General features: G+C 41.8%; 1 protein-coding gene across 1 annotated transcript; it reads left to right on the forward strand.

Moving 5' to 3' along the window:
• The first annotated feature begins 1,316 nt into the window (after nucleotides 1–1,316).
• CDH17 (cadherin 17) lies at nucleotides 1,317–63,505 on the forward strand. Its single transcript, XM_046642152.1, has 18 exons — nucleotides 1,317–1,728; nucleotides 8,438–8,508; nucleotides 13,662–13,760; nucleotides 24,575–24,709; nucleotides 25,620–25,758; nucleotides 27,708–27,866; nucleotides 27,974–28,173; nucleotides 30,507–30,638; nucleotides 30,979–31,129; nucleotides 35,424–35,639; nucleotides 39,441–39,517; nucleotides 41,443–41,634; nucleotides 50,490–50,734; nucleotides 53,740–53,870; nucleotides 56,230–56,469; nucleotides 60,270–60,386; nucleotides 60,523–60,636; nucleotides 62,606–63,505. Exons 2-18 carry the CDS (start codon nucleotides 8,464–8,466, stop codon nucleotides 62,701–62,703), a joined length of 2,490 nt encoding a protein of 829 aa, XP_046498108.1. The 5' UTR covers nucleotides 1,317–1,728; nucleotides 8,438–8,463; the 3' UTR covers nucleotides 62,704–63,505.
• Nucleotides 63,506–144,179: the final 80,674 nt, after the last annotated feature.

Below are 144,179 nucleotides of genomic sequence, written 5' to 3' on the forward strand. Positions count from 1 at the left end.
CTGAAAGGAAAATAATCCAGCAGATTCTGTAGTTATGATGAATAAGCTGGACTTTGAATGAGACAACCAGGGTTGGAGTCCTGATTCTGTAATTACAGGCTATGTGACTCAGGCAAGAGGTAAACCTCTCTGTGCCTCCATTTTCTGTCTATAAGATGGAATCTACTTCATAAATATGTTGTAAAGCTTAAAGGAGAAGACATATTTTTTAACTGGCACATCCAATATGCCAAGAACATAGTTATATAATATTACTGAAAAATAATATTGACTAAAAGTGATATATGTAAATACTTCCTTTTAAAAAATATTTCTAGATTTAAAAGCACTTTTTACCTACATTATTAAAAAGTTCCCAGTGAAGAAGTAAACTTCTTTCAGAGGAATGCTGTGAGATGTTTGTCATTGAGTCCCGGAAGTGAAACACACAAGCAGAAGCTATTTGATTTTGTAGAACAAGATCGTTTTATTCAGCTAATGGGCGGGCAGAGGTGTTAAGAATTTGAGAATTGCTTAGCCTTACTGATTTCTTTTCCCTAAACATAGTTATGTTGGCTGTGAGACAAAGGAACAAGACCTTTCCTGGACCTGCTGGTCCAACGAGTATGCTAAGAACTGGCATGCGACTAGACGGTTTCACTTTCAGGGCCTCCAAGATAAATGAGGCTTACAGCAATCATGAAATCTTCTCAAGGGATCTGGGAAGGAGGAAGCCCATCTAGACAGTAGGCTGTGTTCTTCTGTTTTGACCGTGCTAGATGCACACCTAAAGACGAATGGAAAACACGACACAGCTCAGGGGAAGCACAGAAAGGAATGTCAGGAGGTCAGCAGAAACAGGGTAAAGTGTGACATATTTGACACAAAAATGACACTGATTCTCATTTTCAGGGTGGGTTCCCAGAGTGACTGAGGTGTGGGAATCAGGAATCAGTTGCCAACAGGTCTTGACTTAAGAAATCTGGGTCTATTGGCTTTTATTGTTTAATTGGAAATCTCATTTTGACTGGAAAAGATAACTTAAGTAAATCCAAAAAGGACTTGGCTTGTGTTTGGGGGGAAGCTATTTACTGCTGGTTGTTTCGTGTAGACTTGGAAGAGAACGTTGAATTTCAGGAGCAGGCGCAGCCAGATTGTATCTCTGGTGGCACCTTCTGAGTCATTTCCTGTCTCTTGTGGCTGGTTATCGATGAACTGTGTCATTGCTCAAACCTGGTGACTGTGTTCTGTCTTTTGTGTTAGACATGAAATTTACACAAATATTCGTTAGTCGAGTCTTCTGTACAGATGCTACGCTAAGTGTTGGGGGTATAGAATATGGATGAAACTGCCTTTGATGTCAGGGAGCTCACACTCCAGAGATAGTTGAATACATGGAAAGTTTTTTCTCTTTGGCTTCTCTTTGTTTTCTAATTTACTTATCTGCATTCAAAAATTCAGAAACCTGTTTTGAGATGTATTAGATGTGAATCAACTTCTTTTGGTACAAACCCATTTCTTTCCTGGAGTGAATACAATAATACCTTTTATGACATCTGATGGTTCCTGAAAATCAATAAAACCAGTCAATGGTTAACGTTTGACTGAAGGTGAAGGGAGAGGCTGGGGAAGCAGAGCAGTGCAGAGGGAGTGTCCTCCTGGGAGACGCTCAAGTCTCAGAACGAGTCTCAACAGCTGGATGGAAGAAAATAACTTTTGACAACCGTTTTGTTATTTACTTACGAAAAGGTAAGGGTTGATATGTCTTAAATATGTCGATAATGTTTTTCTTCAAGACTGATGAAATAGGTGATGGAGGGGGGTACCTGAGAGGTTGTTGGACAAATTTATTCCCTGAGGGCTGCTCTGCAGCATTGCTGGGAAGGGAAGTTTATTCCTGGTGTGAAAAGTTTGGCTTACAGTGCATAATTTCTTAAGCGATTTCCTTTCATCAGTCTATCTTTTCTAAATTCATTTGATGAAGTGGCTTCAGTTGAATCAAGCTTGTTAGTGGAATTAAGGAAAGATTGAGTTTTCGGATGTTTAAATGAGTATTACACATATTCTTTGTGATTAAAATATAAAAGTGCCTAGCCTTAAGATGCTCTGGAGCTCTCGTATTTTAGAAATTGGGATTAGAATCTCATTCTCACAACATGTCCTCTCTCAGATGTGGTCTTCAAAACTGAGCATTCTATCTACTTCTCAGAGAACAAGATTCAAGTTAGGATTCTTAAGACTGTCTGGGACACAGCAAGGGAGAGGAAATGCATGGGAGAAAAGAAGCCCTTTCTTAAAAGTACTAGAATAAGAATTGAAAACAGAGAGACAGATTTGCCTTCATAATTGGGAAAGCAAAGCCTGATGTGCATGTTGGTCAGCTCCTGGTGCTTCTTTCAAATGGATGGACCCTCTGCTAATGAGTAATTATTTTGACGTGTCAAGTCATGAATAGCTTACTGGTGTCTTCAAAGATCCAGTGCCTGCTTCTGTCTTGGTTATTCCTTTATTATGCATGACTTTCTGGGGAGGGATGTCCTCTGTGATGGGGCATGCCAAGCAGGAGATTGGAAGGGCAGCGCATTCTCTGGTATTTTCTTGTCTTTATTTTCTTCAAAATATAGATAGCAAATAAGGAATTGTTCGAAAGAAAAAGAAAGCACATGCTTAGATGACAAGGAAAATGGACGACATTCAGCTCTCAGGAGGAAACGAAATGAATCTTTTACTGAGTGTACTGAGTGTGGATTTATTGTGGATTACAGGGTATATAGTTTATGAGTCTTCAGGGTTGGGCAGATTGGTTAGGCCAGTTTCATCATTTACCAGCCAGCGGGCACTGAGCAGATTGCTTAAGTTCCTCAAACCTTAATTTTCTCATCTATAAAATGAAAATACTTGCCTAACCGAGTAGTTGTGAGTAAATTAGATAAGTATGTAAGGAACTCGGTATATTGCTTGGCACATGGTAGACGTTCAATGAACAGTTAGCTCTCCTTTCCATGAGAAATTTCAAGGAGATGACTCAGGTCAAACTGAGGAGTTGCCATTTCACTCTCCAGGAAAAAAACCCAGTAATGCTGCAATGATTACATCTTCCATTGTGCAAGAAAGCAATAAATTCTATGCTAAGAAATGTGGTCCGACAAAGAAAAAGCATGATAAAATAATTGAGTTTTGCTTTTTTTTATGAGGCATTTAAAAGCCCCTCTGATGTTTCAAACATAAGCCTTACAGTGAGGTGTGGGGGTGGCATTCTTTGAAACTTGCTAACATGTCCCCTGGGAAAAGCCATTTTGTTCAAGGTGAAGGTTGCATTTCCAGTACCTCCTCCCTTCATTTACAAAAGGCAAAATGTATCCTGGCAGCAACTCAGCTTCCTGTTTGATTGTCAAAGGAACTCTCTGGAAAGGAGAGTGTGCCCCTACTTTTCTACCATGTCAAGAGAGGTGACTCTGAGAAGGAAAGCTGAGCATTGCTTTTTCCCCAAAGGCCCACAAATAAGTGCCTTAATGGGTGTTAGTTCACATGAGTAGAAACATGTAGATTTATTCATTGGCATAAAATTCTATTAATTCAGAAGTCCATGGTGCCAAATTTACCATGGAGCTAGTTGTTCGGTGGCCTACTCATCGATTAAACAAGGAAAGAGGTACCTAAGTTTGTTAGGGGAATATCTATCTACCTACCTATTTGTTACTTGTGAAGACAAACAGGAATGTTTACTTAGGTACAAGAAATATTAACCTAATAAAAGCAGGTATTAACCCTGTGGTTGAGATATTAATTACGCTAAAGTTGACTTTTCACTTAAGCATATGTAACAGACCAACCTATCCTTGGTTATTGTGTATGTGGCACAAACAAAATCTAATTTCTCTTAAAATATTTTGTAAGACTGACATGTTGAATTCTCTCATCTATAATATACTGGATCAGTAATTTCTTACCATATTTTAACTATTTTAAAACATTAGGACTTGCATTCATTAGAGACAAAGAGAAATCAAAATTGTAGATTTATGCTTTTAAAGAATGTTTAAACTAAAGTCGAACCCTTCCTCACGTGGAGGGTTCTGTGCTCGGTCTCTGGGGTCAGATCCACACCCCTTCCTCAGCCTCTCTGAGCTTAGCTTCCTGCCTTGTAGAATAACGACAGGACCCATCTTATAGGACTGTTGTGATATTTAAATGAAAGAAGTTGACCAAAGTGCTTAACTTAGTAAATGCTCACAAAATGCTAGCTCTTTGTATTTTTTCAAGTTTCAATTATAAAACACTAGCTCTCAAGTGAGATTTCATAGTGGTATGTTACCCTTTACTAAGCTAGAATTAAATTCACTTTCCTTTACTCTCTTGCCCATCCCAGTTGTCAGTTATGATTTAATTACAGAAATAAAAAAATTAACCTGCTATACTTGAGCATGACGGCACATGTTTGTCATTAGAATCCTTGCCTCAGTGTCTCCTTGTAAATGAACTAGTATTAGTGAAAGTGTTTTTGTTTGTTTATTTGTTTTTAAATCTCAGTGTTTAAATCCTATGGAATGGGATCTAATTTAGACTTACCTCATACTGAATTTCTAAGAGCAGAATGAGTGGTTTTCTTATCTTGACAAAATGCTCAGCAAAATGCTTGACAAAATGTACACTTTATAATACACAAGGAAATGTTGTATAATACACGAAGAAACATTTTGTCAAAAATAATTAAGCCAGCTTTTATGAGAAATAGTGATTCCTATTCTCTGTAGGCCAAGGAAGACCTTTGTGATGCTCTGCTAGCTATGGAGGAAAGAAAGTCCTGCCTCTGCCTCCCTCCTAGGTTTCTGAGGTGTAAATCTGCACACCTCAGGGAATTCAACCCTGACATCCTCACTGCCAACCTGCCTAAGACATCAGGGGAGCACCAGGGTGGAATAGCTGTCTGTTCCCGTGTGGCACCTCCCTTCCCTTTGCCCTGGGCTAGACAACCCTTCCTTTCAGGGCTGGGGCATCCTGTGGGGCTTGGAGGAGAGGGCTCCTCACCCCAGCCACCCCTCCCTGCTCACTATGGGGGAGTGCCAGGTGGAAAGAAAGCTGGCCAGGAAAAAGCATGAGCACGCTTCTCAAAATATGCCTCAGAAGTCATTAGTCTTTCCTTTAATAAGAATAATTATGGGACTAATTTGTATTTGAATCAGTCAGATAAATTTAAAACACTTTAAGTCCTCTAGGGGAACCATCTATCCTCCCATGAGCCCATTTGCCTGACCATGAATCTATTGCTAATGTAAGTAATCACTCCCAATTTTGCATACGTGTAAATCCAGATTTTCGTATATTGAAAGATTGGCATATCTATATTGCAAGGTTTAGTGAGAGAAAAATCTATATGTATATATGTGTGTGATGGGGCATCCATCCTTTCTCTTCTTCCTTCCTTCCTTTCTCCTAATCAGTCTGAAGTACAAGGCAGCGGCCCTGATTTTTTGTCTGCCTGTTTATTTCTAGCTTACTAATGGCCACTTTAATTGGGTCCCTACTTCGTCAAGAGTGCAATTGGTCAGATACTCCTGTGATTTTTCTAAACCTTAAGTGATGTAATTGGTGACAGAGATTCCTAAGTGGGACCAAAAAGATGGGCATGATTGATCTGAACATTACTTGATGAACAATGGTGTGAGTGAGCTTTCAATCTGATCTTTATTCATATCTGGCCTTGCTTTAAAATTTCTGCTGCTCTTAGCAATATGCAATGCAGAGATGAAATAAATGGCACAGAATATTTGGCACTGTTTGGTCCTAGTGGTGTTATGAATTCCAATCACAACCTTTCCTGCCCACATCGCCTATGATGTTTGAAAACAAATTTTGTAGTCCTCTCCTTCTGCACCTTCTTTGTTCTTTGGAAATGTATGGTTCAACCCTAGAACAGGGTGAATTATTTTAATTCAAAGCACTTCATGCTTTTCTTTTTACACGAAAAGGATGAGAGGTGATTGACTGTATTTAAGGTTTGCCTGCCGTTAGCTTTTTGTAAGGGGAAATCAATGCTTCTGTATTGAGTTACTTGCAGGTTTTAGGACCTAGGACCTAGAAATTCCCTGACTTTACTCAATAAACGCAGAAGCAACAGGAGTCTAAAAATGCCTCTTGGAGGCATTGGAGCCCAGCAGGAGAATCAATGAAGCTGTGAGTGGACCCCCTGGGATGCCGTGGGCACTGCATGTATAATACCTTAATAAAATCCTGTCTGAGGCCACCTCTACCCTGAACTGGCAGTGCCCTTCTCAGTCAAAACCAGAGTTCCTGGGTGTGTTAGAATGCTGGAGCTGCCATAACGGAGTAGCACAGATGGGTGGCTTCAACAATAGAAATGTAGCATCTCACAGTTTTGGAGGCTGGAAGTCCAAAATCAAGGTGTCACAGGGGTGACTCCTGAGGCCAATAAGAATCTGTTTCAGGACTCTCCCCTCGGCTTGTAGGTGGCTGTCTTCCCCCTCTGTTTCTTCACGTAGTCTTCCCTCTATACGTGTCTCTCTGCCCAAATTTCCCCTTTTTATGAGGATACCAGTCATATTGGATAAGGACCCACCCTAATGACCTCATTTTAACTTCATTACCTCTGTAAAGACCCTCTCTCCATATAGAATCACATTCTGAGGTACTGGGGAGTTGGGATTCCAACAGATGAATTTTTGGTGGGAAACTATAATCAATCCATAGCACTTGGCTGGATTAAAAAATAGGAGACTGCTGAGGGCAAGGTGAGAGGGGAAATGAAAAGGAGACGCAGTACAACACATTAGTATATGTGTGATAGTATATGTGTGAAAGTATATGTATCAAAGGGGGGGGTCATGTCAGTATCTGAAGAGGAAGAGCAGCCATGGAGTGAAAAAAAACAACTTTTTTTAATTTTTGGAAAGATATAATGGGTGAAGTGATACTAGATGTTATTATGAGGACATGTGAGCTTTCAGAAGGAGAATAATATATGAATAAGAGTGTAGATGTGGAATTAGCCAGGCAGTATGATCTTGGGCAAAACTCTTGAATTCTTTGACTCTCACCTTTTGATTTTTGATCTTTAAGAGGTAATTTTAATAGTCCCTACTTGATAGGGTTCTTATGAGAAAGCAAGAAGATAATTCATACAGAAGTCTTAGCATGTGTGTGGCAAATTCTTCTCGTAAGTGTTAGCTCCCTTTGTGTTTTCCTGGCTGGACACAGCTGCAGGACACAGAGGGAATTCAGTGTTTTGTGGGCTGTGATGAATTAAATGAAGGCATCGGCCCTAAGCAGTAAGGCCAGCAGCCTTGAATCCATATTTGTAAGTGGTCCATGGTTAAAGCAAGCGGCAGTGGTTTTTCAAAACTCCTTTATTCCCCCCCCCCCCCAAAACCTTTGACCTGTGTTGCTAAGGATATGCTTGGCCTCTCAGATAGTGGCCATAGAAACTGTCTGAATTTAGTCTTTGTACCTGAGGGAAATCCTGACAATTAGCAGAATTTCCATGCAGATTGTTGGATCAAATATTTTAGGTAGTTCAGATAAAATGTCACTCAATTATCTAGAAATCTACTCCAATCCTTTTCCAAGTAGTATTTGTGAGGAAATCTGTCAAGTGTGTATGGCTTGGTGGTTTTAGGCAATTTTAGTTGTGCACTATGTTTTCCCTCCAGCAATATCATGATCCAGGATGTGATATTCACTAGTGGAATTGTGTTCATGCAAAGAGGAAACGTAGGCAAGACTTGTTCGTGAGACTAAAGACCTCCTCTGGCGTAATCCTAGCATTGGTGTAGTTTGCCTTGAATCTGCGTCTCAGGGGAAAAGTTTAATTTCTGTGAAACGTGAAGCCACAAGGAAGAAAGGGAAAATAATATTGAAGAGAAGAGAATAAGGGCAGAGTTTGGATTCTCATTTGGTTGCTTTTGGAGTAACAAAAAGTACATTTTTTCCTTAGGTATATTGCATGGTTAACAGCTATGTTTAAAGACCAAAGAAATGGCTGGCAAGGTCTTTGAATGAAGGATTGTGAACATTGTTGGGTTCTTTCTGCTTAAGGAATCTCATATACTCACAGCTTTGAATTAGAACCACAAAAATTTTCGTGTCTAGTTATCCTGGCATTTGCCAAAACATATCTTCCCCAACCATATAATGAGTGAAAATTATACTTATTGCCTATCATTTAAGACCCTTAAATGAAGAAGATTATAATACAGTGAAGCAGTTAAAGAAATGGAGTTACCATGAGCTTGTTTCAGGATGTTGACTTGTGTGTTGCTATGGATGAGGTGTCATGAAGCTTCTGGAAACTGGGCTGTTGCATAGGGAGGAGAGGCTGGCCTTTAGGGATCCCTTTCTACTAGTTTTATAACTGGATATCATCCACTGATCCTTCCTAGTTGGAAAGATATGATTTTAGCAGACTGGTAACTAACCACTTTTATCTCTGGTTTATTCACAGGAGTTTGAATAAAGAAAACCACAATCATGCAAGCCCAGCTGCACTGCTTCTATCTCCTCACACTTTATTTGGTAAGAGAAGAGGATGTTCTTTATTTATTTACTAGAATATTTTTTGCCATCCTTCTACCCCATACAAGGGAAACAATGGTTAGCATCACTTGAAAAAAAAAGGTCTATCAAACTAAATCATTGTATATAAAGGACATGTAGTTTGCCCAGATGTGATATTTTTGATGAAATGGCGACAAGTCATATGTCTTTCCTTTAACCAGGGAGGTACTTTCTCCCCAGTTTTTAAAAGCCAGTACTGCTTAATGGACAAGGTTTAAAATAAATCTGTCTACTCAGGTTTAGACCTTCATGTGTAGTTCAGGGAATCCGGAAAGAAAAGTATACTGATACGTGTATTAGTCTACGTCCCTTAATCTTGACACTTTTTTTTTCTTACTTTAACCATGAAAAATTACCACTGAAACATTATGAAAAGCATTTTCTCTATTTTCAAAACTGCTTTGCTCTGTACTTTTCTCCCCATATATGGTTTGGAATTTTCTGGTCAAATTTGTCTTTAGCTGTTTTTTGAGCTAACCCTATCAACTGACAGGCTTCTAGAGGTTGGAGCTGGATGGAACCTGGAGACCCCAGCTCTTGACCTACGGTAGACAGTGGATTGCCATCTTCTTTTTACTTACGAGGCTCATAAAGGTCATGCACTTGTCAAACAACTTGTTGTATCTGAAGCATTTGCTTTCTCCTTAAAAGGAAGCTACTAGATCCTCACACTTCAAATTGCGGTTCATTTCTTCTGGAACCCAAAAATAACACATGGAATTTCAAGTTCCAGAGAGCCCCCTAGAGCCCACACAGTTCAAAATATTTACAGAGTGAAATAGATCTAAACTCCTAAATCTACCAGAACCTTCCTCCTGGGGGGAAAAGCTTCAGTTCAAACTTTATGAGCAATGTGCATCCTCACAGACCAGAGGCTCAAAAGTTGTCAGTAGGACTGACTAAGGACTGGGTCAAACATCCCCGCCTGACTCCTCTCCTCTTCCTACTCTCTCATATGTCCTTTGCTGCCTATGTTACCATAGGGTGGTGGTGAAGTCAGACCTAGTCAAACTTGGCACTGCCACTTACCAATGATAGAAACTTGAGTGAGTTACTTAAGCTCTGAACCTCAGTTTTCTGCCTTGTGAAATGGGTCTAATAAGAGTACTTGCCTTATGGGATGTTGTGGCAATTAAATGAGATAAGGCATTTATAAGCCCTTGGATCAGCAACTGGCACAATCTAAGCTCTTGGTAAATACTGGCTGTTATTATTACTACAGCAATTTAAATATTCAGTGTCTACACTCATATGGACTCTGACCTCCATGGGGAAGACTGTGTTTTAGTCCTCTTTGTGGCCTCAGCACATAGCACAGTGCCAGGAGCAGGATAGAAATTAAGTACACAATTATGGAATTATATTGGGAACCAGCAATGAGATCTAAGAGAGAGAAGATTCTATCATGATAATTTGATATTATTGGGCCCATGTGCTTCTTGTCTGAGAAGGGGACATGCAGTTTTCTTCCTAGATAAAAGGTGAAAACAAGTTTTTCTTCTCTCTACTCTCATACCACTGGGATTTCTACATAGAGCAAGAAATCCTGCCTAAACCACTCCAGGCAGCAAGAGCCTGGCCCAGGAGACAGCCACATGCGCAGCTGTCTGTGGATGAAGGAGGGTTGCTGTCTGTGCGGTGGGATTTCAGGGGCATTGGGATGGAGCTACTTCTCTCTCCTGCCTTCAGCCACCCCTACTCCCAAACTTTCTCCTATGAAGACTAGAAATTTAGTTGGAGCTTCTTTCCCTCAGCATAAGACTATTCAACAGAGGTAACAATTTAAAATGATTGCCAGTCGTTTATTCCATAGTGCAAGTCACTTTCTTATTCTTTTCCAAGTGCTGGTTTTCATAAAGGGGTTAGAAACACTGCATGAGTGTATTGCAAGGGCACTTAAAAGAGAGCAAGTAAGCGATCCAGGGTTTGGGAAAGAGTGCTGAATAGAGAGGCAGGGAAATCAAGAAGTCACCTATTTTAGAGTTTTGCCTGGGACTATGCTTCTTCCAGAAGGAAGAAGAGTTGGGCACAAATACAATATAATCAATGCAGAGAACTCTCGCTGGAAAGTACAATGAGGACAGCTACTAGGCAGGTGAGTCTGGCAATTGCATGTGTCTTTTGCTGGCCTGGAAGGCAGTGTAGCAGCATGGTTCCGAGTTGGGGCTTGGTGGTCCAACAGCTCCATCTGTGTCTCTGCTTTGAGATTCTCTGGAGATACTTTCCTGATATTGTTGAGGATCAGAAGTAGTGATGTGTGTGGAGGGTCTAATTCCATAGCTGCCACACAGGAAACACTCAACAATGTCACTTCCATTCTCTTCCTGTCCTTTTATCTCTTGTGCAAGGTGGTGGGTGTTATTCCCTTCAACTCCTGCATAAACCCCCTTGTCCTTTCACGAGTTTCTACCACACCATTCTTTCCAGTTCTGGCAGTCTGGCTTGATGACTCATAGTGTGCACATGCATTTTGAAATCTTTATAGCCCAGACAGTCATGTTAATGGGCAGGGAGAGAGATTTATTGTTCTGATATAAGAACCCAACTTTGAACCTTGTAACTGGGACATATCCTCCTTTCCTGATAAGTGAGCCAGCTTGTCTATGTAGGAAAAATGCAGCCTTGTTTGTGACGTTTGCCTGACTAATGTAGTTTTCTCTGGATGCCATCACTGGTGTGATCAACTGAAAGACATCATTGCTGATGTGAGCAGTAAGTTGACCAAGGCAGCTTGCTGTTAATTAGTAGCCTCACAGAAAGCATGGCCCTTGTCTTGTACTAAGCATGGTGGTACCTGGACCTCTGCATCCCGTTCTTGTGCCCCATCTTCTAGAGGAGCTAACGGAGCTTCAGGAGATGTAGAAAAGGAGTAGAAAGGAGGAAGAGCCCCAGTAGAAGATAAACCTTGAAAGGAATTGTTGAGCTAGAAGTCTATAAAAAATTATTGTCAGTTAAGAATTCTTTTAGCTATAAGCAACAGGAAATTCAACTTTGGAGTGTCTCCAGTAAATAGGTGTTTGTTTTCCTCAGGTAAAAATAAGCTCGAAGTGAGCAGTGCAGGGCAGGGTTAGCAGTTCCATGATGTTATCAGAGACTTGGACTTCTTTCTCTTTGCTCCACCATTATTTAATTTGGTTTGTCCTCTCATGGTTTCATAGCGGCTGGCACAGGTACAGCCACAGGTCCGTTGTCTGAGCAAGAACAACAGGGAAGGGGGAAGGGCAATGCCAGCCACATCTGTCCTTTTTCATCAGGAAAACAAACGCTTCCCCAGAACCACCCCTAGCAGACTTCAACTTTTGTTTCATGAACCAGAGCTGGGTCACCTGGCCACCTTCCTAGCTGCAAGGGAATCTGGGAAAGAGACCATTTGGCTTTCCAAGGGAGAGAGGTCAGCAGTGGCTGGGAGCAGCTAATCCAAGGGCCTACCACAACTCTGAGGGAGAGGAAACCAAATTCCAAAGCCCACCGTGTTCTTGTTTTTTTTTGCCGGACAACTTGCATCAACTTAAGAATCAATGAACCAAGGTATATAGTGTAAGACCTTTTTTCCTGTCAGTTTCATCCTAATTGTTTTTGGGTTATTCCCAGCATTTCCACACCAACGGTGCACTTGTTCTCCATAAAGAAGTGGAAAACAAATTCTCTTCCCCCCAGTTCTTACTTTTTTGGTATTACCTGTTCAGCTCCAAAAATCATTAACTTTCCATGGCATACTTCTGATTTAACCTATCCCACTCCTGATTTCCACCACAAGGAGGAGACCTGAAGAACTACTCAGGAAGGAGGGGAGACCAGCATCTTGTAGGCGTGCTAAATCCCTTGTTCCGGGGGGCACCCCTCCGTGGGTGGGTTTACGGCTGGCTGGCCCTTCCTGCATGCCACCCGCAGCACTCTGCCTTGTGTTTCCCTTCAAAGGTGCACTGGTGGTGGGAGACGAAGGCATGGCAGGGGCTGCTGCTGAATGCTCCCTGTCCTCCTGTGTTGGAATGATGGGAGTCTTGCGTTCCTGCGCCTCCCAGACACTGCCTGCTTTCCTGCCACGTTGCCTCAGCTGCTTTTGCTCCCTCTGGTGGGCGTAGTGCTGAAAGGGCTGGTTCCACAGTCACAGGTTTGAATCCTGCTTCCTGCCACTACCTGGGCAAATTACTGAAACTCTTTGCGTCTCAGTCCTATCACCTGTAAAATGGAGCTAACAATGATAATTTACTCCCATAGGGTTGTTGTCAGCATTAACTGTGCTTAGGACAGAGCTCAGCACATACTCGTTTAGCAAGTGCAAGCTCTTCTTACTGTCCCAGTCGCCACTTGCTGCTATTCCAGCCTGGATTTGGGCGTCCACAGAGGCTGCTTGCCTGTCAAGTTCAGGGTCTTTGGATTTTAGAAACATTGCCTGAAGTAGACATTTTGTGCTTTTATATTTTTCTAAATGAGTATAGATTGCTAATCAAATGTTAAAATATTAAGCTTTTCTTAAAGTTGTAGTTCAGATTAAAATTTGACTAAAATTTACCAGGTAACTATGTATCAAGCAAGCATTGTACTAAACATATCTACATATTTTTTTCCCTTTATAAATTCAATTGTCCTTGAGGTGACTGTGAATTCTGGAGTGCTAGGAATCTGCTGTGAATTTCCTTACAAAGTAATGGGGGGGAGGGAGGTGTTTAAGAAGCTGGTGTGAAGCCATGTAGAGTTTAGAAGGCCGAGTGGCATTGTGGGACGATCATGAGCTTTTGTTCAGTCAGATCCCAGTGCGTGTGCTGTGTCAACCACTTGTGGATTTTACTCTGGGCAAGTAACTTCACAGCTGTGGGCCTCATTAATAACAGGGGAATGTTAATATTCTTGCCACAGGGCGATTGCTTAAATGGTTAAATGAGAAAAGCAGTGCAAGGCCCATAGTACACTGTCTCGATATAGGAGAGCCTCAACAAATATTAGATCTTTTCTGACTGTTTTGACTAGATTTCATGTTGTTTTGAGCCCAGTTAGAACCTTATGTTTCCTATATCAGTCCTGAAAACCATAATAAAATCAACAGCTGACACATATACATTCATAATAGATAGTGATGCTAATTTTCTCTTTTTCTTTCTTTCTTTTAACAGACAACTGGATATGGCCAAGAGGGAATGTTTAGTGGGCCCCTGAAACCCATGAATTTTTCTGTTTTTGAAGGTCAAGAACCAAGTCAAATCATATTCCAGGTAATGGGTACTCTTGATCATTGTCATCTTGATTTCACAGGCTCTCTAAGTGGACTTTTACTCCCTTATCAACTGTATAGCAGGAAACAAAATAGAGGCATGGCAAGTCTCATTATCAAAGCTGTGTTAAACAGAGAGATGGGTGGCCTCAGTAATGTAGGGCGTTGTACCTGACATCCTAATTCAGACTTCTTCAACTGTGTCTGGGGCCAGCGCTCCCACCCTGGGGTGGGGAACTTGGTGCCTATAGGCTCTGCCTCTCCTCGAGGGTGGGAAGGGAAACAGTCTCTGGGGTGGGATGGCCATCTGACCATCTGTCTGTTCCATGAACCTGCTGAGTGAAGCATTTGAAGATGCAGGTTCTTTGGAGTAGTGCTGGAATAGCCTGCTTTTCCTCACCGCCTTCTCTGAGCCCATCTCTGGGCCCTCACCTCTGGGTCAGCCAAGGCACGCTGGGAGGCAGTCATCTCCTTTAGTTAGAGAGCTGAGAAAAGCATTTAACTGTAGGATATCATGCTGGTGGGGGTAAGAGATTTCAGCTATAAAGGGCACTGAAATTATCCTGGAAATGTAACGGAGAGGGAGAAAAGCATACTACTGAATTCACCAGAAATTCCCTGGGGAAGCCTGCTTGTCCTTGGAGGGGTTGGGGATTCTTTGATGAGTCTCTGGGGCGGGGGGATGCCCATGATCCCCCATGCAATGCACTGGGGGAGCAATGGAGGGTTGCTAAATTACCTTCTAAGGTGGATGCCTTCCATTAACTGCTGAGCAATTGTTTTATTGGACAGTTCCTGTCCACAGAGGAGAGACTGAAAGCTGCCTCACCCCCCCTTCTTTCATTTGATACCAGATTAGTGCAAAGGGGCCCAAGAGGATGAGATGGTGGGGGCGCACATGTATCTCTGTGCCCCCTGCCAAATAGGGTGTTATAGAGGCCTTGACGTCTCCTTGACCTCTCCTTGGGGAAGTCAGGCACTGAGGGAGCAGCAAATGCTTTCGAGCTGGAGGCTGATAGGAATTCCCTTGGTAAGGAAAGGAGAGAAGAGTTTTCTAGCAAAGGCGCAGCATGGACATCTGCCCTGTGCTGGGGGAGGGCTGCGCATGTACCAAGGACTGGCAGAAGGCCAGTGCATCTGGGTAGCAGAGCCTGGAGTGGAAGGTGGGAGAGGAGGATGCAGAGACAGGAAGAGCCCTCACTCCTAGGACTCTTATGTTTTCTCCCAAAAGCAATGGGCATGAATCAAGTTTGCATTCAGGAAAGATTACTCTGGCTACAAACTGGAGGGGGAAAAGGAAGATGCAGGGAACTGTTAGGAATCTATGGCAGCGGCTCACACAAGAGATGATCTTCTTGTTTACTTACTTTTTCTGCCTTGCCAGGGAGCACTTAGCTGTAGATCCTCTCTTGGATTTTTTTATTCCTTTCATCTATGTGTTTTTATGCTTTACAAGCTAGTAAGAACTTCGTGGGCCAGGCACACATTCATTTTCTTTTATTAACCATGTATGAAGTGCCTACTGTGTACAGGTGCTATGCTGGGTACCGGGGATATGAGATGGCCTCATCACCACCCCTGCCCCTAGTGAGCTCACAGGGCAGTGGAGGGAAATTAACAAGCAAGTAAACACATGCAATGAAGGGTTCTGGTTGGAGTCTGGTGGGATGCAGAGGGGTCAAAGGGCAGGTGAAGATTTTAAATGAGGATGGTAGTGTGTGAACAGAAACAGTTTCATTGACCCCTAAATTGAATATTCAGAGATGAGCAGGCCCTCACAAATAGAAAGCAGGCCCTGAGTACAGCACAGGAAAAAGCAGGAGGGTGTGCATTTGGTAAGAAAATGAAAGATGACAGGTGGTCTGGGGTTTAGGGTGGCAGACCATGTGTAGTCAAAGGTGAGGCTGCCGAGGTCAGTGGGAGCTGGACTTGCCCTTTAACCTGTGGTAGGCCGCAGGGTGCCTTTAGAGGGGTTAAGCAAGGAGTGCAGGAATTAGATTTGTGCTTCTACAGATCTGCTCTGTGGTCACTGTTAGTGTGGGTTGAGGGGGTGATGCTAGACGTGGGAAGGCTCTTGGGAGACTGTTTGCCATAGACCAGTGGGAAGTGATGGAGACCTGGTTTAAGGAAGTACAAAGGGGGAATGAAGGGAGGGAGATGAGGAGCGATGTGAGGAAGTCACACTTCCTGGAATTGGTTACTGGATGAGTGTGGTGAGAGGGACAAAAGAGACACCGACTTGGGAGTCTTCGTTATACAGGTGCTGATTCAGTGCTTGGGTGTGACGTGAATGCCCAGCTGTAGCTAGATTATCTCGACTGCCCACAAGGGCCAGGCAAGTGATTAATGAAGCTATCTGAGTATAAGAAAAAAAATAGCAAAAAACAGATGAAAGAAAAAAACCCAACTGTGAAAATGTGAAATCAAAAGACTTCTGAAACTTGACTTCAGCATATGGGACACTATGGAGTACAGGGGACTGTGGCAAACTAAGAGTGTGTCAAAAGGGGAGAGACTTGTGTAAAATTTCCTGACAAGAATATTGGCACAGCTTTAAAAATATCATCACATAAGCTAAAAAAAAAAAAAAAACATATTTGTGGGCCAGAGAGTCTGTGGTTATTTCTGCAACCTCTGTATGAGGAAAGTCAAGGGCAGAATAGAGTAGGTGTTCTGTGAGTACAGGCCTACGTTCCACTGAGTGGAATTAGGACTGTACATTGAGACAATCCCCCATTTACAAGCTCGTCAACTTAAAAACAAACAGACCTAGGAACTCCTTGATAGGATCATTCCACAGTCTCTGAGGATCCCAGACAGTAAAACCATTTCTTGGGCTGTTTAACTTTTTGTGTCCTTTGTCCACTAGCCACACTACAAAACTTATCTCTTCTTGGCAGGAAATGATGGCCCAGTTGTCACGGATGAATGTTTCTTTTTTATGGGTGTTTGTGTGTGTTGGGGTGGAGGAGTAGGAGAGAAAGGAGATTTCCTCCCTAGCATCACAGAATCTTTGTGCTAGAAAAGATCTTAGAGACCTTTGATACTAACTTCTTGTTTTACAGATAGGGAAACTGAGGCTCAAGTTAATGGCAGAACTAGACTAGAACACAGGTCTCCAGACTTCTAGTGGAGCAGACCATACTCTCCCTGTCTGTGTGTGTGGAGCTGATGCAGCAAACCCAGCCTTGATAAGATGTGCTTGGAGCTCTTACTACAATGGTGGGGAGGAGTTGTACCAATCCCCTCATCCGTACCACTTGAAATATTCTTACCTGGAGTGAGGGAGGCACAAAGCGAGCTCATTGCTCCGTGAGGTTGATCCTTGGGTTATTAACATATCCTCCAAAAAAAAAAGAAGGAAAAAACAAGAGAACTAAACCACCACAAACTTCTTTCACTGAGGATTTTCAACTAGCCCCAGCTCAGGGGCTTCCAGGTCATAAGATAGTGTGATACAAATCTGACATAGGTCGTTTTCATCTTTTTTCTTTGTAATAAGCTATAACTCATATACTGTAAAGTCCACACTTTAAAAATGTATAATTCAGTGATTTTTAATGTATCAGGAAGATGCGCAATCAACACCACTATCTAATTCCAGAACATTTTCATCAGCCTCAAAAGAAATCTTATTCCCATTAGCAGTCACTCCCCATTCTCCTCTCCTCCCAGCCCCTGGCAAGCACTAATCTACTTTAAGTCTCTATAGATTTGCCTATTTAGACATTTCATATAAATGGAATCGTGCAATGTGTGGCCATTTTTGTATGGTTTCTTTTACTTAGCATAATATTTTCAAGGTTCACCCATGTTGTAGCATATATTAGTACTTCACTCCTTTTTTATGGCTGAATAATATTCTATTATATGGATATGCCATATTTTGAATATTCATTTATCAATTGATGGATGTTTATGGCTGTTACGAATAATCTATTATGGACATTCATGTACAGCTTTTTTTGAGGACATATGTTTTCAATTCTCTTGGATATATACCTAGGAGTGGAATTGCTGGGTCATAGTTAATCCAATGTTTAACTTTTTAGGGACTGTGAAACTGTTCTCCAAGGTGACTGAACCATTTTATATTCCTGCTAGCATTGTTTAAGAGTTCCAATTTCTCCACCTCCTTGCCAATGCTTGTTATTATCTGTGTTTTTTGTTATAACTATCCTAGTAGGTTTGAAGTGCTATTTCTTTGTGGTTTGGGCTTGCCTTTCCCTAATGGCTAATGATGTTGAGTATCTTTTCATGTGCCTATTGGTTATTGGTATATCTTCTTTGGAGAAATGTCTATTCAAATCTTTTGCCTATTTTTAAATTGGGTTATTTGTCTTTATTGTAAGAGTTCTTTATATTTTCTGCATACAGTTCCTTATTGGATAGATAATTTGCAAATATTTTCTCACACTCTATAAGTTATCTTTTCACTTTCTTGATAGTGCCATTTGAAGCGCAAAAGCTTTTAATGTTGATGAAGTCCAAATTATTACTTTTTGTTGAGTGTGCTTTTGAAGTCACATCTAAGAAGCTATTGCCTAACCAGAGTCATGAAGATTTATACCTGTGTTTTTTCTTAGAGTTTTATAGTTTTAGCTCTTACACTTAGACCTTTAATCTATTTTTAGTTAATTTTTGTGTGTGGCGTGAGAGAGGGGTCTAACTTCATTTCTTTGTATGTGGACATCCAGTGGCTTCAGCACCAATTGTTGAAAACATTATTCTTTCCCCATTGAATTATCTTAGCATTTCGTCAGAAATTAATTGACTATGAATGTAAAAGTTTGTTTTCTGACTCCTGATTTGATTCCATTGATCTAAATGTCTGTTCTTCTGCCAGTGCCGTGCTCTCTTGAATACTGCAGCTTTGTAGTAAGTTTTGAAATCCTGCAGTGTTAAGTCCTCCGATTTTGTTCTTCTTCTTCGAGATTGTTTTGGCTGTTCTGGGTCTCTTACATTTCCACGTGAATTTTAGGATCAGCCTGTCAATCCTACGAACAGGACAACTGTAATTTTGGTAGGAATTTTGTTGAATCAGTATTTTAACTTGGGAAATATTATCATCTCAACAATATTAAATTTTTCAGTCCTTGAACATGGGATATTTTTCCATTTATTTAGATTTCCTTTAATTTCTTTCAACAATGTTTTATAGTTTTCAGTTTACAAATCTTTTATTTCTTTGGTTAAATTTACTCTGAAGTATGTTATTCTTTTCGATCCTATTATAAATGAAATTGTTTTCTTAATATCATTTTCAGATTGTTCTTTGTTAGTGTATAGAAATATAATTGATTTTGTATATTGATCTTTTATCCTACAACCTTAGTGGACTCATTTATTAACTGTAATAAAAGTTTCTTTTAGATTCCTTAGGATTTTCCATATATAAGTTCACGTCATCTGAGAGAATTTTACTTCTTTCTTTCTGATCTGGATGCCTTTTATTTCTTTTTCTTGACTAATTGTTCTTTATAGGACAATCAGTGCAATGTTATATGGAAGTGGCAAGATTGGACTTCCTTTTCTTATTCCCGATCTTAAGGGGAAAGCTTTCAGTTTTTCACCTTTAAGTATAACGTTAGCTGTGGGGTTTTCTTAGATGCCCTTTATCAGCTTGAGGAAGTTAGCTTCTATTCCTAGTTTGTGGAGTATTTTTTTTTTTTTATCATGAAAGGATGTTGGATTATGTCAAATGATTTTCTGGCTCTATTGAGATATTGGGTATTAAATTAATTGATTTTTATATGTTGAACCAGCCTTGTATTCTGGGATAAATTCCACTTGGTCATGGTATATAATCCTTTCCATGTGTTGCTGGATTCAGGTTGCTAGTATTTTGTTGAAGACTTTTGTGTCTATATTCATAAGAGATATTGGGCTGTATTTTTATTGTGCTGTGTTTTCTGGTTTGCATGTGAGGATGATGTTGGCCTCATAGAATGAGTTGGAAAGTGTTCCTTGCTCTTCTATTCTTTGGAAGGATTTGTGAAGGTTTGGTGTTAATTCTTCTTTACATGTTAGGTAGAATTTACCAGTGAAGTCATCTGGTCTTGGGCTTTCCTTAGCAGGAAACTTTTGATTACTGACTAAATCTCTTTAGTTGTTATAGTTCTATTCATATTTTCTGTTTATTCTTTGGTCAAGTTTGGCAGTTTTTGTATGTCTAAGAATTCATCCATTTCATCTAGGTTGTCTAATTTGTGGAAAAACAATTTCTTATAGTATTCTCTTTAATCCTTTTTAACTTCTGTAAGGTTGGTAGTGATGTCCCCTTGTACCTTCCTGATTATAGCTACCTGAATCCTGTCTCTTTTTTTCTCTTGGTAAGTCCAGCTGAAGATTTGTTAATTTTGTTGATCTTTTCAAAAAACCCACTTTTGGTTTTGTTAATTTTCTCCATTGCTTTTGTATTCTCTATTTCATTAAATTCCTCTCTAACCTTTACTTCTTTCTACTTGCTTTGGAGTTAGTTTATTCACCTTTTTATAGTTTCTAAAGGTGGAAGATTATTGATTTGAGACTTTTCTTTTAAAGGAATTTACAGCTATAGATTTCCTTCTAAGTACTGTTTAATGTGCATCCCATAAGGTTTGGTATCCTGTGTTTTCATTTTCACTCATCAAAAATTATTTTCTAATTTCTCTTTTAATTTCCTCTTTAACCTGTTGGTTATTAGAGTGTCTTGCTATTTCCTCATACTTGATTTTCCCAAATTTCCTGCTGTTATTGGTTTCTAATTTCATTGCATTGTGAAAAGAGAACATATTTTGTATGATTCCAGTTCTTTAAAATTTATTGAGACTTGTTTTATGGCCTAATATGATGTATCCTGGAAAATGTTCCACCTACATTTGAGAAGAATTAGGCTTTTGTTGGATGGAGTGTTCTTTAAATGTCTGTTAGCTTCTAGTTGGTTTATAGTGTTGTTCAAGTCTTCTGTTCCCTTTTTGATTTTCTATTTGTCACATCTACTATTGAAATGAAGTTTTGAAGTCACCAACTATTCTTGTTGAATTGTCTATTTTTCCTTTGTCATTTTTTGCTTCATGTATCTTGGGATCTGTTGTTAGGTGCATATGTGTTTATAATTGCTATAGTCTCTTGATGGATTGACCCTTGTATCATTATACAATGTCCTTTTTTGTCTCTAGTAACAATTTGTCTTAAAGTCTGTGTTTTAAAATAGTAGTATATAGTCAGGGCTGGCCCTGTGGCTAAGTGGTTAAGTTCGTGTGCTCCACTTCAGTGGCCTGGGGTTCACTGGTTCAGATCCTGGGTGTGGACCTACACACCTCTCACCAAGCCATGCTGTGGTGGCATCCCACATGGCAGAACTAGAATGACTTACAAGTAGGATGTACAACTGTGTGCTGGGGCTTTGGGGAGAAAGGAAAAAGAGGGAAATAGGCAACAGATGTTAGCTCAGGGCCAATCTTCCTCACCAAAAAAAGAAGCGTACTTAAAATAGTAGTATAGTTTAATTTCACCCTCATTTTGAAGGATAGTTTTGTTAGATATACAATTCTTAGTTGTCAGTCTTTTTTTTCCCAGCACATTGAAGACACCATTCCATTGCCTTCAGGCCTCTGTGAGAAACCAGCTGTTCATTTTATTGAGGATCCCTTGTATGTGATGAGTGTCTGCACTTTCAAGATTCTCTCTTTGAAAGACAAAGATTATGATTATGTTGTGTCTAAGTTTGGGTCTCTTTAAGTTTACCATATTTGGAGTTCATTGAACTTTGATGTGTAGATTAATGTTTTTCTCAAATATGGAAAGTTTTTAGTCATTCTTTCTTCAAATAATCTTTCTGCCCTTTTCTTTCCTTTCCTTTCCTTCTATGACTCCCATTATGGATGTGTTTGCTTGATGGTGTTCCATTGGTCTCTAGGGTTCTGTTAATCTTTCTTCATTCTTTTTTCTTTCTGTTCTTCAGAGTGGATATTCTCAATTGATCTATTATCAAGTTCATTGATTCTTTCTTCTGTTAGCTCAGATCTACTGTTGAGCCCTTTCTAATGAATTTTTCATTTCAGTTATATTTATCGACTCCAGAATTCTTATTTGTTTTTTTAAAAAAAAACAATTTCTGTGTCTTTATGGATATTCTTTATTTGGTGAGACATTATTCTCATAGTTTGCATTAGTTCTTTAGAGATGGTTTCTCTAGTTTTTAAACCCATTTAAAATAGATAAAGTCCTTATCTATTAAGTCTAACTTCTGGGCTTCCTTGAGGACAATTTCTATTCATTGCTTTTTTTCCCGTATATGGACCTTACTTTCTTTTCATTTGCATGTCTCATAATCATTTCTTGAAAGCTGGGCATTTTAAATAATGTGATGTGGCAACTCTAGAAATGATATCCGTTCCTCTTCCCAGGGTTTGTTGTTGTTGCTGTTTGTTTGTTCGAAGATTTTCCCAAACTAATTCTATAAAGCCTGTATTCTTTGTCATGTGTGGCCATTGAAGTCTCTGCCCAGTTGGCTAATGACTGAACTGAGATTTCCTTAAAAGTCTTGAACCAATAAGTATGCTAGCATTTGCCAAGGGGCTCTGTGTGCATATTGGGGCACACCTTCAAGAATATGGTAGGCAGTCTACAACTCTGCCTTAGCCATCATTTCCTGCCTGTGCAGAGCCTCAAGGTCAGCCAGAGGCGAGAGATTAGGGCCTTTTCATATCTTTCCTGGGCATGTGCACAGCACTACTCATGAATGTGGCCTTCTATACTTCCAGGAAAATCTCCATATTAGAGATTTTCAGTTCCTCCTGGGGACATCTCGTTCCCAAGATTTACCTTTTAAGTTTTTTGATCATCTTCTTGTTTGCATCAACTGTTATCACTGCCTCAGGCAGCTGCAATGTTAACCGATTTCTGATGATTATTTTCAACAAATTCCCCCAGGAGAAAAATTGTTTGCAGTGAGTGAGCTCTGAGTTAGGTCAAATACGGACAAGCCCTGTGAGTAGGTATTTCCAGGGAACTTCCAGATAGGTCAGATAATAACAGTTCTCTTGGGATGGGGCCTTTGGGACACTGCAAACCCCTTCTGCCCCCTCCATAGTACTGTGATTGTGAGGTTGTTGGTTTTAAAGCTATTGAATTTCTTGAGAAAGGACAATGGAATTAGGGCAAGTCAAAGTAACCACAAGGCTTTGTTCTTACTGATAGTCAGTAGTTTTCTTAAGTAAACACTCCTTGGATTTTGCAAGCATTTGCCTAATTTCCAAGGTCCTGAAAAAGTTGATATTTGCAATTTTTCCAGTTTCTCATTGCTTTTATGGAGGGAAAGTTTTTGCAGATGTTTACTCCCCCTTTCCCACTGATGTCCAGGACTTTAAAGTAAAACACAAAATGATGACACTTTATTCTATAAACAACACAATATCAACAAGAAAACACTCATAAAAAATTATCCACCTACAGTCCTACCTACTTAACGTATCAACTTTTTAAAAAATTCTATTTATTGCCCACTGATGTGAATACTTTTGGTACTGTTACAATCATAGTCTGTATTCACTCTTGTATTCTTTTACATTCTTATATACTCCCATATTCTCCTTTTGTGACTTTGCATCATATCATTTTTTTAATGCTACTTCATATTTTATAGAATGAAGTTTTTTTTAAAGATGTCACCTGAGCTAACATCTGTTGCCAATCTTTTTTTTCTTTTTCATCTCCCCCAAAGCCTCCCAATTACATAGTTGTATATTCTAGCTGTAGGTCCTTCTGGTTGTGCTATGTGGGACACCACCACAGCATGGCTTGATGAGTGGTGCTAGGTCTGTGCCCAGAATCTGAACTGGTGAAACCCTGGGCCACCGAAGCAGAGCATATGAACTTAACCACTCGGCTGTGGGGCTGGCCCCCTAGAATGAACATTTTAATGATTAAAATTCTATCAAGTTTATGTGCTATAATAATTTCATCATCTTTCTTTTTTGACCATTTAGGAATTTTCAACTTTACCAGTTTTATAAGTAAGGCTGTTTATACTACAAGCATGTAGCTTACTATTTAAAAAATATTTCCTTGGGATAAATTCTGTGTAGTAATAGCTGCTATCAAAGGCTACAAACATTTTATGCCTCAAGTTATTTCCAAAAGAATTTTACTGATTTACATTTCCAGCAATACTATTTGTGTTTCTTTACATCCTTTGCAACATTGATTGATTTTTAATTTGTTAACAAAAATATATTAAAAATGATTAATGAGCTGGAATAACTTTTATGTCTACTTAACTTTTTGTGAATTTTTTATACTTGTAGTCTTAAAAGTGCTGTAGCTATTCCATGAACAATCATTGATATTTTCTTCACTTCTGAAAAAATGATTAAGAGGTTGTCATATAGAACCTTATCAAGTTAAGGCCACTTTAAAACTTTTTCCCTTAATATTAAAATGTCGCAATTTTTGTCACCATTTTGGAAGTACTAAATTACATCTTTTTTATCTTAGCAATAAAGCTACCCTTTTTAATGTTTCTTAGAAGCTAGTAATGTTATAGCTTTTAGATATTCCCAGAAAAATCTAATCTAACTCCAGCTGCAATTTAAATAATCAATTGGCTTTTGTCAATGTATTGAATTATATCATATATTGTTTCTTGAGGGAAATGTATTTTGAATGTTAACTAGTTAATGTGCAAGCAAACTTTTAGAATATATTACTTTAAAAGCTAAGAATTTATTTAGTGGTTGTACAAAAGAAAATGTTGCCTGAAATTGGTAACTTTCTATAAATCCCACAACATTGTTTTTCTTTACAATCTAATCTGATTTTTGCTTTTTCTAGTTTAAGGCCAATCCTCCTGCTGTGACTTTCAAACTAACTGGGGAGACAGATGGCATATTTCATATACAACCAGATGGACTTCTATATCACAACGGAACCCTGGACAGGGAAACAAGAGCTGTTCACAAGCTTGAGGTGAATTGAGACCAGACAAAGGGTTCTAACTCAAACCTCTCTGAGCACCCTTGTCCTGGAATTATGACTGACATCTTCATCCTTTGCGTAGAATCCTGTAAAAGCTCTCCTGACATTAATGACATGCTTTCCAAACCTCATTTGTCCATTTTCACCAACTACAGAGGGGTACGGCAAAGATGCCTTCTTCCTTAGGCTTTTTGACCAGAGTAACCCAATTTACATTGCCAGGCTTTCAGATGGCATTACTCATCAAGTATGGTTATACTCAGGCAACTGGATCAACGCCAAGCCAACACTTCTCTGATATTTTACTATTATCTCCCAATGGCTAGTGTTCAGGCTCTGGACCAACAAAGAAGGCAGCATACGTGCTGGAATGGAACTCCTTTGGGCCTTCAAGAAGCAGAAGTAACCAGCAGTCAGAGGCAGACTAAAGATATCCTTCTGCCTCTCTTCTCTTAGTTTTCATGATTGGTATCTGAATACCCAGGAATGGACGAGAGCTACTTGTGGGAAGAAAAGGGCAAGCCAGATGCTTTCTGTCTAGTACCTTCTGCTATTGGCTCTGCAGGTTGATCACTAAAGTGGCTCTGTAAGAGGACATGGCACTTCCATAACCTCAAGGATCAAAGTGTTCTTATTTCACTGACTTCCACTGTTTAGAAAAGAAGCATGTCCAGTGTCCAGCATACCCCACTGCTAGAAAAATGAAGTCATGATTAACCAGATTTAGCTGATAGGGCCCCTGTTTTAGCAGCTCCAAATCTTGGCATTTATGAGTGTTTTTCTCCCCTACAGTCACTAGCTTATTGGTTCTTTTGAACTCTAATTTCTTTCAAGTGACTTTTGGGTGTGTGGTATGAATTCCAGACTCACCAAGGTAGTTTCCCTTTCCTTTTGCCATCAGATTTCAGCCTTGGATGCTCATGGAGCTACAGTGGATGGCCCCGTCCCCATCACCGTAGAAGTGAAGGACATCAATGACAATCGACCCATGTTTCTCCAGTCAAAGTATGAAGGCTCTGTAAGGCAGAATTCTCGCCCAGGTAATAGGCAGGAGCCTGGAGATATTTTTGGAAAGATGGCAGAGTATCAGGCAGAAGGGGCAGATTTGTGTGGCTAACTGCTGCAGCTATCACTCATTAAGGACTTACTATCTTCCTTAAATTTCACAGCAATCTCTAGGAGTTGTTTTATTATCCCCATTGCTCTAGGGCATGGTTTCTCAACCTTGGCACTGTTGGCATCTTGGACATGATAACTCTTTCTTTGTCAGGGTCTGTTCTGTGCATCATAGGATGTTTAGCAGCATCCGTGACATCTCACTAGATGCCAGTAGCAATACCTCCCCCCCAAGTTGTGACAAAAAAGATGTCTTCAGACACTGCTAAATGTCACCTGGGGGAAAAATCACTCCCGGTTGAGAGCCACTATTCTAGGATGAGCTTTAGAATACCTTAGAGCTCTAGAACTCTCTAGAACAGGCTGGAAAGGTGAGCTCATTCTCATACGTTCTCCCAGAAATCTACATTCTCGTGGTCACTGCTGGCTCCTAGTTTGTTTTCTTCTCTTCTATCTCCTAGCTGTGGCTCATCACTGCACTATTCTTCTACCCTTCATTTCTACACAAGCCTCTCATCAAGACATAGGGGTGTGCTGCAAACTTTGCTGGAGATTTGGGGAGATGAAGGAGCATCACGTCATAACAGTGCACAAAATAAACATGACTATTAGACTTCCAAGTTCTCAGAAAGACTCTTGGCCATTTCCATTAATGCACTGTTAAGTTTCCCTCTATGTTACTTGATCTTCTCTACCTCTCATTCTTCAATGCCAACTTCCAGTAACTCAGGAAAAATATTTCTTTTGCTTTATTACATGGAGCAATTTCACCAACTCTGTCACTAATAAACTCTGCTAAATAAGAATATTCCAGGTCTTACTTTTTCTCTGTTCACCAATAGGATCTTCTAGACCACTGCTTCTCAAAGTTTTTGGTCTCAGGGCTATATTCTCTTAAAAATTTTAAAGACTCCAAAAAACTTTTGGATTTGTGGATTATATCCAGTGGTGTGCTGGTGAATGTTTAATAGCTGTCTCTCCAGAGGAAAAAGCCCTGATTTGTAGTATTTGCCAATTTCTGTGGTATAAATGCTCCTTCCATGGCCTATTTTAAGCTACCAGTGGTGTTAATAATTGGCTTACAAAATTTCTTGAAATTTAGCAATTGGCTCTCATGAGTCGGCCCTTGTACATCACAGGTTATATCCATCAATATTTATCATATTAGAAATTAAAACTGAGACATTAAAATATTTATTATTTCACTTTACATAATAATAAATATATTTTAATGAAAAATAGCTGTATTTTCAAAGACAAAAAGAGTTATTAAAAAGAATGGCATTGTTTTAATCTTTGCAAATGTCTTTAATGTTTGGATTAATTGAAAACAGTTGGATTCTCATGTCTGTTTCTGCATTTGTTCTGTTGTCATGTGCTCTTTTGGTTGAAGCGTATAAAGAAAAACTCGCCTCACACAGATATGTAGTTGGTAAGGGAAAGTGTTGTGATAGCATTTTCAGATAACTGTGGATATGCTTTGGTAGTATACCAAAACTCAACAAGTAGTGGTTTCTTAAAGGCTGGTTGCAATGTGAATCTGAAACCACATCAATGCTTTCTTTGATACTCCTTCATGCTAAAATCCATTGAATTATCTTGTGCTTTGAGTGACTCTTTTACACACATATGAATTTTGACAGCATCAACCCTAAAAAACAGTCTCAAAGACCGCTAGAGGTCCCTGAACCATACTTTGAGAAACCCCATCCTTGGGGAAGGGAGCATGATAAAGATTTATTTCCCCAGTGGTGTGAATTATGGCACCTTCCCCCATTCTATCTCTGCCTTTTAGAAGGCAAAAATGGCTATAGTTGATTTGGGTTTCAATTAATATCTTTTTCACTTTTTCTGGGTATGTTTTGTTAAACAGGAAAGCCCTTTATGTATGTCAATGCTACAGACCTGGATGATCCAGCCACTCCCAATGGCCAGCTGATTTATCAAATTGTCCTTCAGCTTCCCAAGATCAACAATGTCATGTACTTTCAGATCAACAACAAAACAGGGGGGATTTCACTTACCGTAGAAGGTAAGTCAAGTGATGCATTCGTAGGACTGTCTGAGTCAGAAAAAGGGACCTAGATGTGTGTCACCTTCAGAGACATTTCCTTTTCTCTTTTCTCCTACTTCCCATAGGATCTCGGGAATTGGATCCTGTTAAGAATCCTTCCTACAATTTGGTGGTCTCAGTGAAGGACATGGGAGGTCAGATTGAGAATTCCTTCAGTGACAGCGTATCTGTGGATATTATGGTGAAGGAGAATATTTGGAAAGCGCCAGAGACTGTGGAGATTGTAGAAAACTCAACTGATCCTCACCCCATCAAAATCACTCAGGTAGTGTCCAAGGAGCGAATGTTTAGAACCTACTACTAAAGATAAGTGGCCTCACTTTGTAGAGGCCCACCCTCATGGTCTTCACTGATAAATTTCTTAGGTCTGTTTTTGCATAGCATAATTATAAAGCAAACTAAATAGACAAAGTCTCTGGCCCTGTCTCTGGAGTTTACCATTATGGCTAAACTCTGGACTTTACCAACTTGGATTCATATGTATATTTGATCTTTAAAACAGAACTTCGCTCACCTTCACCGTCCAAGTAGATACCACTGATGTTTGTTGTTCCCCGTCAGGAGTCTGCGATGTGGTTGCAGAAGAGTGGGTTGTGTATGGTGCATGCATCATGTACATGGACATGATTTGAATATGTTGTTGTAAACATTTTTAAAAGGCTGCTTCTTATTTTCCTGGGAAAAATCTCTCTTCAATAGATTCATCCTATCACAGCTAGGGACAGAGACAGGACTGGCAAAAGTGAGAGTCGAGTAGGCAACCTTGGCCCTCGGAGACCACCCTTCCCCCAACTCCATCTCCTGTGTGTACTTCTCCTCTCCGTTCAAATGCTCCCACCTTCCCACCCCCATGGCTGGTGTTCTCACCCTGGGTCCCTTCCTTCTTAGCTCCTGGAAATCCACTCTGGACTCCACACAGGTCTCATCTATTCTGAAAGATCAGGAGGTTCCTTGACATGAAATCTGTGGGTTAGTGAGAGAGCACTGGATTTGGAAGCAGATAACCCAAACACCCTTGTTCTACTACTTTAATGACTGATCACGAATATGTCATTTAACTATTCTGAGCCCCAACTTATCATCAATAAAATGGAGATAATAATACTTCTTTGAGTTGTGAAGATTAACTGAGAGGTAATGTCTGTGAAAGTAGATAAAAGGTAGTTCTATTATGAGAAAGTCTCAGTAGTTCCCCTAAGATTTTTTTTAAATGACACTGCTGTTGTTAAGGGGCCGTGGAGTGGACCATCCCATCATATCTATTGTCTAACCTAAAAGGATTTTTATTTATTGAATGCTGAGTTAATGAATGTCACTTTCAGGAAAAAAAAGAATAAAAGCAAGAGGTATTCTGCTTTACCTGCTAAGAAAGTGTGTTAGGGCTTACTACTGTGAGAATTTCAGACGTGGGGCCTTTACTAAAGTCTTATTTATTATTTAAGTTATCCCAAAAGGGACTTGTAAATGCTAAAAAGAATGCATATGCTTGTTGGCTCTCAGGGCTGTCAAAGAAAAGGAATTTTGGGGTGCGACACCCAATATCCAGGCCTAGGGAAAGTGCTTTGGGTGTCTTGAAACCCAGGAAAAAGAGTGGAGAGGGTTGGCTCAAGAGAGGAGAACTTGGACTGAATTTTTAGGGCACAAGGGGAGCTTGCTTACAACCCAGAGTGTGATCTTTGGCTCGGACAGAGTGTGGTGGTGCTAAAATAACTAAGTGGTGTACTTGAGACCCTTCCCAGGCTGGTCTGAGAGAGTAGGTTAGTGTGGAAGTTTCAAATAGCCTGAGGACCTTGGGCAAGTCCTTTAAACTTTCTGTGTCTTAGTTTCCTCATTTATAAAGTGGGGATAGCATAGTCTCTACCTCATGGGGCTGTTTGAGGATATAATGAGATGATACTTAAAAGTGTTTAGAATTTTATCTGGAGTATGGTAACCTCCAATAAGTGTTATTATTAGTATTGGAATGTCAGAGAGGCCAGGGTCTCTCTGTAGCAAGTAGACTGGTCTTACTATTGAGTTTATTTATTTATTTTTTGGCAAGTTGTTTAAAAAACAATGCTAGGAGTTGGCAATTATTCTTATACCTGAATTCTTTAAGGCTAAAGGGAGGAATGTGCCTTATTTGTGTATCGTTTGTCTTGCTTAATAAGGGCATGAAGAAAAGTTTGAAGTCTCTCCTATTGCTGTTATCACCTTCATTGGTGAGTTTTAGGAGCTCATCAGACATCATGGCTTAGTCCTCAGGTAATGCCAGCTACAAAGTGCATTTGTTTCTTAAGTTAATGTTTCATGGATATGATGGCTTCACAATCAGACTTCCAAAAGAACAACCCACAAACTCTTTAGAGAGTTTACAAAGAATTGCTTTGGAGAAGAAAAATACCCCTATGTGCTTTTATTGAACAGTAAAACTTGGTAAAAAAGAAAAAAAACTTATTTTAAGTTGAAAATGAAACATAATTTAGCAGTTGTAAGAAACCACAGATGTGCAAACAAGGTTGTCAGAAATTTCAAATGGAGAACGAGAAAATTGTTTATTTCCTTTCCAGTTCTTCGTCTAGATTTATCTTTCCTCACAACTCACTTTGGGCCCTGTAGGTGCGGTGGAATGAGCCAGGTGCACAATACTCCTTAGCTGACAAGGAGAAGCTGCCAAGATTCCCATTTTCAATTGACCAGGAAGGAGATATTTATGTGACTCACCCATTGGACCGAGAAGAAAAGGATTCAGTGAGTAAAACTGGGAGAAGTTTCACAGATGATAGGACAAAGTCCAAATGCCCATGGACAGCTAAGAGCAGAATTGATTTTACTTAAACAACGACGACCACAACCAAGTACCCTGAAACTGTGTTCTGCACCCTAGCAAATTATTGCTCTCAAAGACGTGATAATTTCCCCACAAATCATCCCACTTGATTTTTTCTCATTTCTCAGTTCTAAGTGAATTGAAAATAAGAGGGCAAATGAAACAGCTGTTTTGTTTGCCTTTTGAAGGGGATGATGAGAGTCGTATCTGACGAAAGGGATGATGAGGGATCGCATCTTAACTCTGATCTTCCTGTTGTAGTATGTTTTTTATGCGGTTGCAAAGGATGAACATGGAAAACCACTTTCATACGCACTGCAAATTGATGTGAAAGTTAAAGACATTAATGATAATCCACCTATGTGTCCATCTCCAGTGACTGTGTTTGAGGTCCAGGAGAAAGAAAAAATAGGTAAGAAATAAGACCTGTTCAAAGCCTTGTAACTGTCCTTCCTATATTAGCTCTGTAATCCCTTTCTCTTCTCTGTCTAGTAAAAGGTGGGCAAGTAGACTTGATCGGGAATCAGTTATTCAGGTCTAGTTTGGCATAGAGCTGGAAGGCACCTCGGGACTCACATAGGTACAGTATTTCAGCTCAGACAATATCTGGTAGTGTTCTTAAACTGGAGCTTTTATGACTACCACTGCCACTACCACTACTATTACTGTTACTACCATTACTGTTACTACAACCATCCTTACCACTACCACTAACACCATAACCACGTACATCAGCATTCTGTATACAGATATAAGGTTGTCTCATTTGAAAGGTTTTCCCATAGATTATTTGCCCTCTAATAAACTCAGCAATAGATAAAATCTCATCAAATTTGCTGAATAATTTAAATAAACATTTATACCCAATGTCAGATACCCTGCAGTAAGCAAGCACTACAATTAGAAGACTTTAGATCTTTGATCCTCTCTCTCTAGGAAGCTGACAATAGTTCAGGGGACTGGTAGTTGAAGTTCAAGTCCTACCTGTTTTTGCCCATTTGTTCTTGACTTGCTTTGTTTCCTTTCACTGTGTTTCATAATAGCTTTAGTTTTGTATAGGGACAACTACTATGAGAACATTATGAATTCTGGGAGTTTTATGACTTCCCTGGATTTGGGACAACTCTTGTCTATTACTCCTTGATGTTGAGCCCATTGGCTGAGTGGGCTGGCATTTCTTGAAATGCTTTTGTCTGTAGTATTATGTAATTTTCAGAGGCTTGCAAGGTGAGCAACCTTTTATGACTGCCATTCCTAAGGCTTTGCTGCCCACAAAGGCAGATCTTCACGTGAGTTGTGGGCATTCTCTTCATTTTCTTTTGATCTCTCTACTCTTCCTGCCACACTTTTTTTTTTTTTTCCTGAGGAAGATTAGCCCTGAGCTAACATCTGTGCCAATCTTCATCTACTTTATATGTGAGTTGCCAGCACAGCATGGCTGACTAGTGGTGTAGGCCTGTGCCTGGGATCTGAACCTGCAAACCTGGGCTGCCGAAGCAAGCATGCCGAACTTAACCACTATGCCATGGGGCCAGCCCCTTGCCACACTTTTGACACAGTGGGTGCTCTCCTGGAGGCTTGGTGGACACTGCCTGCCTGGCTTGCTTGTTCAATGCTCTTTTTTTAATTTCTTGCTATCAGGAGTCATATGCAGGCTGCCCACTGTCAGTGTGTTCTGCGTAGGTCCTCTCTTTTTCATTTATTCCAATTCTTGCTGCAGCAAGAAGTGTTAAATGACAACTTGAAGGATTTTAGTTAATTATAAGGAAGAATCTTTTAACAGTGACAGTTGCCTAACAATGGAATGTGTGACAATAGCCAAGCAACACTTGTGGCATCATCATTTTTGAAAATCTGGGATGGTCTGTGATGCTAGATGAAGGCAAAAAACTTTGAAGACATTTCTAGATGCTACCTCAAGTCTCTTTGTATAGGGCCTAACATTTAATGTGTTAGTTATCTATTGCTACATAACAAATTGTCTCTAAACTTAGCAGCTTAAAGCAACAAACATTTATTATCTCGCAGTTTCTGTGAGTCAGGAATCTGAGTGCAGCTCAGCTGGGTACCTTTGATTCAGAGAGAGAGAGAGATTGAAAAATGGTGAGCACGATGGAAGTGAGTCTTTCTACAACATAATCTCGGAACTGACATCTCATCACTTTTGCCATATTCTGTCGGAAGCAAGTCACTAGGCTCAGCCCACACTCAAAAGGATGGGGTTACACCAAGGCATCACTATCAGGAGGTGGGGGATTGTGGGAGCCATTTTAGAGGCTGCTTACATCATTTGGGAAGAGGACAGTACTAGTTTTCTGAGACTGGTTAGGGAGTCATTTTTGATAGGATAAATTGTTCCGGGGCTTAGTATGCTATTTGCCTCTCTAAAAGTGAGAATTTATTTTCTAACTATAGTTTGCAAAGTCTTGAATGGTGGACTTCATGGAGCAGGAATGGACCAGGAATTGTTATAAATCAACACAGGTTAATTGAGTCTGTTCCATAAAGGCAGCCTAAAAGAGGTGCAAAACAATGCCTCTAACCTTTGGGAGCTTATTGTCCAGCTCAGTAAAATGCTAAATTATTTCTAAGTATGCTTATATACTCCTATTTTGTGTCTTGTATTAACCAGAACCTTGTGGGACTTGTCCCCAAGTCTTAGCAATGTCAACATTAACTTTGAAATCCCACTTTCTACCAAGTCCTACAAGTTCATACAGGAAGCTTACCCTCTCATAAAACTCCCACAGCCCTAAAGTATTTCTGAGTGCCCCTAGAGTTCACGTATATACCCCTGAAACAATTTGGGCTGCCACTTGTTCCAAGCCTCCGTCACTCGGGAACATGGTATTCCTTTCACTTGTGGCTCATCCACAAAGTTCTCTGCTCCCACTGAGCGACATCCTCTACTGGAAATCCCCTGGTCATTGATGTTAACCATTCTTATGGTGCCTCTGACAGCTAACGTTTCCTATGGAATGAGAGAAGAAGTGTCTTCTTTGTTATGCTCACTTGCTAAGGGGAAAGGTCCAAAGTAGGGCTGCTTAGACACCGAAGGATCACAGAATTTAGGAACACACTCTTTCATTCCAGCACACAAGTACTTTTCTTACAAAGACACGTAGTGCCACAAAGGTGACTTGGTTGTGATGGATTAAGAAATAGCTCCTACTATACTAGATACATACTCTCCTCTGCCTTATTGCTCGTGATGCACCCCAGCCCCCCAACCCATGAGACATATCCAACTTCAGTATAGACATAACGTAGGTACTTCCCTTCCACCCCTAGAAAAAAACCTTCCAAATTCCCATGTAAGTCAGCAGATGCAAGTTGATTTGGGGGAGGGGTGACATCTAACTCCACAAATGGGTGTATTCAAGTTGTAGCCTCAAGATGGGATTCTTGCTGCATGTAGAGAAACCCACAGTTCCCATTTCACAGAGCAAGAGGATCCAGAACCTATCAGAACTCACCCAAACCTGAGTGGAGCACTGAGTGATAGCCTCTGACTTCTGGAACTCCCTGGACTGAAACATTCACAGGAATCAAACACTTAGGGGCATAAGCCACAGCAAGGCAGAAAGAATACATGCCTGTTCTTTGCCCTGTGTTCTTTTTGGGGTGAGTCAGTCTCTGCAATTGTTCTACAAAGTTGCTTAGAAGCAAACTACAGTTGTCTTATCCTTATTACTTATACCATAAGCCTTGTGTATTAGTGTCTGAGGATGGTCATAACAAATTGCCACAAACTTAGTGGCTTAAAACAACAGAAATGTATTCTCTCACAGTTCTGGAGGCCAGAAGTCTAAAACCAAGGTGCCAGCTAGAGGAGAATTCTTCCTTGCCTCTTCTGACTTCTGGTGGCTCCTGGCATTCCTTGGCTGCATGTGGCAGCATCTCTCCAGTCTCTGCCTCCTACTTCACATGGCCTCCTTCTCTGTGTGTGTCTCTGTGTCTTCTCTTTTTCTTATAAGAGCACCAGTCACTGGATTTAGGGCCCACTCTAAATCCAGGATGATGTCATCTCAAGTTCCTTAACTGATTACATCTGCAAAGACCCTACTTCCAAACAAGGTCACATTTGGGGTTGCTGGTGGGCTTGAGTTTTTGTGGGACACTATTTGTTTTGGGCTAAATTGTTTTGGGCTATAATGTGTCCTCCCCAAATTCATATGGTGAAGTCCTAATCCCTGGTACCTCAAAGGTGACCATTATTTAGAGATAGGGTCTTTAAAGAAGTAATTAAATTAAAATGATGTCATTAGTGTGGGTCTTAATCCAATATGACTGGTGTCCTTCTAAGAATAGGAAATCTGGACACAGACCTGTACAGAGGAATGACCATGTGAAGACACATGGAGAAGACAGCCATCTACAACCCAAGGAGAAGGGTCTCAGAAGAAACCAACCCTGCCAACACCTTGATCTCAGACCTCCAGCCTCCAGAAACTGTGAGAAAATAAACGTCTATTGTTAAAGCTGCCCAGTCTATGGTACTTTGTTATGGTGGCCCCAACAAATACACTATTTGACACACTACACTGTGGAAAGGGTTAGAAGAACCACAAAACATCTAAGAACTTTAGTCTGCTACTCACAGTTATTTATAGTGCTTTCTAAGAACCACTTATCCAGTGAAAGAATTATTTAATAGATTCAATGGAACCTGTAATAGATGGATTTTCTTCTTTCCTTCTCCACAGGGAGCAGTATTGGGACTCTTGTTGCCCGTGATATGGATGAAGAAAATACTATGAACAGTGTTTTGGAATACAGAATTGTGGACCAGTCTCCCAAGTCTCCCACAGAAGGACTCTTTCTGGTTGAAAGGTACACAGGAATGTTCCAGTTAGCTAAGCAGTCCTTGACAAAGCAAGATGCTCCTCAGTACCACTTGACAGTAGAGGTATCTGACAAAGGTCAGTATCACATTTGCTGTCAAGAATGAAAATACTTGCTTTCCTTCTAGTTGCGATTTGTTAGGTTGCTCTAATGCCTGAGTGTTTTATAGAAGGATGCCGTTAAGAGTTCTTGCTTCCTATGTAAAACACACATGCAGCACGGAGGCAGCTGCTCCAACATCGTAAAGGCCGGAGTTACAGCTCAGGTGAAATTACTGTGCTGGTTCCAGTCTTCTGAGAAGCAAATGCCAAGAGAGGATTAAACATACAAGGGTTTTATTAGAGGAAATGGCTGTGAGAAAAAAATGAGGAGGGGTACAGAGAAGGCTGGCAGAGCAATCAGACTTCAATAAAGCCTCACTCTGAGCAAAGGAGAGAGGGAAGGAAGGCTGGAGAGACCACTGAGCAGGCAAAGGAAAATTCAGCAAGGTCATTGGGGAGTCCAAAGTTGGCTGTTGATGGAGTCTGTGATCTCTAATAATGGGCCTGCCATAGCCTGCCTGCCTTGCTCGTTTACTGGCTGGGGGCAGCCGTGGGAAGCAAGGCCTTGGTGCAAATGTGGTGATGGATTTCAGAGCACAACAGCACATCGTCAATGAAGATCCCTGTTGGTGAAGGTCGGCAAGGCACATGCTTGCAGCCACCGTGATCACAAACAAGAAACTTAATTGTATTTCTCAATTCTCCCTTTCAGACTCAAAGGATTCTACTGTATGAAAATAGAAGAAAAATGCACCTTTTGGGAAGTTTTATCATCTCCTATCAGCTTCTAGTTGTCCATTTGACAGTATCAGGAGATATTCTTCTCTACTCCTTATACAATTTCAAAGCAAGTGGTTCTTAATCTTAGTTGAGTCACAAGACCCTTTGAGAATCTGATGAAAACTGTGATTTCCTAAATTGCACACGTTTTCACACAAGTGTGCACGGACACACAAACATACATGTACTCAGAGACAGACTTATTTTAGGGGAATGCACACTCCTAAGTTAAGAATATTTCTTTGAGTTAATTGGTACTGAATCCTAGATTACCAAAAAGTTCAGTAATTCTTATGCTAGGAGGCACAGATTATAGTCATGTGCCACATAATGACATTTCAGTCAATGAGAGACCACATATATGACAGTGGTCCCATAAGATTAGCATCATAGAGCCTAGGTGTGTGGTAGGCTATATGATGTGGGTTCGTGTAAGTATTCTCCATGATGTTCATACAACGACGAAATCACCTGGCAATGCATTTCTCAGGATCCATTTCTGTCGTTAAGCGACACATGACTGTATATAGGTGTGGAGAAGAGAAGAGCATCATTTCATACTGTGCTTCACAGTTTTTTCCTTTACACAGATGTTGACATACTAAAGAGAACTGGGGTTTGCAGGTCCCCAATGCAAAATGTTTGAAACCTAGTAATTTGGCAAATATTGAGGGCCTAATGTTCAGCATTATGTTAAGAGGTACAACAGAAATGAGTATAATAAATCGTCCCCATCCATGATGAATTAACAATTTCGCTCAACAGCCATCCATTCTATCAGCAGGTATTGAGCATTTATCTTGTTTGAGGCACCATTCAAGGAATTAGGGATACACAAATGAGTAAGACCCAGTGTCTGTCTTCAAGGAGTGCTCCTGGTAGAGGAGATGGACATGTAAATAAATAAATTACAAGAAACATGTACAAGGTAGCCCACGAAGGCAATGAATGACTCAGTGGAGAGAGAGAGTAGGTAAGGTTTTCTGGAAGAGGTGTCATTGATCTGAGTTTTGAAGGATGAATAGGACAAATTACAAAATAGTGAAGGGCTTATGGAGGAGAAGAAATCCCATGTGCAAATGCACAGGGACCTGAAGTAGTTTGAATCTGTAAGAGCATAAAGTGAAAATCAGACTACAAATTGTCTATGTGCATGTGTACCTGTATAGAAAATATGGACCCGATTATAAAATATATTTATCCATAAATATATGTATGTATATGTGTTGATGGAATTAAACATTCAATTGTACACTACAGAAAATTAGAGACAAGGCTATAACTAATATAGTTTTACATAAATCAGGGAGGGCCTGTTAGCCAGGAGGCCCATCGCTGCCCCAATTGAGGTTTGTGCAGAACAGGAAGCCAGTGAGTTCAGGCCCTAGGACCCTCCAATCTTCAGCCATTCTTGTTGCCTACAATGTTCTGGGGACTGGCACCAGCTTTACTTAACATCCACTTAATTTATAATTTGATTATTATTAGATGATATGCCTTGCCTTGTGTCCAGTACATTGAGCACAAGCCCTGGAGTTAGACTGCCTGATTCTATTTGTCAGGGTTCCAGCAGGCAACAGATGGCACCCTCTAAGGGATAACCAAAAAGAGTTAAGAAGGGATTATTTATACAGGTTGTGTGCAGGGTTAGGAGAAACCAACAGAAGATATGAAACACAGTAGGCAGCCTTTCCTACCCTAAGATGTGAAGGGGTGAAGGAAGGGAGCAAGACCTATGCCTGTGGCTATAGAAGAGGCTGCTGGCCATGGGGGACTATGCCCTGACCTCTTTCCTCCTGCCCTTCCTCCCACTGGTAGAACCCAGTTGATACCCACAGGGCCAGGGCCTACTGATGCAGTTCATGAAGTCAGCCTCCTGGGACACAAAGCAGGGTGAAGGGTGGAGAGTGGACAGAGAGGGCAAAGGAGCACATGGACTTGAATTCTGGCTCAACCACTAGTGGTTGTGTGACTTTGGTCAGGTTACCTAACTTTTCTATCCCTTGGCTTCCTCATTTGTGAACGAAATGAGAATGATAATAGTACCTATGTCATGAAGATAGAATGAGTATTGCAGGTAAAGCACTTAATACGGTGCCTGGTATGCAGAGATAACTAACAACTTGTATCATGATGAGAATCTGGTCCTGATGTTATCTACATTTTGTAGATAAACTGACTGAGCCACAGAGACCTTGAGTGATGCACCAAGCTCTCACACATCTGCTAAGAGACAGAGCCAAAATTGGAACAATGGGATTCTAGAGCCCAGAATCTTAACCATTATACAATACAATAAGCCATGGTTAGAATAATGGCAACCGCAACAAAGAACCTGCCATTTTGTTTCTCATTCAGGGTATCTCTCCAGACACCCCGCCCCACCCACACTCCATGCTCATCTTGGACCTGGGTGGAACATGCTGTCTCTGACAAGGTCTCTGAACAGTCAAACCCGCCCATCAACCTGTGCCATTTCCCTAGGGTTCCATGAGCTACCTCTTCCCATGTAGGCTGGGCAGCCAGGTCCTCTGAAGGGGGCTAATTGTACTACGTCCTCCCTCACTTGGAAGGGAGGGCGCAGGCGCCCCTGCACCTTCCCACCATAGAGGGCAGAGGAGATGTAGAACGGTAAGTGCTGGAAGTGTTCAGAGAAGGAAAGACAGCTGTTCGGGATGCTCAAGGAAGGCTTTCTGGAAGGATAGCTTTACCCTGGGCTTTGATGTCTCTCCCTAAGTTTCACTAGTCAGAAAAGAGAGGCTGCTTTCCAGAAAAGGAACTATCTTGCTCAGGGACAAGCCTTACCTCAGACGGGGTAGGTGGAGGGCAGCAGGAAGCCCAGGGCAGCTTCTCTCAGGGCCTTTTTCAGCCTCCACTTTGTGTCCTGCTTGTGGGTGCAGGTGGGGGCAGAGAGTCCCCTTGCCATATAAATTGCATATCAATAGGGAAATTGCGGCCATGGCTGTTACTTCACTTGCCAATTTTTTTTCTTGCAGATTGCCGATTTCAATGCATGATTTTCAGTAAAAATTTTTGTGATATGACTTTGATTTTCAGATTTCAAGACTCTCTGTCATGTGCAAATCAACGTTATTGATATCAATGACCAGATCCCCATCTTTGAAAAATCAGATGTGAGTAGATGTCACTGTTTTGCCTCTAGTTTGTTCATATCACTTGACTTCTACTCCTGAAATAAAGACACAAATGGTAGTTAGGAAGAATGCCAGACTTAATGTCTCAGTCAGTGCACTGGTAACAAACCCAGACGTCGTCTTCAGTGGAAATCTTCAGGGAACAATAACATCCACTGTTACAGTATCTGGGAACATCTGTTTATAAACTTCTGCCAGTGACATTTATTCCCAGGGCCGCTTAAAAGCTACAACCGCAATCTTTGTCAAGTTGGAGAAGTTGAATGGCTACTTGTAGTTCATCATTATATATGTTGTGTGTAGTAGGACAATAAAAAGATTACTGCTAGGTCTCAAACAAGCATTTTTAGTCAAAAGTTAAAATTTGGAATATTGGTAATTTAAACTCATTTTGCAGTAATTGGGTAAGAGAAAAGGAAAAGAAAAAAACTAACCTTTGGCTTACGCCAAAGAAAAACACGCTCAAGACATTTGCAAGAATTAGGAGAATTCAGCAGAAAGAGCAGGAGAAAAAAGATCAATTGAGAATATCAAGAAAAATGTTTACTTACTGTTGGTGTGGGCTTTAGACTTGGGGGTGGTTTTTATCACTGCTTCCCTTAAAAGGATGTCTCTATTTATTCTGGAGCAGAGAGAAGTCCATTTGACTAGATTGTCGTGTCACGTTTGAGGTCAGTTATGAGGCAGCCCAGAGCCCTGTGATGATATTAAATCAAAATATTGACAGGCTGTGACAAAGAAAGGGAATTCATTTATGAGGGTTTGGGGCAGTAAGAGGCGTGACTGAAGTGCCTTGTGTAACAGGCACTGAGGCTAAGCAAGTGTGACATAAAGAGCCTGTTTCTTCTCAGCCTCGTGATGCTTTCCTTGTGTAGCGATTTCCTCGGGTTATATCTAGACAGTGGTTCTAGATTAAGGATGAGGACTCCACTTTGGGAGTCTCAGACTTGGAAAAGTAAGTCTAAGCTCTAGAGAGAGCGAGTCTGCTTTTTTCATTGGTGTGGCCCTCTCCTGGACCCTGCCTGTTACCATCTTTAAGATCATGATACTAAGAGACATGATCTGGGGGATTTTGAGTGGAGGAGTAGGAGACCGTCTAGGCCAGTGATGAAGAGCACTGGCTTTGGAGTTGGACAAGCAGGACTTTGAATCCCAATTCTGAGACTTACTAGCTGTGTGGTCTTGGGTGAGTTTTGCCTCTCCAATCCTTTGTCCTCTGTCAAGTGGAGATGATGATACAGCTGCTCAGTAGGGTGTCTTGTTGCTTGTCTTTTCTGAGCACTTACTATCTCTAGGTATTCAGGGGCTTTATATGCATTCTTTTTCTTAATTCCCACAGCAGACATGAAGAAGGTTCTATTATTATTATCTCCACTAGACAGATGATGAAAAAGTGAGACTTGAAGAAGTCAAGTATATAACTTCAAGTCTCCTGACTAATAAGTGGCAAGCCTAGGATTCAGACACAGGCTGTCTGCCTCCAAAGTTCAGATAGTTAACTACCATTCCTTGGTTTAAGAATTAATTAAAATAATGTATATAAAGTACCTACCACATTGTAGGTACTCAATGCATAGTAACTGTTTATTTATATCATTACTACTATAATAATAATTATAGTTATTAAACATATTGCGTGTGGGAGGGGGAATCTGTTTTAGAATCCTACCAGTAGCTCTCTGAGAAGTTGTGTTTCTTTGTACAATGGATATCAGTCTATGAGAATGACTGATGTCAAAATCAACTGCAGCATATTCGTCAATAAGATAAACATGCTTGGTAAGTATTGATGCAAACCGCGATTTGTGTCCATTCTGAAACCAAAGAGACAAGTTTGCCCTTTGACAATTATGCTTGATGACAATAGACATTCTCATTGTTTCCTTTTCCTGTTTCCTTCTTAGTATGGAAACCTGACTCTCGCTGAAGACATACCTGTTGGGTCCATCATCTTAACCATCCAGGCCACAGATGCTGATGAGCCATTTACTGGCAGTTCTAAAATCCTGTATCGTATTACAGAGGGAGACAGTGAGGGACGACTGGGGATTGACACAGATCCCCAAACTAATGCTGGATATGTCATGGTTAAAAAGGTAAATCATCCCTTTACGGAATTTATCTTTCTCATAGCTTGATTTACTTATGACCACATGAGGACCTATAAGCAGACATGATGTGTTAGTAGTGACCTCTCAGGCATGGCGATGGACTCCTGGGCACTCTCAGTCATTCCTGTCCTGAAAGATAAAAGGCCAGGTTTCTAGTTCTGGGTCTGTAACTAACTGACCAAGTAACTTTTGGGGAGGGAGGTAGGGTTGCCATATAAAATACAAGATAAACAAGTTTTTGTATAAGTATGTCCCATGCAATATTTGGGATATACTCAAACTAAAAAATTGTTTGTTGTTTATCTGAAATTCAAATTTAGGTGTTCTATATTTTTATTTGATAAATAGGGGATGGTGGTACTCAGGGCTTTACTTCTCCCTTTGTGAATATGGGGTTGGTGGACTGGTTGAGTGGTACGAGCTTTAGGCTATAGACCCTTTATTCTAATATGCCAGCCACAGACTTATCTTTAATAATGACTGGTATCTTGTAGATCTCTTTTCAAGGTTTAATAGACAAGTTTATCCTTTCATCCCTTCCTCCCTTCCCACCTCTTACTTTCATCTTTTATGGTATTGCTAAGCCCACTGGCCCTTGCTTTGTCTCTCCCTCTGTAAGGACTAGGTAGTCTGGAGCCAAAGTCTCCATTACTGTAGTACCCATTTCTTTGTACAGGATCTTCCCATCCCTCCATCAATCTACTCTCATCCCCTACTGTGTCCACCTAAATCTTGACCCTTTTCTATGTGGCTGTCTCATCCATGCTTTAGAGCTTGTAAATGGTTTACCAGATGCCTCACTAAGAAGCAGCACTCAATATATTTAGCATCCAATATATTTAAAATTAAAAGGTCAGACTTACAGCCTTAGAGACTCTGCAAGTGTGATTGAATGCCGAAGGTTTGCAGTACAGTGTGCTGGAGGCTGCAAAAGAAGGTTGTGGAGGAGAGTTTTGAACCTGAATAAAGGGAAGCTGAAGTAGAGGCTAAAAATGAAGATAAAATAGAATAATTTCACAGAAAATGGATAGAAGGACAGGAAGAAAAGTGCTGGTGCTGAAGCAAGCCCTGGGGCAGAGTGTGGGAATTCTGATCCCATTATTACCATATACTCCACCTCTGACAAATGTCCTCACCTGGTTTTAGCACCGAGGTTTGTGTGTGGACCAACTCAAACTATCAGCATGCTGTGTGATCTGACATTTGGAAAAGGTGCCCTTACAACTTCCTCCTGTTTGTAACTGTCTACACGGAGAGAAAGAACCCCAGAAGGAAACGATGAAGGAAAGGGCAGTTTTCAGAGTTCCCAGTGGATGGTCCAGGCAGCATCCTTGATCCTTTTGCAGGAGGTGGGGGCAGGCATCTCCCATCCTTCCCCAGGACCAGAATCTCGAGGGATCTAAGGGAAGAGAGACACCTGTCCATCTCAGTATGAATGATTCTCACATGTCAACACTTTTTTGTGGTGGCTTATTGTGAACCAACTTAAGTTAATTTGACAATTTGTGGCTAATGGGCACCTTTATGGAGATGTTGGTAACCCTGATAACTAGAGGTAGGTGAGAGTTGTAAGTATCCGCCACACAATGTTGACAGGAGGAGATAGGTTGCAACAGAGCAGGCCTCTGACCAAAAGCTTTTTCACATCCTTATTTTGTTTGTGGTTGCATTCCAAGTGTCGAGAATATTGCCTGGCACATAGTAGAGGTTTGATAAATATTGATTGACTGAATAAATAATTGAATTCTGTCCCATATTCAGTTATTAATGAGTAGGTACAATAAATGCTCATCTAACTTGTGCTTTAGGTCTGTGAATTCCCAGCTCTCTCTCCCTCAGGTACTGTGATAACAGTACTCTAGTGAAAAGATTCATCTGACAGTCCATGGAAAGGTGATCCTAAACAGAATGGAACTGGAGTTCTGGAACTTGGAAGAGTATAAGCTGCTGGACTAGCCAGATGCTTACACTCTTGTCCATGCGATGGCTGAGATATATTTTTAATCAAACTGCATGTCTTAAATACCACTAATATCACAAAATCTCTTTGTAAGATCTCTTTGCTAATTAACAAACCTAGTGCTGCTTGAGATAGCGCTAGCTCAAGGCCTTTAGCAACTGCCTCTGGAGTGTGGATCTCCGATTAGGATCTCTCAAATGCTAAGCAACAACCAACCTGAGGTGTAGATTCTTGATTAAGATACAGCACATGTTAGCCAACTGCCCTCGAATGTATTTATTTGCAATGACAGATATATGTGTTTCTACTCTTATTAGTATTGTAAGTAAATTAGACTCTATAATGTGATTTTCTGTGTATGGCTTAGTCTTACTTCTAATTCCTTACCCATTAAGCCATCAGGGGACAATGATTGCTTCAGATTGTGTTAATCATTTTAAGTCTTTAAACTAAATTTTTAAAAAAGCTGTGGTAAAAAACGCATAACATGAAACCTACCCTCTTAAATTTATAGTGTGCAGTGCAGCACCGTTAACCGTATGCACATTGCTGTACAGCTGATCTCTAGAATGTTTTTATCTTGCACGAGTGAAACTTTATACCCTTTGAACAACAACTCCCCAGTGCCGCCTCCCTCCAGCCCCTGGCAACCACCATTCTATTTTTCGTTTCTACTTTTTACTACTCTAGGTGCTTATGTAAGTGGAATCATACAACATTTGTCCTCTGTGACTGGCATATTTCACTTTGCATAATATCCTCAAGGTTCTTCCATGCCGTAGCATATGACAGGATTTCATTCCTTTTTTTTAAAGGCTGCATTATTTTCCATTGTATGCATATACCACATTTTCTTTATCCATCTATCTCTCAATGGACATTTTAGTTGTGTCCACCTCTTGGCTGTTGTCAATAATGCTGCAATGAACATGGGAATGAAAATATTCTGTTTTCAATTCTTTTGGATGGATACCCAGCAGTGGGATTGCTGGATCATATGGTAGTTCTAGTTTTACTTTTTGAAGAACCTCCATGCTGTTTTCCAGTTGCACCATTTTACATTCCCATCAACAGAGCACAAGAGTTCCAATTTCTCCCTGTCCTCACCAACACTTGTTATTTTCCTTTTTTAAAAAAATTTTATAATAGCTACCCTAACAGGTATGGTTTTGATTTGCATTTTCCTGGTGATTAGTGATGTTGAGCATCTTTTAATATGCCTGTTGGCTAGCTGTATGTCTTCTTTGGAGAAATGTCTATTCAAACCCTTTGCCCATTTTAAAATCAGATTATTTGGGGGTTTTTTTGCTATTGAATTGTAGGAATTTTTAATATATTTTGCATATAAACCCCTTACTAGATAGATGGCTTGAAAATATTTTCTCCCATTCTGTAGGTTGCCTTTTCACACTGCTGATTATTTCCTTTGCTGTGCAGAAGCTTTTTAGTTTGAGGTAGTCCTGCTGGTGTATTTTTGATTTTGTTGCCTGTGCTTTTCGTATCACATCCAGAAATTGTTTCTTAATTACCATTCTGTCAGCAACTGTTTGTCTGAATCACAAAATGTGCTAATTGCAGGTAAAATTCACCGAGGAGCCCATCCTCTACAACTCACGGTAGTCTGTTTCACTTTCTGAAGCACTGCCACGTACACTCTCCTTTGCTTCTTACCCTGACTCTAAGGGAGAGGAAAGAAGCCCCACTGTACACATGAGATTCAGGCCAACAGCAAGATTTGCTCAGGTCCTCCACTGGCGGCAGAGCTGGGAATGTGACCCCAGGCTTCTGGCTCCTCTCAGAAAATGATTTCTGTTGCTGTTACTTACTAGCTCCGTGACCTTGACCTCTCATGCTTCAGTTTCCTGATCTGTAAAAATGGGTAAAATGATAGCACGTTCATTATAAGGATATTGGAGGATTAAACGCGAGAATACATATATAGCTCTTAACGTAGCACCCAGCAGATAGTAAACTTAATAAATGTCTGGCATTATCTTAATTCTGATTATTTAGAGCTAGGGCGGAAGCCAGGATTCTGCCTGTGGGCAGATGTGCTTTCATCTCTTGCCAAGAGAGTCAAACTTGCCTAATCCAAGAGTCAAATGGTGCATACGGGGGACTGCTGACTCTGTCTCTCCAGGGGAGAAGCCAGTAATTTTAACAAGTGCCCTGTGAAGGGGAGGAACACTCCTACTTTTCGCCTTTGCTCTCATACTACTACCACACTTCACTTCTGACACCAGAGATGTGGTTGTCCACACATAAAGCAATTCTCCAACACCAGCCTGATGTCCTACAATTTAGCTCAATTCTGACACTATCTACCTGAACACAGCATCAGATCCCACAGCTTAAGGACTCAGTCCCACAAGACTGCCCCTCAAACTTCAGATGCCAATGGCAAGTCCAGGTTGTCACCTGTGCTTCTGACCGACTGGCTATAAATTGGAGGTTCCCATGATTCCTTCCTCAGATCACTTGCTAGACAGCTCACAGAACTCAGAGAAACACTTACATTTGCTAGTTTATTATATAAGGATAGGATGAAGGATACAGGTGAACAGCCAGATGAAGAGATACATGGGGTGAGGTCCGGAAGGGTCCTGAGTTCAGGAGCTTCTGTCCCCATGGAACTGGGGTGCCCTACTCTCCTAGCACATGGATGTGTTCACCAACCCAGAAGCTTTCCCAACTCTGTTCTTGTGGGATTTTTACGGAGGCTTCATCACACGGGCAAGGTTGATCATTAACTCAATCTCCAGCTTCTCTCCCCTTCCTAGGGAGGAGTGGGGAAGACAGAGTTGAGGGGGTGGAGGGAGGCACTGAAAGTTCCAAACTTCTTATCATGCTTTGGTCTTTCTGGTGACCAGTCCCCCTCCTGAAGCAATCCAGTAGATCACCCAGAGTTGCCTCATTAGAACTAAAGGCACTCCATAACCAACAATAAAATAGAACAACTATAAGAATATGCTATAATAAAACAATATACTATAATTAACGTTACTATAGATCTTAAAAAACAAACAAACAAAAGAACAAAAGACAGTCTTATCTCCCAGGAAATTACAAGGTTTCAGGAGCACTGTGTCAGGAACCAGGGGCAGAGACCAATATATATATTTTCTACTATTTCACATGCCCCAAGTCCTGCTTAGGATTAAACAAGTTTTAGAAATACTGTCCTACGCAATATTTACTGCCACCCAAAGCTCTGGCCTGTCGTGTTGTAGATCATGATAGTCTTGGGGCCAAGCGAGTGTCAGGAGCGGAAGGTTATTCTTTTGAGCCCTGCCTGATTCATCAATAACTCTCTTGGGACCCCCTTTCTTGAGGATCAGAGTTTTGTTTTAGCTTTAATTTTCTAAAAATGCAAATTTTATCGCTTCTCCATTATGACTGGTCCTTTCAAATTCTTGGTACATGACCTATTTTTAACCAGCCCAAGTGTCATCTGGAAGATGAATGCACACACTTTTTGCTCATCCTTGGTGAAAATGTTAAATAACAACCCCTCTCCCTCAGCGCTTTTATCTCTGCCTCCAGGTTCAATCTAAATCACTGGGTTTGACCCTTTAAGCAGTTGTGTGCAGAAGAGGAACTGTGGCATGAGCATATTTTCTCAGCTGTCTTGATGAAGGCGTCTCCCTAGACTGGAACCGAGGCCAGCCCAAGAGGCCAGGATGGGTCTCTTGACTTGGCTTTGCAGGCACATCCCCCTGTTATGAAAGGTGATACAAATGATTTAACAAGGCTTGGCTTTGATTAAGCTCCACTGATTATCATTTGCTAATTTAGTATCTTTTATTTCTATTTTTTTCTGGATTTGGTTCAGTGTTTTTCTGATGTCAAGGTTAAGCAGACTGCTCCTTTTCTCACTGTTCTTCCATTTAGTAATGTTTAAGAAGCGCTGACATCCTCTCCTAACTGGTCTGCCTGTCCGGATCTGGAACAACTCAGCTCCATCCCACATGTGGCTGCTCCCAGAGTTACCTTTCTACAACACAAATCCAACCTTGTCAGTCTTGTGCTTAACACCTCTTTCTGCTCCTCAAGGATAAAGTTCCAGCTCCTTAGCTTGACATACACAGTCTTCTCTGCCATCTCTCCTCCTAGCTTCATAGGTTCTGTTCTGGTAACACAGGCTGTTTCTCATTTGCAGACATGCCATCTCATTTCTTTACCCCTCACCTCTGGGGGCCACATAAAGAGACGGGAAAGCAAGGGAGGGGACTTAGGACCTGTTTGGTGGTGAGGATGGGATGTGCCTCCTCTGCCTGAGCACACAGATGGCTGTGCTGCCTGCCTGAGCCTGGGCTTGGTTAGACCAGCAAGGAACAGAGACTGAGGCCTTTGTCCACCTTGGAGACTTGCTCTGGGGGCTGCTGTCTTTCTGCTCCATCTACCAGCCTGTCTCAGTTGACGCCCTCACCTTCATCTCCTGAGATGAGGAGTGGGTCCCTGGAGTCAGGAGCTCCAGCTTGCACCCGCCCCATCCTGCCCCAGGTGAGGAGCACTATCAGACTACATAGTAGTGATCAAGAGATCATCTCGATCACTGGGGCCATGTCCTGCAGACAGTGGGTACTTATCTCTGTGGACAACCTCTCTTTTTACTTCTTAGCTGGCTTATAAAATTTTATATCCTGTATATTGTATCCTGTCAGTTTCTTCTTATTTTCTATCTCAAATGATCTTGAGTCTTCACATGTAATTCTTTCTCTTCCATATGAGCAATCTTTCTGTTGTACTCTCTGTAGAATTAAAAAATGGGTTATGATGTTGTGTATGCATGGAGGAGAGGAGTTTCTAGAGAGTGGAGATTTTCTTTGGAACCTCTTTGCCACTGGAGCCCTCAAGGACTCAAGAAGGACCAAGGCTTTCTCATCTTTATATTTCCTGACTGATACACTATAAGTTCTGTGTGTCAAGGAAGAGATGAGAAGCAAAAATGAATATAACACAATTTTTCCTCTCAGAGATGTTATGGTCAGTAAAGATCTAAAATAAATATCTAAAATAAATAACCAAAGAGTTAGCATCCTGGGTCAGGTACAATGAGATTACAGAGGATATGCAGCTCATCCATTTGGGAATAGAGAGTGGTGATCAGGGAAGAAAATATGGAAAGGACAGCACTGAGCCAATTCTTGACAAGGGAGGGCATTTTTTCAGATGTTAGAGAAGGGCAGGATGAGCTAGTACAACCATACGTCAAACCCTCCTTGAGGTTGTCTCCTCACAACAGATATTAGCTTTTCTGTGTAACCAATGAGAAACTGATATAAACTAAAGTGAAAGGACTGACAGCTCGCCATCAGGTCCTGTGTACTCCAGACCTGGAAGAGTGAATAAAATAGTGCAGTTTCCATAATCCATAAGGTATCTTTTGGGTTTTGCTTTGGTTCCTTCAACTTTTTGAGGTCCTGGGTACCATTGAGACTCTGACAAAAGCTATACATTTTCTTCCTAGAAAAAAATTCACACGTGCACATATATATAATATTCAGATTTTGGTTTCTAGGTATTCACAGATCTCTGGAAGCCTTTTAATCCCAGTCAAGAAGCCTGACTTTAGGGCTGTTCCACTCTTCAGCAGGTCTCTATGTTTGGAAATTTTTCCCTGTAGAATCATGGACTCTATGTTACTGCACAAAAGCACGATCAGCTCTGCGAAACAAAAGCCAATCATCAAGAGGCAAGATGGCTGCAGAGAAAGGGCATTTTATTACAGCTTGCTAGCAAGAGGGAAGATGGCCGACTAATGTCCAAAAGAACTATCTTAAGGGGGCACAGAATCTTGAAGCAGTTATATAGGCCAGTGGGTTATAGGGAGGAGGTTAGGAATGTCGACCCTCTGGTGTTACAGACTGGGAGTCACCACACCAGATCTTTCAGTTTCCACTGATGATGGCTATCAGCACAGACTCTCTGTTTGGGGCGGCAGGGGTCATCACATTCCTAAGGAACTCAAAATAATGAAGTTATCATCTTATCGCAGCTGGGATATGCACTAGCAGGGGTCATAAAATCTACAGAATGGGTGGATCTCCTAGAGGGTGCAAATCCAGCTGGGTTGTTAGTCAGAAGTCATTCAAAGTCACGACATGGTCTCTTTTCTACAATATGGCTTCCTTTATGTCAACCTTGTGTTGAGCCAGTTTCATCTATGCCTTGAGAGGGAACTTAAAAGTCACATACAACTAATTGCTTAAATGATGATACTTAAGTCCTTTCTATGCTAACCTCTCACATGTTATTTAAGCCCACTCTTGGAAGCTTCCAGAGATGGGAACTTAACTGTTTTTTGAAGCAGTTCTTTCTGTCTTAGGTAGCCCTAATTGTTAAATCTTCCACTAAAGCAAAATTGGTTTCTTTGTTATTCATTCCTGGTCTTGTCCACATAGCCTAGAACAAGAGGTGATATCTCTCTTTCAATCATCTCTACGAACCTCTCCCACCCTCCATGAGTTTGAAGTCCTTTTTTTTGAGGTTCGGATCCTGAGATGCCTGGGAAGTCATCTCCATACAATGTGGAAATTGCTATATAACATTTTCCAAGATGTCTTCTGCGAACTCTCTTGAGAGAATCAGTAAGTTTCTGTTATGAATGAAGTATCTCAGGGTTAAATAAACTTGAGGAGTACTGCCTTGATTTCCTCTTCTAGGAAAGTCACAGTGCATATTAGCATATTATAAGGTCTGATAAGTCCTGCAGGAAAGACTGTTTCATGGCTCTATTATTATTCTGAGAAGTAGGTTTTTGCTGACTTCAATTCAGAGCTGCTGTCTGTAAGAGAGTTTTTAAAGGAGTGTAGAGAATGAATCTTTTAAGAGAGCTCATCATCCAAAATTAATTTTCCTTCTTTTTTTCCCTATACAGCCTCTTGATTTTGAAACAGCAGCTGTTCACAACATTGTGTTCCACGCGGAAAATCCTGAGCCTTTGGTTCCTGGTGTAAAATGCAACTCTAGCTCGTCTGCCAAATTCACACTTATTGTGACAGATGTGAATGAAGCACCCCAATTTTCCCAACAAGTATTCCAAGCAAAAGTCAGTGAAGATGTGGCTATAGGCACTAAAGTGGGCAATGTGACTGCCAAGGATCCGGAAGGTCTGGACATAAGGTAGAGGAGAGCAGTGCTTGGCAAGCTTGGCTGTGCTGTGACCAAGACCAGTGGGGAGGAGGAAAGGCTGGGAGGGGCAGAGAAGCTGGCCTGACTCCAGCTTCTCCTCTAAGGGAGCAGCCAGCAATCTGAAGCCATATCCCAGTGCATGTGTTCACCTTAACCTTGGTTCCAGCAGGCATCAGTTCCCTTGGGGTCATCAATGAAAATCTAGGGTCAGGCAAGTGTGAAGCATGTCAGGTTCCATCCCAGCCCATGCGCCACAGGTCCCAGCTAACAGCCGGTGAGTTCAAGAAATGGGAATCCAGAGACTGGGCTGCCCAAAGCTGGGCCCTGTGTCTGAACCAGTCATGGGGGCCAGGGTTTGGGGAAGAGTTCTAGCCCAGCCCCTAAGGTGTACTGGAGTTCTAGACCGCAAGAATGGAGCAAATCCCAACTGGACAGACTCAGCCACCTGACAGGGTTAAGGGAATCTTCTGGATGGAGAGTGCATAGGTTCCTTGGCTCTCCAGAGAGGAGGTCTGGGGCAACAAGATTCATTCCAGAGCTCACCCCGGAAAGGCTAGTGCTCAGGCTGAGGCGGTTAAACAAAACGTGTAAATCTTACCACCCTAGCAATTAATTTTTCAGTATGCATTTTTAAGGCACACAGATTTGCCTTAAAAATGTACAATGCTAATTTGCCCAAGATATATATGTATGTGTATGTATCCATATCTGTATCAATATCTATAGCCATTTTAAGATCATGTAGTTAATAAGCACAGAGATAGGACTTGAACCCTTTTGCTTCTATTGTATAACATTAGTTCTGCTGTCTAGGGCATGACAAATATTTCAGCATGACTTAAACCAATACATGTGGCTATGAATGACAATTCCTTAAGTTTCTCTAAACATTTGGGTGGAGTCTTGCCTCTCTGTGAGCTGTCATTTAGGCACTTGGAATCACTTCTAAGACCTTTTTCTGATTGTCTGTCAAGGAGTAAAGGTCCTACCCACTGTTTACACTCCACCCCCTCCTCTAGAGTCATAAAGACACACATAACAGAGGAGCGAACGGTGCGGGTCATACTGTATGGCTTAGTGTAGGTAGTACTCTATACATCAGAGCCACAGATTATGATGGGGCACAAAAGGTTTACCATTTTACAACCATTTATTTTTTAACAAATCCATCTGCTTCCTTCATGAGAATGCTAAAAATCATTAAAGACAAGTGAATAAAAATTTCAGTTTATGAGTGGAGATAACAAAGTCATTTAAGAAAATGTCTCAATGGATCAAAGAAAGATATAGTGTATATGCTATTAAGTTGAGATCAGAAAGATGAGGAAGAAGACTGAGAAGGAGAGTGCCCTTTAAGAGACAGGCCTGGAAGACAAATGAAGTCTTTCAAGAATGAGGAATAATCAATAGTTCAGATGCTAGTAATGAGCCAGTTAAGAATTTAAGGATGACTCCAAAGTTTTTGGCCTGAGCAAGTTAATTCTTCTCTTTCTCTCAGCTCCACAAACTTAGAATCCATCAGCACCCAAGGAATCCTAATCCAATCCACCAACAAATATTAGAGATTCTTTTCAATGAAATATATCCAGAATCTAATTGCTTCCCACCACTTCCACCACAGTCCAGGTCACCATCGTCTCTTTTCTGGCTCTATCCTTGCCCCTGCCACTCCTCCACCCTATCCTGAGTCTATGCCCTGCAATCAGAGTGGTTCTTTGAAAAAGTAAATTAGGTCATGTGACTCTTCTGCAAACCCTCCAAAGGGTTCCCATCTCCCTCAGGATGAAATCCTGAGGACATAGGATTTCTTGCTCATCACCTTTACACACAGCCTAACACAGTGCTTAGCATATAGAATATATTAACATTGGGAAACAAATTAATTTGATGAACTGACACATCATAACTTTTCAATCACCCTTTTATTCTTGGACGTGGAGGTTGTTTCCAGTATTTTTTTACTGTAGAAAATTTTTCGAATTTGTATATATGCATATAATTCTTTTTTAACTTCTATTAAACTGTTTTTTACTTGGGGAAAATTTCTGGAAGTGGGATTCTTTGGTCTAAAGATTTGGACATCCTTATGACTATGATGTGTTGCTTCTCAAAGGGTTGTGCTAGTTGATTTTCCTGTGGTTCCAGTCTTTTCTCTCTCAAATTCATCTTTCACACAGCTACCAATGAGTTCCATTGAAAACATAAATATGACTAGGTCACCTTCCTGCTTAACACCATTCCAAGGCTGCCCATTGCTTCCCAGGATCTGGCTCTTTCTAGTCTCCCTGGCTTCATCTTTTGCAATCCACTCCTTCCCATTTTTATCCCAACACTGCTGGAATGTCTGACTCCCCCACACCCACCAAGCTATTCCTTGGCTTCTTTGTGTTAGCTCATGCAATCCCTTCTACTTGAAGCATCCTCCTTTTTCTTGCCTTAGTTAAGTTAACATCTACTCCTTCAGAAAGACTTCTGTGATTCCCACGAACTCCTCTGGGATTCCATAGGGCCCCTTCCATTGTATTTACCTCACTTTATTAGAATTCTTTATTTCTGCATCTATCTCCTCCACTGGCCTAAGAGCCCCTTTTTGTAATCTCCTCTCTTGGTCCACTGCCTGATATTTGCTAAGCACTCAATGGATGTTTGTTGAATGAGGGAATTCACTGTGCCACCAGCAGCCTGAGTATCCACCCATTTAACTGGAATTCTTTGATTGCCAGAAAAGTTTAAATTTTTTTCCGCTAGAGTTTGTGACTATACCTTTTCTAATAAAACAAGTACAACTACCACTTTGTAAGGATGAGTAAATCTTCCTTTTGAAGATAGATGGTATACAAATAAAGCACTAATAATATTAGATAATGATTCTTTAAATATGTTGTAAATAATACGCAAGGGATAGTGCTGTTATGGTAGCATACTGATGCATAATCTATCCTCACATTTTCACACACAGTGATGTGGGCTTTCTTTTGCTCTTTCACTTTATGAAGTTATTCACTGAGAGGCGACACGAGAGGTTGGCTGAAAATTAACCACGTCACTGGTGAGATCTTTAGTGCGGCTCGGCTGGACAGGGAAGCTGCAAGTCTGTATCGGGTACAAGTGTTGGCAACTGAAGTAGGTGAGCAAAAAGAAAAAAAGTAACAAATTATTAGAGGATACATGAATGGAAATTGGAGAGAAGGTGAGGTAGATGGGGAACTCTACTGGGTCAAATTGTGAGAATATCTCACAGTGGAAGGACGAGAAGGATACCAAAGTGCATGAAAATGCTCATGTCTTCCTGGACTTGTTCAAGATGAGAACCACCTGCGACCCTGAGCAGGGCTCTTGCAGGCGGGGTTGTACCTGGATGCTGGCTCGGCTTCAGGGGTGCTGCTCACTCTGTGGTTTCCTGCAGGGGCTCCAGCTTCTAGGAAGTTTCCTGTGTCCCTGCTGAACTACCCCTGTTCCTCTAGAGTGGTTGTGGGTTTCTCCTGGGAGCAAGGTCAGACCACTGCCCTGTTGGCCTAGACCATTGCTTGCTTTTTCAGCCTTAAATTCCAGTGACTCAGGTCATATCCTTTTTGAGACAGAAAATGTTTCATGCAATGCTGTTAACTTTGGTATGTGCCAGATCACCAGGAAGCTTGTTCAATATAGATACTGGGAGTTCACTCCCGGAGTTTCTGAGTCAGCAGGTTTGGGTGGCCCTGGGTATCTGTGTTTTGATGAAATAGTGTGAACTTTTGAAAGGAAAGACTTATTATATAGATAAGCCAAGGAGGTGTGAGTCGTCCTTATATAATCTTTGCATCCCATTTAATTCGGTTATGGTGCTATATATTGCCCACTGGTTCTGAATGTGGAATTCCACGGAATTAAAAAATAAAAATAAAAATAAACTCACAGGAATAGTATGCTTACCAGCGATAAAGCTGGCAAGTAAAACAGTCAGTTTCTTTGTGTAAATGGAATTTTCCAACTTAGAGTAGAAATTCTGTAGATCTTATACTGATCAGAGCCTCTAATTCGATGGTAAGTATATCTGCCTGGATTAGCAAAAGAGAGAATTGAACAAATTACGACTAAATAAATCTCATTTTAGACCAAAAATAAACTTTCAAAATGTGAGGCCCAGGGTTGGAAGTTGGAATGGGGAACATTCCACTAGATAGGAATCAGAAAAATGGTCCCTGCATGTGAAAAGATGAAGAAAAACAAAAGTACTGCAGTCAAGTTAAACCAACGGGGGTAGAAATGCAGAAATGTATGCTCAATGTGGAATGGTTGCTTGAGGGCCGGGCCGTGCTGGCGCCGGTCAGGGTCCAGCTCTGTCTGCCTTGCTTGCTGTTAGTTAAGCACACTCCGCTATCATATTGTATCCATTTAACTGTTGATTTGAAAGCTCCTGAGGAAACAGCAGAAAGTTTCTGCCTGAGCTTTGTGCTGTGCACTCTCCTGCGACATACCGTGGGGATCAACGCTTCACTTTGGTTGTGTCCTCAAGGCCTCTCACATTTTAGAAACTTCACGGATCAAAACCAGTGTCCAAAGCCTGGCTCCATTTGCAGTTGTTGGCCCTGAAATGACGCAGATACATGAAATGACTTCAAGAGCACAGTGGCTTTTCCTCCTTGGGTTAAGTGTAGTCAGGGGAATAGAAGAAAGTGAGAAGAAAATGAGTTTACAGGAGTCCGGGCAGGTCAGAGTGAGAACCTGTGGAAGCAGGACCTGCGGTTGATGTCAGGGAGAATGAGAACAGTCAGTGTTGACGTGGTGCTGACAGCCCTGTTTTAAGCACTCAGTGTAATAACTTACTCCTCATGTGACACTATGGGGTAGCTACTATTATTGACCACAGTTTATGGCTGAGGAAACCAAGGCACTGGTAAGTTAAGTATCTTGCCAGTCATCACACAGCTACCAACCAGCAGGCTCCAGAGTCCAAATTTTTCACTCCTACACTGTAGTGAATAATGTTTGTGCACCCCTGTACTATTTTCTGACAACACTACTGTGGGATCCTCACAAAGCCACATGTTTTACAGCTCAAGAAATGAGGCTTAGAAAACTTAAAGAACATGTCCAACTCAGTGCTGAGCAGCAGTTGAGGGTGTGGGCTCTTCAGTAGGACTGGCTGGGTTGGAAGCCTCTCTACTGCTGTGCAACCTTGGGCAAGTCACACAACTTCTCTGAGCCTCAGTCTTCTCATCTGTAAATGTACAGCAGAGCTGTTTTGAAGTAATGTATATAAACTATTAGTATGTAAATCTTAGTTATTGTTATTATCATTAAGACTTTTTAACCAGAGTGAAACCAGGTCTGATTCTAAAAGCCTGTTTTCTTTCCACTACCTCTACTGCCTTTCTATTACCTTCCTTTCTACTACCAATTGTTTCAACTGTAATTGCTTCATTTTTGAAAGAAAAGGAAATACCGCTTTTTATTAAGAGGGAAATGAGAGAGTTGATACCATGTTTCAACCACTCACTCTTTAGGTGGATCCTCCTTGAGCTCCACAGCGAATTTCCACCTGACCCTTACGGATGTGAATGACAACCCTCCACGTCTGGTCAAGGAATACACAGGCTTATTCTTCTGCTATCCCCTCAAAGCCCCTGGAAGTCTCATTTTTGAGGCTACTGATGATGATCAGCAGTCATTTCGAGGTCCACAGTTTACATTTTCCCTTGGCAGTGAAAGCTTACAAAATGACTGGGAAGTTTCCAAAATCAACGGTGAGTTGTCAAAAGTACATTGAGAAAAACACCAATGGGTGACGAAGTTGGTTTTTGTTTGCCTTGGTATGCGCACAGCACTCAACACAGAGCTTTCTTCCATGCTCCAGGAAGGAAGTTCACGCTTTGGAAACTTGCTCAGGGAAGCTCTCCAGAGGGGAATCATTTTATAGAAGGGACTTGAGCATCCACAGGTTTTGGTGTCCCCGGGGGCTCTGGAACCAATCCCCTGCAGACACTAAGGGCTGACTGTACTTCATTCCTTTTCATTGTAGAGCGATATTCACAATGTGTTATTCATTCACTTATTGATTGTCATTTAGGTTGCTTCCAACTTTTGGTATTACAAATAAAGCTGCTATGAAAATTTGTGAACAAGTATTTTGTAGGAGCAGATGCTTTCATTTTCTTGGTTAAATACCCAGAAGTGGAATGGCTGAGTCATGTGGTAGCTGTTTGGTTGAGTTTTTAAGAAAACGTCAAATTGTTTCTCAATAGTTTGTACCATTTTACATTCCCACCAGTATAAGAGAGTTCTAGTTGCTCAACATTCTCCTCAATAGTTGCTATGCTTGGTCTTTTTAATTTTAGCTATTCTAGTGGGAATGTGATAGTATTTCATTATGGTTTTAAATTGTATTTCCCTAATGACTAATGGTGTTGGGCATCTTTTCATGTGCTTTTTTTGCCGTCCATTTATGTTCATTAGTGAAGTGTCTGGTCAAATATTGTGCCCATTTAAAAAATTTGGCTATTTGGCTGTGTGGCTTCTCTCGCTGAGTCATAGCATTCTTTACATAGTCTAGATACAAGTTCTTTGTCAGGTGTATGTTTACAAATATCTTCTCCCAGGCTGTGGCTTGCATTTTCATTTTGTAACAGTGTCTTTTGAAGGGCAAATTTAAAGTTTTTGATGATGTCTGACTTATTGATCTTTTTTCTTGTATAATTTGTGTGACTTTTTAGGGGATGATGTTTAAGAAATTTTTGCCAAACCCAAGGTCACTAAAATTGTCTATTTTTTTTCCCAAAAGTTTTATAGTTTTAGCTTTTATGTTTAACTCAGTCCATTTCAAGTTAATTTTTGTATATGGTGCATGGTAAAGGTCAAGGTTCATTGCTTTTAATGTATCTGTCTAGTTGTTCTAACTCTATTTGTTGAAAATATCCTTTTCACATTGAATTGTCTTGGCAGCTTTGTCAAAAATCAAGTGACCACATGTATATGGACCTATTTCTGGACTTTCTTTTCTGTGTTCTTGATCTGTTTGTGTATGTTTTACACCAAAGCTATACTGTTTTGGCTACTGTAGTTCTATGATAAGACTTGAAGTCAGGTAGTATAAGTTTTCCAACTTTGTTCTTTTTCGAGGTTATTTTGTCTATTCTAGATCTTTTGCATTTCAATACACATTTTAGAATTTAGCTTGTACATTTCTACCAAAAAAGTCTCTGGAGATTATGATTGGGATCGTGTGACTCTATAGCTGAAACTGAGGGATGGAACAAACTTACGTCTTCCATTCATGAACACGATATACGTCTCCATCCATTTAGGTCTTCCTTAATTTCTCTGAGCTGTGTGTTTTAATTTTCAGGGTATAATTCTTGCAAAATTTCCCCTAAGCGTTTCATATTTTTGGTGCTATTTAAAAATTTTTAATTTTTAAGTAATTCCAGGATAGGGGAATATAATTAATTTTTATGTCTTGCTCTTATATCCTGTAACATTGTTGACCTCGCTTATTGGTTCCCTCTCTCTTTTTTCCTAAGATTCCATAGATTTTCTACATAGACAATCATATTGTCTGTGAATAATAACAGTTTTATTTCCTTTCCAATCTGGATGCCTTTTATTTCTTTATCTTGCTTTATCTCTGGCTAAAGCCTTCAGGACAATGGTGAATGAAAGCAGTAAGAGAAGAAAACACTTGGCTTGTTCTTGATCCTAGGGAGAAAGCATTCAGTCTTTCACCATTAAATGTGATGGTAGTTTTAGTTTTTATATAGATGCCTTTAGCAGATTGAGGACTTTATCTTTTGTTCCTAACTTTCTGAGAGTTGGTTTTTTTTTTTATGAATGGATACTAGAATTTTCAAGTGCTTTTTCTGTATCTACTGAGATGCCTAAATGGTCGATTTTTTTTGGTATGTTAATTGGTTATTGATCAACTTTTGGACCTAAAACCAGTCTTCTGTTCCTGGGATAAAGCCTACTTGGTAGTGAGATATTAGCATTTTTATATATTGTTGCATATGATTTGCTAAAATTTTAAGGATTTTTCCATCTATATTCATGAAGGATATTGGTGGTATTTTTCTTTTATTGTAGGGTTTTTGTCTGGTTTTGGTATTAGAGTAATGCTGGCCTCATAGAACAAGATAGGAAATGTTCTACTTTTTCAATTATCTGGAAGAGTTTGTGTAAAATTGTTTTTTATTTCTTCATTAAAATTTAACAGAATTCACCAGTGAAACCATCTGTGTCCGGAGTTTTCTTTGTAGGAAGTTTTAACTACAAATTAAATTTCTTTAACAGATATAGGGCTATGCAAATTACACTCTTCTTGGTTGACCTTGTTATTTTGTATCTTTCAAGTAATCTGTTGATTTCATTTGATTTGTCTAATTTATTGGCACAAAGTTATTCATGATATTATTTTATTATTCTCTTCATATCTGCCGACCATGTAGTGATATCACCTTATTCTGATGTTGGAAAATTATGTCTCTTTTTTTGCTGATTAATCTGGCCAGAGGTTGTTAATTTTATTCATATTCTCAAAAAACCAGCTTTTGGTTTCATTGATTTTTCTCTTTTTTTCTGTTGTGTATTTCATTGCTCAGATCTTTATTATTTGTTTTATTCTTCTTATGTTGTATTTAATTTGTTGTTCTTGTTCTATTTTTATTACTGCAAAAGCTGAGGCAATTCTTGAGAACTTTTTTCTTTGTTAATATAGGTGTTTGGTGTTATAAATTTATCTTTGTGTCACTTTAGCTGCCTTCCACACAGTATGATGTATTGTGTTTTCATATTCATTTAGTTCAAAATATTTTCTAATTTCTCTTTATATTTCTTCTGTGGCTCATGGGTTATCTAGAAGCATGTTATTTCGTTTCCAAATGTTTGAGAATTTCCTGCATCTTTCTGATTACTGATTTTGAACTTAATTCCATAGTCACCCAGAGAAATTTGACTGGAATACTTTTAAATGTATTGAGACTTTTCTTTCAGTCCTTTGAAGATATTTCTCCACTGTGTTCTGGATTGCTTTGTCTCTTTGTTCCCTTGAATGTAATATGTCCTTTTTTCTGTGGATGCTTTTAAAATTTTCTCTTGATCACTAGTTTTAAGTAATTTGATTATTATGTGCCATAGTTTTGTTTCTTTTTCTTTTTCCTGAGATTTGCTGACCTTCTTGGATCTGAGGATTTAGTTTTCATCAAATTTGGAAAAAAAATTACCAATTATTTCTTCAAGTATTTTTTCTCTTTCTAATTCAGTGTGTGCGGCAACTTTATAGAATATAACTACAGGGAATGATGATAACTGACTGGATTTAGTATTCATTTCTACAGAGAAATCATGGATTGAGAACTTAAAGGACACTTTAGCCTTTTTGACATTATGGTAGGCGCATGTGGAGTGGTGATATTTTGGTAGTTTGACCCATACTTACATCGAGCCATTTCCCAGTCAATCATAATATATGAGGCAAAGATGAGCCTTATTGTTGCTGACCCAGGGGTCTGAAGTTGTGTTTTCATGTCATTCATTTTTTTCCCTATTCTGACAGGAACGCATGCCATACTCTCCACCAAGCACACGGGCTTTGAGGAGGAAATTTACAACATCCCAATCCTCATCAATGATGGTGGTCGGCCACCCTTGGAAGGGGCTATCTCTTTACCAGGTGTGTATTTTGCTGCAGGAAACTTAGGGTAATGTCTGTCACCATGGGTAGTTTGAGGGAATTCTTGTCTTTGATTTGGGATTCTGCAACTGTTCGCTTGAAAATTTGTCCCACCAAATACTGTTCTGCTTTTCAGTTACTTTCTGCACGTGTGTGGAAGGAAGGTGTTTCCGGCCAGCAGGTCAGCAGGCTGGGATACCCACTGTGGGCATGGCAGTTGGTGTACTCCTGACCACCATTTTGGTCATTGGTGAGTATGATTTCTCAGATCCAAGGGTTTCTGTCCTGGGCCTCAGAAATATGAGCTCACCTCAAGCTCTGTCTTCATGGGCTAGTCTGGTGGCTGCTCAGATGGCAACCTAGACAACACCCAAGAATATGGATCACCTGTCAACTATATCAAACTTTCCTGGTTGGGAGACACTGCCTTAGGACCACCCTCTACCTGTCATTGCCTTGTTGGTTATTTTGGGAAATATAACATGAGAGGCTTTAAAGCACAAATTGTTATATTTTGCGCTGTTTACCAAACTTTTATAATGAAAGAGAAAGAAATGCAAGAGCATTTCTGTGCCCTAGGCTCTGTGTTTGATGTGGGGGATACAGTGATGGGTAAGACATACACAGATGCTGCACTCCCGGAGCCTTATGGTCTAGTCTGCTATTATTGGAATAGGTAGAAGTTCGCCTTCCAGTGGAGATGCTGACATACCTGAAATTTTGCAGAACTTCCCTCTGTATATTTGTGTGACTGTGGACACTGATTCTTTATTGCCCCAGAATAATTCCACTCTGGCTTGGCCTGTGGCCTGGCTGGACAGCAGAGTCCCCTATTCTAGCTGTCTTCATTTTTGTGAACAGCTCAGTGCCTCTATACGATAACCCTCTTTCAATTCTTGTCCTCATCACAAGTTAAGTGTTAGAAATAGATTCTTCATCAATTCATGTGCACCTGAGTGAAGGCGTTTACACAGTTTCACATCCTTTCTCTTTCAAAAGAAGGACTGGGATTATTCTAAGTATTCTTAATTGTTCTCTCAGCACCTGGTCTTTTCTGCCATGACCCAATCTGTCACATTGGACTCTAATTCACAGCTCTAAAAGGGATTTCATTTCCTTATACCCTTCCGTCCAAATTGATCATTATTATGACATGCAAGGGCCTTTATGATGTGGCCATTACCCATCCTAACATATGCATGGTGACCATCATTTCTACCTGAGGACTGCAGTCTGGTGCACACCTTTCATACTAATTAAGCTGGCTTTTTGAGGTCCACTCACCAAGATCCCCACTACCTCTATGCCTTTTCTTATTCTATGTGCCCTCCCATCTTGTAAGGATTTTTGAGTTTATGCATCAAATATCAATTTTCTAACATGACCATTTAATCGCATAATTTTACCACAATTTAGGGATTGGATGAGTTTGGGGATATCTAGAGATAGAAGTAATAGGATCTTACAGTTTCATATTCTTACATTTTTCAAAATAAGGTTGAGATTATTGCAAGATTCTTAATGGGTCTCTGAACATCCAGTCTTTCTGTGATGATTCCTCCTGTAAACTTACTGCCAGGTTAATTTCCTTAAACAACTCCTTTTCCCATATTGGTCTCTGATGAATAGTACATGTTTAGTGTTAGAATGAACAATGTAATTTTGTAGGAGTTCAGAGATGGGAGAAACCAGAAAGATTAGGTAGTCTACTCAAGCTGGAGCCATGTGGAAAAAGCCAAAGAAAATGCGATATTTGGCATGGACACAGTGAAAGTAAGCTTTAGGTAGGTGAGCAGGTCAAAGAACAGCTTTCTGGTTGTTCTGATTGGACTTTTTCCCCTAGGGAAGGGGGAAATCAGCCTTTATTGAATATATGCAAAGCTCAGGAACTCTATCAGATGCTTATTCACTTAGTTTTCAGAGCAGTGCAGGCATTAGGTCCTATATTCCTTGATAGAGACCCAGCAATAGGCACCAGCTCAGAAATGATTTGGGACTTGATTCATACTTATTAACAACAAGATAAGTGATAAACTTACTTATCCAAGAAAGCCAGTGTCTAGAATCCCTTATTCACTAGGACAATGAAACTTTGTTGAACCACAAACAAAAATGAAGTTACATGAATCATTTTTTCCTACCAGGATCCTACTTTCTAAATGAATGTGACAAGTTCATTTTAAGATTCCATCCATTTGACCCTGAGTTTTCTCTTTTAGGTATAATTTTAGCAGTGGTGTTTATCCGAATGAAGAATAAAGGCAAAGACAATGTCGAAAGTGCTCAGGCATCTGAAGTCAAACCTCTGAGAAACTGAATTTGAAAAGGAATGTTTGAGTTTATCTACCAAGCGCTATTTCAGTAACACAACCATTTAATCCCATAATTTTACATTTCATCCAACATGTGCACTGTAATTTTTTTACAGATACCCTTTTGCTTTTTAATATTTTATTACTCTTAGTTATTTTGTGTGCTATAGACATTAGAGATATTTTCCATTTTCCCACGACTCTTTTCCCCTCTGTAAAAGCCTTAGCTATTTATCCAAAAGCAAAATGTAAGTGTTTTTCCCCTCTAGGGAAATATGGGCTGATGAAATATTCTGCTCCTTTTTCTTCATCAAGGAACTTTATCAGTTGTCCAACACAGCACTTCCTGGATTCCATTTATGCTTTATCTGATTCCATTCCGTGTCTCTTTGCTCAGGTCTCCTTTGGTATTTTACTAATTTTAAAACATTTGCTGGAGAAACGAACAAAGTGAAGTCTCAAGGAAAAAATAAAAGCAGACTTGTCCCTTAGTTTGAACAGAAACTCTTCAGTGTTATCAGCCTTCTTTAGTCCTGTGTGGCTTATGTTGCTCTTCATTTAAGGTTTTTCCACTTTGGAATGGCACAAGGCCACAGGCCACACAGAGGCCTACTTCATAAACCTTGGTGCAGAAACCAACCGTGGACCGGGTTTACTCACCACCTACCACGCTTACATGCTGCGCATGTGTATATTAATAAAGTTTTGGTTATTGTATATTTAACATGTGGAGGAAAATAAGGAAGCATGAAACAAGTAGTGTCGAAGATCAAGAATAAACGGCTGTGGTTGTTTTTGTTTTCCAAATCTCTTTGGTGCCGCTTCCTGGTTCTTTGCATTTGTTGAGGGAAGGACTGGATAACAATGGTTACCTATCATTTATCAAAATTGTCTCCCATGTAGAATTAGCTCGAAAGGAGGTGTCTACAATGAAATAAAAATTCACTCCTCTCATGACTGTGGCTTGAGGGGTTCAAGGCAGATACGCCAGGAATTTTAAAAATTTAAACAAGAGAACTTTAGAGATTTGAAAGCATTTCTAGGCCCATGGTTGTTGTTTGGCTCCTGATCTGAGCTTTGAAAGCATTCAACATTACACAACCTCTTCGAATTTTCTGGAAAAGAACTCAAGTCCAAAAAAGGTGCTCTTACAATGAAGGCTAAAGCAGGCCACAGAGTTGTGCTTTTCATAAATAATCCTCTTTGTGGGCTTCTATTATACTTTTTAAAGTCAAAAAAGTAAAACAAAAAAATATCCAAACTGTTTCTAAGACCTCAGTATTGCTTTCTCTTATATTATCCTGTGCTTCAAACTCTTTTTACTTCTTTCTTCACACACAGTTCATTGGAAGTCTCCTAATGAGTAAGGTTCTCTCCTGTCTCACCACACTTTAAAAGATACATCAAAAGAAAACAAAAATCCAAGAGTGGCAAAAGCAAATTTACTTTACAAATTATCCCCCAACCTAAGGAAGAGTCTAAATTTCTCAGCAGCTTGTTTAGGTACTTTACTTGCGTATTTTTGAACAAGAGTGTTTGCAACACGACATTTAAGTTATTTAAAATTTTATTATTGCTTGACCTCCTTATTTTCAAAAAATCTTATCGTTACTGAAGACTGAGGCAGTCCCGAAACAGGTCTGCTGAGGTGAGCGCAGGCGTCTCTCTTGTCTCAATTCGGTGTTATCCTCTTTGGACCAACTTGTATCACCTAATAGTAGGCAGATCATACAGCAATTCTTCTCATCTAAGATCATTGATTCGTATTCATACTTCTTGTGTTGTTTTTTCCCTGGGTGGGCCCTCCCTCTCAACCTTCTCTATCTTCCACGACCAGATCTCACCCTTTCTTAAGGGCTTAAAGATCAGTTTAAATACTGTTGCCTCTGGGAAGTCTTCTCTGATTTCCTACAGAAGACCAGGCCGCGCCTCATCTAAACTTCTACACTGCAATGAGAAAAATTGTCTGGCCAGGATCCATTCCCTCTTCTGGTAAGAGCAGCTCCATTTCCCATGGGAAACATCTCCCTCAACCCCAATCAGTCTATTTAGTTTGGGTAGAGCCAACCCTCTGTTTATCCCCATACCCCAACTCTAGAGATGGGCACTTTATCTCAGTGAGACTCATTTCTAGAATTTTACAGAAACTTTAGGAAAAGAGCTCTCTTTATATGAATTTGCTAAAGCAGTAGGAAGTAATTTTAGAGCATTCCAGTCACCACAAGAGGTGAGCCTACCCCAGAATAAGGACCACAGAGTCAAGAGATGAGAGGAGAAAATTGGGGGAATATTGAGTACCTGGATCCAGCTGTGTCTGAAGCCAAATTTGCCCTGAACTTTTCCATCCTGTGAGCCAGGTCATTGCTTTTTCACTTAAAGCTCAATGGATTTCTGCTCCTTGCAACCAAAAGAGTGGATATTTGCACCTCGCTTACGGCCTTTCTCATGCTCTACAATTAGTGCCCGTTTATCTCCCCAACTAGTCTGGGACTTCTCAGAATCCTCTCCACGCCACTATGACAAGTTTTGGCTCATAGTGGCTCCCCAATAATTTTTTGAAGAATGAATAAATGAAATAGTGAATTTGTTTTGGCTATTTATGCTGTTGTCATTTAAGTGCCACCTGTTTGACAAAATTAGTACTAACTCATTCTTTATGTTCACTTAAAGTATCCTCAAAGACTCCTTAAACTCCCACTTCACCACATTCCTTTCTCCTACATACAAAACCTGATACTCCACTCAAACATCTTCAGAGCTAGCTATAGTGGTAAATGAGGCATGTGAGTGACAAAGATCCCCAAGAATTTCTGACTGGTTAAGAAATAACTGTGAGACTGAGAAGGTCTCAGGGGTGGGTGTGGGAGGTATAGGTGGCAACTCTTGTGGATGGCTATGTAGCAAGTCTCAGGGGTTTCTGGGAGCGGTAAATTGAGTGGAGGTCTCAGGGTGTCAGTCTATGGTCTAGCTAACCCTCAAGCGAGAAGCTGAGATTACCTTGGAAGTACCTAATGCAAGAAGGAAACGATTTGCTTCCAGGATTCTGTACAATGCTATGTGTACCATGGGAGCTTGTTAACCTTAAAAGTTACCCGAAAAGATACAATATCTTACAATTCAACTTAAAAAAAATCATTGTAAGTGTATAGTTCAGTGGATTTAAATACATTCATGTTGTTGTACAATCATCACCACTATCCATTTCCAGAACTTTCTCATCTTCCTAAACGGAACTCTGACCACTAAACAACAACTCCCCATACCAATCCTTTCCCCAGCTCCTGGCAGCCACTATTCTAATTTTTCTGTCTCTAGAAATTTGACTATTCTAGGTATCTCCTATAAATGGAATCATCCAATATTTGTCCATAATATCAATGTTTTAAAACAAGTTTTAAAATAATAACTGAGAGAAAAACAGAAAGTAGCATTCAAACCTAGAAGTTACCTCATGAAGAGACTATCTCAAGGCTAATGCTATTCTTTATTTTGTCTGAATTCATGTGAGTCACACACACAAATGTACATTTTTACACACATGCAAAGATAACTACACAACGTATACACAATGCATATGAGTTTCCTGTGGTGAGGAAACCAAGACACTTGCATTGCTCCCACTTTTCTCCTGACAAAAGCCTGTCTCATTCTGGCTGAGTCCCAAGAAGTGCGATCAGCCGTTGGATGACCAGCTGTCTACTACAGGGGTTCCCAATGGATGCATGTTGGAATCACCTGGGGGAGTGTTTCAAAAATACTCATTCCAGGGTGTCATCCCAAACTGAATTAGCATCTCTGGGCAGGGGGCCCTCACTTTCGCATTTTAAAAAAGCTCCCCAAGTGATTCTAATGTGCAACCACAGCTGAGAACCCTCATCCCAAACAATCCCTGTAGGATCAAGTTAGTACCAGGCTGGTGTGGAATACGATGCTTTTCAGGTTCTGAATCAGTGTCCTTCTTCAGAACAACATCAGCTCCCTAATTCTCTCAACTTTCTGGGCACCCTTAACCCAAACCAGTCCTTCCCAGACCCTTGCCCAGAAGCAAACACGGACCATGAGTGATCCAGACCTCAGGGAAGGTAGCAGGGGCTACTGGCAAGAGGCCATACAGAGATCCTTCAGACAGCAGCCTGGTGGGGCCAGACCCAGGTCTCTCTGCCGTCACGTTGGAACCTGCGAGCTCCAACTATGAAGCCAAGAAGAAAGCAGCTGGTTTCACCTGCAGGAGAGCAGCCCCTTTGTAGGTCAGAGCTGAGCAATGAGCAGCAATGCTTCACTCTTCACCATAGATGCATCTCTCAAAAATTATTCTAAAAGTACGGGTTTGTATAAGGTGACTCACTTGTGCTTGGAGAGTTAGCTGTTTAAAGAAATATTATGGACAATGTAAAAAACAAAGCCTACTTTTTTGTAACACAATTACTTCCCATTTTATTGGCTTTCCATTTTTACATACTAGCGTGATACTCCATTTGACATTTCAAAATGATTTCCTGAGTATGTGCTATGTGTTAGTCATTTGTAAGCCATCTGGACCCTTAAGACAAGGAGGATAGTTTCCTGAGATGGTAGATAACTCTAAAAGGTAAGGGGCTGCCTGGAATCCAGGTCTAATAATGCTGATGGCTAAACCTCAAGTCACACTTGAGGCCTCCATGAACTATTTGTCTCCAATAGTCAATGGTTTCTTTGGACAGAAAGCAAAGCCCCCTTTTCTCATGTGATCCTGACCCTGGGAGAGCCAGCTGAGTGGGCAGTGAGACAGGAAGGACAGGCGGAGAAGGGGCAGGTATAAGAAACAAGTGATCATCTGATTGAGAGAAACTATTTTCATTTTTCCCATTGCAACAGTTGGGCTGTTGTGTAAGTCCAGGATTTGAAAGGCTACATTTGGAAGAGAAGAGGGTGTGCACATGGGAGGTGGGAACAAAAATAGCACATGTGTTTACCTAGCAATTTTAGTTTCTTTCTTGAATTAAGCACAGGACTGGGAGGAAATGAATGTCTTTTTGAAAACAGAAGATAAAACTGGGCCTCTTTGACTCCTGGCCAAGAAAAGATCCCAAAGGCAGAATTTCCTGTGGTTCTGTTCAGGCTTAATCAAAGCCAGGCATGGCCATGGTTGGTAGCAGACACAAACAACCAGGGAAAGTTTCTTAAAGTTGCCAGGTTGGCTTTGGGGCAGGACAGGAGAGACCCTGGCTGAGGTTTCCTGCTGAGTTTTGCCTTTCAAAGTGGGATCTCAGACAGCCTTCCTGGGGCCTACAAGGGGGAGTGATTTCCCTTTGTAAGCAAATGTGGCCTGGTGCATGCTTGCCGAAGTCCTGCCATAGTTTGTGCCAAATGTTGGCATTGGGGTAAGACTTCCACAGGGTTTGAGTTCTTCCTGGGCTATTCTCCATCCTCTCAACTTAGCTTCTCCTGGCAGTACCACACTTGTCCAGGCAGGGAACTTGCTTGCGTCCAGGTAGGTACCAGTGTGTTCTCAAGGAGGGGCCTCCAATAAGCTGAGGCCAAGATGGAATTAGACAAGGAAAAGATTTATGGGAGGAAAGGCCTGTAAGAGATAAAGAGGAGGAACAGGAGAAGGCAAAGGGAGCCCCGAACCATGATGGAAATTTGATAGCTGTCAAAGAAGCAAGGAAGGAAGATTGTTAGGAAGAGTCTCAGGCCATCACACAACTCTGAGAAAATCTGGTCTGGGAAGATGCCAAGGGCCCAAACAGAGATTTGGATGAAACCCGCCAGCTTAATACCCCTACGGTGCCCAATCACTGATTGGTGGTGTGATCCTGAGGGTGGGAGTGGCAATCAGCTAGTTCCTGCAACAGGGCCCTCGAAGGAAGATCTGAGCCTGTGCTTTCATGGCTGTCAGTTTGCTCTTTTGCTGTTTTACTTATTTGTCAAACATTTATCGACTCCCACTATGGCCAGATACTGAGTTGGTCACTGGGAATACAGATCACAGTAATCAATTCTACAAGGTTTACAATGTGTCAGGCATTATTCTAAATGCCTTACAACATATTGTCATTGACTCCTTGCAACAACTGTATGAGGGAGATGCAATTATTATGCCTATTTTACAGATCAGAAACTGTGATAAAGGTTAAGTAACTTGCTCAAGGTCACATACTGAATAAGTGACCCCAGCAGCCTTACTTTAAGGCCCAGGCCCAAATCTACAATATTTCATCTAATCTAAGGTGCCATCAATTGTAAGATGCATTGTAATCTTATGTGATGCTAAGAAAGAACATAGCACTGTCAATTAACTTTGCCATGCCATTGTTAGTAAGGTGCATCCTTACTTTCAGAGATGTTAAAATGTGAATTCTAGAGTCAAGAGTTGTTACACAAAGGCACTGTCTCCGTTCTCTAGGACTTCACAATTGCACAAGGAAGACAGACCTAAACAATTGTCATGCAAAGCAGAGAGGAGCAAGCATCACCAGATGAAGCACTCGAATTGCTACAGTGGCAGAGAGAGGAGCACTCATCATTTCGGCCTGAGGTCCTCTGTGAACCCCTCATAGAATGGGCGGCACCCAGTGCGCCTTAGGGATTCTCCAAATAGAACAAGGAAGGGTGGAATTGGGAAATTTTGGATATTTAAGGGCCATGGCTGATAATACTAATAATATTGTAACAATAGCTAATCATTTATTAAACGCTCGCCATGTGTCAAGTGCTATGTTAAAGGCTTTTCATGCATCATCCCATTTAATCCTCACAGAAACCCTATGAGAAAGCATTCTTATTAGGCCCATTTTACAGGAAAGGAACCTGAGGCTCAGGAGGTGAACTGATTTACCCTGCAGTGCACAGCTAGTGGACAGAGGCAGGATAAGAATCTCTGGCAGCCCAGCTCCCAAATTTCAGTTTTAACCACACTGCTGGACCACCTCTCAGAAGTGAGTTAATTTGATAACACTGTATTATATAATTGAAATTTGCTAGGGGAGTAAAACTTAAATGTTCTCACCAAAAAAAAAAGTAAATACGTGAGGTGATGGATGGGTTAATTAACTCCATAGGGAGAGTCCTTTCACAGTGTCTACGTATATCAAATCATCACATACTATGCTTTAAATATCTTGCCGTTTTACTTGTCAATTATACCTCAATAAAGTTGAAAAAAAGAGAAGCAAATTAGTGATGAGATGTACTCACGAAAGTCATTCTTATTCACTGAGCTCTCCATTTCCTTAGAGAAGCATGAATTAGGGTTGGACGTTGTCAAACACAAGGACCGAAGAGAGACCTTTGGGAGTCCAGACTGACATTGGGCAGACGATGATTGATGGGCAGGAGATTCTGGAAGTGTTGGTGCAAAACTAGGACCTCTCAGCTATTTCAACTGTTGAGTATTTGCTCAAAGTTTACTCTGAGCAAAGGTCTGTGCTGTGCATCGAGGGGACAATTGAAGGAAGTCCTGAGCTGAGCACCAAATGTTGAATGAATGAATGAATGCCCACCGCTGACACCATCTCCTGCCTCCTGCCCATTGCTCACCATGCTTTAGTCACACTGACCATCTGCCACTTCCTTGAGGAGGTCGAACCCCTTCCACTTCTCTTCCTTTACACGTGCCTCTGCCTGGAACATTCTTCTACCCCAGCCCCTGTCGTGTGGCTGTCCTTTTCTCTTGCTTTATGTCCCAATATAAAAGTTACCTCCTCTGAGATGCCCTGCCTGTTATTTTACAACACAGGGCCTATTAATTTCCTTGCTAGCACTTTTCATAGTGTGTAATTCTGTCCTTTGTTAGTTTGTATCTTTAGGGGAGAGAACTTGTTCACCATTGTGTCCCAGCACTGAGCATGGTGCCCAGCATATAGCAGATGTTCCATATTTGAACGGACAAATGGCTTATCTTAGAATCTAATTATGGAGCTAAGATGTACATCTGTGACACAGAAAATACTTAGCTGCTGAACTGCTCAAAGAATGGAGAGGTTGATGTGTGCAGAAACTGTCAAGGAGACGTAAGCATTGAACCAGGTGAGCAGAATTCAGAGACTTAGGGATGGACAGGGAGGAAAAACCAGCTGGGGAAGAAAATGCAGTCTGTGAGAGGACAAAAAATAGCTTTCTCTTCCATGCAGGTTTGAAGCATCTTCCTTTTCAGTATCTGGAATCACCCCAGCTTTCCTCACCTCCAGAGTTCCCCTTGTACTTATTGGACAATGGCCTAAGGCCATGATGGCCAGTTGTCCAGCCTTCTTTTCCTAAGGTGCTTTGGAGGGCTCGCTTGGGGGACTGGACACAATAATGAGACTGAACTCTCATACAGCTCCTCAGCCTAGGAATGAGGATGTTTTGGGGAAACCATTATGGATGCTGTCCTCATTTTCACTGGGTGTCATGGACAAAGCAATTCCCAATGTCCAGAAAGGACCTCAGATGGCCAAATTTTAGAATCCCCTCAAAGATTTTAGAAGCAGACGTAGATCTCACCAGTTATAGTGTCTTCAGTCAGCTCTTCCTTTTTTGGTTTGGTTTTTTTAGGATGATTAGTCCTGAGCTAACATCTGCCCCAAATCCTCCTCTTTTTGCTGAGGAAGACTGGCCCTGAGTGAACATCCATGCCCATCTTCCTCTACTTTATATGTGGGATGCCTGCCACAGGATGGCTTGACAGGCAGTGCAGAGGTTCGCACCCGGGATCCGAACCAGTGAACCCTGGGCTGCCAAAGCAGAAAGTGCGCGAACTTAACTGCTATGCCACCAGGCCGGCCCCCTTTCTTTTTTTAACCACACAGAAATATAATAGAACAGATCATTTGATTCACTCACTGAATTATGTACTTGCACAACTTTGAATTTCATAGGTTTCCATACTATACATTTTGAAAGTCAAGACTTGTTACCATTTTATATGTGTTCTGCCTGATATTCAATATGCATTTATCTATTTTACTTGTCTAGAAGGATATCTCTCTATAGAGTATCAAGTCTTCTTTTTGTTATTTATTCATGTGTTTGCCTCCTCCCACCCCATCCCCATCAAGAACACACAACGAGCTCCTTGAGGGCAGGAAACCATGTCTTATTATTATTGTAAATCTGTTGCCAGCAAAGAATCTTCAATAAAACAGCTTCTTGGTAAATGTTGAATTAAATTGAAGCATTCCAAGACTTTCTACAAGTTCAGTTCTCTGCTCTTTTTAGCAGAGCAAGTTGCCTCAATTCACCTGAGCCCAAATTTGTTACCTGTTAATCATATAAACCGAAATCCAAGTCCTCCTTGTCAAAGACTATTAAAGAGCAGAAATCTCATTTTAGCCTTAACTGATCTGTGACTTAATTTGGGAAGCCTCTCCTTACCCTAGATTAGACATTGTTGAACAAAAATATGGAAGAATGAACTAAAAATAATTCTCTGCTATAATGGAACAACAATTCAAAAATCTAAGCAAAAGTCTTTGCCACAAACCTCAATCCTTTAAGAAGTTTCTGGCTATTTCAAAATTTGAAGGGAATATTAATTGCCACATTTCAGCCAAGGACAACACCATGCAATGGAGTTAGGAATGAAATCATTTGGGTATGTGTTTTCTGGAATCCTGCCCTGAATAGTTTTCTTGACATATGCCCAGCTCTTTAATACAGCTTAACATTAGTAATGCTCACTGCCTTTTTATTAAATCATCTTTAGAATATAAAGAAAGCATGGAAAAATGCTCACAGTGAAGGAAAGGAGAGAGAAGTAAGGCATAAAGCATTTGTTGAGGGTGAGGAGCATTCACCCTGAAGGTGTAGGGCGAGGCCTGCTCTGTCAGTGAGAGCCTTATCTGGAGTCAGCTCAATAGCTGACTTGATATCTGCTCCCTGGATCAGGACACTGAATTTAGCTAAGGTCATCTTCTTTGGATTCATGCTTTATTTACTTAATCCACAAATTACTATTTATTGCTTTTTTATTCCTAAGAAGCAGGCAGAAAGTAGTGGTAACAACCACTTTGTTCATCCAAATTCCTTTCCTTTTTCATGCAGATTAATTGTCTCACTCAACAGAACCCTGTCAGGTCTTCAGGAGGAATTTTGAATTTTCCCAGACTCCAGCTTCAGGGACTCTTCCACCAAAAGATTATTAAGTAAAAGTTTACAGTGCTTTTTACCCACCTTGGATCATTTTGTCTCTGGTATTTCACCATGATTAGAGCCTGATCCTAAGATCAACTGGAAAATATTTTAAGGAAACGAAAGGTATGAAAACCTTTTTGTGAGACCAGAACCGTGGAGTCACAAAGAGACTTGGTAAAGGCTCCCCAACAGCTGGGGACAGTCAGCCAGAGAGTGATGCAGGATTCACAAACTATGCTAAAAGTTTTGGCACCCTGGCGAAGGCTCTGAAATGTTCCAGTCATTAAATTACTCAACAGAAATCACTTTCAGATGAGCGAATTCAGGACAAACATCGCCAACTTTTTAAGCCACGTAGTATGTTCCAAACAAAATGGAAAACAATAAAGAAGGATGGTCTGTTCTTACCATGCTGCTTGTGCAGGTGATTTCAGATTTAACACAAGGAAAGTGGAGTTAAAAGAAATCTCCAGTACGTCTGCCCTCAGAACCAATCAGGTGAATATAGAAACCTTGGACAACTGATTGATTCAAAGGAGTTTAATATTTAAATGGTTCTGCCAATTGGTAGTTAATGTCAGGACACCTAATACATGGCAGATGCTCACTAAATGTCCCTTTCATTGATACATAAATACATGGATAAATGACATTTGATGACAAGAATAAGGTGAAAACTCTTAAAGTTTGGCAGAGTAAGATGGCCCTAAAAGAGAGAATAAAAACAGTGGCCAAAAAAAGTAAGACAAAAACTTCAGACTAAAATGTTGACAAAACTTAGAGAAGAAAGTTGTAAAAAAAGAGCGAGTGGCTGACAAGGTCAAATGAAATAAGATGCGTGGAAAACAGGACTGATAAGTGTCAAGTGGATTTAACAACAAAGTGGTAAGCTGGATGATAATAGTTGCAATATGCATACGAGATTAATTCAGTAGGCAGCCTTTAAAATTGCCCCCAACTCCTGGCATTCACACCCTTATATAATTCCCTACCATGAGTACGGGCTGCATTGAGTGACATAATCCTAGTATCTGGCATAAGTGATGGACATCACTTCTGATATGAGGTAACAAAAAGTCTGTGGCTTCTCTCTTGGGCTCTGGCTCACTCTGGCTCTCTCATTTACTTTTTTTTGGAGGAAGCCAGCTGCCATGTTGTGAGCTGCCCTAAGGACAGAGTCACATGACAAAAAACCCTGGCATTTCTTGCCAATAGCCAGCATGGACCCGAGGCCTCCAGCAGTCATGGGTATACAAACACATTCCTGCAATCATTTGCTGTGTTAGGAATAGGTATTACTACATAGAGATTTCTTTCATTTACCTCAGGAAATACTGCTATGTCATTGCTCAAGATCACATTGTAGTCATTTTCTCACCTAGCAGAAAAGAGTGTTGGCCCTATGGACTTATGGATGGACACAGAAGACATCCTTCCTAAATGACTAGGCTGAGAAGGTGGATGTTTTCTCACACTCCATTTACTCTTTGGTCTCCTAATTCATGACTTCTATTGCTTCAAGATCTATTTAGAAAATTTCAATCTGATTTGACTAAAGGTGTGAAATAGATGACTAAGAGCCAAAACAAAATATTCCAGAAATTGTGATCTTTTAAAATGGGAATTGTTTTCTTTGTTTTTGAGGAAGATTAGCCCTGAGCTAACATCTGTGCCCATCTTCCTCTACTTTATATGTGGGATGCCTACCAAGCATGGCTTGTCAACCAGTGCCATGTCCGCACTGGGGATCCGAAACAGTGAACCCTAGGTCGCTGAAGCGGAACATGTGCGCTTAACCACTGCGCCACAAGGCTGGCCCCGAGACTTATTTTAAAGTCACTTTCTCTTTTAACGAAAGATACCTGAAGAAAAACGTTCAACAAGATTGACTAACACAGCCACTTGGATGTGGTTTTTGGTATAGGAAATATTTTGAGGTAACCATTTTGACCCCAGTGTTCTGATGCTTCATCAAAATGAAAAATTTCTGTTTCTTTTTTTAAATTACCAAATGATGTACCCAACAGATTAGTCGATCTCTCTTTTCTGATCCTCTACTATCCTAGACCCTGTGGATCTTAATTTTCAGGTAGGAGTTGATGATGGAATGAAATTTCAGGATGGGGTAAGGATGACAACTTCACTGTATTGCAGAATGATGTTTAAAAATTTTAGTGGGATAATTTTTTGGGGGGGCCGTTAAAATAATCTGATTATCAATATGGCCATTTCAAAATATCAAGGCATACTATTTTTCCTAATATCCTTTTGTCTTTGTGATCATTACTAAATGAGCAGTGTCCACTACCATACCTCTACTCAAATGTGGTTTTCCAGCTTTAAATGTGGATGGGCAGTGGTTCTGTAATCTATGTGCCATCAAATGAGCTCCCTGGAATGCATTATATTATAGCGTTTAAGAGTACAAGACCTGGTTTAGAATGCAATAGTCCCCCCTTCTCCATGGTGGGTATGTTCCAAGATTCCCACTGTCTTTCCTGAAATTGTGCATAGTACCAAATCCTATATATATTATGTTTTTTCTTATAATACGTACCTATGATAAAGTTTATTTTATAAGTTAGGCATAGTAAGAAATTAACAATAACTAACAATAAAATAGAACATTTATAACAATATATAGTAATAATCCCACAACTAGAAGGACCTGCAACTAAGATATACAACTATGTATGCGGGGGGTGGGTTTGGGGAGATAAAAAAGCAGAAAAAAAAAAAAGAAGATTGGCAACAGTTGTTAGCTCAGGTGCCAATCTTTAAAAAAAAAAACATATATATATAATGTATATATATAGTAATAAAGCTTACTGTAGATGTTAGAAATCTCAGCTTATGATTTTTTTCTTTTTTTTCTTAAGTCAAGAACTTTCACCTTTTCATTTAAAGGAAGCACTTTACAGCTCCTCTTTGGTATATCCAAATTGCCAGTGTAGGGGAGGAAGACATTTCCTCTACCCACTGTGTGTTCTTCTGGCCGGAGAATGAATTAAATTCACATGAGACAGAATAACAGGAGAAAATTAAACAAGGCTTTATAACATGTATACATGGGAGAGGCTCAGGCAAGCTGAGCAACTCACCAAAATGTCTGAAGCCACCACCTTAAATATCCTCTTCAGCTAAAGACAAAGGAGGATGTTGGCGGTGGGGGAAGTCAGTTACAGGAGGTTATCAGACAAGTACAGTAAAAAAAGATGCAGATTTAAGTCCTTGCCTTTGGCATTGATAAGAGTTGCTAGAGAGAAGGTCATCTCCCCTTCTTCCTGGTACAGAGAGGGAGACACCTTTACAGATGGAGATTTCCTTTACAATGTAAATGTCTCCCAATAAAGGGCAAGCAAATTCCACCCCTCAGAGTTGCCTTCCTGTCTGCAGTTGCATAAAAGCAACCAGCCCCAAACAATCCTCACGCCAAAGAGACATATCTGGGAGTGGCCAATTCCAGGCACCCACAGCAGCATCACTACTCTTGTGCTTTAGGGCCAGTAAAATAAGGGTTACTTGAACACAAGCACTGTGATACCACAATAGTAGATCTCATAGCTACTAAATGACTAAGGGGGGGGTAGCAGGTAGTGTATGCAACATGGATACACTGGATAAAGGGGTGATTCACATCCTGGGCAGGATGGAGTGGGACAGCACAAGATTTCATCACACTATTCAGAATGGTGCACAATTTACAACTTATGAATTATTTATTTCTGTAATTTTCCATTTAATATTTTTTGACTGGGGTTGACTGGGGGTAACTGAAACTGTGGAAAGTGAAACTGTGGATAAGGGGAGACTACTGTACCATTGACTAGCAATATAACACAGGGAAAACTATTAATATCTTTGAATGTTAGGCTTTTCTTTTGGAGAATGGGTTTAATAATAGTATTTATATAGATTAAATGAATTGATGTAAATGAAACCCTTAGCAGGCTGCTTGGTACAGTATATTATGTATTATTAGTAATGTTATCAGAAATAGATATTTTTAAATTGGACCTAGTGATTCTGTTAATAACATCATAATGTTGATAAAATATAGATAAGAATTATGTCAGATTTATTAATATCGGTGGTTCCCAACCATGGCTACATATTAAAAATCATCTGGAGAAACTTCACCTTCCTGTGAAGATGGAGCAAGATGTCTGGACTTAACTTCAGACTGTAAACATCTGGAAAATTGGACAAAGTAGATGAAATAATTGTTTTTGTGCATTGGAGAACAGGCAGCACATGACTGTGATTCTTGAGAGAAGGGAAAGAGACAAAGTGAGCCCTGTGAATCTTGTGAATGCCCCAGGCTTCTGCCCAAAGGCAATTTATGGACCATGACACAGCAAGGGGGAATCCAAAGAGAGTGTGGCAGACTTCCTGAATTGAAGGGTGAAGATAAGAGTTTGGGGAGGCTGAGGCAGCTGAACTTGTGAGAAAGAGTTCCAGAAAGGAGAGAGTAACAGAGAAAAAGAACTAGAAAAAATTGTGTAGCTCTTCCCTCGAGTCTTTGCTGAGTACTGTGGTGTGTGCACAGAGTCTGAAATTCCACAAGGCTAGGCACTGAAGGACCACAGAGTTATAAGCTGAATAATTCCCAAAGCTTACACAGGGAAGGGAGAGATTTGAGCTCCGACCAACCAGATTGGTGAATCCCCTTTGATCACCCACGACATTCAGTGGAGAACCCAGAGGAGTCACATCATAATAATAGGACCCTACCATTTTTGGAGTGAAAAATACTCTAGGCCCACCCTAGCAAAGCTTAAAAACTGGCTTTGAAGAGGTAAACAAAAAGTTAACTGGTTGCAATGTAAAACCTAACACTCTTTAAAAAAATACAATAAAATCCAGGCACTCAACAAAGTAACATTCACAAATATCCAACATCCAATAAAAATTTACTAGACGTAATAAGAAGGAGAAAAATGTGATGCATGAGTAGGAGTCAATAGAAACAGATCTGGAAATGACATTGATAAAGAAACTAGCAGACAAGGATGTTAAAACAGCTATTATAACTATATTCAAGTATTTAAAGGAAAAAATATAGCGAGGAGATCAATAGAAAATATAGATAAGAACCCAAGCAGAAACTCTAGAGATGAAAACACAATGTGTGAAATTTTTAAAAGTTCATTGGACAGTATTAATAGCCAATTAGCCATTATAGAAGAAAAGATGAGTGAACTTGAAGACATAACAATAGAATTTATCAAAACTGAAGCACAGAGAAAAAAACTTCAAAAAATGAGCAGCTCAAGAAAATAAAAAGACAAGTCACAGACTAGGAAAAAATATTTACAAAAGATATAACTGATAAGGGATTGTTTTACAAAATACATAAAGAATTCATAAAATTTAACAATAAGAAAATGACAAACTGATTAAAAAACAGGAAAAGATCTGAACAGATACCCCACCAAAGAAGATATATGGAAGACAAATAAGCATATGAAAACGTGCTTAACACCATATGTCATCAGCAAATTCCAAATTAAAATAGCAATGAGACACTACTACAAAAAAGAAACAAAATGTTTTGAATTAAATGGAAATTAAAATACAACATATTAAAATGTGTGAGATGTAGCCAAGGCAGTTCTTACAGGAAATTTTATAATTTTACATGTTTATATTAGACAAGAGCAGGGCCTAAAATCAATGATCTAAACTTTAACCTTAAAAAACAAGAAGAGTAAATTAAACCCAAAGTAAATGGAAAAAAAAGAGAGAGAAGACACAAATTTCCAGTATCAGAAATGAAAGAAGGGATATCACTACAGAGCTTACAGACATTAAAATGACAATAAGGTAATATGACGGACAACTTTATACTAACAAATTAAAAAATTTAGATGAAATGGAAAACCTCTTTGAAAGTCTCAAATTACCAAAACTGTCTCAGGAATAAACAGGTGATTCATATGCAGTCAACATAGCTGAGCCACTGTGTCCTATTGAAAACCATTGATTTGGATCAGATTTTACCTAAATATATCAGTGGACCAAAATTACAGAAGATTTGAGCTGGATTAGACTGTCCAAATAAAGCCAAACAACCCACTGAACAATAAAATATACAATTGCAGTTGATGGCTACATCACCAAGCAAATCTCCAAATATTTTTTCATTGACTTGATTAAATGACTTGAGTCAGTTATATAAGAGTTTTATAAACATAGCCTTCAAGACTCAGATGTGAAGGCACTGTGGGTTGGCTTACCCAACACCCAACATCCATTCCCAGTGCCCTTCTCTCTTGCTTATTTTCTAAGCCTCCCTTGCAGCTAGATTATGGTGGCCATAGGCCACCATTCCGGTAAACGATTTATAAGCAGATGTCTGCTAAGGGTGGGGGAAACACCTTGATAAAAGGAGACAAATGTTCAGCAGCCATTCTGCAAATGAGACAGTAGTCCTAGCATTATTGAACTGTTGAATCAGTAATGCCCTCTGTTGATTGTTATGTGAGAAAAATTCCTATTTATTTAAACATTTGAGGTTGAGTTTTTATTTACTTTTGAGCAAACGTGATCGTAACAGAAGAAGTCTAGGACACATTTATATACTTCCATAACCAAGGCAGCAACTAAGACAAAAAGAGAGGGGCCGGCCCACTGGCCGAGTGGTTAAGTTCGGCGTCCCAGGGTTTCGCCGGTTCGGGCCCTGGGTGCAGACATGGCACCACTCGTCAGGCCATGCTGAGGTGGCATCCCATATGCCACAACTCAGAGGACCCACAACTAAAGTACACAACTGTATACTGGGGGGATTTGGAGAGAAAAAGCAGAAAAAAAAAAAGACAAAAAGAGAGATGTTGATTCAGCTCTTCCCTCCACTGGCTATAAAATCCTAGAACCATTCCTCAGCATCAGTGAACCTGAGTTTTGACATCAATAGATTAATAATAATAATAACAATAATAGCTATCTAGTGAAGACTCAGAGGAGGAACAAATAACAGGCTTCAGAATCCATTTTGGCCACTGGAAAGAAAGACAGCATGCCAGTACAGGAATTCTTACACATCAGGATGGTTAAATCTAGGCTGTGATTCTCCATGTGTCATAATAAAACTTTGTTAAGCACCAGTTTTAGCACGAATTAAGGAGTCTTGAAACATTTTAGAGTTATATAGACTGAGAAGGGGTCAACTCCTAAGAGGACAAGGAAAAGTAAATTAAGCACATTCAATATTTCTCCAACAGAAGACTGTGGCAGTATTTCACATGAAGGAATCTTTGCTTCTGTGATTTACTTTGAAATTCCCATGACCCATGTTTCTTTCCACATGACAAACCACCAGAGTTCCCCAGAAGAACTCCTTGTTTAGCAGATATTTGTGGTCAAGGTTCAGAGAAATTTTTTCCCATAAATGGCTTGTGCTCTAACCATTTGGAAGAAAGGGAGCTCACAGAATTTCACAAGACAACTGAAGCCCAGGCAAAACCATGCAAACCAGCTGGGCATGTATGCAAATGAAGTAAGACAGAGTCATATGCCACTTCCAGTTGAAAAAGAGGGGCATTGAGGTTAGAACCCACACAACCATGATGGCTTTCCTTTCTTTCTAGAAAAATGGAGCTCTGTTAGCTCACTATTCTAACTGGTTTCTTGTATACAAAGAAGGGCTTTGGCATCACCCAGTTCCACCACTTACCAGCTGGCTGTGTTGACATTGGGGAAATAACTTAAACAAGCTTGCCTCAATTTCCTCGTATGTAAAATAAAGATAATAATGGCTCCTCCTTAATAATAATAATAACAATAGTAAACATTTATTGAGACCTTACTGCATACGGAACACTATTTTAAGCATATTAAATATGTTAAACTCATTTAAGTCTCACAACTTTATGACATAGATTCTATTATTATGATTGCATTTTAAGATGCAGAAATTGAAGAAAGAGTAAGAGCCTTTCCTGAGGTTACACAGCTGATAAATGGCAGAGATTATATAGAGGCTGACTGCTAGGATTGAATGCCATAATGTATGTATCTAAAACCCTACCTGGCACATAGTAGGTATGTTCCATAATAAATGCTAGTTGTTATTTCTGGGTCATCTTCTGCCCATGATGTCACCTTAGTAACAATTACAGAAATCTATTGGAGGTCACGAGTTGGGCAAGCAGCACAAATAAAAACACTGAATCTTTCTATCGAAAATCAAACTAGCGGGATAGTAACATGCCAGGGCAAGGCAGTTATAGGCGTTTTCTGGGAAGCCATTGAGGAGAGGTAGCTGGCACAAGTCAGATATGGAGCTAGTGTCAATGGAGAACTAAAATCAAGCTCAGGAGAGGAACAATGCTGACTTCTCACAATGGCAGAGGCAGTTATGAGAGAATGGAAAGGCAGTGGCCCTGCAACAGACACTTTCCCACTCCTTTCCAAAACAACCTACAGCAGTCTAATCCTCTTGTTTTCTGTTTCATAACAAGGGAGTCATTGGCTATCTTTCTGCTCCACAGATAACCCCACTCTATTAATATAGACTCTTGGAACATTTTTTCCATTCTCCATGATATACTTAATGCTAATTCCATTCTTGATTTCATCTTTAGCCAAGCTGAATTTTATGCATCTTTACTTGTATTGCCTCCAACTCGGTTTGAAACTTTTCATTGAGTTCCTATTGTCTCAAAGATGTTTCCTACAATCAAAAAGATTTATTCTTTGATTGAACCTCCATGGAAATAATTTTAAGGTTTTTTTTTTTTTCTTTTTTACAACTCTCCAGCACAGCTTTCTCTCTGATGTTGTTTAGAAATCGGACCTTTGGGGATTGCCTTATGAGTTTTGACATCCTCAGAGAGACGACTCCTTCCTTTCACAGCACCTTTCCTCCTCTGACCAAGGTTAACCCCCTACTCATATCCTTGGCTCCATCCTCTCCTTCTTCCCCCTTGAGTCTTCTTTTCCACCGTCATCCACCTCTCCCTCTCTTACGTCCCTTTTTCCTACAGTCTCACTGACTCTCTGTCTCTTCTAGTTTGCTAGTCCCTCCAACTGTCTTCCTATTTCCTTCCCACAGTGGTCAATTCTCTCCAACAAGTGCTGTTTCTTGTAGTTTCAGCTTTGCCACTGCCTCAGTCATATTACCCTCTAAAAATACCCTCTCGTCAGTGACCTATGACCTCCTATTTGTCAAAGTCAATAACCTTTCCCTGGTTTTGTCCTCCGTACTGTCTGGGTAGCATTTGGTGCTGTTGAGCCATCTCACCCTTCCTGAAATTTCTCTCCTCTGGCTCCTCTTCCTGGAAGAGGTGCTTCCTCCAGGCAGCTATCTCTGATTTCCCCAAATAAGATGTGACTTCCTCCTCCCTGCAGTTGCACGTGTCTATGTCATAGCTGTCCTCCTACATTATAAATTCCTTGAGGGCAGTGACCTTATTTTTACACCTCTCCACACACACATATATATATGTACAACCTGGGGTAAATATAGTGCTGTGCTCAAATCAAGTATTTAGCAAACATTGAGTACAGATATAAACATAAGCTCAAAATGGCAGAATGTGGCCTGAAGATGAATTTAATTTGGCTCACTTAGTGATTTAAAAAGATTTGAGTTAATGATCAGCATTTAAAAATTGGGATATTTCACATAAAAAATTCAGATGTCTTGGTCATTTTCTTTGACAAATCTGATTTAATCTGCTCTGGGTCCTTATTCCTACATGGCAACAGTTAGCAGGGTCTGAACATCTACTGTCCCCTGGGTGCGTTTTGTGTCCCCAGTTTTCCGCTTCAATCATTGACATTTCCCTTATGGTCCCGCTAAGTACTTTTGTTTTCGAACCTTGATAAATGAACCAAAACAATTGGATTAAGGAAGGATGGACTCTTCAGTTTGTCTACCAGCTTTCCTGTCAGCTCTGTCATCTAGCTACCTGTTAAGAATTTGGAGGAATGGAAAATTAGAAGTCTCTCCAAGCTCTTGGTAACTGGCCTGGATCTGGAGATAATGCTTCCTCCATGAAGCCTTCTGTGGTTGCTCCTCTAATACAGGACCCCCAACCCCAACACACACTAGTCACCTTGGGCTATATATATAGTTTAACTTTGGTTGTCTCCTGTCAGTGATCCCCCTACACACACCCTCAATGCCTTTATTCATATGTGTGTGAGCTTTTGGTTGGTGAGCAGTGAAGGAGGAGAAGCCTTGGTGGGGGCAGGGAGAAGAGGAGGAGGAGGAGGTTGGAAGGGATGATTTGGTGTCTGTTCCCCTAGTGGTGGCCTTATGGACTGAGTGTGCCCATGGTGAAGAGGGAGAGCCTAAAGCTGACACCAGTGTAGAGCTGCCCAGATGCTCCAGGAGACAGAGAGTGACCAGAGTTGCAAGAGAGTCAATTCTAGTCTTTCCAAAGAACTTCTGCACCTCCCTTCACCAGAAACCTAGAAATTTGGAAGTGGGGGAGATGGTACTTGGCTTGGGTGGTGGCCTTCTCATGATGGGCCATGACTATGGCAAGGCTTGTCATAGTGAAGGTGTTGTGGATGGCCGGCAGCAGAAAAGGAGGAATGGAGCAAGTATGCACATATGTTAACAAACTGTGAAGCACTTGTTCACTTGGGAAGGTCCTTCTGGGGGCTCCCAGGAGTAAATGGGGGACATCTTGCTTGGGTGCTACCATTACACAGACAGGAGCTGCCAAGTTATCAGACATTGATTTATAGGTATTTATGTTCACATTTCTATTTATTGGGATGTAAAATTGGCCCCTTTAACAAAGAGACATAAATAACAGTTATTTAAATGAAAAGTTGATTTCTCTCTCAGGTAAAAATCCAGGGAGATGGTCCAGGGCTGCCATGTCAGCTCTATAATCATCAGGGCCCCCACTCTTCCTATGTTGCTGCTCTGCCATACTTAATATGTGGCTTCCACTTGATGGTTCTAGATGGTGCCTCCTGCTCCTGCCATCATGTCTGCGTTCCAAGCGGCAGGAAAGAAAAGAAGGAGAAAGGGTAAGGACATTGCTACTCTTTAAAGGCCCAAGAGAGAAGTTGCACAGATCACTTCTTCTTCTATCACATCTGCCAGAACTTTGTTGTAGGGCCACCCCAGCCACAAAGGAGGCTGGGAAATACATTGTTTGGCTTGGTAATCATGCACCCACTGAAAAATTGTCTCTCTCCAGAGGAAAAGGAGAATGAATATTGGATTTCAACCAGAAGTCTCTTCTACAACAGCAGTCTCCACTAGACTTGAAACTCATTGAAGACCTGGTCTTTGGCAACCCTGATTCCACCAAGTACTAGCATAATATGTATGCAGAGCTGATGGCTCATAAACTAGAACTGCTTAGAAATCTGCTTTTGCCACCGTAATCACTATGGGCTAGTCACAAAATTAGGGCGTGTACCTGCAAAGGAAGCAGACCCTCACAGAATTGAGGTCTTTTCTCCCATTTTCTAGCTGTGCATCTTTGAGCGAGTCAACATGGACCTGAGTCTCTTCATCTGCTCAGCGGGGATAATAATACCTGCTGTCACAGGGTTGTAAGGACTAAAGCTATATTTAGTGTCTGGTACTCAGTCCCTGCTCAATAAGTGTTTTATGAAACTAGAATCACAAGCAGACCATCCCAAGGCAATGTCAGGGAGGGGTGCCACAGAGAATCCCTCAGTGTACACAGCTGCTGGTGAGGACGGCAGAATATTCTGAGTGAGTGCGTGCTTGCTTGAGGAAACTCAATTTATAATCTTCTTTATAAACAACCAAAGAGAAACCTCAGCAAGTAACATTAGGAGACTAACAGCTTGAATTTCTCCACTGATTTATGGCACAGTTTTTCTCAGCGTGGCTCCTTTGCCAGGTACAAACAGAGATATTGGGAACGTCCTCCCTCATGACCTAAGGGTACTAGTGGGGAGCAAAGAGCTTTTCACTTAAAGGTCCATGCACTGCAGAATTCTAATCCTGTGGGAGGTTTGGCTAAGGGACTCCTTGCCTGAGGCTTTCCAGCTTACCCTAAAAGGCTTCTCCTGTTTCCAGACAATAAGAATTCCTGGCTCCAGGGCTGAACTTTACTTGGAACCTCTCAAGGCAGTTGGCTCCTTTCTTCCCGTCTAGAAGGGTGGGAGTATAGACCTCCCTCGAAATCACTTAGTCATTGCATCACATGCAAGCTACCATTCCCCAAAGTGTTGCCAAATGTTTTTAAAAGACGTGGCCTCAAGCATGTCACCTGCAGGAACAAGAGTCATATTGACAAACACAGTGACATGGGAAGAGCATGGATTTAGAATCAGACAGACTTTGGTTCAAGCCTAAGTTCCACCACTTAATGAGAGACTTGGGGCAAGTCCTGTAACTTCACAGAGCCTCAGTGTCTTTCATGTCCATCTGTAAAATGGAGGTCAATGCACGCCTCAACAGGATACTTAAAAAATCAGATCAACTAAAACCATGTATCAGAAAAGCACCTTGGATATGGAAAAACTCTGTGAAAATGTTATTTTTACTATTGTGAAATTTGGTCAAGTTGCTTTTAGTGCATCCAAAGGGACCTCCTGGGGCCTTTTCTATGCACACTCCTTGCCCCTCATCCAAAGGCCAGGATATTGTGCTGCCCTGGCTGCTTTGGAGACCTCTCTCACATCTGAGGAAGAACATTCAAAATTACACTAGCTTCCTTCTGTTGTTGCAGCCCCCACAAGAGTCTGGATCATTGTTTCTGTGGCTCTACCCCCTGCTATGTGTGGTCCATGATGCTGGGTCGGTGAGGCGAGGAGTCGAAAGAAAGATTTCTTGGACTCTCAAGGTCTGGCAGTAGTGCTCTTTTATTTAGAGAATAGTATGGAATAGCATGGGGACAGGACCCACGGGCAGGAGGAGCTGCTGCATGGGGACAGGACCCATGGGCAGGAGGAACTGCTGCTGCTGCATGGAGATAGGAACCATGGGCAGTCAGAGCTGCTGCTGCCACTGGCATGGGGACAGGACCTATGGGCAGGAGAAGCTGCTGCTGCCACTGCTGCAAACATGGGTTGAGGATAGGGCTAAATTTGAGGCATAGATACGTGAGTTATCTCTTTATAAGACAAAAGAAAGAATGTTTTAAAAAAAGTTGTTAAAATGGTATCAGTGCCTGTAGGGTCTGGTTATTGGGTGGTCCTATAACTTTTAGATAAGAATCAAACCTGATTAAGTAAATGGCAGAAGCCACTGCTTAAATGTTATCTTCAGCTAAAGACAAAGGAGGATGTTGGGGGGGTCAGTTACATGAGGTTGCCAGACAGTAAACAACTTAAGTCCTTGCCTTCCCCGTTAAGAGTTTCCAGAGATAAGGCCATCCCTCCTTCCTCCTGGTGCAGAGAGGGAGACACCCCCCCCCCCCATGGAGACTTCCTTCACAAATGCAAATGTCTCTCATTAAAGGGCAAGCAAATTCCACTCCTGAGAGCCTCCTTCTCATGTGCAGTTTTTAAAAGTAACCAGCCTAAAATCCTCATCAGTCCATTCTCAGACTGGTTTGCAGATCAGAGAGACCTTGCTTTGAATTCTGCTCTCCAACTCTTCAGTGAGTTACTTAGCTGTCTGAGTTTTGATCTCCGTATGGGAAAAATAATAGCAGTGTATCAGTTAGAATCCTTTTGACTGTAAGTAGCAAAACAATCCAACTCAAGTTGCCTTAAGCAGTAAGGACATTGATTTTCTTACATAACAGGACGTCCAGAAGAATTCAAGTTTCAGGGCTGTTTGATTCAGTGGCTCAATTGTGCCATCAAGGAGTCTGGTCTTTCTCTCTCCTGGCTCTGCCATGTTCATTCTGGCTCTGCCCAAACTGTTAGCTATATGGCTGCAGCTGATCTAAGCATCAAAGATTAAGGAGCCTTTTCCAAGAAATCCCCCAGGATCATTCTCATCACAACTCACTTTCTAGATGAGAGGTGCACCTGGCCATTTCTGAACCAACCACTGGGAAAGGGATGGGACTACCCTGAGATGAATCAGGCCCATCATTGGAGCGAGAGTGTATTTGGTTTTCCTGAAGCTGCACTGAGGAAGAACAAAACTGTGATTCAGTTAGAAGAAAGGGAAAAATGGATGCTGGGTGGGCAACCAAGAGTTTCCTCTGCCAGGACTCCATCAAGCTTATGAGAGGGTTAAAGGAAATAAGGTGATGAAAAGGACAACACTTATTCCCTTTACTCAGTATTCACCGAATACTTCTGTACTCCATGGGGGTGAGTGTGGGAGTGGTTTTCCCATATCAAGCAATTCTTCAGTTCTCAGCAGACACTGACAGGGGGCCCTACAAATTTAACTCAATTCCAATACTACGTACCTGGAGACAGAATCAGATCCAACAGGTTAAGGGCTCAGTCCCACAAGACTGCCCCTACCCCACTTCAGATGCCAATCTCAAGTCCAGGTTACCACCTATGCCACTGACTGATGGGCTATAAATCAGAGCTTCTCCTTGGGTTTGCTGAGTGGTTCACAGAAGTCAGGAAAAAGAGTTTACTTACTCAATTCTTGAATTATTATAAAAGGATACAACTCAGGGATAGCCATATGGAAGAGATGCCTAGGTTAAGGTATGAGGGAAGGGGTGTGGAGCTTCCATGCCCTCTCAGGGCTTACCACCCTTCCAGTCCCTTCATCTGCTTAGCAGCCTGTAAGCTCTTGGAACTCTGTCCTTTAGAGATTTTTATGGAGGCTTCATTATACAGGCATGCTTGATGAAATCATTGCCCATTGGTGATTGAACTCAATCTCCACCCTCCTACCCCTACCAGAAAGTGGGGGTGTGGGGCCGAAAGTTTCAACGCTCTAATTGCATGATTGGTTTCCCTGGCAACCAGCCCCCATCCATAGGGCCTTTCCAAAAGTCACCTCATTAACGTAAACTCAGATGTGGTTAAAAGGAGCTTGTTATGAATAACAAAAGACATTACCTTAGCCTTTATAGCACTTATAACTTAGGAAATTAAAGGATGTTAGGAGCTTTGTGCCAGGAATGGAGACAAAGACCAAATATATATTTCTTATTATATCACAATATTACAGGTAGTGAGCGTTTAATAAATGGTACCCATTAGTATTATTGTTCTCTTTCTTCCTTCTCCTGTCAAACTCTCTCTATCCTGGATCTGGTTGCTTCAAGATCCAGATGTGTGATCATATAGACATTCCAAAAATGTGGCAGTTTCTGGTATCAAGGAGAAAGATGGGGACAAGTCTTTTAAGCAGAGGGGACAAAAAAATCCTTCAAATCCTAACTGTGCAGAATTCTCCTTAAGACCAACATTGGTCACAGGTGTCCTTGGAGCAGCCCTGTGGGCCTCTTGCTGTGATGGCTGTGTTTGGGGAGCAGAGGGCCTGGCACAAGTCCTCCGAGGTTAGTCTCTAGCTGTAAGAACTCGGCCCAGCAGCCACCAAGCTCTCTGTCTTCATCACGACCCCAAGGCCCTCATTCCTCTTCATTTGCTAATGCTCTCCAGCAAATGAGACTGTGTGCTGGTGATCCTCAATATCCTTTGGGCAGAGCTGTCCTAAACAAAACTGTGAGTGCAAAAGGGATAATATTTTGAAAATGATAATCTGATATAGTTTTCATTCGCCTGTAGTGCTTGAGTCATAAGTCTGAGCATTAGGCTTATTACTCAGAGAAAGAGGGTGATTGTTTCTAAAAATAGCAAAGATACTGTTTTTCATAGTCCATTCTTGGATATGGGTTTCCACATTAGAACATTCCAAAGCATGGAATGGGTTATTTTTTAACAAAGCTATCTGGATCAAATGGCTGCTCTTAAGAAGATATATTCCTCATGTTTCTCAGTTGGGGGTAAAGGAAAAAAGTGTCACGTAATAACTCCCTGATGAGGGTCTGCGTCTCCACCCACACTTGGTTCCTTCACTCTTTTCTCTCGTCTCATTGCTTTTGCACTATTCTTTCTACCAGCCTTAGCTTTCTCTTTGCCTACCATTTTTTTCACCCTTCAAGATGCAGCTCACGATTCATCTTCAGGAAAACTTTTATTGAATAACCTTGGATTACACAGAATCATTTATGCATGTCTTCAGATTTAGGGGAAAGTTTGAAAGAAGATGTTAGTCTTATAGTTGTTTAGTTCTGCCATATGTATCTATTCTAAGGACAACAGTGTAGTAACTGAGAAAACAATGTAGGTGCAACCAACCTTATTAATTGGAAATTTCATTCTAATTAAATGGATATTATTCTAGAGAGTACAGAAATATCAAGCGATAGAGACAGAGGTGTTCAGAAATTTGTTGCTTCCTTTTGAAATATAGCAAAACATACCAACCAACCAATCAACCAACAGAAATTCCATTGAGATATGTTGCTTCCAATGATCCTCCTGTGGGCAGGTCACTCTGGCTTTTGAAGCTGATCAACATGGTGAAACCACATTCTCATCAGTGATCTAAACTTGTGTAACACTAGCAAGCAGACTGGTTGCAGAAGCAAGAATCCTCTTTCTTCATCTAACTCTATGGTTAAGAGCAAACCTTCACACCTGTGGAAAAAAAAAGGCAGTGTATTGTGGGCAAGGCAGCATCTAGGACCCATCTTTCTTGGTCCCAAAATTTCTTGTCACAAATTCATTAGCTTCCCCTTGGAGTGTCCACTTAGATGCAGTTAATGAACATTTGTTATTCAATAACTAATTATATATATTATATATACATAATTTAATTTATATTATATAAATATATGTTTTATATATAAATGTTTATATAAATATACAGATAATTATGTATATTATATATAATTATATATATATCCAAAATCTCCTAGCAATATTATCAAAAATATACAGAGATTTCACAAAATTAAAACAAGACATCACCCATTTCTAAAGCTGACACCAGATATATATTACATTAAACTGATTAATTCACAGGATTTACTCACCAAATCCAAAGAGGCAGAGGGGCACCTCAGAACAAGGGAGATTGTCAGATGCTGAAGTTATCAGACAATAGACTTTTGGCTGAGGTTCAATAGTTCTTCCACCCCAGACATTGGCAGTCAGACTGGCTTGTTTGGATTGGATCCCTTCTTTTAGACACATTTCACCTCATACCCAGAGGATTTTCCAAATCTCCCGTCTGCTGGGACTTTCTACCTGATGTTTTAAGTTTCTTTTTCTCTTAGCCAAACGCTTTACAGGAATATGTCCTTCTCAAGTGTTAGCATTTTAGTTTCTTTTCTGTATACCTTTTATGAGGAGGTATCTTTTTAAAATGTCAGTTCTGTAATGCTTTTCATTTCTTTACCTAAGCATTTAATGTAATTAATAATCAACAACTTCCTGTCATGTAAGTCAGTGACCATTTCATCCCCTCTGATGTGGACACTCCTGGAAGTAGTTAAGTCTTAAGATATTGCTCCATGAATAAATCAGTGGAACTTTGTTCTTTTGTTTAGTATAGATGAGCATGTTTAACAGGAGAATAATGCAAATCATTTCATCCGGTCTCCTTCAAAGGTCCACATATGGGCCTCAGTCAAGTGAGCTTTCCCTTTTATCCAACCTCTGCCCAAGGAGAGGAGATGGGCCAGTGGCAACTGGTGTAATACTCTTGTTTGCAAGTTTCTTACACTTCCTGAAATGAAGTACTGACTCATTGTTAGAGAGATCGTGTATTTCAGATCCAGGGTTCCTTGAATCCCATAAACAGGCAGGGGTCAGTTGGATTTCAACAACCACCTAGTATGCCTTCAAATAACTGACACCATCTGAGATTGTGGTAGAGACCTCAGACAGAAATAGTAGCGTTTGGAATTATTTGAAAAATAATTCCTCAATCCAAATTGTATTCTTCTGTTACTCTTTCTCAAAGTACACTATTCTTTCCTATCAGAGCATTTATAATAATTTTAATGATATGTTTGAGTCCTTATTTGTTAATATTCATCTCCCCTACCCATCAGGAAGCTCTAAGAGGCAGGAACCGCATCCTTTACTATATTGCTATCATTTTTGAGATATTACTCACCTATATAAAAATACACAAGTCATAAATACACTGGTCGATAAGCTTTTATCTGCATATACACCCACGCATCTACTCCCAGGTCAAGATATAGGCCATTTTCACCACTCCAGAAAGTTATTTTATGTCACTTCCTAGTCAATATTCTGACTTATATCACAATAGATTAGTTTTGCCAGTTCTCGAACTTCATGTAAATGGAAATACAGTATGTATACTCTTTTATGTCTAGTTTTTTGATATATATGTTTTTGAGGTTCATCCTTATTTTTCTATGTCTCTAGCTTTTTTTCATACTAGTATATAATATTCTATTACATGAATATATCACAATTTATGTACCATTTTCCTGCTGATAAACATTTGAGTCATCTCTAGTTTTAGCCACAATGAATAAAGCTGCTATGAACATTCTTGTAGAAGTCTTTTTGTGACATACATATTCATTTCTTTGGGGTATATACCTAGCGTAGAATTGCTGGGTCATAAGCTAGGCATGTGTTTAGCTTTAGAGTATGCTGCTAAGCAGTTTTCCAAGCTAGCTGAAACATTATATATGCTTCTCCCAGTAGCAACTGAGAGTTCTAGTTGCTCCATGTTCTGCCACAAGCCCAGCTGGGCTAGGGCGGCGGGATATCGTGCTGAGAGACCGAAGAAATGACCCGGAGACCGCAAATGAGACATATAGGTTTATTGGGTCTTACTTATGGGAGAGTGTCCAGTGGCGGCCTGCTGGATGGAAGTATGCGTATGCCTGCAACTGCCCCCTAAGAGAAGCTTGCTTAAGTAGGCAGAGGAACAAAGTCTCCATGCTTGCCAAAGGGCTGTCCTTGGGACGACCAGCGTTCCCAGGAACAGTAGCTCACATGGAGGGGCTCTGTGTCCTTGTAAGATGCGATGTTCTTCTCCTGGGGTAGGAGAGGATCCAGGCTGGCCAGGCCCAGATCGCTACAGATCCCCATAGCTGGGCTGCCAGCCCAGAAGGGAGCCAGAGGGACACATGGTTGCGATGGGTCTGGGGGTTTCCACTGAGCAAGCAAGGCCCAGGCCCTACATTCCACCTCCTATGTGTCCTAATGGCCCTCACAATCTTATCGCGTCATTCTTCCACCAAGTCCCTTGAGCCAGACACATAGAGGAGCATTGTAACCAGATACCACAACAGCAACAGAGAGCACAGCAGGAGAATAAAAGAAATAATAAAAAGGCAATGACACCAAAGAAAATGTTGCCGGGTGGAGGGGAGGCATTGTATCCAAGCGGATACTGGGTCAGTGGACAGGTTGTCAATGACTATGTGAGCATATAACGAGCCATTGTGGAGGAAACATTGTGAGCATAATCAGGGATATATACACAACATTCTACTTTGATGAGGGCACAGGTCCCGCCTTGGGCTGCAGTAAGCATGTCCAAGGCCGTTCTATTTTGTAACACTACTTGTCTCTTCTGGGAGGTTTCTTCATTTAGTAGAGTTATTTCATGTCTGGCATCATTGAGGGCTGTTGCCATATGTTGGGCTAAGGCAGACACTTGCCATTCTACATCCACAACTGTGCCTGTGGAGAAAAGATGGCGAGGGGGTGAAACCATCCAGCAGTACGTCACACACGATGGCGTGCACGGACTGCCTCCCAGTTAGAAGGAAGCTGTTGAAGAGAAGACAGGATGCATGCAGGGGTGTAGGGGTGCCCCACGTGCATTGCCAGTCCAATTATAGGGCAGATAGGGCCAACCAGCCATGGGCGCCACAAGCCCACAACCACCCCCGAGAAGAGGCATAGGCCCCTTTCGCGGTGTTGTTTTGTTTCCCCAGCACATATCAGCAGTAATGACAACTGTTTGGTTACACATTGCTTTAGGTATCCATCCCATACTTTTTGAAATACTTTCATTTGACGATGTGGAGTTATGGCGTTCGATGCACCAGGGAAGTAAACCCTTCAATTCTATTTGTACAGCAGTCAACCATCTTACCCCATCAAAAACAGAGTACCCCACCCTCAGAGTTACATTAGTCTGCTCACGCAAAAGCTGAAAGGTATACTTTTGCGTGGCAGCATAAGAGGGTAAGGACAGGCTGCTTGACGCGAGGGAGGTAGGAGTGGGAAAGTGGGGGGCACTCTTCACTCTCGCAGGGCTCTCCAGTCAGAGGTGTTGACAGCTTGGAGACGGCATGGTAACGCCGTGGTTGAAGAGAGATGCAGCTCACCGCATACCCTGCAGTTGGGGTGATTATGTATATCAGCAACGGTGTGTGTCCAGGCAGTGAAAGGTTGGCAGACGTTGTCCTAAGGATGAAAAGTTAGTTGTTTAGAGGGGAGTAGAAGAGGGAGGTCATGACCGTCCAGCAAGACGCATGCAGTTGCAGTGCCTTCAGTCAGTATGGTACCAGCTCATCGTTTCAAGCCAGGCTGGCAATACCATACCGCTTGTCCAGTTAGTGTGGGCACCCCAGGGGCAGTGGTGTTGGATAAGGGAGGAACAGCAACACACCAGAGGGAAAGGATAAATGTACCTTGAGGAATTGGAGGCCCTGGATTAGTAAGTTTGGAGGTTTGGGGTGGTCCCCCCACGATAAAAGGTGTCACTGTGAAGGCCTGCTCCAAGCCTGTTCTCCAAGGAGCCAAGAGACCACACCAGCAGGGCCCCAACTGCCAGCCCCAGGGCCAAGTGACGACGTGAGTCCCAGTAGGGAGTTCTTGCGGCGGAGGCACAAGCAACTTGTTCTGAGTGCCCAACTGTGGTTGTAGTTTCTCTCCTTGATTAGCTCTCGTCTGTACATGTACTGTTGTATCAGGTCCTTGTGTTAATGTCTGATATGCACTGGGTTGAGTGCATCTCTCATGTTCATTTAGTTGGCGTATTGCCATTGTCAGGAATTTTGTCCAGCGGGCCAGAGTCCCACCTTCTGTCCTTAGTTGTTTCAGCAGGCCATTCATTCGTTCCATCAGTCCCGTGGTCATGGGGTTGTATGGCAGGTGAAAATGCTACTGTATGTCCATTTGATCAGCTCACATCTGTACCTGGTGGCCAGTAAAATGCGTACCTCGGTTACTGTCAATGTCTGTGGGAACACTGTATGCAGCACAGAGGTGCTCCAGGCCTCTTATGGTGGTCTTCTGGGTAGCCTTCTTGCTGGGGTATGCCTGCAGCAGTCCTGTATATGTGTCCACACAAGTAAGGGCATACCAACAGCCATCAGAGAAAGGCAAGGGCCAGATGTAGTCCACCTGCCAGCATTGAGCAGGCTGGTTGCCTCTGGCTATTTGGTCTGTGTCCTGGGGAATGGCCCGGGGTATCTGCAAGGAGCAGGAAGGGCACTCCTGACAGACCTGCATCACGTCCACATAGTGCAGAGGGAGGCCCCAGGCCTTAGCAATAACTCAGAGGGTTCTTTGTCCTTTATGTTCAGTCTTCTTGTGTAGCCATTCTGCCACTCTCTCAGCTGTTATTTCTTTTAGGAGGCAAATTTGAGCTAACTCATCTGCTTGTTGGTTTCCTGGTGGTGTTGTTGCCTGATGTGCAGACACATGGTATACTGTTATCGTCATTCCCTGGACCCGTTGCCAGATAGCATCCCAGAGTTCTGCCCCCCATAACGGGCAACCATTAATAGTATACTTTTGTCATGCCCATTGGGCCATCCACAGGGTGAGCCCTTTATAGACTGCCCGTACATAGGCATATTGGATCGGGCTCACGAGTCAACACCATCCAGGCAGCCTGCAATTTGGCCCGGTGACTACTGTACCCAGAGCCAGAGTCCAACCACATGCTGTCAGTGGAAGACTGGATGGCCACTGCTGTCCACTCGGAGGGGGGGGGGGCAGTTTCCCCTTGTAGAGCCATCCGTATACCAGGCCTCCACTGGGGTTGGTCCTTTTCCTTCCTGTACATTTGTCAGGGTTTCAGGCATGGGCACCTCATCTAATGGGGTTGGCTCTTCTGTGGTATATGTTACTGGTCCTAGGATGGCATGCAATTCTGCATTTAGGGGACTACTGGTGAAGGTCCCTCTTTGTTGTAAACATCCATGCCATTTGGCTAGTGTCTGTGTTTGGGCTGTTCTGTAGTGGGGCCTGTGGAAAGCATCCCGCAGGCACCCCGCAATGGGCAAATAAGTGAGGACCGTGACTGGCAGAGAGCGGGTCATGGGCTCCACCTGCTGAAGGGCCAGGTAAGCAGCACACAATTGTTGCTCCAGGGCACTGTACCAGTTTTCAGCCCCTTTCCACAACTGGGACCAGAGCCAAGGGGCACTCGTTTATTGCCTTGTCTCTTCCAGAGACCCCACCTGAACCCCTCTGGGTAACTGGAAACGTCCAATTCACATGGTTGTCCTTGTATTAAAACACCCAAGGACTGGATTTGTTTCACTGTTATTTTGGCTTGGGTGATGGCCTCCTGCTCAGTGGTCCTCCAGTCCCAGATAATACACTTTGGCACCAATTTTTAAAGAGGCCACGCAGCCTGTATCTTATCTATCACAGTAGCAGGAACAACTTTTGTATTACCTGACCAAATAACACCCACGTATTTGACAGACAACCCAGACCCTTGCACTTTGTTGTCGTTTACCACCCATCCTTGTTGGCATAGGTAGGCTTCTTGGAGGACTGGAAAAGACTCAGAGGTTAACATGACATTGTCAATATAACGAAACAAGGTAACATCAGGGGGTTTTGTCCATTGACGGTGTTATAGCAGTATTGCCGCAGGGTGGGGTGGAAAGTGATGGAAATCATTTTGCTCATTTCCACCCCTGACAGCAAAATGCTTTTTGCTCCTGTAGACCAATACATTATTTCCATGTGTAACTGGTTTCCAGTCACCCAATACCCAAGCCACCTGCATGGTGCTGCAGGGATGGGCCAAGGTCCTTTGGCCCTCCCCTAGTTGAAGGGGCTAGGGTGTTCCCAGGCCGTCGCTGGGGCTGCAGTGAAAGCCACCAGAACAGCGTTTGGCTGTTTATCATTTTTTTTTCCTTCCCAAGGAGTGCTTGCTGCTTCCCTGGGCTGCAGCTGTCAGTCGCTGTGCAGATTGCTTTCTCTGCGCCTTGCCTGGCCTCAGTCGTGCTGCGCTGCAGAGAAGGGAGGAGCGGGGAGTTGCCGCTGCCTTTCATTTGTGCTGGTGCAGGTGGCTGGACCAGCATTCACTGTGTTCTCTCTGCCCCGGAGGCACTTTCTGCCTTAGCTGGGTACACTCTTGGCCTGTCCTTGCTCCTGTGCAGACATGGGAGCCAGTGGCTGTTTCTGTGACTGGCTTACTTTTAATATTGAAACTTGTTTATTTTAATCTCAGCCAACTTGACCGTACACAAAACTCACTGTTTTACTTTCACAAACCGTCAGTCACTTACTTTTGACAAATAGAAATGGCAAGCAATAGGATGTATTGGAGTATACGAGGAAACCATTTGGTGTAAACCTAATTTGGCCTTTGTTTTTCCAAAAGGGGCTGATGTGTCCATTGAGCATGCATTGTTTGTCTGCTTTCAGCATTTCCTATGGCAGGAACAAATGCCCTTAAGATAAAGGTGCAACTTCCCCCAACATTGGCATTTCCTTAAGGATAAGCATCTTTCCTTAGGCTAGGAACTGATTGCTGCACTCACCTTTGACCACCCAGCTTACCTGTGACCACCCAGCTGGAGACAACAGACTTGCCACCCTGCTGTGTCCACTGAGACAGCAGACCTACCTGCTGTTTCCATCAATCGCTGTGCTGACAGAGCAGTCTCGCGACTATTGTAAAAGGGACATTTCCATCATACGTGAAACATCGTCTTTGGAGGTGTATAACTACTCTGCACACTCTGCTTCTTTGGTGCCCTTCCTTCCTTCAGGAAGAAAGGCCCCAGGCCATGGTCCTCACATTTTAGCTCAGATAAACTCACCCAAATTTTCATTTATATATTGGTTATGGATTATTTTCATCGACACTTTTTACATTTAGAATTTGTCCCATGTTTTCCTTCTTTCTTTTTTTTTTTTTGAGGAAGATTAGCCCTGAGCTAACGGCTGCCAATCCTCTCCTTTTTGCTGAGGAAGAGTGGCCCTGAGCTAACATCCGTGCCCATCTTCCTCTACTTTATATATGGGATGCCTACCACAGCATGGCTTGCCAAGCGGTGCCATGTCCACACCCAGGATCTGAACCAGCAAACCCTGGACCACCGAGAAGCGTAATGTGGGAACTTAACCGTTGCGCCACTGCGCCTGCCCATGTTTTCTTTCTTTTTTTCCTTCCTTGTACTTTAGGACAAATTTATCTTTTTTAACAAGACAAAGAAAAATATCTTTATTCTTTATACCTGCTTTATTGAAAACATACATTTTACTTTCCTTGTATAGAGACTTTCTAGAAATAGGTGTTTTCTCATAGAAAATTCCTCAGCATGTACAAAACATGTTTGTCAATAAACCCAAGCATCTTTTAGTTTCTTTGAGATAAGTAACTAAAGGCAGACAAATCTGTGTTTAGTAATCAATCTCTAATATTTTATCTTGTTTGGAAAATGGCCTAGATACTCAATGAAGTTTTATCATTAAACTTAATTTAGCAAAAATCTAAAGTTTCCAGTTACAAAAAAGATTTTGGAAGCTGTTTTTCAATCATTTATACCATAAAACATAATTATTGTTAAAAAGTCCTCTGCCCCCCAATTTTTCTCCTATTCCCGTCTATTTAGTTCACTTGTTCCCCGGCTCCAGCAGCTCTGCGTAGTCGACTGCCTCCTGGGGGAATGTGCATGTGGAACAGGAGGAGGCAGGCGGTGGGACCCGCCCCTGCCAGTCGGGGCTGGTCAGAGCTCTGCCCTCTCCTCAGACTCCCATGGGCGTGTGGACAGAGCCTTGGTAGTTTTGATCTGAACCAGTGTGCTTCCCTTTCTAACTTTAACTCCTCTTGTAGCTGCCTCACCTTCGCCTTAGCTTCCATTTCAGCTTCTGTTGCTAAGCGAACAGTGACAAAGATAGGCCACCACACCGCAGCAGCCATCGCCTGGGCTTCTACTTTCTGTTTTCCCACATCAACCATGCCCAGGACTTCCCCTAGGCTCTTTGGTGTTTTCAGGGCGTCCCCGTACTCACATGGTGGGCCCCATCCATAAAGGATGGTGGTGACTGGCCCCCACAGGGAGGACACCAGCCAACCCAGGATTTCCCCCTGCAGATCTCCCTTTCCCAATCCTCATAGTCTCAGTGCTCACAGGGGTTTCCTCGGCCTCCTGGCTGGCTTGCCAAGTGTTCCACCACAAGCCCAGCTGGGCTAAGGTGGCAGGATATCGTGCCAAGAGACTGAAGAAATGACCTGGAGACTGCAAACGAGACATATAGGTTTATTGGGCCCTACTTAGGGGAGAGTGTCCAGTGGCAGCCTGCTGGATGGAAGTATGCGTATATCCACAACTTCCCCCTGAGAGAAGCTTGCTTAAGTAGGCAGAGGAACAAAGTCTCCATGCTTCCAGCCGGAAGCTTTCAGCAGGCCAGGCCCAGCGTCCAGCTGCTGTGCCCATGGGTGAGCATCCTCTGACCTTGGGGGAAGCTGGCAGTTCTCCAGAGCCGGGCTACCCACCTTCCTTTTGCGTGTGCTGGCTCTGACTGAGGACTTTCTATGGCAAGTGGGGACAGGTGGCTGGGAAGAGGGGACCTGGTCTGAAAGGACAGCATTGGATCCAGAGGGCAGAAGAATAGATGCCAGCCTTGCCCAGCTGGAGTTTGCACTGTGGTCTGGATCCCAAGCCTCAGCCACAGCACGACAGACAGCACCACCCCACCCCCTCCTCGAGCTGGTGGCTGGGGGCCCAGGATCTGCCCAGAGATGCTGCTGCTCGCCTAGAGTCCCAAGGTAGGCTGAAGAGTGACCTTGCCCCTCTCTGGGCAGACCTGAGCACCCTGGCCAGGGTTGCTTCTTGTGTCGACCACTTGGTGATGCCGAGTGCTGGGAGGGGTGTGGCACGGGACACCCAGTTCTCCATGAGCCCCTGATTGTGACCACCCTGGACCTGGCACTTCTGGAGTCACTGTGGCTTACCCATCCTCACCCTTACCCAGTGGCCACCAGGTCCTAGCTGGTGCCCCCGAAGCACCCACTCCCCACCTCTCTGTCTTTGCTCTGCCTGCCCTGGCGTGGCACTGGTCAGGTGTGAGCCTGGCGCCATTATCTGTCAAAATGTCCATCATTCTTAGACCAGAAAAAAAAAAAGGACTTGGGACGACCAGCGTTCCCAGGAACAGTAGCTCACATGGAGGGGCTCTGTGTTCCTATAAGAGGCGATGTTCTTCTTGTGGGATAAGGGAAGATCCAGGCTGACCAGGCCCAGATTGTTACAAATCCTGGTAGCTGGGCTGCCTGCCCAGAAGGGAGCCAGAAGGACACACGGTTGCTATGGGCCTCGGGGTTTCCACTGAGCAAGCAAGCCCCAGGCCCTACACACCACATCCTTGTCAGTACTTGGTGTTGTCAGTCTTTTTGGTTTTAGCCATTCTCTTCAGTGTGTAGCGGTATCTCACTGAGGTTTCAATTCGCATTTCCCTCATGAGTAATTATGTTGAATGAAAATCTCTCGCAGGATGAGCCTGTCTCTCCCACAATCTATAAGTAGAACTGTTTGTTGATTGAGTGGAAGTTAGTTTGACTAAATATAAATGTAGGAGTAATGGAGTTTACCCTTTCTATGTTCTGCTGGCCCAGATTATAAGAGTTCTTTGTTCACCCTAAAAGCATAAAATTGCTATTAGAATACCTTTAATTTCTGTGACATGTAGAGAAATAATCTCACTGGAAAAGATTTTCCTTGGGCTAATACATCTGAAAGTTCGGTTCCACAGAGAGCTTTTGTAGGGTGGTATACTGAGTTGGATAGTATTCCCACAAAGTTCATGTCCACCTGGAACCCCAGAATGTGACCTTATTTGGAAACAGGGTCTTTGAAGGCATAATTAATTAAGTTATGATGAGGTCATACTGGATTAAGGTGGGCCCTAAATCCAATGGTGGGTATGCTCATACAGCCATGTGAAAACACAGAGGCACAGACACAGGAGAAAGGAGGCCATGCAAAGATGGAGGCAGATTTTGGAGTGATGCAGCTACAAGTCAAGGAACACTAAAGATTCCTCGGAGCTATCAGAACTAGGAAGAGGCAAGAAAGGATTCTGCCCTAGAGCCTTCAGAAGGAGAATGGTCCTGCTGACTCCTCGATTTCAGACTTGTACCCTCCTGAACTGGGAGAGAATAAATTTCTGTCATCTTATGTCACTCAGTTTGTGGTAATTTATCATGGCAGCACTAGGAAACTAATACATATGGCTTTATGGAGACCTCCGCATCCAAGGTAATGGAGCAGGGGCAGCTAAGAATTCTTAAAAGCACCACAGTGTGGTGCATTGATGTAGAAGTTCTGCAGTGGAAACAGCAATGCTTCAGGTGTGATTTTCTTGTTTTGGTTAAACTGACTAATATGATGGTGCTAATGAGAAGTACATCCTTGATATTTCAAGATTCTCTGAACATCCAAGGATTAAGTCAAACAATATTTCTGGATTCCATGGGCTCTTAGGAGCCATCTCACTACTGTTGAAGACTTTCTGTTTCATTTGCCTCTAAGTAGAAAGTCTCTCAAGATAGAACACGGCACAACGTCTGGCATAAAGAAGGGTGTCAATAAATATTGCTCAATAAACTTTGTAGTAGATGGGTCTCTTTCAGTTGTCAAGCCGTAGAAACCAACTCAGGCTTACTTTTATGGGCTCTTATACCTGTGAAGACTGGGACACAGTTTGTTTCTGGCTGTGCTAGACCCAGGGGCTCATAAGATGCTCTCTGGGCACTGTCCATTTCTTACCTCCATGCTGGCTTTATGCTTGGGTAGCTTTCCCCCACCTCTCCTTGTAAAGGCTAAGAGAACCACCAGCAGCTCTAGGCTTGCATAATTCTCACAATTAATGGTCCTAATGAAATAAGAAAGGAGTGCTTCTTTCTTATAGTTCCAGAAAAAGTCCAGTGTAAGGTTCTGATTTAGCCTGCTTGGGTAACAATAACTGTGACCAGAGGGGTGGAGAACTCTGGACAGGCCCATATCACATGTATCTGAACCACAAGGATTGAGAATGCCGAGGGATGTTTCTCTCAAGAGACCTCAGCAAACAAAAAACATATCCATCATTTGCCTAAGCTGTCCTTTGGAGTAATTTTTGCAATGGATCACCATTGCTGGTAATTGCTTAGCATAGCCTCCCCTGGTTGTCTCTAGAAGTTTCATTCTTATATTAGTCAGCAGTCAGGAGAAAGCAGACCATAAGCAACAGTCCTTTTCTGGAGCAAATTTCCCTGGGCTAACCCATCCAAAATCCAGTAGGCTATACCTACAGGATCTCAAAAGGAATAAAGGCACTAAGGGAAATTTAAACAAACAAAAGCATTAAGCTTGAACTTCATTGGTTCCTGGCATACAAAAGACCCATTTTAAGATTGGGAGTCAGGCAGATTTGCAAGGACTCTCTAAACTTTTGAGCCCTGAACGAAATCCAGTAGGGTGATCAATTTGAAACAGAAAGGAATCTATGTCTGGGGAATCAAATTAAGTGTGACTGAGATGCTTAATCATCGTCTCTTTGATGATCAAGAGTTCTTTCTGTCTCCATAGCAAAAGAATTAATCAAACTAGCATTTTAACTATTCAAAATAAACAGGATTTGGAATATAAGGAATTTATTTTATGTTAAAAAAGAAATAAAAATTGAGTTACAAGTTATTAGTAGTGTTGAAATAAATTTCCAGCCCCAAGATGCAGCCAGTCCTGTCTGGGGTACCACATCAGCAAAGCAAAACTTAGATAACTTGCAGGCCCCTTTAAACGCTCCACTTGACCAGAAATGCGGTCCATGCAGTCAGTTGGTACCTGAACGCCAAGCTAACACTGGGCTCTATGCTTATTTCCTTCTTCCTTATTCATTGTCTATTTTTCTCTTCCTTGTTCCTTCATTCTTTATCCTACAAAAGCTTCCTGCCTTCTGTCCCATTTTGCAGCTCTCTAGACGCTTGGGAACAGAGACTGCCTGCTGCATAAAGTGTTAAAGAAAGTTTGTTTGCAGCACCTAAATTGTCTTCTTTAATCATTTTTAAAAAAAATTTTTATTGAGTTAATGATAGGTTACAATCTTATGAAATTTCAGTTGTACATTATTGTTTGTCGGTCGTGTTGTAGGTGCACCCCTTCACCCCTTGTGCCCACCCCCCACCCCACATTTCCCCTGGTAGCCACTAATCTGTTCTCTTTGTCTACATTTTTAAATTCCTCATATGAGTGGAGTCATACAGAGATTGTCCTTCTCTATCTGGCTTATTTCACTTAATGTAATTCCCTGAAGGTCCATCCATGTTGTTGCAAATGGGACGATTTTGTTCTTTTTTGCAGCTGAGTAGTATTCCATTGTATATATATACCACATCTTTTTTATTCAGTCATCTGTTGATGGGCACTTAGGTTGCTTCCATGTCTTGGCTATTGTAAATAATGCTGCAGTGAACATTGGGGTGCATGGAACTTTTGGGATTGCTGACTTCAAGCTCTTTGGATAGATACCCAGCAGTGGAATGGCTGGATCGTATGGTAGTTCTATTTTTAATTTTTTGAGGAATCTCCAGGCTGTTTTCCATAGTGACTGCACCAGTTTGCGTTCCCACCAACAGTGTATGAGGGTTCCTTTTTCTCCACAATCTCTCCAACATTTGCTACCTTTTGTTTTGGTTATTTTTGTCATTCTAATGGGTGTAAGGGGATATCTTAGTGTAGTTTTGATTTGCATTTCCCTGATGCACAGTGATGATGAGCATCTTTTCATGTGCCTATTGGCCATCCGTATATCTTCTTTGGAGAAATGTCTGTTCATGTCTCCTGCCCATTTTTTGATCTGGTTGTTTGATTTTTTGTTGTTGAGTTGTGTGAGTTCTTTATATATTATGGATATTAAGCCTTTGTCAGATGTATGACTTGCAAATATTTTTTCCCAGTTAGTGGGTTCTTTGTTTGTTTCAATCCTGTTTTCCTTTGCCTTGAAGAAGCTCTTTAGTCTGATGAAGTCCCATTTGTTTATTCTTTCTATTGTCTCCCTTTTCTGAGAAGACATGGTGTCTGAAAACATCCTTTTAATACTGATGTCGAAGAGTGTACTGCACATTTTCTTCTAGAAGCCTTATGGTTTCAGGTCTCACCTTTAGGTCTTTGATCCATTTTGAGTTTATTTTGGTGAATGGTGAGAAAGAGTGGTCAATTTTCATTCTTTTACATGTGGCTGTCCAGTTTTCCCAGCACCATTTGTTGAAAAGACTTTCTTTTCTCCATTGTATGCCCTCAGCTCCTTTGTCGAAGGTTAGCTGTCCATAGATGTGTGGTTTTATTTCTGGGCTTTCAGTTCTGTTCCATTGATTTGTGCCCCTGTTTTTGTACCAGTACCATGCTGTTTTGATTACTGTAGCTTTGTGGTATGTTTTGAAGTCAGGGATTGTGATACCTCCAGTTTTCTTCTTTTTTCTCAGGATTGCTTTAGCAATTCAGGGTCTTTTGTTGCCCCATATGAATTTTAGGATTCTTTGTTCTATTTCTGTAAAGAATGTCATTGGGATTCTGATTGGGATAGCGTTGAATCTGTAGATTGCTTTAGGTAGAGTGGACATTTTAACTATGTTTATTCTTCCAATCCATGTGCATGGAATGTCTTTCCATCTCTTTATGTCGTCATCCATTTCTTTCAGAAAAGCCTTCTAATTTTCGTTGCTTACGTCTTTCACTTCCTTAGTTAAAGTCACTCTGAGGTATTTTATTCTTTTTGTTGCGATTGTGAATGGTATTGTGTTCTTGAGTTCTTTTTCTGTTAGTTCATTATTAGAGTATAGAAATGCTACTGATTTATGTAAATTGATTTTATACTCTGCAACTTTGCTATAGTTGTTGATTACTTCTAACAGTTTTCCAATGGATTCTTTGGGGTTTTCTATATATAAGATCATGCCTTCTGTAAACAGTGACAGTTTCACTTCTTCCCTCTCTATTTGGATTCCTTTTATTCCTTTTTCTTGCCTAATTGCTCTGGCCAAGACCTCCAGTACTATGTTAAATAAGAGTGGTGATAGAGGGCATCCTTGTCTCATTCCTGTTTTCAGAGGGACGGCGCTCAGTTTTTGCCCATTGAGTATGATGTTGGCTGTGGGTTTTTCATATATGGCCTTTATTATGTTGAGGTAGTTCCCTTCTATCCCCATTTTGTTCAGAGTTTTTATCATAAATGGCTGTTGGATCTTGTCAAGTGCTTTCTCTGCATCTATTGAGATGATCATGTGGTTTTTATTCCTCAGTTTGTTGACGTGGTGTCTCACATTGATTGATTTGTGGACGTTGAACCATCCTGGTGTCCCTGGTATGAATCCCACTTGATCATGATGTATGATCCTTTTGATGAATTGCTGAATTCAGGTTGCCAAAATTTTGTTGAGAATTTTTGCATCTATGTTCATCAGCGATATTGGCCTGTAGTTCTCTTTTTTCATGCTGTCCTTGTCAAGTTTTGGTATCAGTGTGATGTTGGCCTCGTAGAATCTGTTAGGAAGTGTTCCATCCTCCCTAATTTTTTGGAATAGCTTGAAAAGGATAGGTATTAAATCCTCTCTGAAAGTTTGGTAGAATTCCCCAGGAAAGTCATCTGGTCCTGGGGTTTTATTCTTTAGGATGCTTTTGATTGCTGTTTCAATCTCTTTCCTTGTGATTGGTCTGTTCAAATTGTCTGCTTCTTCTTGACTGAGCTTTGGGGATTGTAGGAGTCCAAGAATTTATCCATTTCATCTAGGTTATCCATTTTGTTAGCACATAGTTTTTGTAGTATTCTCTTCTAATCCATTGTATTTCTGCGGAGTCTGTTGCTATTTCTCCTCTTTCATTTCTGATTTTGTTTATTGAGCTTTCTCTCTTTTTTTCTTTGTAAGTCTGGCTAGGGGTTTGTCAGTTTTATTTATCTTCTCAAAGAACCAGCTCTTTGTTTCATTGATCTTTTCTACTGTCTTTTTTGTTTCCATAGCATTTATTTATGCTCTGATTTTTATTATTTTTCTCCTTCTGCTGACTTTGGGCTTTGTTTGTTCTTCTTTCTCTAATTTAGTTAGGCATAGTTTAAGATTGCTTATTTGGGATTTTTCTTGTTTGTTAAGATGTGCCTGTATTGTGATGAATTTTCCTCTTATTACAGCTTTTGCTGTATTTCATATGAGTTGATATGGCGTGTTATCATTTTCATTTGTCTCCAGGTATTTTTTTATTTCTTCTTTAATTTCTTCAATGATCCATTGCTTGTTAAATAGCATATTGTTTTGTCTCCACCTCATTGTGCCTTTCTCAGATTTTTTCCTGTAATTAATTTCTAGCTTTATAGCATTGTGATCAGAGAAGATGCTTGTTATTTCAATTTTTTAAAATTTGTAGAGATTTGTCTTGTTTCCCAACATATGGTCTATCCTTGAGAATGTTCCATGTGCACTTGAGAAGAATCTGTATTCTGCTGTTTTTGGATGAAGTGTTCTATTTATGTCTATTAAGTTCAACTGTTTTAGCTTTTCGTTTAGCTCCACTGTTTCCTTGTTGATTTTCTGTCTGGATGATCTGTCCATTGATGTGAGTGGGGCGTGGAGGTCTCCTACTATTATTGTGTTATTATTGATATCTTCTTTTAGGTTTGTTAATAGCTGCTTTATGAACTTTCGTGCTCCTGTGCTGGGTGCATAGATATTTACAAGTGTTATTTCTTCTTGATGAAGTGTCCCTTTGATCATTATATATTGGCCCTCGATGTCTCTCTTTACCTGCCTTATCTTGAAGTCTGTTTTGTGTGATATAAGTATTGTGACATCTGCTTTCTTTTGCTTGCTATTAGCTTGGAGTATTCTCTTCCACCCCTTCACTCTGAGCCTGTGTTTGTCCTTGGAGCTGAGGTTTGTTTCCTGGAGGCCACAAATTGTTGGATCTTGTTCTTTAGTCCATTTTGCCACTCTGTGTCTTCTTATTGGAGAGTTCAATCGGTTTACATTGAGGGTGATTATTGATGCGTGAGGGCTTAATGCTGTAATTCTGTCACTCATTATCCAGTTTTCCTGCGTTACCTTTGTTTCTCGTCCTGTGTGTTTTAGCCTACCCACTGACTTCTGCAATTTCTTATGCTGGGTTTCTTAGATTTTTCCTTATTTATGTTTTGTGTCTCTGTTCTGTTGTTTAGTTTAGTGGCTACCCTGAAGTTTGTATTCAGAATCTCGTGTATAATATAGTCCATTTTCTGGTGGTCTCTTATTTCCTTGGCCTAGACTGATTTAGTCCCTTTCCTCTTCCTCTCCTAAATTATTATTTTAATCTCTTATTCCAACTCATATTGTGAGTTTGTGGTTAGAGTAATAAGATCGTCTTTGCTTTGGTGATTTCCTTCCCTTTATCCTAACGCTATAGTTGAATATTTGCTATCCTATTCTGATTCTACCTATTTGTCTCCCTACTCTGTGTTTTGTGACCCCTTTCTCCCTTTGTTTCTTTTTTCAGGTATGAGAGCCTTCTTGAGGATTTCTTGTAGTGGAGGTCTTTTGGCTACAAAGTCTCTTAGCTTTTGTTTGTCTGGAAAAGATTTAATTTCTCCCTCATATCTGAAGGATATTTTTTCTGGATAGAGTATTCTTGGCTGAAGATTTTTATCCTTTAAAGTTTTGAATATGTCATTCCACTCTCTGCTAGCTTGTAAGGTTTCTGTAGAGAAATCCACTGAAAGTCTGATAGGAGTTCCTTTGTAGGTTATTTTCTTCTGCCTTGCTACCCTGAATATTTTTTCTTTGTCATTCATTTTTGCCATTTTTACTAGTATATGCCTTGCAGTAGGTCTTTTTCCATTGACAAATCTAGGAGATCTGAAAGCTTCCTCCACACACATTTCTCCCTCAATTCCTAGATTTGGGAAATTTTCTTCTATTATTTCTCTGAGCACCCTTTCTGTTCCATTTTCCTTTTCCAGAATCCATCAGGGATTCTGATAATTCTTAAATTGGATTTCCTCATTGAGTCTGCTATTTCTCAGAGATTTTCCACATTTTTTAAAATTCTTAGCTCTCTTTCTTCCTCTGTCTGGAGCCATTCAGCCTGTCTATCTTCGATTATGTTAATTTGCTTCTCTATGGTGTCTACACATGCATTCAGGGAATCCATAGTCTGTTTTATCTGATCTATTGTATTTTTCATCTCTAGTATTTCTGATTGATTCTTCTTTATAGTTTCAATCTCTTTTGTGAAGTAACTCCAGAACTCGTTGACTTATTTCTCTATATTTCCCTTTACCTCATTGAGTTTTTTGATGATAGCTACTCTGAACTAATTTGCATTTAGTTTACCTATTTCCAAGTCCTCAGGACTTAATTCTGTGTTTTTATTGTTTTCTTTGTGGACTGGAGCTTTTATAAATTTCTGGATGGTAGAGGAGCAGTTTTTGCGCATGATGCTATTATTCGGTTGCAGTTACAGCCTGTCGCCACTAGATGGGGGTCGAGAGCCATGTGTTCTGAGCCCTCCGCCTTCAGTCCAGATGGCCGCGCTCAGTGCGGGTCGGGGTAGGAGGGCACTTTCTCTAACGTGCCAACCTGGATTCTGATCAGCTCTCGCTCTCGGCTTTCCCAGGGCCCTGGCTTGATGGGGTCCCCCCACTCAAAAGCTCTCCTCTGTTAGAGGGTTTCTGCTGCAAGGGCGGTGGGAGTCCTGGACGATCCTGTGGACACACGACCCCTCCCCCATTCCTTCCTTCACCCGCAGCAGCAATCCCAGTCTCTAGGGGTGGGAGCGAAGTTCTCTCTTACCCGGTTCCAGTTCCTGTGAGGGTGGCTCCACCCTCTCCGCCCTCGGTCATTTGGCTGCTGTGGGTCTCTGACAATCTCTTTGTTATTAGAATTATGGGTTGAAATTCAGTTGTTCCTCTTGGTTGTAGTTTGGACGGGAGAGAGTCCTGGGTGAGCTCATTCTGCCATGTCGCTGACATCACTCTCTTTAATCATTTTTGACAGCAGCTAGCATTTATTATAATATAACTTGTATATCAGGTACTATGCTAAATGCTTAATATGAAATAGCTAATCCTCCCAACACCCCTATCAAGCAGATACTCATCCCATTTCTAAGATACCTCTGGGATTTTCCATTCATCAGTTTACAAGGTATTTTTTTTGTAATGCATTACAATTTTAAAATTCCATCTCTAGGGTTCTTTGAATATAGAATGGGGAAGCAAAAGCCACTCTGCTCCACATGGATCCCAGAAGGATGAAATCGAATAACATGTGCAGGGACAGGAGCCTGGTCCAGGGCCTGACCTAGCACCTGGAGGGTGCTCAGTCGACCTGAGGCCCTTTCACTGTCTCCTCTCCTGTTCGTTGTCACTTCTATCTCCACATCCAGCATACTGGTCTGATAAAAAAAATCATAAGAACAAGGAGAATGAGCTGCCACGGTGAACCATAAACAGACCAAAAATATGAAGCTACTCTCTGAGGGCACATCGCTGAAGCCCAGTCACTGTTGGCTCCATAGAGTGACAGGAAACAGGTGGGCTGGTGGCCTCCAGGTGTCCTCCCTGTGCCATCTTGTTGACATTTCTCAGGGTGCATGCTTCACGTCTGAGATCTCTCAGAACATAGGCTTTCTCCTTCTCAAATGCTTCTCAGGGATTCTTGAGCTCCTGGCTTATTATAAGAAGTATTCCTGCTATTCTGGATATAATTTTTCATATGTAAATGCCTGCTTATAGTTGAGACTCAAGTCTGAGAAGCAATTCTGAACTGTGTCATGACTCTGGAAAATTCTGCCTCAGTGGCTCTTTCCCTGATGCTATGGCTATTTAAAACATAATATTTTTAACTTTGTAAAAGGATTTATGATCATTTTACAAAAATTAGAAGACAACAAGTAAAAGAAAGAAAATAAGAAACACAATCCCACCTGCCTGATCAATACGCTAGTTTATATGCTTATAAATCTTATCTCTCTCTGCAAAGTGTTCATACAATGCAAACTATTTTGCGATTTGCATTTTGCATCTAAGTGATCCTAAACATCCCTGAAAAGCTAAACAAAAATGTCAGGTAAACATTTGATGTAGGTTTTCCTGCCAACAGTCAGCGCTGTCTGCTTTGCTCTCCCTTGTCATGGCTGGCACTGCCTGGAAGACTTAGGCCTTGTTTATGTTCAGTCTGCTGTGTGACGTTGTTAGACGCAGGAGGGAGGTGTGCAGGGGGTGGAGCAGTACTTACTGCCCGCTGTTCTTCAGGGAGCTATCTCCTCGAACAGACTATCTTGTCACTGAAATGATTCTTTGTCATTTGTAAGGAGACTTGGCAGTAATATTTAGAAACGGTGTCTTTGTTGGTTTTCCCTCTCATTTTATTATTCAATGTGTATGACAATATTGCCTTGCTTACCACAATATTCTTGGGCTGTTGAGGGGAGTGGGAGAGAAAAGAGGAACATTCTTTGCTAGAGATTTTGGCACAAGAATTATCATTTTCATTTTAAGAAGACTCAGAATGGCTGCACTGCCCCAGGTCAGACTCCTGTAACAGACACCTTCAGAAGCCATCACCTTACAGTGCAATCACACATTGACCCAGGCGAGACGTTCTGTGAGCTTGTCTCCCCGGCCTTCCGAGTACATGCTGTTCATCATCTTTCTGGAGAGTGCCTCTCAAACAGCAGAGCTACAGCTTCCCTGGAGGTCTTGTCCCTAATCTTGATGCAAAGACAGATTCCACGTTGGAGGCCACCCCTCTGACTGCCACTGGCTGGCGTGGAGCAGCCTCTGGCAGTAGGTACCTCCATTTCAGATCTACTAAAGAGTTCTGTGTCACTAAGTTGTTTGACTTCTTGTGGTGAATAGATGAGTTGGCAGTGGGAACAGAGCCCATTGTCAGAGAGAAAACTAAGAAATGGATAAATTCAGAGGCAGAGGCCACGCGAGGAACTGGGAATGCTCTCAGAGCTAGGCTTCCCCCAGAGCAACTGCCCATCATTGGAGACAGGAGTTAGCTTGTTATCTCTCGCCTGGGCCTCCTTCTGGTCGATCGGTCTTATCCTCTCTCTGTGTTTCTAACTGCCATTCTGGTTTCTCTTAGCATGGAGGCTCTTGCTCTGGACTCTAAAATTTACCCTGAGTTTAGTGATATTTCAGCAACTGGCCATGACTCTTGCTTGTGTTTTGACTGTGTCATATTTGGCCTCTTTCTTTGTCATTGCCACCTTTTCTGACCGCACCTGGTCACCTTGGGCTACAACTCCCTCCAGGTTTGGTGGGATCCTCCACCTTCCAGTCATTTGCTAGACACTCTACTCTCTGTGCCCTCTAGTTGTCCCAAATAGAACCACAACACCTGGAGGCAGAATTGACTGCTGGGAGGCTGGACCCGCTTTTAAAGACCAACCAGGATCCAGGTTCCTGTGCAGGCTCAGCTGTTTCCCACTATGTTTGCTTAAAAGCACCACACAGGCCTGAAGCAGCAGCACTGTGGGGCCTGGGGCCTTCCTGCACAGGTGCTCCATAAGCTCTGGGTAGGGTCTGATGACCACTCCTGCCCTGCCCATATATTCTGCAGGACAGAGACAGAAGAATAGGAGGGCAAATGAGTCATCATGGGAGCATAATCTCCTCTCTGAATAACAGAAGTCCACCGGATTATATCTGACCTCTTTTCCTATACCAGCTTTTGTCCTGAGGGAGACCATTACACAGAACAGAAAGAAAGATCCTTTGCTTATTGCATTTGTCATCTGGGACCAATTATTGAGAAGTGGTACATTAATTGAGTGGACAGTCTCTAACAAGTGGTACTGTAGTGATCCTCATCCCAAATGATCCAGAGTTTTCCGTGAGAAGAGCTTGAGAATCTTTGCAGCACCAAATTAAAACAAGGCTCTACCTGTGATCTCAGTGAGAATGAACAAGTCCGCAGTTCCACTGATAATAAGGAAATTATCCACTTACTTATGTCAGCCAGCGAGAGAAGTGGCCTTTCCTTGACAAATTTTCATTGCATTTTGTGCTCTGATCACTGTGGGTGGAGGACTTGGAATGTCTCAGAGGTGCTCTGTCCAGTGCTGCACCAGATGTTGTGACAGAATCGTTTTTAGTTGTTCACAAAACTATCTTTAAAAGTAATAAAAAAAAAAAAATAAGATTGCCACCCTCATCAAGAAACATTTGTTTTAGCAAATAGATAATGACGTAAATGGACTTGAGTTCAGATTCTGGGTCAGACTCCATTATTAGCTGGTGACTCGGGACAGCTATTACATCTTGCTTGAGGATTAAAAGGAATAATGCATGTAAAGTGAGTACAGAGACAGTGTAGGCATACTAAACACTCAAAGAAGAATGATTTGAAGTAAGTGTATTTGTTTCCCATAGCTGCTGTAACAAATAACCACAACTTAGTGGCTTGAAGCAACACACATTTATTATCTTATAGTTCTGGAGGCCAGAAGTCCTAAAGTCAAGATATTCTTCTGGAGGCACTAGGGGCGACTCCATTTCTTTGCCTTTTCCAGTGTCTAGAAGCTGCCTATATTCCTGCTCACGGCCCTGCATTGCTTCAACTCTGCTTCCATTGTCACACTCCTTCTCTCACTCTCCTATCTCCCTCTTTCACGTATAAGAACCCTTGTAACTAAATTGGCCCATCCAGGTAATCTAGGATAATCTCTCCATCTCAAAATCCTTGATTCAATCACATCTGCAAAGTCTCTTTTGCCATGAAGGTAACAGATTCATAGGTTCTGGGGACTGAGATGTGATCTCTTTGGGGGGGCCACTGTTCTGCCTGTCCAGGAATTTATTTCCTCCTCAGGTCTTTGGCGGATCATTTGGCAGCACAGAGAGACAGTGGCATGGCTTGGATAAAACGAGGGTTGGAAATGTCTAAAGATTTAAGAACTTTCAAGTTTCAGAGCAGAGGTGAGTAGCCCTTACTGGTATGTAGATTGACTACTTAATTCCAAGCAGTTATTTCCCAAACTCCAATCATGAAGTAACAGTGAGGGCAAGCAGATAGGTACAGAATAAAGCTTTGACTTCTGAGTGTTACAGCCCTTGGCCAGATTCAGCTCTCGGGCAAATTATTCTATGACTAATGGTGGATTTAGCAGTCCTGATCCTACTCTCAAGCTCTCCCATATTGTCAAGATGCTCCAATCAGAAAGGAACTCAATCAAAAAACTTTAGCCTCATATTCTTGTAATAGGCACTAAGAAGAAACAGTCATATTTGAAAAGCTGTCACATTGGTTATTAAGACTATAATTAATGATCAGCATCATGGAATGATGAGGCTGAAAGAAACTTTAGAGGTGATCTGTTCCAAATGCTCATTTTCTGGATGAGGAAAGGATTTGGAAAGGTTAAAAGAATTGCGAAAATCAGAGAGTGGCAAAATCAAGGGGCTGGGTTCTGGGGTCCTGGATCCCCTGTGTGGTTCTCATTCCCATTTGAATGGGGCCACAAACCTGCAATTGTGGAATAACTGTGAGTAGTGGTGTCATGCTGCTATGAGAGTTGCCAGATTCTCCTAATTTGCATGATTAGTGCACTTTTCTCATTTGTATTTTTGAATACAGTGTAAGTCCTATACCCTAGTCCAACGTTTCTCAAACTTTAGTGGGCATCCAAATCTCCTGGAAGAATTGTTAAAACACAGATTTCTGGGCCCTACTCTGAAGATTGTGACTCAGTCTGTCTGGAGTGGGGCCTGAAGATTTGCATTTCTACAAGCTCCCAGGTGATGCAGATGCTGCTGGTCCCCAGACTTCACTTAGGGTAGCACTCCTCCAGTCCGCTATTCTTTCCCAGGAGAGATGGTGATGGAGATTAGTGTTCGTTACAAAAGGAAAACAGAAAGGAAGGTCATAGTCAGCTTCTGTGATGTAAAGCACAATCATGCAATAAGACAGGCTGTTATCTTGAAAAAGAATTTTCCACATCTGGAAATTTATCCCTTCTTTTAGTACATAAAAAGAAAAACCAAACTGGAAGCATTTAGCACATAGACCTGTCTGTAGAATAGAAGGAATTGCCCTTCCCACCACTAAGATTTAGACAAATCAGAGAGGAAGGAGGATATGACATGCAGAAGCCCTGCCCATTTTCAGGGCCAGAGATTGTAGGAAGGAGATGGGAAAGGAGAGAAAAGTGTGTCCTGATTTCCTCTCTCTGAGCTTCAGGCTCAGAGAGGGTGTAGGATAAATTGAGGGGAGTGCCCAGGACAGGGAATACTTGATGTTAAGGGCTCTGGGAAGAGTCTGCCTGCAGGGGCCTACCCTGAGTAGTCTGGGGAGCAGCTACGTCAACTTGGAAGCACATGATCATATTTTGTGGTTCTGCTGTGGCCTAAAGACACAGAAGTATCTGAGAAGCTGGTCACCGTAGCAGGGTTAAGATGTCTCTTTAGAGAATACTACTCAGGATCACATCCTTGAGCAGATGCCCAAGGAAGGTTCTAGTTGGGGATCACAGCCAGGCTTCAGAGAGGTCTTTAGTGCCTACAGGAAGTAAGGGAGCTGACCAAGCCCACAAGTGCTACTGGGTGCCAGCAAGCTGTGAGGGGCCAGGTCATGACCAGGTGAGTTCTCCAGCCACAGGCTTCCACTGCAAGGACCAGGAGGGCAGGTGTAACTAGCTAATTAAGGAACAGCACCCTGGGGACTAGAGAAGGTGGAGAACACTGTTCTTGGGCCTCTGCTAGCATGTATGGTGGCTTTGTGCACCTTACAGTAAGGTGCTTTTGTGGGCTGAAGGAAGTCAAAAGGCACCACCCTGGGATCATCAGTTGGAAAGAGGCGCCCCTTCTCCAGGCTGAGGAGGCCACAGACAGGTCACAGCTTGGCTATGAAGCCCCCACCCAACCACATTGAGGCATCTTTGTTCGAGACACAAATGGACTAATCACAGCAGCTAGGCTCAGCCTCTTTTCTGCCAAGTCTCTACCCCCAGACTCCATCTTAGAGAATTAGGATGAGCAGAAGCCACCTACAAGCATTTGGATTCCAGAGAGACTCTGTTTAAATGACTAGAATGCACTAAGCTTTAAGCTGAGATAGCCTTATGATTAACATTTTTATTCTTCCTGCTTAGAGAATAGGGGCTTGGGAGAAAGGCCAAGTTGGTGATAGACTAAAATTTTTGGCATATTGTTTGCAAGCATTTCTTCCACCCCTGTCTACATGCCCCTCTGCAGTATGACTTTGCTGCTCTTCCCATCCAGAGGAGTGTTTCTTCATACCTTGAATCTGGGCTTGGCCATCTGATTTCTTTGGCCAATGAGATGTTAGCAAACATGAAGGAAGAAGAGGCTTAAAATGTGCTTGTGCACTGTGGCTTACCTTCTTTTTCATCTGGGAACCTTCTCGCACCCTGGAAACAAATCTGGATGAGCCTGTTGGAGGATGAGGTACCATGTGCAGAGAGGCCTGAGAACTGCAGAAACTCTTGGCACAACTGACTCCATCCAAACCCCAGTACTGAGAGTCTTGACCAAACTCTAGCATGGTTTCTAGCAGCTCCCAGGTCTCCCTTGAGTTCTTGTCTGCAAAAGCTCAAGGCTGCCAAAAGAATCTAGCCTTTGTTCCAGCCAACATCTCCAGATAGGTCCCTGACCTCCCTTTCCTGGAGCATTTATTTCAAAAACTTAAAATTGTGAATCCTTCCTCTGTCCCTTCGAGATGTTTGTGTATCTCCTACAACTCAGGAGTGTCTTTCTCAAGGACCTGAAAGTCATTCCTTTAAAATGTAATCAGGAAGGAGAGGACCTCCATCTTCCAGTCTCAGCGGGAGGGTCGGAGCCTAACTTTGATAAGCCTAGTTAGCAGATGCAGATGGCCTAACCCCATTTATGCGGAGCGTTTTTCTTACTCACTTTTGGTAATCTTTCACTTTCCTGATTCTGCTTGAGTCCCCACTTCCTCACTGACCCGGACTCCCTCATTCTCTCTTTAGGAGCCCTAGTCACCTCTACAAATGGAACTGAGCTTAGCTCTTTCCCCTACTGCAGTAGTTATTGAACAAAATCCGTTTTCACCACTTTTATCTAATATCTGGCTCTGTTCATCTCTGACAGGCCCCAATCTGTCCCGGAATCCTAGCTTTCTCAGCTGTGATCTCAGATATGTGAGTGAAGCTTCCTCAGACCATCCAACTCCAGTGGAGGCAGCCCAAATGAGAAGAGATGAACTACTCAATCAGTAATAAATATTTGAGAAATAATAAAATTTGCTGTTTGAACCACTAAATTTGGGGGGTGGTCTGTTATATAACAAGAGCTAACCGATATGATTTAAAAATTGTTTTTTCCTGCAAACTCAAGTTACAGAGCAAGTCAATTTGTGACTCCATTTCACTTGTTAGAATATCTTGTATGATGATCCTACGAATCCAACTAAAAGTGTGCAAACTGAATCCACTAGTGTATTGGATTGCATAACCAAACACAGGCAGACAAATTTTTTAAATCATTAATTTAAACTATACTCTAGGTTAAAACAGATAACAAGTTCACTATGGGAAATAAGCATCCACCCTCCAGGTGAAATGGACTGGCAGCAGGCTGGAGCACTCCAGGTAGCTGTCAATTCTATTCAGTTAGCTCAACATGTCTTGAAGACTCTTACAGAGTTATGATACATCAGTGTGTTGTAATCAGGTATAAGACGGGCTGTAAGTAATTAATTGCTATCAACTTGTGAGTAGTATATGGTAATACTGCCAATGGCTAATTTAACAATTAGAGTGGTCTCCCAGTTCTCCCAGTAGAATGACTATTCCAACTCACTTGCTTTTGGAAGTGCTTTCAGGAGTGGGTGAGAAGCATGGAGCTGCAAAGAATGCAATAAGAGTTGCATGTTGCTGCATAGGAGCCATTTGGTTCATGTCACATAGAAAAAAAGATTAAAAATTTTGGTCTGATCTAATTGATTTCCTGCTACCAATCAACTGATTGATCTACCAACAGCAAAGCAAGAATCTTTGCCTTGGTGCTCCCTGACTCTGTGCTGACCACTCCCTCAGCATGTTTGTAATTTTCTCCTAGGCTTCGTATAGTCTTATTCCTTCAAAATATCCATCTTTTACTGTAGCTGGGAGGACCTTAACTGTTTTGTTTTTTTTAGCAAAATTTACAAAGGCAGTAAAGTAAATTGGCTATATCTTGAATTCCATAAAGATTCTTGAAATGTTTGTTCATAAAATTGGTTCAGCTAGAAATATGTTGTGGGACTTGATTAGTTGGAGGAGAGAGAAGGTGACGGTGATGAATGGTAATGTCTTAACTGCCTTAAGGTGCTTAGTAGCCTTCTGTGAGGGAAACACTTTCATTTATTACCTAGAAGATCAGTGGACTATAATTTATGAAATTAACCAAATTTGGAAATGTTAGTGACATAGATGAAATGATTCAAATGACATTGAAGATGGAAGAATCTTGTACGAAAACCGAAAATTATTTACCACTCAGGAAAGATAACCAATATCTGAGGAGCGCGTCAATGTGAAATGCTAACTCTGTAGATGGGAAAACCCCCAGAAATTGGCAAGTATGGAGAATATTAATAAATTTATGTATTGGCATAAAATACATAATTTGTAATCCACTTGCTTTCTGTTTATAAAGATTCTCTATAGCATTATTGGAATGTTCACTACACTCAAAATTGAAAGTTATATTTGTGTAGTGTCATTTTCTGTGATTATGCTACTCTCTATGTATTATGAAAGCTATTAACCTAGCATACATTTATTGAACATCTACTGTTTTCCAACTACTGTGCTGTGCAAGAGAGCAGTTGGAAACAGGTCATTGTCATGTAGTATAACTAGTGCTACATAGAGATAGGTTAAAACTTCTGTGGGAGACAAAATGCTTTTGTATTCATTCTATCCTTAATTTCTCACAAACGTGTGATCCTGCCAAGCAATTATTATTACTCCATATTATGGTCAAGGAAATCGAGGCAGAAAAAGCTGATTTTACATCACTATCATTATTTCCGTTGTCATCTTTATAATACTCATCGAGCACTGGCTAAATGCTTGGGCTCATTTAATGCTCATGTATCTGCGAGGTTTACAGAGATTCATTCATTCAATGTTGAGCACCTATTGCTTCTTAGGTGGTGGGAATACAAGGATGGATAAAATGAAGTCTCTGCCTTCAAAGAGCTTTCTACCTAGCATATATAATACAGAAGAATAGCCTCTAACTTCTGATAGAGCAGTCACTTGCCTAAGACATTGGAAGTAAAGGCAGAGCTGGGATTTAAATACAGATCTATTTGGCTCCAGTACTTGTGTTCACCTCACATCATATGCCCAACACACATTCATTAACTTAATCATTCACTTGCTGTGTCGGGTTCTGGGCCATGTGACACAGCCGGAAAGTCACCAGGGGATAAAACAGCTGGGCCTTGACTCCAGACCTCCCATGCCAGTCCAGCATTCTTCCTCCCATACCACTGCGGCCCTCGTGACCCAAAATTGGGCAGACCCCATAGGAAAGACTGAGGGGAGTAGAGGTGTGTGATCTCACCTGGTTCAGAGGCACCACCAGAAATGGGCAACACTTTCCAAGTCTAGCTGAGAGCTCACTGGCCACATCGCCTTTGCACTGCTGGAAAGGTAAACCCACTTCATCCCTCATCCTCTGCTTCTCCTTCCTAGGCTGCCTGCAAGATGCCAGAGATTTACTGTAGGCTCTTATTTATTCTTGTCTCCTTGAGGTTTTGCTTATGGGTACTTTCCAGTTTCCAAAGTGCTGAAAGATATGTCTGTCTCTCTTTTTTGTTCTTTACCGGGCAGCTTACTGCAGAGCTACCCACAGAAATAACACAATTTAAAAAGATATTGCTACTGATGTAGCACACATTTTAATTTAGGGCTGTCCTTCTTAAAGCCATCAGTCTTGACTTCTGGGGTTTGTCTCACCCAATGAAGGTTGCATCAAATAAGATTTTTGCCCAAGTTTTTACATTTTAAAAGGAGGTTGTGGGGGACTGGAATTGGCCACCCCAAGATATGTCTCTTTGGCATGAGGATTATTTGGGGCTAGATACTTTTAATAAACTGCAGACAGGAAGGCAACTCTGAAAAGCAGAGTTTACTTACCCTTTGTTAAGAGACATTTACATTGTAAAGGAAATCTCCATCTGTAAAGGTGTCTCCCTCTCTGTACCAGGAAGAAGGGGGGATGAACTTATCTCTAGAAACTCTTAATCAATGCCAAAGGCAAGGACTTAAATCTGCATCTTTTTTTCTGTACTTGTCTGATAACCTCCTGTAACTGACTCCCCCCCCACCACCAACATTCTCCTTTGTCTTTAGCTGAGGAGGATATTTAAGGTGGTGGCTTCAGCCATTTTAGTGAGTTGCTCAGCTTGCCTGAGCCTCTCTTATGTATACATATTATAAAGCTTTGTTTAATTTTCTCCTGTTATTCTGTCTCATGTGAATTTAGTTCGTTCTCCAGCCAGAGGAACCCAGAGAGGGTAGAGGAAATGTCTTCCTCCCCTACAAGGTTTAGAGTCATTTAAATACAGATTAAATCCATTTAATTGAGCAAGTACTTTAAGGTCCACTGAAGTGTAGCCATCAATAATGGAATCTCCTAGGCTGGGGGCTGAGGGGACAGCAAGGATGAAAGAGGCAGACAGCATCCTCTGGGAGACTTTAATTGGAAGAGAGGTTGTTTAGTGTAGTGATTGAAAGAAGGAGTTGGTAAACTTCTCCTGAAAAGGGTCAGATAGTAAATATTTTAGGCTTTGTGGGCCACAGGGTCTCTGTTACAACTACTCAACTCTGCCTCTGCAGTGTAAGAACAGCCATAGACAACAGTAAACAAATGGGCATGGCTATGTTCCAATAAAACTTTATTTACAAAGGCAAGCAGTGGGCCACATTTGGCCCACTAGTCTTAGTTTGCTGGTTTAGAATAAGGTCTCTGCCATCAGACTGCCCATTTTATAGCCCTCTGCTTCTAACTGTGGGACTTCGGGAAATCAACTTAATCCCTCCAAGTCTCAGATTTCTCATCTACAAGTGGATGTAGGAATAAAAGCTGCCTTGTGGGATTTTTCTAAGATTCAACAAGATGGGGCTTACCCAGGGCAGTAGCTGGCTCTTGCTAAGAGCTCAATGAATGTTAACTATTACCACTAACCAGGAGCCCAATCAGAAGCCTCTCTCTGGCAAGGACACACAGCAGTGTTGACAGCTACAGAAGCAGAGAAAGGGAAGCCTAAGCCAAAAAGTGTTGTAAACAAATTCTCTTTGACACAGGAGACTTATACAAGGCCCTCATGAAGAAGGGTGTGAGGATCAGATAGTCTTCTGTGGCTTCCACTGACCTCCCCAGACAAACATGGCTGGCTTTTGCTCTGCTTTCATTGTGCCTTGTACGAACCTCTGTTGGGCTCTTTGGAGGTACACCTGAGGTGGTCAACTTCTGTTCCTATTTCAATGGGATCCCCTCCCGCTGGGATCCCAGGACCCAGAGCAGGGCTGGGCTTATGTTAGATGATTAGTAAGTGCTGTTGTTGAATATATTTCGGTGTTTAGGATTCTCTATAGGTAAAGAAACAGCTCTGCTGTAACAACTCTGAGGTCTACATAGCCAGTCCAGTTTCAATGGAGTTTTGGAAGAACTCTCCAAAAATTCTGCTAACATCCTCCTCCTTTTTGCTGCAGTTCCTAAGCTGGATCTTCACATTCTCTGAATGTCTATTGCCTTTCTTTCTAAGGGTCAAGGACTGATCCCTGTAATGGTCACAGAATGTTCTTGAATAACCAATTGCCCTCTGATTATTAAGTGAAAAATCTTCTTTTACTCATAGAAATGAAAAGCATGTTAAAATGCCAAAGTCGAACAATCCAAGTGTGGCAATTCTCTGGTAGACGGAGGCCATGCCACTGTGCAGAGACCCAGATAAACAAATTGAGTGTGAGCCAAACAGCCAGCTTTCCATCACGTATCTGGTAGACATTCTCCAGTGACTTCCTGGCACAGTCTGAAAGGGTAGTACCAAATGGGGACATGGCTGACATCCACCTCAATTCTAACAGATGAAGATCAATGGACCCTGGCACCTGGTTCATCTCTTGTTTGAATTGCTTTTGAAAGCTCAGGGTAGTGAAAGCCAGCAAACTCTGCAACATGATGTGCTACTGGCTTTGGCCAAATGCACTTCAGCTCTCTGACTCTCTATTATGGTGAGTCACTCTAGACAGGGGTGGAGGGAGTGAGGAAAGAGGCGTCTTTACAAAGAGAGCAGAGAAATTGAGGCCACCATGTCCCTGTTCTTTGTGCAACTTGGGCCTTGTTGCTCCCTACTGTCTAAGCCACAGAATCTGAAATGTAGCAGAAGGGACAAATGAGAGTGTAAGAGAGTAAGAACAAAACTCACACGTATCTGTGCTCAGACAAGCATAGGTCCAGACACTGACACACAGGATCACTTTGAATTCCCACAAAAAGCCTGGGTCCTTTATGTCAGAGCGCTTCTCTACCCTGAGTCCTAAGTGTGAAGGCAATTACCAAGTCCTAATCAATCTCCACAAACCTCCAAGAGTTTCTGTCACTGTCCCAAGACCAATCAGCACTTGCTGTGTTGACTTTCCTCAAACTCAGTTTTCTATCTTCTGCTGCAAGACCTTGGCACATGCTATTCACCCTATCTGGAACTCTCTTCTTCCCCCAACTCCCCAGGCTCCAGCCTTTAGATAACTTAATATTTAGATCTCAGTTAAAGTTTCCCTTCATCAGGAAAGCCTTACCTAACCCTGCAGTAGAGGTCAAGTGTCTTAGTTACAAGCAGCATTTCTTCTCTTCAGACCTCTTACCTCAGTTTGTAATTGCACGTTTATTGGTGGTAAGTAAGCAGTTGTTATAAGGAGTGTTTTATCTCTATCATCAACACAGTTCCTGGTTCTAGAGCTGAACTACTAGAATTTAAGCCCTATCTCCAACACCTACCATGTGTTACGACTTTGGGCAAATCACCCCTTCTCTCTAAGCCTCAGTTTCTGCACCTGTACAATGGGGATTAGAATGACATCAACGTCCTCGAGCTGTTGGGATGATTGACACCTTCTGGGGGTGCTTACTCACTGCTTCTCTGTGGTGTTAATGCTTGATTTCTGCCTTCACAGCTGTAGCTGGGACCTTGGCTTTAACCGCTTTTGACTTCTTGATTTTGACCAACTGGCTTTGCTATCAGATTGGTTCATTTTTGCCTGGTCAGCCTCTGATTTTTCCTTCACTCCCTAACCCTGTTTCCAGCACCACAGCTAATGTAGACGTCACTAGCCCTGGCTCCAGTCCAGGCTGTGACCACTGCTCTGGAGGAAAGGAAGAGAGAGGTGACAGCTGGGCAGAATGGACAGATCTGCCTCCGACCTGGAGACACCGCCATCTACAGGCTGGAAGTCAGCGAGGCGTGGTGGACTGACAGGCAGATGAGTACTTTGAGACTCTCCAAAAATCTGCCCTTGTGCCATTTCTTCACGTTTTCTCTCACTCCCCAACCCGATCTGGGCAGTGTTCTGTCAGTGCTCACCTCACTCTTGGCCAGTGGCCTGAGCCCCTCAGTCCTGAACATGGCACTGAGGAGATTACGTTGGCTGAGTGTTTTCCATTATAATCATTCTTCCAATATCACATTATTGTTATATTTTTACATGATTAGGTTTTTATTTTATTTTAAATTCATTTTCAATTATAAAAGCACTATGTAGTTTAAAACTCAAACTGATCAGAAGCATAGAAAAGTTATTAAAAAGCTCTCCCCCAACTTATATGCATTTGCCTATCTTATCCCCTTCTAGGGGGTGTCCACACTCTACTGTGTGTGCTTCTAGAAAAATGTTTGTCAAATATGCAATTTATGCAAAAATATGTATGATGCATCCCTTTCGTACCAATGATACATCATCATACATATTGCCCTGAGCGAGGGCACTTCTTTTAATGAAGCTGTAACTTTGTTTCACTTCAAAAGATGAATAGAGATCGAAGGAGAAACAAAGACATTCACAATACCACTTCGCAACCTGTGCTGATTGTTCAAACATTCTTGATATATGACTCATTCTTCCCAAGGTAATAAAATTCTGTTCAGAAAATTCAGAAAAGGTCATAATTTTAAAACCAAAAGAAAATTTTGATCTTAAAAAGATATTTAATAGTACATGTACAGAGTAGGCATTTACCGAATGTTGGATATTGCTACTGCTACTCTTGTTATCATTCTTAGTATATTCTAGAAAGAAAGGAAGGCTTCCTAAAAGGAGCTGATTACTCATTCCTGTGTGTCCCTGCTATTGCTTTTATATTCACTGTGGTCACATCGATAGTTCTAGATTTATTATTATGTGTTTGTATTTATTTCCTTTTGGATCTTCTTTCTCTTTCAAGCTCCAGACTCCAAGGTGCCTGGCATATAGCATGCGATCAGCCTTTTTACTGTCAATCCCTTTGTAAACATACAGCTTCCATTTTTAAATATAAACAGGTAGCCAAGGATGACCAGACTTGAGGAAAGCTAAGTCAGAGGATGAAGGAAATACGGAACTCAATACAGGAAAAAGATGATGCGAGTAACCAGAATGATGGTGGAAGGAATTTCCAAGACAATAGCTCTGCTGCAGGCCTAGAAAGAAACCAGAAAAGATGGGGCAAAAGAACAGAGGCTGTCCCCAAGGAAAATGTGTGCTTAATAGGTTACCTGATGGTTTGACTACATTGAAGGGAACTTTACAGCTTTGTAAGTGAAGCTGGCTATAAATTAATGAGAAGTACACGAAAAAAACTAAGGGGATAAAGAATAGCATAATTTTTAACTCCAGAAAAAACAAGAAGTTCTACAGGAAAGCAAATTAAACAAACAATGCTTGTACAGTCATAAAAATATAAACACAAAGTAGTAATTTAACCAAAACTTGGGATATAAATATACTTGGAAGACAGTAGAAAGGGGAAATTGAGATGCAAGAGAAGAATAATAAAGCTTATCTTCCAGAGTATGAAGTCAATAGATAACGTCTTTAAAACTGAAGGAAAAAAAGCAAGAAATATCTGTAAAAGCATAGTATGACATATTTAGACAGTATGGAGGTTTGTTAACACGCCAGGTTCATTTTTGCCCGCTGCCCCGAAAGCCAAACACCGAGACAATGAGATTGCAGCAGAGAGAGGGTTTGCTCACAAGGTAGCCACATGAGGAAGTGAGAACATGAGTCTCAAATCTGCTTCTCCAGAAATAGGGACTCAGGGATATTTATGGGGTGGGGGTAAGGTGGCCTGAAATGTGGAGATAGGTGATAGGAGGTTAGGAGAGGTGAGGTAGTTGATGAGGTGCACAAGCATAGTCAGACTCCATGCCTCTTCACAGGACGCATGCTCACAAAATGGCGGCATTAGCATGATCTGAGGGTGGAATTTTTAGCCTCTTGACATCAAAAGGTCGCCTATTGGACATCTGCGTGGGGCTAGTTGAGGAGTTGGTGTTCTCAGCTGGCCTAGAGTGGACAAAGGGGTGCTAATTCCTGAGAAACACTTCACACACCCATTACTATGATGACCCAGGCTCCAGGGAGATGTTATCTATAGGAGCCTAGTGGGAGTCAGATAGCACAGCGCCTAAACAGCACAGTTAACAAGGGGTGGGTCAAACAGCTAAAAGCTATAATCAGTAACTGCAAAAAGGAAAAAAACTTTTAGTTCCTGGCTACTTAATCATCGATGGCTAACTCTTTGCCAGTCTCAGAATCTAAAATAAAAGCTTCTTTTGAGTTAACAATGAGCTGAATCCAGATTCTCTTCCTCTCTGGGCTTGTTTCCTGGTCTGTAAAATGTTGTCTGGACTTGATGACTTCTCAGGTCAGTTCAATGTGCGTCAGAGGCAGTGAACCTTGCCTGGCATCCTAGATAGGTGTAGAGAGGATACCATCCGCCCAAATGGACCTTCAAACAAAATCAGGAGAGGAAATTCAGAGTCTGTCCCCACCCTGATCAAGCCTCCTCTCCACGTTGGGGGAAAATCTCCCGTCCCAGAATGTCTGAGTCCCTGGCACTCAGTCTCCTATTGTTCTGTGGTGCATCCCTGGCTGGGGTTTCATGAGCTCAAGCTTATCTCAACTTGCAGACCTAGTACAAGTTCCAGATTGCAGGGATGGCACAGTATTCTTTGGGCGTTTCCTGCAGAGCCTGATGCACAGTTCTGCACACACACCTACCTAAAGAATGAGGTTCAGGTCCACAGCCTCTGTTAGCTGTGGCCTCCTGCTCACTGGCCTTTGCCCCAGGGCTTCCCTAACCTGCCAGGCTGCTTGGTTGCCAGTGAAAGGATAGCTTCACTTTACTGGCAGACTGGTTTGGGCTTTGGTACTTTTGAATCATTTTCAAAAACAGAAAATGGATGTCAGATTCAAATTCCCACACATCCTCTGTGTCTCAGCCCCCTTCACAGAATTGTCACAAATGAGCAGACGTAAAATCAGGTAGGAAGGTGGGGCACCACGTAGAAGAGAGCAGATTTACGAAAGGCCCCTCATAATGTATCTATTTTGAAATACTGAGGCTGCCACAGAGTGTGAGAGGATGTCCTGTCAGAATGAGCACTTCCTGCGACAAAAGAGGAGAGATAATTACCTTCCAGCTCCCCAGCCAACAGCACTATGGAAACCATTGACCTGCAAAGGATGGCCTGTGACTAATGTAAACTGAATTTGAAAAGGCATAATTTTGCCAAAAAGACAGCACGACAATAATAAAATTTATGAACTTTTTTCTATGACTTTTATGACTTTTCTTCTTATGTACTTAAAATAATTTTTCTTTGCTGAAATCCAGGGCCCAGAGACTTATGATCCCAATATTCAGAATTAAATATCTCGAACTTTGAATATTACTGATTTGTAATAAAACAGAGAGCTGGGTAAAAGTAGAACTCTAGGTTCATACTGTAATAAAACAGAAAACAGAAAACATAATACAGTGTTCTTACTAGTGCCTTCTATTAAAACCTGCTTGCCTGACTGCTTGTAGATGTATGCTGGCCAACACCACCTGATGAAAGCCTGGGTGAGTGGCCAGCCCTGACCTGTGGATCGATTTAGGTCCCTCGTTGGTGCCTACAAACTGTCTTCCACATCGATTTCCTTTGACCTCTAGAGTAATTTGAAAACAGATGATGTTTTGCTATGGTAAGTTTTGCTCTTGGAACTATGCCCAAGCTTTTGATATGGGAAACTTTTATATCTATGGCTTAATAATTCCCAACACACACCATAAAACACCCACAATTTAGGGTACTTTAGTTCACCCTACCAAAAATAAATAAATTAACTAAAAACAACAAAGGGGATTTATTTCCCATAGTAAATTGGTAGGGGGAGAAACTGGAGGAGCTGTAGTTCCGTGGGCAGGATAGGAGTTTTTACTCCTCTCTTTCCCCATAGGGGAAGCCTTTCTGCTCATTCCCTTCCTTCCCCACTCTCTGGGAGTTGCTAATCTGGTTGTTCAGATTCTAGGACACTGACTGGGTCATGTTCAGTGGGACAGGGGGACGAGGGTGCTGGGAATTAGTGGCTCTCTCTTCTTTTGCATGTTGCTGAAGCAGTAAACTGATTCAGGGCAGACCTGCCCATCTTCCTTTCTCTTCTCCGTGGTAAGAGAGCTGAAGTCTTGGCCAGTTTAGTTTAGTGGGAAGCCTATGAATCTTTCTCTCCTCTCTTACAGGGGCCAGGTGAGGGTGCTTCTGTCCTTTGCTACCAACTAGAGGGTGATGAAAGCCTGAGGCTTGAATTTGGACTTGGAGGAAACTGAGGACTCCCCTTCATGCCTCAGGCCTCAGTCACTTTCTCCAATCCTTTTCACTGTCATTTTGCACAGCAGTCGTTCTTCAACTTTAGGAGCATCAGAATCACCAGAAGGCTTGTTAAAACACAGGCTCCTGGGCCCCAGCCCGAGTGTCTGATCCAGTAGGTCTGGAGTGAAACCTATGAATCTTCATATCTAATAAATTCCCAGGTGATGCTGATGCTGCTGGCCCAGGGAGCGCATTTTGAGAACCACTGATCTAGTTTCAAACACAAGCCCAGTTTATGATAAAGTAGTATTTTGCTTTCTTTTATAAATTTGGTGTTCCTGCATCCCTAGCTGACTACCATCAAAACCTCACTCTGACTCCTAAAAATAGTAACAAAATTATTAAATTATCCCAGTCATAGATGATGGGTTTTATGAGGTAACAATAAGAAACTCAAGTATTTTTAACCTAGAGAGGAAGAGGTCAAAGAATCTGAAGGAGGAAGCTGACAAAACGTCCTCCACAGATGGTTAACAAGGGTTAAGCAGCAGTGAGAGAGGGTTTGGCAGACAGGGGGAGGAATTTCCAAGCTGCAAGGACGGTTAGGCAAGCATACTAAAGGTGGCTGTGGAAATCTCATCCCCAGAGGACTTTAAAAGCAGAATCAATGACCATCTCACTTGGACAGCTTGAACCTGGATGAAAATACACATTTCTGGAAGAGTCGTGATTAATTTGACCCTCATTCTCTTCCAGGAAATATGCTTGAAGATCCTGGGTACTTATGGAGTAGATTATACTGAAGAGGGTGGAGAAAAAGGAAATGCAGCTCACAATTTGCCTGTTTCACAATTTTGTTTGGGTCAGGTCTGCTATTGTTAAGATAATATATGTAGCCAATATAAAAGAAACCCAGATTCAACAACAGCTTAATCAGGATGGAAGTTTATTTTTCTTTGATGTGAAAGTCCAAGTTGGTAGGACAATTTTCTCTTGTGAAGACATCAGAGACCCAGGATCCTTCCATCTCATTGCTCTGCCATCCTTAATATGTGACTTCCATCTGGTATTGCAGATGGCTACTCCAGTGCCACTGTCATTTTCCAGCTATTGGGACCAGTCCAGTAGTTACACATGTTACTTTCACTTATATATCTTTGGCTGCAACTTAGTCATATGGCCGTGTCTAGCTCCAAGGGAAGCTAGGAAATGTAGTGTGGTTGCTTTTGTTCCGGTGGGCTGTGTGTGCCCAATTGAAAATAAAGAGTTTTATTATTATGAGAGAAAGGGAAAATGGGATATTGGGAGAAATGTAGCAGTCACGGCCTCAGTAGGCCCTTTCAAAGCAGCTTAAGATCCCTTCCCCTCAGTAAAAGCAGAATACCATACTTACAAATACATTTCCAAACCTCCTCCTTCTCCTTTATTTCCATCACAACAAAGGTCACCACTAGCTACTCAGTCCCCTGACTAGAAAACCCAGGAGTCACCTTCTCCACCTTCTTCTTGCCCACACTCCAATAGAAAACAAGTTCCATCAAAGTAGAACCTGTGCTGTTTTGTCATGTTTGCCACACCCAGCAAGGTGCCAGGGGTGTCCCTCTCTGCTTAAAACCTGTCAGATCCCCGCAGTTATGAGAATGAAGGTAGTGCTCCTTTGGCAGCACACAGGTCCGTTGGAACCTGCCTCCTGTCCAGTCTTCTCTCCCTCGTTTCTATAGCCTTCTGTTCTGCTCATGGAAGTCATTCATCACAGTACCCCACAGTGCAGTGTGGAGTGCTGTTACTGCTGCCTGGAATGCTTGTGACCGCCAGACCAAACCCCTTCCTCAACCAACTATCAGTTATTCTTCAGGACTCAGCTTAGACATCACTTACTCCAGGAAGTTTCTTGGATCCTAGTCTAGTTCTAATCCTCTAGGCCCCTCTTCTGTGTTCCTATATCTGCCTGAGCAATCCTCCATTATAGCGCTCATCATTTTTCTTATCTTCTTGAGGTCAGAGACTATGCTGATTTTGTCTCTATCCCTGGAACATAACACGATGCCTGATATGCAGCTTAATAAGCATATGTTGAGTCCACTTAAAACTCCAAGAATCAAATTGTACTCAACAGTTCTGTATCATGCACCTCACAAACCAGAACTGAACAGAGTATAGTCAGGAGAAGGCCAAAGTCATTCCACAAAGATTTATGGAGCACCCGCTTTGTGACTGGGAATAAGAGCTGGGTACAAATGATCCTTTCCAACATGGAGCCCCTAGTCTCACGGGGAGGACAAGCCACACACACAGCTAAGAATTCTCACTGGACAGATGCACTCCGATCACCTTCTCCACTCCAGCGGGGAATCCTTCCCTCCTGGGACGGGGAAGTGGAGCTTGTGCAAAGCTAATACCTGAGTTCCACCCCAGCTGCCTCCTAGGTCCACATGGCAGGAGAAGGTAGGCAGAGAACGCTTTGCTCTGGGCACTTTTCACCACTATTTCAGATTTTCAGCTGCCTTCTGAGGTGAGTGTTTGCATTCTGCCTCCTCGCTCAATGCCCTTAAGACACCTCAGGGTCTTTTATTCAGTCAATTTATTTTATTCAGTTAATATCGGTTAATTTATTTTATTCAGGCAATTAAAGGCAAGCCAAGCAAAGCTTCATCCTGCCCTCTGAAAGTAAAACGCCCAGGGGCAGTTTAGCTTCAAGTCTGAGGACAATAGAGCCCTCATCTTTTTGCTCTTTAGTATTTTTCAGGTACAGGTATCTCAGCTCTGGCAGGAGATCCCAAACTGTGTCCCAACACATCTGGATTCAAGAAAAAAATGTCACATCATTTGTTTACTGGTATTTGCACAAGCCAAGGACTAGGCATTCCGAGACCTGGCTGCCTATCCTTGGACGGAGGAAGAGCTCTGGAGAGGGGAACATCCCGGCAGAAGAGGACAAAGGCTGGAACATTGCTCATTCCTTCATGCAGCAGCCACTGAACACTTCCTTCCAGCCAGGTCCCATGTTAAGCTCTTCAGGGACAAAGATCTGTTCTGTCATGCTTTCACCAGACAGGGCATGACACATGTACAAGGATGTATCTTGCAATGCAGTTTATCATAACAAAAGACTGTAGACAACTTAAATGCCCACTGCTAACAGGCCACTTACGGTCTCCTCATATCATGGAATGTCAGGTAGCCATTGAAAAGAATGAAGTGATCTCTAAGATATGTTGTTATGAGAAGAAAAGAAGGTACAGAACAGTGTTCATAGCTTTGATTAGTATTAAAAAGAGGATCAGTCTATCTATCTATCTATCTACACACACATACACATGAACATATGGGGTCTTAATTGCTTTCTGGCTTACTGTTGATGCTCTTGGGAAGGGAACTGGAAAATCCAAGGTGAGAGGAAGACTTAACTTTCATTATATACATTTCAATAATGTTTGAATTTTAAAAAGTAATCTAAAAAATAGTGTTTCTTTTTGAGTTAAAAAACGTAACATAAGGCGGGTTTGAAATTCACTGCTGTTGAACATCTCGCTGGGCACTTGATGTGTATTATCTCATTCACTCTTCACAACAACCCGCAAGGAAAGTATTGGTACTTCCAAATAATAGGTGAAGGAAGACACTCGCAGGTACTGAGAGCGAACAAGAGCCAGCCAGTGCCAGGCCCAGGTGTTCAAACCTGACTGCGCCCTGGCTCCTAGAGTGAGACAGAGAATGGCAGGACTGCAGTGCTTGGTGAAGAGAGCCCTGATCCCACAAGGGGGCCATGACTGCTGGGGGAGCACATCACAGGGGCATCAGGAAAGGTCTGCTCATGATTTCCTGAGCCCTGAAGGGTAAGGAGGATCAGCCAGGAGAAGAAATGAGGGCGAGGGGAAGGGTGAGCAGAAGCACCTGGGGGACAGCGCAGCAAAGGTCCAGAATACAAGCTGAGGGGCAATAGTTCAGTGCAGAGGGTACAGGTCCAGGTGTGATGAGTGGTGGAAGTGAGGAGGGAAGCCCCAACACGATGCCAAAGGTAGCCAGGAGCCACTGTGAGGTTTAAACAAATGAGGAGGGTGCACACTCACTCCTTATCACTCTGTTGTCTGTTCTTTTTAATACTTATTACTGTCTACAAAATCCTGTTTGTAGTTTACTCGTTAATTGTCTGTCTCCCTCAACTAATATATAAGCTGTAGAGAGCAAGGGTCACATGTGTCTTGTCGGCTGCACTGTCTCCATGCTTAGAGAGGCGCCTGGCATGCATAAGCACTTGGTATTGAATAAACAAGTGAATGTTGATGGAAGACCTGCTATGCACCAGACACAAGTCATGGCCCCTGCCTTCCAGGAGGAAGACCAGACAGAGCTTCCATCTGCCCTCCAGATCCTCTCCTTGTCTTCTCTGTTGATGCCACGCCCTGGGATATGGGCCTATAGGAGCTTCCTCAGTGGGCTTCCTTATGCTTTGGCTTCTGAGAGGGTCCAGCCAATAGCACTGCTAGCAGATCCAGGAGAAGGGGCCCTATTAGCCATGTCTTTTTATTTTCTGTATCCTGATTCTTTGACATCTGAGGCCTTTCACATGCAAACTAACCAATCCAGAGTCCAGTTTCCCAACTGCCTTCATCATCGGCTGTCACAACTTTGGCCCACTATCCACCTGCCCTAATCACCCCAGGGCCATGTACCAGGCAACTAGGGACAGCCCTACACCCCTGAGCTGCTGAAATTATTTAAACTAGTCAATCCTAAGCCTGCTTACCCTGCCTCACCTGGTTCTTCCTGTGGACACCACAAGAAAGGCTCTTCCTCACATTTTCTCTTACTCTTTCTCCTTCCTGACTGTCCCCAGTGCTTCCCTCTGTGGTTGCATCTCCCAGGGTATGCTGTGCCTCCTGTTTCTAGGCACTGTGAGTACCAAACTTCTTCCTTCATGATAATCATTTCGTGTCTGTGATCAAAACAAATCCTGGGTACCCTTAAAACTAGGGCACAATGACATTGGGCCCCAATATTCCCTTGAGGTCCTACCGGTGGAGAGCAGGCTACATTCCTTAAGCGAAGGCCCCAGCTCCTGTCCAGGTGGCTTTCTCCATGTGACCTTGGCCTCCTAGGTTCTGGTAATCACCCTCCCCCTTTGCCCCTTCAGGCAGGAGTGGTAAGCTCTTGCTGTTCCCAGTGTTTTCCCTACACCTTGCCTACTCCTTAGTAAATAGTCCTTTTATTGAACTCTTTGAATGACCCTATTCTGCGTGTGCCATCTGCTTTGCGCTCCAGCTGATAGAGACAGAGACACAAGTCATTGTAACACTCTGCACAGTAGGTTCTTGACAGTCATTGAGTGAAGATAGAATGAAATGCATCCAGTGAGAGGGGTACAAGATGCTAGAAAAGACAAAGGAAGTAGAAACCAGCTGTATTGGGATCAGGGAAGCTTTCAGGCATTTGCATTGGGCCTGGAAGGACATGGAAAAGATCAGCAGACGCTGCGGATTGGGGGACAGGAAATATATCCCAGATGGAAAACCCAGCTCAAACAGGGTGGTGACAGAAGGAAAAAGCCAGGCTTTTGTGCAGAAGTGTAAGAAATCCAGTTTGTCAGAAAGACAATGTTTGCAAAAGGTAGAGGTTGGTGATGCAACTTGAACGATGACTTGGGAGAAAAACACAGAGGGGAGGTCAAGGTTGGCTAAGGAATTTGGATTTTGTGGCAGTTTTCCAAATGTATTGCAATGGACAGCCACTATAGGGTTTTCAGCAGTAGTGACATGGATGGAGCTGGAGTTAGGAGATGACACACAGAGCAGGGGGCAGGGGCAGAGGCAGGGGGAGGGAGATCTGCAAGGAGGATCCTGCAAGAATGGATCCAGTAATCCATTCACAGGTCGGAGAACGAAGACGTAAAGAAGGATGTGGCAGTGGGGATGGCAGGAAGGTGGCAAATTTGTCCCTAAAGCTTGCTCAGTGAAGAATGCCCACATCAGGGTTGTTGGAGCGGAGCTGAGGCTTGTGCTTCTCGAGCTGGCTCTTTCCTTAGGCCCAGTTTCTGTCTTCTTGGGAAGCCCTCATCCGTGTTCCATCAATTACAGTGAGAGAGGCTGTGGAGAGGAGGAGCTCAAATCCAAAGCTGTGGGAACTAGAGGCTTCGGACCCATTTTGCTGAGATCCCAAGGATCATTCATATCACCCCTGTGTAGAGGTGGGTAAGTGGTCACTTTCTTTCCTCCAAAAGTCAGGGTGAAAAAAGCCCTTCTCCTAAGCATCTATTTTTCTTCCTTTTTTGGATATTAAAAGTGATAAGACCTGGGATTCTGTGGTGGAAAGAACATCGGCTCTGGAGTAAGACCTGAGTTCTAGTCCCAGCAAGATGGACTGACACTTACAAGATGTGCTACACTGGGCAAGCTACATAACCTCTCTGAGCTTTGGTTTGCTAATATATAAAACGGGAATAATAATACTTACCTGGCAGAGTTGTTCTGAGGGGTAAATGAGACAATGTAATATGTATGCCTGCATATATGGCAAGCTATTTTACCCCTGAAAACTTACGCCTCAAAAAAAAAAAACAGGAATTACCTTATATTTGTGTCCTAAAACAGTCCTCCTATTATGGGCGTATCAGAGGCCTCTTAGAGGCCATTTCATAGCCTCTCAGCTTCACTGGTTTCCAAAGTAACTTGCTGCTGCTGCCACTGTGGCCACCAGTTCTGTGTGGCTCCAGCTGCCTTCACAAAGGAGTAATATCACAGTGTCCACTTCCTGCCTCACCTGACTCCTGATCCTGCCCAGGACATCCCTGAAGATGCTGCCGTGTTGCTGTGAGCTCTACTCAGTGTCCATGCTTGAGCACCCCAGAAGTGGAGGGGCGGTATCTCTCCTAGGGCAAATATTGACCACTGAGAGACTAGGGCAGGGGGATAAATTCTTCCTCCTTGCCTGACCTGTCCCCAAAAGCAGTTAATTATGAAGCCTCCTAGAGGGTGGTCCAGGGACATGCACACTCGGTTACACTGATACCAATGGGCGCACAGCTTCTCATGTAGGCCTTGCCTCCTTCCTGCCTCTCTCTCCCTGTCCCCCTCACTCCTATCCCCGGCCATTGCATTTCCTGCTCAAGTGGTAGCACACAGGGCTTCGCCTCAGGCCCTGCCTTCTGCGGACCCCTGACTGAGACACCAAGAAATTCTTTCCCTTAGTTTATTTTGATAACTTAGTGTTTGAGGAAGACAAGTTGTTTGGAAACAGCATTCAGTCAGTGTAGTTTGGGGGATTACAGGGTCGCCTTACACAATGGATTTTTCAAAGGAGGCAAATTCAATACATATTTAGTCATAAATCTGTTTAATCATAAATCTGGGGATATGACTTCACAATAGCGAGTACTAGATATCCTTGAAAACAGACCTTTAGTAGCAATGGGGTTATTTTATAGATACCCCAATACACACCCAGAGAATGAATGAAAAACCCAATTGTGCTACATCTTATGGAAATAGGTATTTGGAGCTTAGGGTGAACTTTCATTAACAGCATATTGTATGGATTTGAAAAATAATGTAGCTCGAAGCAACTTAGCTGGAAGTAAAGTCAATGTGCTTTGGAAAACTGTTAGATGGTTCAAAAAGTGACTTTAGTTGTGACAAAGACAGTGATGTCAAAGGGAATGTGAAGAGTTTTTGTAAGATTGTTTCATGAATATGGGATTGAGAATGTTTAAAAACTGTTTCTAAATTACTAGAATCTTTATAATAAATATGTCTGGATAATCAAATAAATATAATAGGAGACATTTGTCAATTTCATCTCAATTTCTATAAGATAATGCTCTCATATTGCCCAAAATCTTTTTTTTGATCTTCAACCTTTTGAAAATGGTGACTCATCTCTTTTACCGTTTGCTGTCTGTTCAGACATTTGCAGTACGTAAAGGTTTGGCACTCAGGGGGAGGTAGCAAATGCTCGCCTCTTTGCCTCTTTCCTTCCTAACTACAGCTTGGTTTTCCTTGCTCTTTGCTGCTCAGATTCCACCAGGAGTTTGTTTTGCTTTTTTTATCTAAGAAGAAGCTAGGCTTGGGCCTAAATAAGCACCTGGCTCTTTCTACCCTCGTATGTCCTGGCTGTCTTCTTACCATAAAGCTGACAAGGTGGGCTGTTTAAATTGGGATGATTTAGTTTTTATTGATGAAAATATCTCATTTTGCCTGAGAGACCGCGCTCTTCAGGAGACCCCACTCTGCTCTCCCTGCAGGGGCAGGACAACTGCCAATTGCAGGTCAGAGCCATGCAGAGAAAGGGCACAGGGAACTGTTTACTTATTAGGAATGTTTTCCCATTGCCAAAGAGGCAATGGTGCTCAATTGTGGCCAGGCTGACACTAATGTGGCTGCTTTGGGTAAATAGAATCACTTGTCTTTGCTCTTTCTACTGAGGGATGGATCTTAATCAGGCAATACGTTGCTCCATTATCATCATCATTATTATAATTAATTATTATCATTGCTTCCACTTCTGGTCTTCTACCCCCTGGCTCCTCAGCAGCTTGTCATTGTAGACAGGATCCATACATGGATGCTACTGTGTTCTTAGGAGCCACCAGGCAGAAAAGTTGCCATTTGGGTATCTCCTAACAGCTAGAGAAAGAAAGCAGTTAAGTGCAAGCTCTGGGAGCAAGCTCACGAGTGCTTTCTAGGTCTCTGATCACCAGCGGGTGAGTCTAGAGCCTCCAAAAGGAAACAGTAAAATGGCTTCTTACTAGCTAACCAGGTGGCCAGTGATTGCAGAGTGGTAAAGGGCTTGAGTTTGGGGGTCAGGCAGACCACGTGTGAATTTCAGCTCCTCCACTTATTAGCTATGTAACCTTGGGTATATTAACCAACGTTTTTGCTTTCTATGTTTTTTGATTCAAAATGGGGATAATAACAACACCCATCCCTTCCTCCAAAAAGCTGTTGCAAGGATTAAATAAGATGATTATGGAAAATGCTTGGCACATTGTCCGGCACCAAGTACTCCGAAGATGTGAGCTATGTATATATATTTTGAGGGAAAATATATTTTCTTTAAATAGCATTTGACCATATATTATGAATGTGTTATGAAGTCCTTCCCTGTAGACAGGCATAGCCTTGCTCTCAGTACACTAAGCTCATCCTGACAATCCCTGACAAGTTCTTAGAGCTTCCTCTCCTCATCACTGCCCATGAGCAACAAGAAAAATAAACATTAAGTCAGAATTAAACACCAAATACTTCACATGGGCTTAGGGAATGAATCAATCAATTGAAATAGGCTGACAAGAGATTAGATAAGGAGCTCTTGAGAGAAAAACAAAGGATGCTGCAAAAATAGGCAGAGTTGTTTATTACCATGTGGTTGCTTTATAGTGATCTTGGTGGTAAGGAAATACTCAGAGGCAAGGAGAAAAGGTGCTCAAATTCTTAGATAAGCAAAACACTTGTCTTCATTACCCTCAGCAGAAGAGATATCATTACTAAGACTGAAGCAATAAAATATTCTTCCAGAATCTCTGAGTGAGACATTAACAAATGAAATACTAACCTAAAGGACAGTGAAGAGAGTCCATCATCCCACTTTGGACCCCATCCTCCAGTCATCCTGTTCCTCTCTCTAGAAGCAATCAGAGATACCAACTTATGAATCTTTTTGGAGACATTTTGGACATAATCAAGCAAAAAGCTTTTATCACTTTTGTATTCAAACGGTACAAACCAAATGCATTGTTCTTCCCTCTTTTATTCTGTTTAACAGTGTATCTTGATAATCATTGTAAAATCAGTGCATGAGAGCTTCCTCATTCTTTCATGGTTGCACAGTATTCTATCACATGCATACACCATAATTTGCTTACGGAATCCCCTATCGATGGAATGCCCTAGTCTTTTGCTAATACAAAGAGTGCTGCAGGGGCCGGCCCAGAGGCTCGGTGGTTAAGTGCACACGTTCCGCTTTGGTGGCCCTGGGTTTGGATCCTGGGTGCGGACTTGGCACCGCTTGGCAAGCCATGCTGTGGTAGGCGTCCCACATATAAAGTAGATGAAGATGGGCATAGATGTTAACTCAGGGCCAGTCTTCCTCAGCAAAAGGAGGAGGACTGGCAGCAGATGTTAGCTCAGGGCTAATCATCCTCAAAAAAAAAAAAAGAAAAGAGTGCTGCAATAAGTAACTTTATATCCATAGCATTTCTCACCTGTAGAGATAGAATTTTGAAAAGTATGTCAGTATTTCTTCATCTTTTGGGGGTGAGAGTCACAGGTACTCTGAGAATTTTGTGGAAGCAATGTCTCTGTAGTTATGTCCCTCTCAGATCCCCTTTACCAAACCAGTGCACTAAACTCCCAGCTGCTGTGTATGTAGGCTGCTAATGGCTCACAGTTGCCCCTTTCTCCAGAGTGTCAATCTACCCAGAAGGTTAGCAATCCCCGCCCTGGCCCCAGCAGCCCTGACTGACTCAGGGGGATAAAACTATGACCACCTCTGTGGTATAATTCATCCTCTAGAGTGCCCCATGGGATCAAGTCAAAGCTGGCCTTGAGCTGAGACCACACCCTTTCTTGGTTCTTTCCCATGCTCTAGCCTGCTTTCCTTAATCCTTTTCTCTGAGATAATTCCCTCATGCACCCAAAGCCATGTTTTAGGCTCTGCTTCGAGGGTACCTTACTTGAGGCAGCCTTTCTCCTCAGAAAAATGTACACTCAGATACCCAAGAAAACTTTACAGATAATTTCAGAGAGTTTAACAACCTGCTGAGTTGCAGATTGAAAAACTTTGTGTGGAATAACCCAGGGCTCTACCTAAACATCCTGAACATCCTAAAACGTCCTGGGTCTCACAAACAGAAATGCCCCCTCACATGTGGGACTACACTGTGTTCAGTCACTTCTGTGCTTTAATTTCTCCATTTCCTTTTCAGTGGAAGATGTTAACTTGATTAATTTAGAGCTTTAGAGCTTCAAATATCTTAATCAATAGTTGGACTATTCATAATCCATGGCTCAAGAAGTGGAAATCTTTACTCCAAAATAGGCTGCGGTGCTCAAATGCACACCCAGGGCAGAGTGTCTTTACCTCTGGGAAAACAATGGAAATGAGAAGTCTTTCCAAGTTGCTTGAATACCTGATACATTTTGAGGGAAAATGTGGGGGATATTTTCTCAGTCTCTTTGAGATTAGATGTCCTGATTTGCTTAGAGGTCCATAGAATTCTGGGGGACACATTCTTCTGAAAATTGACAGTTTCTGTTACCCAGTTTTCAAAAGTTGTAGGAAAACTTCTTCCTTAATCATTGGTAAACTCAAATGACACAGATTCTTCCAGCTGGGTTTAATAATAGATAGGTCACAAAGAATGACTTTGCTCTTACTAACCAAAATGACATCAAAGTATAGCCATCTAAGTCTCCATAGACAGTTATTAGAGCTTTTTTTCAATGCTGTGGCACATGGAGAGAACTGACGGATAAGAGACAGAATCATAATCATAATAACACCAACAGCGTTAGTGGCAGCTGCTCTCTGCTGGACCTCTGCTATCAGCACTGTGCTAATCAGTTGATATGCATTATATGATTTAAATCCTCATAACAACACCATGAGATGGGGCTTACATCTGAGGAAAATGTGGTACCAAGAGGTGCTGTTTTTCAACTTCAGTGATACATATTTATATCAAATCAAGAATCTCCAACCTTTTCCTGATGAAAAGCAAACTGACGTATTATGATTGCCTACAGTAGGGATGGGGTAGAAAAAAAAGAAGTTACGAGAGATGGGGTAGAGAGGACATTCTGAAAAGTAAAGTTATCCCCATATGTGCTTTTGGCGAGGCTTTCATCACTACTAGCCATGGACATGGCCTTGAGGTGGAGGTAGCTGACTAGAGGATGACTCCAGGTCTGTTGAATGGGGTTTCTGAGTTGTGAATTAATCATAGTCTTCTCCCTCCTGCCCTCCAGATTCTGAATCCATTGAGAAGTATACAGGCGTTATATAGGTGGCAAAATATCCACTTTCTTGATAGCAAAGCAGACTGGATAGCATGATTTGGACCTTTGGACAACTTAGTAGTTCTACCCATGGCCCCAGCTTAAACTCTAGGGGCTGGGCACAGGAGGGCAGCATGGAGAATCAGGCCTGGTCTCACACTTGTGAGACTAAAAGATTGAGAGACAGATGGGGCAGAAAGAGGAGACCTCATGTGTGTCTTTAACTCATAACCTCACCCAACAGAGAATGTGAACACCCAGGGACCGGTGGTTGTCAAACTCTGGTCATTTCAACAACCAGATAAATCACTGTCTCTGTAGGAGGAGGGATTGAGAGGATACGAGACGGTCGAGTAACGTTATTCCAGAACTCTTTCCTCTGTGGAATAGAATGGATGCTCCCTCTTCTCTACAGACATGTGAAAGTAGGTTACTGAACCTCCTGCCTCAACCCTCATCTCACCCCAACTCCCAATAGGAACCTCTGCCATAAAGCCCCACTTGCTCAATTTTAATTTGCTTTCCTCTAAGGGATGCCATATGTGACAGGAATACCAAGATCCAGACTCAAATAGAAATAGATAAAGCAAGAACAGAAGCAAAATGCTTCAGGCAGATTCTCCACCACGAGTGAAAGAATAAATCCCCCTGGCATGACATAACACTGAAATGGGCTTCTCCTGCCCATTTCACTTTTGCTCCCCCTTCCTCTGGATTTTAAAGATTTCAGTCCATAAAGAGGAAGAGCATTTTCATAATGTTCTACTCTTGCATAAGTCCTATGGGAAAAGAGCCAAATGTTAAAAAGAAAAATGCTTGGGTTATGCCTGGAACACAGTTGGTCTACTCAAATTTGGTAAAAACTCTCTATTCCATTTTGAGATTTTCCTAGGCTTAAATTGAGATGTAGTTAACATTGTCTTTTATATATTTCTAAAAAGAAAACCAAAAAGCCCAAAAACACATAAAACAAATCGTGGAAGTGCATTGCCTCACAAAACTAAAATTTGACCAATCAGGGGAAAAAAGTCTGCATGTTGCTGCTCAAATATGGACATATGAAAATTGTATGTAAAAATGTAGAGAACACATAGCCCTTCAGGGGTGATGAAAATGTTTTAGATTGGAGAAAATCTAGATGACCTTGGGTGTGGTGATGATTTTTCAGATACAACACCAAAGGCATGATTCATGAAGGAAATAGTTATAAGCTGGATTTCATTAAAATTGAAAACTTCTGAGCCAGACCTGATAGTCTAGTGGTTAAAGTGCAGTGCTCTCACTGCTTCAGGGACCCAGGTTTTCTTCCTGGTCACAGAACCACACCACTCATCTGTCAGTTGCCATGCTGTGGTGGTGGCTCACACAGAAGAACTAGAAGGACCTACAACTAGGATATACAACAATGCACTGGGGCTTTGGGGAGAAAAAAAAAGAGGAAGACTGGCAACAGATGCTAACTCAGGGCGAATCTTTCCCCATTAAAAAAACAAAATAAAATAAAATAATTAAAAACTTCTTGGCTGTGAGTGACACTGTCAAGAGAATGACAAGACAAGTCATAGACTTGGAGAAAATATTTGCAAAAGACATATCTGATAAGGAACTATTATCTAAAATATATTAAGAACACTTAAAACTAACAATAAGAACAATAAGAAAACAATCTGATTTTAAAAATGAGCAAAAGATCTCAACAGACATCTAACTAAAGAAGATATACATACGGCAAATAAGTGTATGAAAAGATGCTCAACATCATTTGTCACTGGGGAAATGCAAGTTAAAACAACAATGAGATATCACTACAGATCTATTAGAATAGCCAAAATCCAGAACACTGACCAAACCAAATGCTGCAGAGGACGTGGAGCAACAGGAATTCTCATTCTTTACTAATGGGAATGTAAAATGATACAGCCACTTTGGAAGACAGTTTGATGGTTTCTTACAAAACTAAACATATTTTTACCATACAATCCTAATACCTCTTTGGTATTTACCCAAAGAAGTTGAAAATTTATGTCCACAGAAAAATCTGCACATGGATGTTTATAGCAACTTTATTCATAATTGTGAAAACTTGGAAGCAACCAAGATGTCCTTTAGTAAGTGAATGGTGTGGAAATAAAAGAAGACCAACCAAATGAGCAAAGCAAGGCTATTTATTCTGAACTTGCTGCAGCAAGGGAGTTGGCCACCATCACTTGCATTTTGGCAGAGATTCAAAGTAGGCAGAGTAGTGGGACAGCCTTATAGTGGGAAAAAAGAAAGCTTCAGGTGTGCCCTGACTAGAGGCTGTGGGCATGGAGAAGCTATAGAAAGGCTAACTAGAAGTGGGGCGTCCTCTATGATTGGTTAGGGGACATATTTGGCTTTTTCCTGTTGGTCCTAAGTTAGAACTGGGGGCAAAAATTCGGAGGCTGTCACTTATTAATCAAGTCCTGGCCACTTTGGGCTGATTGTTACAGAAGTTATTGTTCAGCCTCCTGGATTGTTGCTGGAGAGAGCAATCTGGCTTCCTCAAGTCTGACTTTTATCAGGCTGACTTCCTGGGTTGTTTATTGTAGATAAAGAAGTTGGTTTCCTGGGCAGCTTATTGTAGATTGTGGGTAGAAGTTTTATTTTTATATATGGTCTGGCCATTGTCCATTTGTAGATGCAGTCTCTCAGTGGATAAACTGTGGTACATCCAGACAGTGAAATATAATTCAACACTAAAAAGAAATGAGCTATCGAGCCATGAAAGGACATGGAAGAAACTTAAATGCATATTACTAAGTGAAAGAAGCCAATCTGAAAAAGCTACATACTGTATGATTCCAACAATATGATATTCTGGAAAAGGAAATCTATGGAGACAGCAAAAAAATCAGTGGTTGTCAAGGATTGGAGATGTTATGTTAATTAAACAAGAAAGCCATTAGACTGAGGTGGCTCTAACACTGCAGCAGTCTCTGTAAGCAAACCAAAATCTAAGCCTGTAAATGCTTCAAGGTCAAGAAATCAAAGCCTGAGGACAACCAATCACAAGCAGCCAACTAGGCTTTGAGCTGTAGCCAATCAATAATTTCCATTCTTTGTTTCACACCTTCTCTGTGTACGTCTTTCCCCTAGCTCCTGGCCAAGGAGGGCTCCTAACAACTTTTGGTTTGACACTACCCAATTCAAATACATTTTTGCTCAGATAAACTCTTAAAATTTCTAATATACTTCAATTCATCTCTTAACCAAGGGAGGAAGGGTTGAATAGGTGGAGCACAGAGGATTTTTAGGGCATTGAAACTATTCTCTACGATACTCAAATGATGGATACATGTCATTATTTGTTTATTAAAACTCATAGAATATACAGGCCCAAGAGTGAACCCTAATGTAAACTATGAACCCTGGGCGATAATGATGTGTCAAGGTAGATTCATGGGTTGTAACAAATGTACCCTCTGGTGTGGGATGTTGATAACGGAATGGGCGGCAGTGCATGTGTGGAAATAAGGAGTACAGATGGGAACTCTGTACTTTCTGCTCAATTTTGCTGTGGACCTAAAGCTACTCTAAAAAATAAAGTCTATTTAAAAAGAAAAAAAAATGTTTTAGAACTAGATGGCGGTGTTGTTTGCACAACATTAAGAACGTACTAAATGCTACTGAATTGTATACTTTAAAATGGTTAATTATATATGTGTATATGTGAATTCTGCCGCAATTTTTAAGAAAGGACATATGCTAGAAACAAAACAAAGCATGTAGTGAGCATCCTATTTCTGCCCAAGCCAGCTCATTGCTGGAATCAGACATGTCCATGCCTGCCTGGAAACTGCGACCTGGCCAGCCTGAGGCACAGAGGCCCCGCCTGGGAGAGGATCTGCTCTTATGGGAAGAGAAAAGAGGCGAGTTTGGTCCAGTAAGTCATGGGGGAGGGTAATTCAAAGAATAAATCTGTTTCTGAGCCCCACCTTTCCCTGGGGTAACCATATGTCCCCTTGTCCTCTAGGCCTACTGGGTTTCCGTTGTTTTAGCATCAAGCCCCAACTCTGACTGGACAGTAGGATGTCCTGTATGCTGCCAAATAGTGCTGGCAGTTCCAAAGGGTAGGGCTGCTCACACATCCTGGGGCCTCTTACCACTTACACCAAAATTCTGCTCTGGTTTTTTTCTCATGCCAGCTCCAGCCAGCCCACTGCATCTCCATGCCACACTACTTCTTCCTAATAAATGTTCATCAAGTTTGCTGAAGGCTTTGTGATAATGGAATTCACCATTGAATGAGGAACACGGCTGGCCATCAGGCATCACTTTCCCTGAAGTCCTGGATCCAATCTGCTGGAGCTAGCCTCCCAGCAGAGGCCTCCCTCTGGCCCTACCCAGCGCCATGCTGCTGGGTCTGCTCCCTCAGAACAGAGGCCCATTTCCAATTTTCTCTCTCCCTGAAGTGAAGTCCACAAACATCCACTCCTCCCCCTTCCCTTTCCTCCTGGACTGACCCAGAGAAAACCAAAAGTCAGAGATCATCAAAGCCAGGATAAGGTAGTGGTAAAAATGTGATATTATTTCAGAGAAGGACATATTTTTTTAAAAAACTCTAAAAAGAGCACAACCTCATTAACAATCAAAGAAATACCAAGTACAGTCTCCATTTTATATCCACCAGACTGGCAAAAATGAGAAAGTCTCACCATACCAACTGTTGGCAAGGATGTGGAACAACGGGTGCTCCATCACAGGCATATTTTAAGAACTAAGTGAAATAATGGGGGTGAAGTGTTCAGCATAGAGCAAACACTGTGTTTCGGACTTCACTATACCTCCACTCCTTTTACTTTATAGGGCAGAGCAGATTAGCTCCTCTTGGCATCAACAGGAACATTCCAGACCAAGGTCTGGCCTCACCTTCATGTAATCTCTTTGCCAAAGCAATCTCCTTAGGGTGGATCAGCTCCTATCCCCTTGGGAAGCTGGCACAAGAAGCAAGCCTGGGGCTCTTCCTGCCTCTGCTTCTATCATGGCTCTGACTCTGGGTCAGTGTCATAACATTGGCTGAAGGGATTTCCAGCCCCTTCTGCAGAGCTGCCTCCAAGGCACCCTGGAGTCAGCACTGGGCATTGCCATCTCCAGGGCTGGTACTCTTCATGTCAGGGGCCAGGTAGCATTAGTGCCTTTGGCCCTGGGCACAGCAGGGTCGCCAATAAAAACTGGAAGATGTAACGGGGCTCCAATATCAAAGGGGTGTCAGCATCAGTGAGGGAGACAGGCAGCAACCCACACCCTGACACTACGCCTGTGATAGCCTTCAGGTGGCTCCCAGGGCTGTGTCTGCAGGGAGCTGTGTCCCTGGGCTCTGGGAAAGTTGGGGAAAGGCTTGGGAAATAAATGACAGAATCAGAGACACTGATGGTCATGAAGATGATGATAGGACATGCTGAGTCTCCAATTTTATACCCTACTGGCACAGACTTGGGAACCACCAACAAAATGCCAATAAATCAGGTAATTCTCTATTTGGAACCAATTTCGTAGAATTCATGTACAGCAGTGCTTCTCAAAGGGAAGTCTTCAAACCATTAGCGTCAGCTGGAAATTTCTTCAAACTTGGGTCCTCAAGTCTTACCCTAGCCCTCCTGAATCAGAATCTCTGAGGTAGGGGCCTAGGAACTTGCATTTTACCAAATTCTTCAGGTGACCCATTTCTCCCCACCATCAGGGGATGCAGGAGCTTCTCTCTGAAGACAGCTGTGCCTCTGATGACACAAGGGCTTGGTAGTCTCGGCTCTGCCTCTTCCTCCTTCCAGCTCAGCCTCCTCGTTGAGGTCAGGGAGCCCTGTGCATCAGAGGGGCTCTCAGGCTGTTTCCCAGGCACACTTCATCGTCAAAACACAAGCTCCTCGTGTCAAAATCCCTTTTAAGGGGCTTTACTTTGTAGAATGCCTTTGAGCAGTCCTTCGAGGAGGATGTTCATATCCCTAAAGGGATGTCATCACCATTTGTGGCATTAACTGAGATCTTGTGAAACATGAGATTTGGGATGCATCTTATCACAGTCCATTATATCCCAGAAGCCACTCTCTTGATTTGTCCCCCTGTCATACGTATCACTTGAAGGAAGGAAGAGGCAGAGGGCTGTGTGCAGAGCTTCAGGCTCCTCCACCCCCAACTTTCCCCTTAGGTGCCGCTCTCATGGAAGTGGCTCCAGGTCAACTTGGCTTTTAGAGTCTACAGTGTTACCTGAACATTTTCCATGAGCGTTCTCTGTATTTTCTTCCCTCATTTTCCTCCCCCACCTTTTACTATAGTGTCTCAAAAGGTAAGAATGCAAAAGAGAGACCAAAAACGGGATTTTCACACATGGGCTTGAATCTCTTGTTACCCATGGTTTGGAATTGTTACCTAGTTACCGGAAGTGTCCAGCTTCGGCTCCAAGAAAATTAGTTCGACACTAAAAACTTAAAATTTCCAGATGTGCTCCAATGTTTAGACAGGCTTGGCAGAGGAAACATTC

The sequence above is a fragment of the Equus quagga genome, chromosome 16 (assembly GCF_021613505.1).
Source record: "Equus quagga isolate Etosha38 chromosome 16, UCLA_HA_Equagga_1.0, whole genome shotgun sequence".
Lineage (NCBI taxonomy): Eukaryota > Metazoa > Chordata > Mammalia > Perissodactyla > Equidae > Equus > Equus quagga.

What these genes read in the sequence shown, in the direction of transcription:
- CDH17 (XM_046642152.1), top strand. Translation starts at nt 8,464, where the DNA reads ATGCAAGCCCAGCTGCACTGCTTCTATCTCCTCACACTTTATTTG. An exon ending in GAGCTGTTCACAAGCTTGAG is followed by an intron (nt 24,710 to 25,619) that starts GTGAATTGAGAC and finishes TTTTGCCATCAG; the next exon opens with ATTTCAGCCTTGGATGCTCA. An exon ending in AGTAGAGGTATCTGACAAAG is followed by an intron (nt 35,640 to 39,440) that starts GTCAGTATCACA and finishes TTTGATTTTCAG; the next exon opens with ATTTCAAGACTCTCTGTCAT.